This window comes from Schistosoma mansoni, assembly GCF_000237925.1.
Source record: "Schistosoma mansoni, WGS project CABG00000000 data, chromosome 1 unplaced supercontig 0071, strain Puerto Rico, whole genome shotgun sequence".
Lineage (NCBI taxonomy): Eukaryota > Metazoa > Platyhelminthes > Trematoda > Strigeidida > Schistosomatidae > Schistosoma > Schistosoma mansoni.
Window position 1 is genome coordinate 1,522,099 of NW_017385989.1, and position 132,815 is coordinate 1,654,913.

General features: G+C 37.0%; 3 protein-coding genes and 1 non-coding gene across 4 annotated transcripts in view; 2 read left to right on the plus strand and 2 right to left on the minus strand.

The window, feature by feature from the left end:
• Positions 1–5,164: 5,164 nt before the first annotated feature.
• Smp_075940 (prohibitin, putative) lies at positions 5,165–11,907 on the plus strand (the record flags this gene model as incomplete). Its single annotated transcript, XM_018791840.1, has 3 exons — positions 5,165–5,476; positions 10,814–10,909; positions 11,507–11,907. The coding sequence occupies 3 exons, from the start codon at positions 5,165–5,167 to the stop codon at positions 11,723–11,725; spliced, it is 627 nt and encodes a 208-aa protein (XP_018645062.1). The 3' UTR covers positions 11,726–11,907.
• A 2,843-nt stretch (positions 11,908–14,750) lies between these two features.
• Smp_163070 (hypothetical protein) lies at positions 14,751–74,166 on the minus strand (the record flags this gene model as incomplete). Its single annotated transcript, XM_018791841.1, has 21 exons — positions 14,751–15,095; positions 17,026–17,484; positions 19,008–19,312; positions 21,236–21,352; positions 23,482–23,787; positions 26,952–27,125; positions 29,590–29,946; positions 34,018–34,176; positions 36,646–36,952; positions 40,293–40,446; positions 42,095–42,356; positions 43,565–43,804; positions 46,147–46,231; positions 53,244–53,436; positions 55,845–55,971; positions 60,137–60,484; positions 61,945–62,025; positions 67,841–68,154; positions 73,722–73,871; positions 73,907–73,994; positions 74,029–74,166. 21 exons carry the CDS (start codon positions 74,164–74,166, stop codon positions 14,939–14,941), a joined length of 4,521 nt encoding a protein of 1,506 aa, XP_018645063.1. The 3' UTR covers positions 14,751–14,938.
• Smp_tRNA_01431_Pseudo_TTG.1.1 lies at positions 19,623–19,693 on the minus strand. The gene has a single exon. It is a non-coding gene (tRNA).
• Positions 74,167–117,642: 43,476 nt separating the features above from the next.
• Positions 117,643–132,815, plus strand: part of Smp_163060 (hypothetical protein) — a 17,830-nt gene continuing 2,657 nt past the window's right edge. The window contains exons 1-7 of the mRNA XM_018791842.1: positions 117,643–117,683; positions 121,598–121,687; positions 123,549–123,614; positions 123,953–124,008; positions 126,484–126,559; positions 128,146–128,241; positions 130,925–131,064. Coding sequence (XP_018645064.1) covers positions 121,609–121,687; positions 123,549–123,614; positions 123,953–124,008; positions 126,484–126,559; positions 128,146–128,241; positions 130,925–131,064 — 513 coding nt within the window. The 5' untranslated portion in view covers positions 117,643–117,683; positions 121,598–121,608. The remainder of the gene's footprint in view (positions 117,684–121,597; positions 121,688–123,548; positions 123,615–123,952; positions 124,009–126,483; positions 126,560–128,145; positions 128,242–130,924; positions 131,065–132,815) is intronic.

Genomic DNA, 132,815 nt, shown 5'->3' on the forward strand with positions numbered 1-132,815 from the left:
GGCAAAGTGTATATGAAGTAAGAAAGTTTTGTTGTGAATGACTTTGTATTCAAGTGATTTTACATCCGAAAGAGCTTTGCTCTCAATTCCAGTCGATTATTTCTTACATTTTATGTTTTTAAGGGACATTCCTTCCCATGGCATCTACGGCTAATGCGTTTTTCCTCGATGCTTGTATATTTCTCGGTCTAGTGTCATTGGTCATTAATCCTCAATCCTCATTATGTATTTAGACAATAGATGGGCTATCACTTGTGATGGTAATCTTAATTCACTTGTTTAGTCCAGGAAATTCACCGTCAGATACAAACTAGTGCTTAGGAAGCAATATACTGTCGTTGTTTTGAGATTAGCGAGTATCGTACAAGCTAACGTTTCAAAAACGGATCACTTTAGATCCCAGATGTATACCTAGTTACAGAAAGAGTCAGACATAATTTCAGAAATCCAGGAAGCCTTGTCACTTTACTTTTCAATCTGCTCTCCTGACTGGTTCTGAGCATTGCTCTTCGAGATCTCCAAACACACCGCAATCAAGTAGTTCACAAAAAAGGTCACTGACTTGGTGGATCAAAGCCACATGCTGATTTGGCCTCCAGCCTTCTAACAATCTGCTCTTATGCCAGCCAACATCAACCTTGATGGCAGACAGTAGATGTACATGTTACTTGTTCCTATTAGCTCTTCTGATAAGTATAGTACATCACAAAGCGATTCCTTATGGAGTGAAGGTAACTACCCTAACCACTGTTTATATTTTGTCAACCACAAAGCAAGTAACTAAGTAGGTATCAGTGTCAAGGTTTCAAATAAATTTGGCACTAGGTAGGGAGTTAACAATAGGTGTACTTTTTGTTATATCTCAATGAATAGAACAATTGCATTCCTGAAGTTCCGTGGTTTAATGTAAATCACTTCAGAGGAAATGATCCAATTAAATTTACACAAGTTTCTTTTGTACTATTCAAACTTGTGTTAATTTACTTCGGTTATTCATTTTCTCTGATGAAATGGTTCACATTAAGCCACAAAACGTCAGAAATACAATTTTTCTACTCATTGGGATGTAACTAAAAAAATATACATTATGGAATAACTAAGTGTAATGGAAAAGTATGGGTTTTGAAATTAACTGTTATAACAGGATATGTATGGGTTAAGTGAATAGTCATTAGTGTCCACAAAGGATTACTAGTAGATCATTGGATAATCGGTTCTGCTAATTAGTGCTAGCTATTGCTTTACTGACCAACGTGAAAGTAGGTTGGACGACAAGTAGGTTATGGAGCTGAAACGTAGTAGACGCATATGTATCTGGTGCCCCCTTGTACCAATATTTATGTTTAAATAAATGAAAATCAAATTGTCAAATGTTGGGATGAGTCTTGGTGATTTATGTGATAATCGTAGTTAGCATACATTGGGTAATTACCAACAGTTGAAATAACTTAGACTAGGTTGTAGTGAAATGTTTGCGCATGCGTTGTCATTCTCTAAGCATTAGTAGCTCTCATTCTTCTGTTTGCACTTTTTTCCTTGGCTTTCGTATAATGTTTTTTCATCTGATTTCTTTGTGGTTTCACACATGACAATTAAGATCAATAGTCAGTTAAATGCCATAATTTTTAATTTTACCGCTTGTCTATGTTATTGTGTAGCAAACTAGTTATTCTCATAGGAAATAGTTCATAATCCATGGTTAGTTTTGTCAATCAGTCAGTCAGTCAGTCAACTACAACATAGGATCACGCACATATATGCATCATTCCAAGTTGCCACACCTCATTAGTACAACAAGATGAACACCAAATTCATAGTAGTTCATTTAGTAGTCGTAATATATAAAAGAAAGATTGTATATAAGAATATAGTACAGGAAGAAAGACATATGAAGCAATTTTAATCTCAAGGTTTAAGGGAAGATGAATAGTGTGTACATCTACGCCATTGTGATCGATTCTGAGCCATGTCACACAAAGTCTCCGACCATTGGTTACGATAGTCACACGGACCCCAACCAAGTAGTCTGTATCTATTAACATGACTCAGACTAGAAGTTAGTGGCTTCAAGAACTGATGCCATGTTTTGGTTTGATCGCCCCTAACTCTCTTCCAACCATCTCCAATACTAGTCAGCATAGCGCGTCGTGGTAGTCGGTGTTCAGGCACACGTAACAACACGCGGCTCAACCGTCCTAGTCGATGAAGATTCATGACCTCATCAACTGATTTACCATCATTCCTTAATACCATGTGTCTAACCTCACTATTACTTAGTGATCCCAGCAGACGCGGGCAATATTTCTAAGGCATCTGTGGTTAAATACTAGTAACTTGCGAGTATCTTCTACTCTTAATGGCCATGTTTCACAGCCGTAAAGTAGAACAGATCGAACTGCCGCACAGTATACTCGTCCCTTAATTGATAGACGGATATCTCGCCTTCGCCATAGGTGACGTAAGTTGGCGAAAGCCAAACTAGCTTTCTGAATCTGTGCACAGACTTCGTCAGACGCCAACCCATTAGGGCTGATCAGACTTCCAAGATAACTAAAGTTGACGCATCCGACTGCACCCTTTATCTTTAGTACAAGTGTTGACGCAGGCCAGTCCTGGAGCAACAGTTTACATTTAAAGGAGGAGAAACGCATCCCAAACATTTTGGCATTGTTACTCAATGCTACCAAAAGACTACGTTTTACCAGCGTCTTCACCAAACAGGACTATGTCGTTTGCGTATTTTAAGTCAATAATTGAATCTCGTGGAAGGAGATCAATTTCCGAAAATTCAGTCGACGAGGACGTTATTTCCGGCAGTAGGTCTATGATAAAGTTAAACAAAAATAGAGATAGTGAACAGCCTTACCGGTTACCTTTTGAAGTTGTAAAGTCAGATGACAGTTCTCCATAAGCTCTGACTCAACTAGTAATGTTCGAGTAAAGGGCCTTCACAAGGTTAATGTACTTCTGAGGTACACCTTTCAGTGACAGACACTGCAACAGAACCTCTCGGTCTACAGAGTCAGGTGCTGTTTTTAAGTCAAGAAAAACTATCACTGTGTAATGCTGATATGCATGCCTGAGTTCTAAAACCTAACGAATAATGAATATGTGGTCGATACAGCCACGATCAGGTCTGAAGCCAGCCTGATTTTCTCATGTTTGCAGTTCATGAGTCTTAGTTAGGCGCTCGATAATTATTGAGATTAGTATTTTAGATGCTATATTAGTCAAACTAATCCCTCTATGGTTATCACAGGATGATTTTGACCCCTTCTTATATATTGAGACAATCACTGATTGCGACCAGTCAGATGGGATTATATCCAACTCCCAGATCTTAGCTAAAATGTTAGTCAACCTACTCGCTTAGACTGAACCACCATAATTAAAGACCTCTGGAATCAGTTCATCTGGATCAGCTGCTCTTCCTCGTTTCAGATTAGCTATAGCTTTTTGAACTTCATTTAGAGTCGGGGGCCTACTTCAATGTTCCATTCAGGCTGTTTGGAAATGGATAACTGTAGAGTAGCTGAAGGTCAGCTCAACTGCTCCTCAAAGTGTTCCGCCCATCGTTCTAAACGTCTGAACTGGCAGCAGATAAGTGTCCTTTTATTCTGAGACCGTCTCACCTACACTTGACTTCTTAATTCCAGTTTCTTTTATTAGTTTGGAAAGCTGTTTGGTGTTACCTACAGCCACTGCCTTTTCCATCTCTTTTGCTTTCGTTGCCCACCACCGCTCACGATCGTTCCTTAGACTTTTTGGTTAACCTAGATCTGATTTGCTTTCGCTCTTCATCGTATTCGGAGCCTGATGGGATGAGTTTACGAAAATCCATCAGTGCAATAGACTTAGTAGAAATCCATAGGTTTTTCGTAACCCATTGGTTTAAATCATTAATAGATGTCAATGCTATTTGTATATCTTTTCAAGCAACATCTGGGTCAACCTCCTTTTCAGAACTACCTAAATGTGACCTCAGTTGATCCTGGAATCTACTTTTGGCTTTCTCGTGACTCAGTTCAATTCTAATGGGTCTTCTTAGTGCGGTTTTTCTGTGTTCAGTGAGATGCAAGCAAATGCGTGCTCGTAATAAAGCATGATCAAAGTCTAAACATGTATTCCAGAACGAGCGACAGTCTTCTATCGACCGTCTCCAACGATGACTGATGGCAATATGGTCTATTTGAGTACATCGTTGGTTTGCTGCAAGGGGGCCCCTCCATCTTAGACGATGTCTTTCCTTATGTTTAAAATTAGTGTTTGCTAAAAATAAACGATTGTCTGAGCACAGTTGCAACAGACGGTCACCATTATCTGTTCGCTGAATCGGAGTACTAAAATACCCACCTAAATGTCTTTCTGTTTGGTTTAAGCTACCTACTTGAGCATTAAAGTCACATGCTACAAATACTATGTCTGAGCGTTTAGCTTTTTGAAGAAGTTCAGAGAACTTTGTGTAAAAGTCATCTTTCACTTCATCCGGGCTGTAGTTAGTGGGAGCGTAGTCAGCAACGACGTGTGTCAGTATCTTTTCGAGTTCTTACGGAGCTGTTTAGTCGAACAACACATAGGCGACTGTTGACGGGGATCCTCTCGGTGCTTGTTCTGCTCTCCTACTCAGTGCTATGCCTACACCTTCAAGTCTACGAGAACTCACTATCGCGTCGTCAGATAAACGGAGAGTGTATTTCGCCGGCTCTCCGTTTTGGCGAGGTGAGGTCAAGTGAATGGCCACACTAGAATCCTGTGCGTGTGTTTCGGAGACAGCATAAATCAATAGTACGAGATTCCAGGGTTATAGCCAAGGAGGTCTGCTGGCCGATTTGACAAGGTGCGTACGTTGAAGGCTCCAATTCGTAGTTTAGAGCGAGGTTTCGGTAGACCTGGAACAGTATTTCGCTCACTAGAACCTGCTTCGGTTTGGGCACCCGGGCAGTGTCACAGCTCTCACACAAATTAAATAAGATTTGTGTGGCGCATATATATCTGGTGCTTCCTTGTATCTATATTTATGTGTTCAACTAAATAATAAATTAAGTGCTTCGTCAACTGGATCTGTTGCATTACCCCCCATTTTATGTTTGCAGGGAAAAGTACTCGTGATAAACATGTTGCATAGATTTCTTCATTGATAGTAGTTATAATAACTTCAATTTAAATGTCATTCATTTCCGTGGGTCATATTTGTGTTTTTTTTACTACCGATGTAGATCTACAAACAGTGAATATAACTTTGCGTATATTGTTTCGCCCTGAGCCATCTACTCTACCAAAGATTTATCAGAACCTAGGTTTTGACTACGAGGAACGTGTACTTCCTTCCATTACCACTGAGGTGCTCAAAGCAGTGGTTGCTCAATTTGATGCAAGTGAGCTTATAACTCAGCGAGAATTGGTCAGTCAGAGAGTGAATGAAGATCTTACCCAACGAGCTTCATCGTTCGGTATATTGTTAGACGATATAGCCCTGGTAAATGTCATTGTATTTATTTAGTAAATAATTTCTTTGGTTTCTATTTATCATTTTCTAACCTTGCATCTCGTTATGGTTTCATACTTTCTTATAATATACTCAGGTTGTCCTTATTGCTTCAAATAACACGGGTCCAAGTGATATTTGAGGGATCACTTTTCTTGCCGTTAGATGTTCTACTGATTATTATTTTGTTTTATTTAAACACATACATATTGGTACAAAAGGGCACCAGATACATATGCGCCACACAAAATAATGAAAGTAGGAAGAGAAGGGATGAAAAGATAAGGCGGACTGAAATGTACAACCGGAAAACTCTTTCAGTTAAGAAAGTTAGAACCACTCTTTATGAAGAAAGTAAAAGAAAGTTACAGCAGGATCGCCACTGGCTTCTATTCTGAGCCATATCTGATAACGTCTCTAGCCACTGTGTTGCACTACCTCTCGGACCCCAGCCAGGGAGTCGTGAAGGACCAACAGAAGCTAGCCCTTTGCAGCTTTCTTTCATGCCACGACACCATGTCATACACTGACCTCCTCTCCGCTTTCTCCAACCAGTCCCAGAGTCGGCAAATAATGCACGACGTGGAAGTCTCTGGGACGACATTCGTAGAACATGTCCAAGCCACCGAAGTCGGTGTTTCAAGATGGTGACACCAATTGAATTATCGTCTCTGCGCCCGAACACACGATGCCGAACCTCTGCATTACTAACATGGTGTTGCCACTGGATGTCAGCAATCCTTCGGAGACAATGATGATCGAACACAGAGAGTCGTCTAACATCCTCAACTCGGAGAGGCCAGGTTTCACAAGCATAGAGCAAAACTGCTCTCACCGACGCGTTGTAGATCCGACCTTTTACAGCCAGACTAACATCACGAAGGCGCCAAAGATGGCCCAGATTTGCATAAGCCGCTCTGGCTTTCATTATACGTGCATCAATCTCATCACTCACGCCACCACCAGCACTTATATAGCTACCTAGATACACGAACTTCTCAACTACTTCAATCTGCTCACCATCCAGGGTGAGTACAGGATGAGAATCTTGCCAGTCTTGTAGGAGTACTTTGCACTTGGAGGGTGCAAAGCACATGCCGTACCTATGGACACTGATTGCCAACTGATTAAGTGCGGATTGCATGCCTTGAGCATTATCGCACAGTAAGGCAATATCATCCGCATACTCGAGGTCGAGAATTTGTTCTCCAGGCAGCAGATCCACACCGCTATTACTTACATCCATCAGAGCTGTTTCCAGGATGTCATCGATGGCAAAGTTGAAGCGGAATGGTGAGATCGGGCAACCCTGTCTAACCCCGCTGCTTGAATGGAACAAGGGAGAAAGGTGGTTGTATGCCCTCACTCTGCCTGAGGTGTTCGTGTACAGGGCCTTTAAAATGTTAATAAACTTCTCAGGCACACCCTTCTTCAATAGACAATCCCAGAGAACAGTCCTGTCCAACGAATCGAAGGCAGCCCTGATATCAAGAAACACTACGATTGTTGGCCTGCGATAAGTATGACGGTGTTCTAACATTTGGCGGAGGGTGAAGATATGATCAATGCATCCTCGACCAGAACGAAAACCAGCCTGCTCCTCGCGAGTCAATCGTTCTCGGGTTTTAAACAACCTATGAAGAATGACAGATTAAACAATGTCGTGTCTGAAACTGGTTACAGTTTTGCCACACTTCCAGAATATGGCTATTACAAAACCCATACATCATCATCGATCAAATATCTGTCACGAATATTTATGACTCCCATTTGCCACGTCTCACATCAGCAAAGCTAGAAAGGAAGTTGACAAGATGAAAAGCAAAGTACAGGAAACAATAATAAATGCAGTAAGAATCTAAGCATGAAAAATACCATTGAAAAGAAACAAATAAGGTCAAAGAATCTAAGGTTTTTAGGGAAGAGTGGGTGAAGCTGTGCCACTTCAACGGATTCCACCCCATATCACCTATTACGAGTATTAAGCAGGCCCTTGCTTAAGAGCCTGTATGTTTTTTGAGTTTGCTCAGGCTATCAATAAATAACTTCATGGTTTTATGATATCTCACTGCTTATGGCATATTTTCAGCCTACTATTTCAGCCATCATTGCGCGTTAGAGTAGATGATGGTTAGATATGCCTAACGTATGTCCAAACCATCTCATTTGACGATGTCAGTCAGTCAGTCAGCTACAACGTAGGACCAGGCACATATATGCATCGGTCCAAGTTGCCATACCTCGTTAGCACAACAAGATCAACACCGGATTCCTAGTAGTTAATTTAGTGTTGGTAGTAGTATATAAATTATAGGTTGTATATAGGGATATAGTACAGGAAGGAAGAGAGATATGAAGCAATTTTAGTCTCAAGGTTTAAGGGAAGATAAAGAGTGTATACACCTACGCCATTGTGATCGATTCTCAGCCATGTCACACAGAGTCTCCAACCATTGGTTACGATAGTCACGCGGACCCCAACCAGGTAGTCTGCATCTGCCAACATGGCTCAGACTAGAAGTTAGTGACTTCAAGCACTGATGCCATGTTTTGGTTTGGCCGCCCCTAACTCTCTTCCAACCGTCCCCAATACTAGTCATCATAGCGCGTCGTGGTAATCGGTGTTCAGGCATACGTAACACATGGCCCAACCATCTCAGTCGATGAAGATTCATCACCTCATCAACTGATTTACCATCGTTCCCTAATACCCTGCGTCTAACCTCACTATTACTTACCCGGTTATCCCAGCAGATGCGAGCAATATTTCTAAGGCATCTGTGGTCAAATACTAGTAACCTACGAGTATCTTCTACTCTTAATGGCCATGTTTCACAGCCGTAAAGTAGAACAGAACGAACTGATGCGCAGTATACTCGTCCCTTAATTGATAGACGGATATCTCGTCTACGCCATAGGTGACGTAAGTTGGCAAAAGCCAAACGAGCTTTTTGAATCCGTGCAGAGATTTGACGATGATTCATAGCCTTGCCAATGGACTTGGTTTTTTACACAGTGCCCCACACATGCTCTGCATTATTCACTCAATGGTTTCATCACATCCGGGGAATACATCAAATAAATCTATGATTAGATGCTTTCAGCCTAGCGATTCCTACTTTTAGAGGCCAAGCTTCACAAACGTGAAAAGATATTAACCTGACTGTTGGGAAGTGTTTGCTCTCCTTGATTAATGAACGGAAATTTCGTGTTCACCATGAATGTTACAGTTCGACAAGTCAGATGCCGAGTCTCATCATCCTCCAAACTCACCTGAAGTAATGAAACTTCCATGATAGATCAATTAGTCAAGATATCATATCAGCACCCGGGCAGTATCACAGCCCACACACAAATGAATGAAATGATGAACTCTATTGACGATAATTTGTGTGGCGCATATGTACCTGGTGCCCTTTTGTACCAATATATATGTGTTTAAATAAGTAATAATAAATAATCAGCTCATGAATCGATTAACTGCTGAACCGAGATTTGTTGGTTATAAGTATTAAATCACTGATGTTTTCGAGGCACTATCACCGAGTGAGTAATGTTAAGGCTAGACGAAGGACATTAAGTAAAGATCAGTTTATGAGATAGACGGTCCTCATTGATTGAAATGGTTGGGACATGCTAAATATGCCCAACCACCACCTACTCCGACGTACAATGTTTGCTGGCATATGAGTAGGTTAGGAGGAAGATGGGGGCGGCCAAACTAAAACGTGACGTTGTTCCATGAAGATTAATAGTTAGACTAGGGCGTGTTACGAGATGTTGTATTGAGGTCACTGTGATTACTTTAACCAATAGATGCAGACGTTGAGCGAAATAGCTCGAAATCTCAATAGTGTAAGTTCATTCATTGTTTATCTTCCCTATAATCGTGAGTTTAAAACTTATCTTGTACTTGTCCACAAATTCATTCTGGGATTATGTTCTTTCTTAATATTTACAGTTATCACTTATACTATTACTACTTTTACTGCACTGAGATTTGTCTTGGTAAATTTTTCTCTTTGTGCTAATATAGTTGTCAAACATCTCCAGCTACGCTAAATATAAGAGACTATTTTATCCGTAAAATTACTTTGACTTTAGTTCCACTTGTTGACCTATTTTTATTATTTGCTAATAAAGTCTCATTCTCATCTATATCTGGTTCTTAGTCGTTGATCAGGTGGTGATTACGTTGAGTGTATCAAATGATCTACTATTAAGTAGTCTATTGTTCTAGTGCCCAGTCTAATGTTTAGCCCTACCGATTCAATTATCGAGTGATCTAGTGTTTTGATGTATGGAGTCATGTTTTATCCCATATTACAGTAGTTTAGTTACGGAAACCGTGTTATCTGATGACCCTGTCTGGTAATTTAAAGTACGGTAGTTAAGGTAGCGTTCAGACCCTTACAAAACTTTTGTTTAAAACTCGAGTGATTAAACAGTTGAATAGATGAGATTTAACCCAAGTTTAACGGTCAGTCAACTAGAGTCAAAATTAAAGAAATAACCATTTTGTTTTCTATAGAAGAAACCTTATTATTTCGTTTTGGAATTATTAGTCATGGAACGTAAAATCCCAGAAATGTTATAAGTAATAGTAGCTGTGCGAATAAACTTTGTATTTGTTCTAACATATAGCTATATTTATCTAACTGCTTTACTGTACAGGGAATACATTTTAGTTCTGTGTAATACGATAATTTCAAGAAATTATGCTTTATTCAAATGATCAGAGGTTATACAAGTCTATTAGACAACTCATCATTCCATTTATTTGTGAGAGGGCTGTGATACTGCCCAGGTGCCCAAACTGAAGCACGTGGTTTTCTTAAGGGGCAACACCCGGAGTCTTTGACCTAAAGGTCTAACCCGCAAGCAGTGGGGTATCGTGAGGAGATGCAGTCCCATGGTAGCCGGTGACCAACAATTGGTTCATATGCCATTTCTTTCCTCAGGATACTGGAGTCCATGTGTACCATTGGTTTGGAATGAGGGTTTTCCAACTCTCCTAGGTGAACTTTCCGTGTCCACCAACCCGGTTAAAGCACCGTACATTTGCTTTTCGTCCTTCCACTTTCGTAAACAACACCCCCGCTGAGAGAAGGCAGTGAGTAGGACTTCTCTGGCAGAGGCTATATACGCGTGGCCATATAAGAGCATTTCGAGAGAAAGAGCGAACTCTCCCCACTCTCGGCCGTACCAGGGCATTTGGGGGCGTTAAGCTAATTAACTAACGTTAGTTTAAGAATATAAAATATGAGTAAGATGTTTTTGTTATTATTATTATTGTTTAATAATGCTTCGTGTGTTATTTGTTCACAGACACAAATCTCTTTCGGTCGAGAATTCTCAGAAGCAGTAGAAGCCAAACAAGTTGCTCAACAGGAAGCTGAACGTGCACGATATTTAGTAGAAAAGGTAAAATATTCTCTAGGGGTAGTTGATGGGCAGTGTAATAACTTTCATCATTTAATGAATTACTACTAGAAGCAAATTCTATCAGACTGTCCTTTTAAGAGTGACAATTATCAGTCACATTTGTACAATCTCTTTATACGCTGATGAAGTCCCTGAAATAGATATTCTTTTTAAATTATCAAGCTCGTACGAACGATGTAAAACTTTACTCATCAATACATCAGTTCAAGTTGGTGAGCTCTCTTAAAATGAATCTAGAAGGAAGCTACTTTCGTGATAATATAATATGCACTATACTTCAGGTTGGGTGGTCAAATCAATCTAACGGTTGGACTGATTAAAAGTCAGATATTTTACCATGTACGCAGTCCTTAAGTATTTGAAATAACGGATAAGTTTTATCGCAATACAACCTATTAGCTTGTTATTGTCGATAGTCAGTAAAGATATCGGTTTTGTGATAACCGCGCTTCTTTTTGTGGCATTTGTATCCTTACCAAATAAAATTATTTACTTCTCCATATTGTCATTTAAATGTAGTTTTGTTGTTATGTTGTAATTCCTCAAGATATTTTTATTCTTTCTTGATTCACAAAGGCTGAACAACATAAACTGGCTGCCATTATATCTGCAGAAGGTGACTCAGAAGCGGCAACATTACTGTCTAAATCTTTCGGATCTTCCGGTGAAGGTCTTATTGAATTGAGGCGAATCGAAGCTGCTGAAGATATTGCTTACCAACTTTCAAAAAATCGAAATATCACCTATATCCCTGATGGTCAACATACACTCCTTAATTTACCTGCTGCACAATAAAGTCTATTTGTTTATCCTGTTTTTTGATGTAAATGTATGAGTTGAGTGTTACCGATTGTACACGATTCAATTGTCTCAGAATTTTAGCTTTTGTACCATAAATCTTTACCTAGTTAATATTCACTTCGTTCAAACTTTAATTACCATGTTTAATGAATAAACTAAAAACCCAGTGTTATTGTACTGATATAGTTCTGCATGCTTTGGGGCAAATTGGTATCAGTCAGTCAGTCGTTCACAACGTAGAACTTCGTACGTACGTACATCCGACCGTTGCTGCTACCTTGACGTGGTGGTCGGGCTTGCCTATCGTTATGAACCAATCGAGCTATACTGGCTGGAACAATCGTTCCTCAAGGTCCTGCCATGCCAGACAGGTCGGTTGAAGAGCGGTAAGACTAAAAGCAGCAAACCCAAGGTCCGAAGGCGAAGTTGTACTGCCGACTGTACAGAGGTGTGACAGCAGTAAGGTGTTTCCTTCAGACAACCAGCATAACAGCGATGCTGCCTTCCCACAAGGAAGAGTGTGTTTAGAAAAGGTCGACCCTAAAAATGCACACCTCGCCTTATCCCACGGATATCCGTCTCCGGCGGTAAGGTCCTTTGAAGAACGAAGCTAACACAAAAACTACCCACAAAAAGGTCGTGTGTGACCGACCTCAAGCAGTTGTCCCTTGGGCACTGCGGTCACGCTCTCAGGTCGTTAAGACCACTTCTAACCCAATTTCCTTTTCAGGTCCCTCAAGAAATACCCTTCCACGGTGTGGGCAGCCGGGAAGTGATATTATTCGTTTGTCTAAGAACTAGTAGATTGGTTTGTAGTATAAATCAATGTTTTGCGTAATTCTGAAAGAAATCAATAACTTATTCTATACACAATGGTATTATTATTTTAAGCGCGCATCTTATCAGGGCTAAGTATATTATTCTTACCAACTGAAGGATCAAAAACTTGGTAGCCTTTACACTTGGGATACTGATGCAGTGACATTTTATATTCCAAGAACCCCCAGTATATAAGGGCCAAAATAACCGAAGCTAACAACAAGTTTTTTTATGAAACAGGAAATAGTCAAAATAAATTTAACTCACTTGTGTTTTCATCAACTACTTAAAATCTCCATTATTTCATTATCAAATTACTGGGAATGCTTAACGTACAGGTGTTCATTAGGAACTGAGGTTGAACAATCGCAGTTACAGAGTGCTTCAGCTAGGTCATCATTGTACTGTCAAAATGATCATGAGTTACACCCGTCAATTAACGTCTGTATGGTTTTGGTTTTATACGACTAATTTGTTTATTCTTATATTATATGATGTTTTTTGTACCGATTGAGAATTCGATAAGCCAGGCAGTGATGATTAACATTGGTTGTTTTCAGTTTTCCGAATTCCTGTCTACTTGGTACATATAACAAGCGAAGAAACGAATACTCTTCAATGGTTGATGTTTAAAATTGCAATAGACCATTAAGTGATAATGGTTGGGGTTTACATAGTAACCGGAGACGGAAATTCGTGGGATAAGGCGAGGTGTGCATTTTTAGGGTCGACCTTTTCTAACCCCACCCCTCATTGTGGGAAGGCAGTATCGCTGTTATGCTGGTTGTCTGAAGGAAACACCTTACTGCTGTCACACCTCTGTACAGTCGGCAGTACAACTTCGCCTTCGGACCTTGGGTTTGCTGCTTTTAGTCTTACCGCTCTTCAACCGACCTGTCTGGCATGGCAGGACCTTGAGGAACGATTGTTCCAGCCAGTATAGCTCGATTGGTTCATCACGATGGGCAAGCCCATCCACCACTTCAAGGTATAAGCAACGGGCGGGTTACATAGTAACTCGTAATCAATTTGTGTAACAAAATCATTTGCAGTCGTGTTCATTACCTATTTTTCTCTAAGTCAGGATTTAAGAATTATGTATTACCTTCCATTCTTCGGTCTCAGTTGTTCCTCCTGAATTTTGTTTCCCATATCCTACTAACTCAATATTATTTCCCATCTTATGCTTCTCACTTTGTCAATGTTCTATTTCTATAGTGATTTCAGGGATTATGACTAACGTCATTGGATACTCGTACCAGGTTCTAAAGTGATAATGACTAACTGACTTGGGCTATAGAGTTTAGGTTCCAAGTTTGAACATTGCCATATGTATTTGGGTTTTGACAACCGGGCACTTGAACATTAAATTGTTCTTTAAATGTAGAACAATGGATCCCTTCCATAGATGTAAGAAGTTAGTCCAAGAAAGGTAATACTCAGTACATTTTGAATAATATGATCACATATCCGTTAAGGTCTTTTTGTACGAAAATTAAAGAAGGTCAAATGAATACAAGTAATAATTGAAATGTGATTTTCAATAAATGTCTTTAAGAGTGATTAGGTTTTTCCAGGTATATTAGGCGAATACATTACATTTCGCAGATTAACTTCATCTTCATTTTACTTATTGCTCTTTGAATGTGGACAGTAAAGTGAAGGATGGAATTACTGAAAAAGCATTAATTTTCAATACCAGTGATGATGGTAGCTAAAAATGGTTATGCGCCATCTCTGACATCAATTTCAGAGTAATTTGGAAATAACAAATTTTGTACAATCTAATCCACTTTTATTTTTGCTGATCGGTTTATGCAGTAAAGGTCCTGGGTTCGAATCTCGTGAGGCGATGTCATGGATGCGCACTGCTGAAGAGTCCCACAATAGGACGAAACGGCCGTCCAGAGCTTCCAGGTTTTTCCTGGTGGTCTAGCTTCAATTGACTCATGTTTTCAATTATGTAGTAAATTTGAGAATTGCTTTGTTGTTACCTTTGCATCTTTATTATTTTTTTTAAACAAGAGTAACAAACAGTAATGTGAGAGGTTCTGCAGTTACTCTAATCTGCTGTCAGTCAATCAGCTATAACATAGGACCAGGCACATGTATGCATCGGCCTAAGTTGCCATACCTCGTTAGCACAACAAGATGAACAAGGTATGGCAACTTGGACCGATGCAAATATGTAATGCAATGTAAACTTTTAAAAATAATCAATTTGTCCTAAACAATGTCTTGTTGTTTACATGAAAAAAATCTTGTAGTCAAGCTCACATTCTTTTCATCCACTACGTAAAACATTAATTATACATGAAAATTAGTCTGTGTTTCATTTCACGTTTCATAGAAAACTTCAAGACTACTGAAATCCATAGTGTAGTTCATTTATTTATCTTCCAATTTGTTCTGTAATGTTGTCGGTGGTAGTGCGATTATTCTAGGTCTAGTAGTTATTTCAAATTCTTTCTCATTGACTTCATCCAAAATATTACTTAATATACCAGCTAAAGCATCTTCAATTAACCATTGAATAGCCGGATTCCTAAAATGATTGGGTAGAAAGGAGGAGGGGGGAGAGGAAAAGGTTGTAAAATTTATGCGTAACATGTAATTACGTGTTTTTACATTAGCTGGGTAATCATTTGAAATCGGGGAGCATTGGATTAGTTGCTTGAGAATTCAGCATCTAATCAAAAGTTGGTTGAAAAAGTTTATGGGACTACTGAATCTCGACTCAGTGTTATGGCGTTCATCTTAGATTTAATCTGATGTATGCTGATAAGTACTAAGCTAGGAAGAAATGATTACCATTCATAGGATGTTAGTTTATAATCAGTAATTTAGATTGGATGTTAAGTAAATTATGTTCTGACTGTAAACGTCATCTTAACACTAGTTAGGCTTGTTTATCGTGATGATCCAGTCGAGTTGAATCAGTTCATTGAAGTCGCATCTCACCAGGTAGGTTGGCTAGAGAGTAGTAAGACTAAAAGCATCAAATGTAAGGTCAGGGCTGTATCGCACTTGAAATGGAGTGTCATTTCAGCATGAAACCTTCAACGGGCAATCAACATCTTTAACCACTTTACCTTTCCAAAGACCGAAAAAAAGGTTGAAAATGACATGTACTAAGGATAGTACTCTTCATCTTAGAGGAGGTCAATTCTGAAGATCGGGAGGCTAGTTCAGTATAGATTCACGGAAAGGCCGTGTAACTGACTGTGAGCATTTTCCTCTCAGTAACTGCGTTAGAGTTCTCAGGTCGAGAAGACCACTTGTTACCCAGCTTGCTTTACAGGTCCCTAAAAAATTTCTACAATAAAGAAATGGCTGTCTATACAAATTTAGCCCAGTGCTTCCGGGTGTCCAATGATGATAGGTCCATTATTTTAATGAAAGTCTGCAACCATTAACAGACAAATCTGGTAATAGCGGGTTTTCTGTGGAAATTCAAAGTAATTTTTTATATATAGCTGAAATCATGAGTCAATTGAAGCTAGACCACCATGGAAAACCTGGAAGCACTGGACGGCCGTTTCGTCCTATTGCGGGACTCTTCAGCATTGCGCATCTACGATCCCGCCTCGCGAGAATCGAACCCAGGACCTACCAGTATCGCGCCAGAGCACTTGACCGATAGACCACTGAGCCTGCATCGAACGGTGTTAATGACTAACTTCAACCAATTCACGAAGTTGAGCTTCCAGGTTTTCCATGGTGGTCTAGCTTCAATTGAACTAATGATTTCAACTATATATAAAAAATCTGGCAATACTCGGGCTCATCCATTTTTAACGATAAACATGATATGCACAGATTGTTTGGTTTTTAATCATTACAGGAAGTCGATTGTGTTTACTGACGCTTTATTTATTTATTTATACGTATAAATATCGGTACAAGGGGGTACCAGATACATATGCGCCGCACAAATCTCATTTGATTTGTTTGAGGGCTGTGATACTGCTCAGGTGCCCAAACCGAAGCAGATAGTTTTCTTAGGGGACCACACCCCGACCTAAAGGTCTAACCCACAAGCAGTGGGGTATCGTGAGGAGATGCAGTCCCATGGTAGCCGGTGACCAACAATTGGTTCATATGCCATTTCTTTCCTCAGGATACTGGAGTCCATATGTACCATTGGTTTGGAATGAGGGTTTTCCAACTCTCCTAGGTGAACTTTCCGTGTCCACCAACCCGGTTAAAGCACCGTACATTTGCTTTTCGTCCTTCCACTTTCGTAAACAACACCCCCGCTGAGAGAAGGCAGTGAGTAGGACTTCTCTGGCAGAGGCTATATACGCGTGGCCATGTGAGAGCATTCCGAGAGAAAGAGCGGACTCTCCCCACTCTCGGCCGTATCAGGGCATTTTGGGGGCTTACTGACGCTTACTCGCATTTTAGTTTCCGCTTATATCTCATAAAGTGGATACGGGAAGAAAAAGGGGCAAAAATAAATATATACAACTTACTGTATACACATACTATCAGCAGTTTCTTCATGTATACTTTTCATATCTTGTTTATTAATTTTCTCTTTAACTATTTCAGGTATCCAATGATTGAGTTGATCTGTCGCTTTATTTATATCATTCATGTTGTAATTAGTTGATAATTCATTAGATTTATAACAATGATCCGATTTTATTTGTATCCATAATGGTACTGGGTCATCATCATCATTATCATCCATCATGATCTCATTGTTGTTTAGCGGTGTTACCAATAATGGTGATGTATCAATTCTATTCTCCGGTGGAATTACAATTTTTTGAATCATTTGTACAAATTCATTATTAAATATTAAACTTTCTATTAAAGATGTTAATAAATCAGTGAATAGGTGTTGATGTAAGCTCCAGATAGAATCTTGGACTTTCGTGGAACTTAATGCTTTAGCAGCTGAATGATTCGAATTAAAAAATTGTGCACTAAAAAAGAAAATTGAAAAAGAATATCTGTGTATAAGATTTTGTGTAGGTAACATACCATGCGGGTAATTGACTAAATAATCCATTGGGTTCGAGTCCCAGAGTGAACATCAACAAGTCTGAGATGCAGGTACATCCAGCTGACGAGTCCCAAATAGGACGAAACGCGCGTCAAACTGGATTCCACTGCTAGCCACTATTCATCTTTGCTTATAATGCTTGTGAATGAAGGCTATGTCGAGGCAATACGCACAGTATGCACATATAACAATAAGAGACTGACTAGTTGCAGTCCTTAATATCAATGGGAAGATTCAAACAAATAGTACTAAGTGAATTTAATCCACTTTTTAGTTTTAGCATCAGTGTTGATAATATAGGCTATCGCAGCATCAGAAAAGGATTTGAGAACTATGGTCAACTAGATAATGACATAAAGACATAACCTTGTAAGCAGATGGTGAGTGTTCTAAATGATGCGGCTCACCATTTTTGTGAAGGCTTGAATCTGACTCCCAATTCGGTTGTATGAATGATTGTTTTCAAAATATACATCCTGTCTATCCTCGTATGTAATACATGACTTAATCCGTGTTGGTGAATAACCGAATTAAATTAGTCAAATACGAGAATGGGTTTCGAATACATATATTTTGTACACTCATTGATCTGGATAACTCCTCCTGTAGCTCCTCCGGGGGCTACTGCCGGTCTCAATCCCGTGTAGAGGAGGAGGGTTGGGCATGGGGTTAGCGACCCAATCCCGTAGAAAACCAACTCGCTAAAAAAACGCTAACTAGAAAAAAAATTATCCGTTGACCGGGACAGGAAATCAGAGGAGTGAAGCGAATAGATGAGAGCGAAGCAAAAATGACACGCATTGGAGATGGCGGGTAAGCCAACTCGAGAGAGCTAAGCGAAAATAATCCACATTGGAGATGATGGGTAAGCCAACTCGCTTTTATCAAGCGTTAATCAATATTTATAGTCAGATAAGAATAAGTTACAGATATGTGGTGATTAGGATAAGAAGGGTACACATATACGCTCGTATAAAAAAACAGTCAGGATTGATAAGTGAATAATTAACAAGGTGAAAATATGACTCAGATGGGTAGGTAAATTGGCTTGTCCTGAAGCTATAATGAGGATATATGGGCTTAACATATCAACCGACACTACAACCTAATATATATATATATATACCTCTTCAGAGGTCTTATTCTGTCGTTCAATACTCTCAACTTAGTTGTTTATTCTGATATTCTCCATCACCTCAGTGCTCGTTATCTAGTCCTAGAGTTGCCAATTGCTACCTCTACGGTTAGAGTGTATCTCTTATGTTTATTACCAGAATGTTGAGAGGTTAAGCTCTTAGGTTCGAATCTTGATAGGGTCATGAACGAATACGGCTGAGGAGTCCCATACTAGGATGGAATGGCTGTTCAATACTTCGTGGTCAGAATATGTTGTACATTACACTAATTTTCATAAATTACATATATTAAAGATATTTTACTTACTAATCTATGAATGATGTCTTTCCTTCATTGTTTACACCATAAATTTTTGCAGCTTCATCATTAATTATTTCAGCGTTGATTGTAAGATAAACATAAACTGGTTTAGTATGAATTGGTTTTGGCCATTTTTGACAAAATTCATCCATATCAATCTCATCTGATTCTGATGAGATGGCTTCCGATTTCGTTTTCTTTTTTGTTAAGTCATTATCTGTTATTGTAAATTCAACTTTCAATCTATCTATTTCAGATTGCCAAGCTTTTAATTCTTCACAATATTTATTCTCTTCATGTTCATCGATTAACTAAATAATGATGATGGTTAGTAATAATAATGATAATAATTTTAGTAATGTTTAATAAGTAACGTATTTGCCGAGGAGTTAAGGGCGCTCCTAGAATCAATTATTGAATAATAATTTAGCTCCTACACATTAACCAAAGAATTAAACATAATACGTTATTGATTCTGATCTCTTCTGAATGCTCTATCTTTCAGGGTCGTGTAAACCACTACATATACTGAGATGGATAGTGGCTAGCAGTGGAATCCAGGACGCGTGTTTTGTCCTATTTGGGACTCGTCAGCTGGATGTACCTGTATCTCAGAGTTGATGTTCACTCTGGGACTCGAACCCAGTACCCTCGCTTCAAACGCCATCGCGTTATCCACTCGGCCACTGAATCCTGATAGCCACTACATATATTGTTTAGTTTACTAGTTGATAAACATTGTTACAGTATTCTCTAAGTTTAGAACGTTGTTGGTTTTCTTATTAAACAAGTGTGTTTTAACATTTATTGTATGTATGACGATCAAGTGGTTATCATGGTGTGTGTTACTGATGTCGACAGATAATAAGTAGTATGTATCATCAATCGAAAATGGAATGTCCGGAGGCAGAACGTTAAGAAGATCGAGGAAAAGAGAAAGAGAATAGAGAATGATTGGTATGGAAACGAAAGAACAACAAAATGTGGGATAATGGACTGACATTTTGCAAATGAGGTATTTACTTTATGGTTCTCAGATTTTACCAATATATTCTTTATTGTATTAAAATACATTTGGTTGTCCTCACTTATGTGTTCTCGTTCACTACAGGAAGATAGGACACACATTGAGCAAAGGACCCAACTGCGTCACAAGGCAAGCCCCCACTTGGAATTATCAAGGCCAAGGGGGAAGAGGAAGACCAAAGAACACATTACGCTGAGAAATGTAAACAGATATGAGAAGAATTAACGAAAAACTGGATAAAACTAGAAAGGAAGGCCCAGGACAGAGTGGACTGAAGAATGCTGGTCGACGGTCTATACTCCACTGGAGGTAACAGGCGTAAGTAAGTAAGGATGACCTTAACCTTCTGGAAACTTCTGACAGCGTGCTAAATTTAATGTCGAAATAGGTAACTATCCAATCAGAATGTGGAACCTAATCCATCAGTGTACTAGATTTTTCTGATAATTTTCAACCGGATAATAATTAGATATGATGTTTTAGTCTTTTCCTGGCTTTTGAAGACTTTGTGGAGAAATACTATAGAGATCCCAATAAAAATCATAAAGGATATCAGATATTATAGGATTGTAGAAATGAATTGCTGATGGGTGCTATCTAACATGAAGTCTATGTCCACAGTTTCTTGACAGTTCCTCCAAAAATTCTTAGATTAAGGAATGGAATATGGAAAATTTATATAAGTTGTACTGGTTAGTTTACTAAGTTATCTTTTTTAGTACTGGGAATTAATACGAGAACAGTCATTTGTGTAATTTAGTTTACCAAAATTACGTAAAATTCACATGTTCAATAGTTCCTTGTTAATCGTCATTTAACACTTTCTGTACTTAAACATTCGGGGGGGGGGTAATTGACCGTCGACCCTAAATCTAAGTTCCATGTAGTTTAGGGCTACCTGTAGAGTACAAACCGATATCAGCTAGCTTTACGTTCTTAAACACTACCAATAAACTATTCGGGCAGAGATTAACTTTCTGCAGGATTGAGATATTTACAATTGAATGATCATTGAATCGGCCTATACTCCATTGGGAGTAACAGGCGTAAGTAAGTAAGGTAAGTAAGATCATTGAATAATGACCAAGGTCAAGTCTTTCTGGTCTTAAACTGCTGATCAGATTCTATCACTGTAAAACAACATAACAATCATAAAATAAACTCGTAGTATACATAAGGAATTTCAACCTTTTTTCTCACCACTCACTTCACAAATTAGTTTAATCTCAGTAAAACGTGGTAATCCATTAGCTGTAAAAGTAACAAGTTCTTGAATTGTTTGACCTGGTTTAATTCTTCCTATTCTTGGACTAATAGTAACATTCTAAAGGTAATGAGAAAAATTAAAAGCTGATAGAAATACTCAGAAGGGGTTTTGTGGAGATTTCAATATTTCCATAGTTGAAATCATGAGTCAATTGAAGCTAGAACACCATGGAAAAACTTGGAAGCCCTGGACATCTGTTTCTCCCTATCGTGGGACTCCTCAGCAGTGCCCATCCACGATCCCGCCTCTCGAGATTCGAACCCAGGACCTGTCAGTCTCGCGCGCAAACACTTAACCGATAGACCACTGAGCCGGCATCCAACGGTGTTAGGTGCTCTGGCGAGAGACTAGTAGGTCCTGGGTTCGAATCTCGCGAGTGCGGAGTCGTGGATGCGCACTGCTGAGGAGTCCCCCAATAGGACAAAACGGCCGTGCAGGGCCTTCAGGTTTTCCTTGGTGGTATAGCTTCAATTGACTCGTGATTTCAACTATGGAAATGATAGAAATACATTGTTGACTGAGATTCTTATAATTTCCCATACATAAAAGACTAATAATAGGTGAAACTAGTAAAATTAAGCTCGAATTTGAGGTAACTCTATAGTTGACGATCTTCTTCATGGATACTTTACATAGGGAGGCGATGGAATTATCGGACTTAAATAAGAGACAAGAAGTCAATAATCACAATTATTTGATGAAATTCATGAATACACGAAATCGTGGACTGCGAATATCAGAATACATGAAGCAGGAAACATAACTTGATCATGACTGGAAATATACCATAATGAAAGATAATAAGTACTCCTTATGCTCTGCGAAGTCTATTTAAATAGACACTAATGTTTTTCAACCGTTTGTTTAATGAGTTAACTGTCACGTTTTTTTAATTCGTTGGGGTACTAGTAGAGCGCATGGACACTTGTCTTACTCTAGTATAATAGTTTCCGACAATGTTAAACTACAACCCTTCCAGAGACGAAATCTTGGGCATTTAAATCTCATAGCCAAGGTTGTTCAAAAGTGTCCAGCATGAGGTACTGTTGCCAAGTAAGACAGAGGCAGCGCGACCTCACAAAATAACTCTAAAATTCTCCAGTGATGGTGATCCAGTTTTAGCAGTTAGGTTTATTGATATATTAGCTCAAGTCTTAAAGCTGAATACCACCACATACTGTAGTAAACAAGAACACGACCGGGGATAATCGAGTACATTTAAGGACAAAATTACAAACTATCTCACTAAATTCTGATAACCATACATTCATTCCTCTTCGTTCCTTATCGATCTTCTGCCAAAATACATTCTATGTCTGACCATCACCATACACTAATTATATGGATATAAGTAAACCATACCACAATATGACAGTTTATAAGAAAGAACGGATATCATCTTGTAATAACAAGTGAGGAATCAATTTGACTAATACGTGGTCTAAAATATCGACTTCAATAATTATCCAGTGCTTAGCTAGGGCTCATAGTCACCAAATCCGGTGAAACCAGGCTGTTGCGGTACACCCACGTGACCACATAAATCAAATACTCCCTCACTATTAGATCTTCAAACTTGAGAACATTTTAGAACGTCCAAAAATGATGACATTCTTCAAATTTGTTTCTACTTTTTAAAAAAGTATTCGCCAATGTTTAATCTTTCTCATTAACACTGATTCTACTATTATTTCGACTTTTACTAATCATGTTTATTTCATCTTGTCATGTTGAGATTTCATAAGAGCTTGAGGTGATTTATCGTTGTGTCAGGATGATAAGCTAATTTTGAATGAGCTCTTAAGGTCAGTAAAAATTTATTTATTTATTTGTTCAAGCATATAAATATTGGTACGAGGAAGCACCAGGTACATATGCGCCACACTAATCTCATTTGATTTGTGTGAGGGCTATGATACTGCCCGGGTGACCAAACTGAAGCAGGTGGTTTTCTTAAGGGACTACACTCGGAGCCGTTGACCTAAAGATCCGATCCATAAGGCAGTGGAGCATCGTAAGGAGATGTAGTCCCATGATAGCCGGTGACCGACGATTGATTCATACGCCATTTGTTCCTTCAGGATACTGGAGCCCATGTGTACCATTGGTTTGGAATCAGGGTTTTCCAACTGCCCTAGGTGAACTTTCCGTGTCTAACAAGATCAATAAAAAAAGGATTTACTTACCTCCGTATCATTTGGAAATTCAGTAAACCATCGAAATCGATAAATTGAACGATTATTAACAGGTAATCGGTTAATATCAGAACTAAATCTATTTGTCATATGAATTATACGTCTACAACATGTACCAATAATAATACGATTTAATTCTATTAAATGATGTGATAAACTAATCCATGAATCAATTGGAATTTTAATTCGTCGAGCAAGTGGTGGAAAATTTCGAAAAGTCAATTCACCTTCATCAATATCATCATCATTATGTCTAATTATTGATTGTGGATTACGATCCAAAGAGATTATATGATTCTGTAAGAGAAGAAAAAGACTATACCATAAACATAACTTCTTTTTTTCTGGCTAGAATCTCAGGTATTATTTATATAAAAAGAATAGAATGAAATCATCAAGAAGTTTAGTTGGTTTGTTGAGATCCTCTCTATCTATGATTTGTTAGGCAAATGCTCGAATAGGACTTGAAACGCATGACATTGATCATCACCCAGTGAACAACCAATTGTGATTACATCTCAGTTCTACAGGAGGTCGGTTGCGGCCCGAATAGCTCAGTGGTAACGTCTCTGACTGTGAAGCTGAGTGATACGGGATCGAATCCGTCAGCGAGCACCAGTTCCCACAAGATTACAGGTAAACCTTGCTGATGAGTGCCAAGTAGCACGAAATCCGGGTCCAGGGTTTCCTGTTGACCACCTCCAACCACCATCTTATCTCAACATAGTATACGCAGTGTCGAGCCATACAGACTAGTGGCAACATTGCAACTTGATCGATAGCATTCGATCAGCACTAAGAAGGACTTGATACGCATGACATTGATCATCACCCAGTAATCAACCAATTGTCGAGCAGCGGTTGCTAAACATAAAAATTATGATGAAATTAGACAAAATCTCTTAAGATAATTACAAAAGTGTCCAATATGAGGTGCTGTTGCCAAATAAGACATAAGCAGCGCGGTCTCACAAAATAACTCTAAAATTCTCCAATGATTGTATGTTTTTAACTTTTCCTCGGTTAATCGCGAAAGGACTCAACTAGAGGTTTTATCATTAGGTCCTAAGTTTCGTGATAGTCGTAGACATGTGGATCATTTGAAAACTGATGTTTCGAATATTCAGTCCTGATAGGATATGTAAAAGTGCATGAGTTCATTGTTTAGATGGATTATGGCTACCAGTGTGATCCAGGACGAGTGTCTCATCACATCTGAGACTCGTTAGCTGAATGCATCATCATCCCAATGTTGATATTCACAACCAAAATGAAAATCATTTCATTTTTCTTCAAACATCCAGTGCGTTATCCACTGAGCTACTGAATACAGATAATCACTCACTAGTGCTAAAGATATGATATTTAATCACTATAAGAAAAATGGCTGTACAGAAAACATCTACACAGGAATATATATTTGCCACTAGCACTGGTTGAAACTAAGTCAGTCTTATCAATATTGGACATAGGGTGGTGGGTACCTGTGTAGTTGTGTCACAGAGTTGAGCTGTTGTTCAGATTATAGTGTTAAAGCCTGGATAGCGTCTAGTTCTCCTGAAAACCAACATAAACTTGCCCTGGCCTAAAAGGGTAAATTTGTATAATTATGAATTATCAGCATTGGGATAACTTATCTCTTCATGATTATGCTGTGAATAATATTGATTGACTGTCTGTCTCTAACACGTTGATGTTATGATGTTATAATTACGAAGTTTTTCCGAATCATATATCTTTTGCATGTTAAAGGCGTAACTTTTAGAACTTTATTTTATTATCTTATAAGGCTAAAACCAAAACAATTAATGACCAATCTTATGGAGATCAGTGAGAGCGAGAATCGGCAAAGCAAGAGCAGCATAGTTACAACTGAAGAACATCTGTAACTCAAAACAACTGTCTGTCAACCAACACCAAGATCAGAATTTTCAATACAAATGTCAAGACAGTTCTACTGTATGGGGTGGAGACGTGGAGAACTACGAAAGCCATCATCCATAAGATAAAGGTGTTTATTAACAGTTGTCAACGGATGATACTTCGGATCCGTTGGCCAGACACTATCAGCAACAACCTACTGTAGGGGAGAACAAACCAGATTCCAGTGGAGGAAGAATCAGGAGGAAGCGCTGGAAGTGGATAAGACACACATTGAGGAAATCACCCAACTGCGTCACAAGGCAAGCCCTTACATGGAATCCTGAAGACCAAAGGAGAAGAGGAAGACTAAAGAACACATTACGCCGAGAAATGGAGATAGACATGAGAAAGATGAAAAAAAGTTGGATAGAACTAGAAAGGAATTGGCAGGACAGAGTGGGTTGGAGAATGCTGGTCGGCGGTCTATGCTCCATTGGGAGTAACAGGCGTAAGTAAAAAAGTAAAGTTCTGGAGATCAACTGAATTATTTGCCTACATAGTTATAGACAGTTAAGTCATCTACAATGATGAAATAGTCAGTCAGATGTTAATAATCTATTTAGGGATTGTCACGAATATATATACTACTCCAAGTTACCGTAAACTACGTTAACATTGTAATAAAGGAAATTATCAAAACAAAAAGCAAAAATGGGGAAATAGTATTAAATGCTTTGAAGACCTAAACTTTAGGAGAACGGTTGACAATAAACTGAAAATTTTGAAGAACAAAATTTTAGGGATGTTTCCCATCTGACGATTCGGAAGTAGAAGAATATTACAACTGTACCATTGGAATCGATTTTGTACCAAGTCATCTAACGTTTTCAAACACTGATTACAAGTGTGCATGAACAACGACTAAGATATCTGGACCTACGTGCATAGCTCAGACCAGCAATTACTAACTTCATGGATTGATGACATACCCTCATCTTACCATTGGTAACTGTTTTTTAAGTTAATTCCGTGCCAGAAAGCATTGAATAATATACATAGTTAAGGATGGTTCACACATGATCAAACCACCTAAGTTGATGAAAATTGATACTCATATTAATTAATTCACTTTTTGTCATTTGATTGATCACTGGGTGGTGATCAATGTCATGCGTGTCATGACCTTCTTAGTGCTGATCGAATGCTATCGATCAAGTTGCAATGTGGCCACTAGTTTAGGTGGCTCGACACTGCGTGCTCAGTGGTAACGTCTCTGACTGTGAAGCTGAGTGACACGGAATTAAATCCGTCAGGGAGCACTAGTTCCCTCAAGATTACAGGTACACCTTGCTGACGAGTGCCAAGTAGAACGAAACCCTGGTCCAGGGTTCCCTGATGACCACCTCCAACCACCATCTTACTTATTCTATCCAGTATTCTCTGTTTAAAGTCAGTATTTGTCAAGAATCTTTGGTATTATCAATCAAAGTACCCAAAAAATCAACCCCTCTCAAAAAAAACTTACAAAACATAGAATTGCATATGTACTTTAAGTTGTTAAAAAAAATATAACATCTAAAATTAATATAGACAGTTACTTCAATAGCTGTGGGAATTCGAACACGTTGTGGATTGGCTATGATTTCTTTAGGTCCCAATTGTTTTGGATCATATCCAATTGCTATTAATTCTAATAGAATAGTATCAGAATAGACTGATTGACCAGTAACTGGTGACACTTCAGCATCCATAATATGAATATAACAATAAGCCTAAAAAAATTAATAAAGTTTTCAATATATGATAAACATACAATCTATTATAAGCAAAAATGGATAGTGGCTAGCAGTGGAATCCAGTTTGACGCGCGTTTCATCCTATTTGGGACTCGTCGGCTGGATGTACCTGCATCTCAGACTTGTTGATGTTCAAAGTGGGACTCGAACAAACAATACTAAATGAATTTATACAATCTATTATATTACATATTATTAGAAAATAAGTAATGTCAATATATATAGGAAGTTCACAGAAAGTCGAAGACTTTGATTTCATACACTGGTTGGGCATAGATTATCAAGATCTATCCATAATTTTGATAAGTATCGGGTTCGAGGATTCCTACAGATTGTCATCAGTAATCTGACATTGAAATGAAAGATGTTGATCAAGATTAAAATCGTTTATCTGATATTCGAGTGCTTGAGATATATGTCTAGTGATCTGGTTTATCAATCCTGTATTAAGTCATATTGTGGTGTGGGTTACTTATATCCACATAAGTAATATATGGTGATGGTCAGGCATATAATGTATTTTGGCAGAGGATGGATAAGGAAAGAACGGGAACGAAGCACAATCAGTATGAAAATGCATGAACAATCAAATTAGAGAAGATGGACTGATATTTGCAGAAGGAACAGTCAAGATTGAGTTAATTGATTTTTATTTTGTAAATTAACTGTTTACTGTATGGTGATCAGATTTCAGTGAGATATTCTGTAATTCGTGCTTAGATACATTCGATTGTCCCCACCTGCGTTGTAGTTCACTACAATATTATCTAGTATCAATATCAATATTCATTGGTCGGATTGATAACGATAAGAACCAATGGTGAGGCTATAATTTATGGACGACCTTTGAACGAATCTTAAGTGACCCTGAGAGATGTTAGCCAATCAGTAAACAGTCAGCATAGAGTAAAAATATATGATACAAAACTAAATAATTAAAGTGCATACACTTCTTTTACATGGTTCAAAAACTTGTCAAGGTTAGAAAAAGGTTCATAGGTTCCAAAATCGTAATGCATAAGGTAGACGAACTCATCCATATGGCTCCATAATAGTTGGTCTCTGGAGCCATGATAGGGTCGCATAAACTCTTTTAGCTTTGACTCCCGTTGTGTAAGTTTATCATTTTTATGATGGATATGTCCCCACAACACTCATACCACTGAACAGCAGCAGCTTCAGTAACATCTGCGATTATTGCAGCCAACGTTACAGGTGCTTTTATTTTATACAGTTGGCTGCAATTATTATAATATGCCTCGGTCTCAATCTGGATCGAGCGATAAATGTTCCTATACTAGCAAACGTCTTCCTTCATCATATATTACATCGAAGAACAACATCATGGTAGTCTGCACAAGATCTACAAGTCATTTGATTACCGCAATTACAAATACAGGAACTTCCTAGAAGTCTTATTTGTTGTAGCCGCTTAATTGTCAAGTCTTCTTTAAAAGCCTCTGTGAACCAATCGTACATGAGCATCAGGTACTGAAATTGGCGCCGTGACCTTGAAATCCCTCAAATGCTTCTGATTGGCTCGTCCATAATTTATAGTCTCACTGAACCAATATATTAGAATAACATATTTCGTTTTTTCTTTAATTGTTAAAAGTTTTATACATGAGTGATGTTATTTTTAGTGTGTTATGAAAGCTCTAGGAAGTCCGTACTTAAATATCATTGTATGAAATAATGTGCATTCCTCTCTTTAATTGTATACTAAAGAGCTTAATTCTAGTTCAAAAGACTTATCATTTACCGTCAAGCAGTTACTAATGCTTCGCATTTATTTTTCATGTCAGACAATATTGCCTGTAGAATAATAGACTTAATTCGGTGTTTTACTGTTTTCTCATAGATAATAAATCTTGTACTGTCGGTTGTTATGTAAAGTTGACATAGTTTTTTCCAGCTTTCGGACAAGTCAATTTATTCATACATCTTGAGTCACATTTTGATGTCAATTATTCGCTTACCTAACCTTGACTGTTTTTATGTAGGTGTATGTGGGTGCATATTTTATCTTATTCATCACATACCCCTCCGGGGGCTACTGCGTGTCACAAGCCCACAAGAAGGAGGAGGGTTTGGCATGAGGTTAGCGACCCAACCCCGTAGAAAAACTAACTCGCTAGAAAAACGTTAACCAGAAAAAATAATTCAAACCATTTAAAATCTGCCCTCCGAGTTCAAGGAATACTTATGACGCATCATGATGAAAGCCGAGAGGCTGATGTCTCTTCTAACAACTGGAAAGGATTCCTCAGGACAGGGTTGGATGAAGAATGCTGGTATGAGGCCTATGCTCCTCCACGAAGGGTAACAGGAATATGTAAGTAAGTAATTCGTTATATCCTAACAAAGGATAACTTTATTTTAGACAAAAATATCTTTACAATAATAATTAGTACCAACTACTAAATCACAAAAAACTTACAGTATAAGTTTTAGCTTCTATAGGACGAAATCTCCATTCTAATGCATACACCTCATTTGGTTTAATTAATCCTTGATTTTGTACACAATAAAGGATAGGTAAATTATATTCTAAAAATTTCTCATTTGGTTCTGATTTCTTAGATTCTTTATCCATTTGTTCCCTTGGTAACCATTTAAGTAATGGACTAATATGAAAATGGATTGTTTTTAAACTAGGATTCTTTAATTTCATTTGAAATAAATAACCTAAACGATAATCTCCTAAACCAATTGGAGTTGGATTCAATATATATTTACGATAAGGTAATTGTAAATAGGGTTGATTTAATGGTAAAGTAATACCAATCATATTTAACTATTAGATAAAGAAAAAGGAGAAAATGAAAATTTACGTTTGTATATATATATTACTATCTAACGAAAAAGTAGTAGATACTGTGGTGTGGGTTGCTTACATTCATATAAGTAGTATATGACGATGTTATTATTGATTTATTTAGACACATAAATATTGGTGCAAAAGGGGAACAAGATATATATGCGGCTGTGATACTGCCCGAGTGCCCAAACCGAAGCGAGTGGTTTTCTTAGGGGGGCCAAACCCCGAGCCTTTGACCTAAAGATTTGATCTACAAGGCAGTGTAGCATGGTAAGGAGATGAAGTCCCGTGGTAGCCGTTGTCCAACAATTGGTTCATACGCTATTTGTTGCCTTAGGATCCTAGAGCCCATATTAAAAAAAAAAGTAGATACTGTGATGTGGGTTACTTATATCCACATAAGTAGTATATGACGATGGTCAAGGCAGAGAATGTATTTCAGTAGAGGTTCGTTAAGGAAAGAACGGAAACGAAACGCAATTGGTACGACGCGCTATGCTAAATAGTATTGGCGATGGTTGGAAAAAAGTTAGGAGCGGCCAAACCAAAACGTGGCATCAGAGCCTGAAGTCACTAACTTTTAGACAGTCATGTTGGTAGATGCAAACTACTTGGTTGGGGTCCGCGTGACTATCGTAACCAATGGTTGGAGACTCTGGAGGACATGGCTCAGAATCGATCACAATGGCGTAGGTATATACATTCTTTGTCTTCCCTTAAACCTTGAGATTGAAATTGCTTCATAACGTTCTTCCTTCCTGTACTATATCCTTATATACAACCTATCTTTTATATATTACCACGACTAAATTATCTTCTTCTATGAATTTGGTGTTCATGTTGTTGTGCTAACGGGGTATGGCAACTTGGACCGATGCATGTGTGTACCTGGTCTTACGTTGTAACTGACTGACTGACGAAAAAACATAGACAATAATAATCGGAGACTATGGACTGATCTTTGTAGAAGGAATGGTCAAGATTGAGACAATTGATTGATAGTTTGAAAATTAACTGTTCACTGTGTAGTTTTCAGATTTTGGTCAGATATTCTGTAATTTTGTGCTCAAACACATTCGATTGTCCCCACTTGTCTTCTTGCTTACTACAGATGCCATTAATAAATATAGTTGTCAGATTCGACAGTATTCAAGTTTATTAGTCATTATTTGTTAGCAATGTAAAAGTACATGGTCAATCGATCTACAAGGATTTGAACCGATATAACAGTTTTTACAGCCTCCGTTTCAAATTTTGATCAGACAAAACCTAAAAGAAGATCGTACAAATGATTTCTACTGTTTGTTTTCTTCTCTTAAACCCTGTGATTTTTTCTTTTCATTACTTGAGTATTGTAAACTAGACGACTGTTCACACATAGTACACTCATAACACACTTTGAAACGATCGTTATTATGATGAATTTATTGTCATGAAATTTGACTTAACTACTAATGTCGGAATATTTGCTCACGTTATCACACATTTTATAATCCATATAAATGTACGAAAGAGAACACAAGTGGGGGAGAATCGAATGTGTTTGAAAAAGAAATTACAGAATCTCTTAGTAAATTCTGCGAATCATACAATAAATTCTTTATTTTATAAAGTTGAAATCATGAGTCAATTGAAGCTAGACCACCGTGGAAAACCTGGAAGTAGTGGACGGCCGTTTCGTCCTATTGTGGCACTCCTCATCAGTGTTCATCGACGATCCGGCACTTGCGAGATTCGAACCCAGGATCTATCAGTCTTGCGCGCAAGCGCTTAACCATTAGGCCACCGAGTCGGCAAAATGTCAATCCATCGCCTCAGACTTCATTGTTCTTTCGTTTCAAAACCAATCATTCTCTGTTCTCGTTCTCTTTTCTTTGATCTTTTTAACCTTCTACCACCAGGCATTTCACTTTTGACTAATAATACATACTACTTTAAATATATCGACATCAGTAGCATACGCCATATAAATACTATTAAATCTGTAATTTTACTATCAACTCATACAGTTTACGTATTATAAATACTTATTGTATACTATTTCATTTTCATAGACTGATAAGTCACCTTCATTGTTTAAACATTCTTCATACGTATATGAATAAATTACAGTATGAAAGTCTGATGATGATCTAACTCAATAAGACGAAACGGACGTCCAGTGCTTCCAGGTTTTCCCTGGTGGTCTAGCTTCAATTGACTCACGCTTTCAACTATGAAACATACTAAATCTCCAAAAAAACCCCTCAAAACTATATTGTTCGCTTATATGTGTTGTTTTCATTGACACAATGAGAATTATTAATACAGTCTAATACAGCTCATTTGGGTTGTCTGTAACCTCAATTAGATATGTATTTCCTTAATGATTTGCAAATGCAAACTTTAGTACTACAGTAGAACACGTTTGCTTTTTTAAATAGAGTATTCAAGTTACAGATAACTTCTAGTTTGAGTTAAACAGTGGACAAGAATTAAGCCTAATAGTTATGTTAGCGGGGACCGACAAAACTTTCATGGAATATGTGCTTATGTTTTAAATGAGGACAATTTATTCTATTTTCGTGTTAATATATGTTTTTCTGTTGTGTACTTCATTTTACCGTAATGGAACATTCAGTTATTTACTGAGGTATGGCAACTTGGACCGATGCATATATATGCCTGATCCTACGTTGTAGCTGACTGACTGACCGATCATCAATATTTACTTTTACAGATAATCGACTGAAGTAAACTGTTCTTTTCAAGTAAATTAACCGTTTCAATAATAGCCATCTCTCTACGATCCCGCCTCGCAAGATTCGAACCTAGGACCTATCAGTCTCGCGCGCGAACGCTTAACCTCTAGAACCACTGATCAATAATAGCCATACAAACTAAAATTTATTCAAGGTCTGTACAACCATCAAGATTTTGCATTGATGGAAACATCGAACGTGTGTGATCACTTGTGCATTTCAATAATTGACTGACTATCCATAATCACTGACAAATGAAGTTTGGGAAACTTCTTTATTCATATCATAATGGTAAACCATATTGAGTTAGGGAAATTGTATACAAATTCAATGGTAATTGTCTACAAGTTTCTTTCATGTAATTTGATAACCAAGTTTGTATATTTGTTGGAAAGATCGGTGAATTAATAGTAATTTAATAAATGAAGCACACAGAAATAATATAAACTTAAAGTAGCAAAGCTAACTGATTCGGTAATCCAGCTTTCACATCCAAATGCTATGAACTTTACGTCTGATACACAACAATTACTTACTTGCGTCTGTTACCCCTCGTCGAGGAGCATAGGCCGCTCACCAGCATTCTCCATTCCACCTTGTCCTAGCCAATCCTTTCAAGTTCTTTCTTGTTAACACTCATCCTTTTCATATGTGCTTCTATTCCTTGGCGTAATGTGTTCTTTGGCCTTCCTCTTTTCCGCTTCCCTTCACCATTCCAAGTTAGGGATTGCCTCGTGATGCACATTGGTGATGTCCCCAATGTATGTGCGATCCAATTCCAGCGTCTCCTCCTAATTTCCTATTCAGATGGAAGCTGGTTTGTCCTCTCCCATAAAACGCTGTTGCTGATAGTATCTGGCCACTGAATGTTGAGTATTTTGAGTGAACAACTAGTTATAAATGCTTCTACCTTCTTGACGATGGTTGTAGTAGTTCTCCACGTTTCAGCTCCATACAGTAGGACTGTCTTGACGTTCGTATTGAAGATTCTCACTTTGAAATTAGTTGACAGTTGTTTTGATTTCCATATGTTCTTCAATCGTAGAAATGCGGTCCTTGCTTTGCCAATCCTCGTCTTTACATCTGCATCCGATCCTCCTTGTTCATCGATTTCGCTTCCCAGGCACGTGAATGTTTCCAACTCTTCCACAGTTTCTCCATCAAGTGTGATTGAGTTAGGGGTCACCGTTTTGTATTTGTGGATCTTGATTTTTCTTTTGTGTATGTTGAGGCCTAATGATGCAGAGGCTACTGCTACATACAATAATTAATGTTTATAATTTTAATAGAAAACTAAATTATTCACCTTAATCTCTCGACCATCATTTATTTTCCAAAGTACTGGCAATTGATGACAACCAGATAAATTATGATTATATGTGATCATAATTTCAGAGTATTCTCCAGGCTTCAACAAACATCGTCTTGGTTGAATATCAATTAATGAATGATTTTCAATATGTAACTAGAAATCGTAAAGAGAAAATAATCATTATTTCCAAATTTGTTGAATATTCACATTAGTGTTGTTGACTTGTATCTTCCCATTGTTATTTAGGACTGCAATTGATCAGTCTCTTGTTGGCATATGTTCATCCTATGTGGACTGCTTCGATCATAACTGAAGTCATAAGCTTTATAAACAAAGATGGATAGTGGCTAGCAGTGGAATCTAGGACGCACGTTTCGTCTTATCAGGACTCAGTAGTGAAGTGGATAATGCGATTGCGTTTGAAGCGAACAGTGCTTGGTTAGAGTCCCAGAGTGAACATCAACTATGAGATGCAGGTACATCCAGCTGACGAGTTCCTTGATTCCACTGCTAGCCACTAGCCATCTTTGCTCATAAAAATTTGTTGAATGTCTATGCATAATTATACAGTAGTTATATACCAGTTCTAAAAAATAGATACATCTGATTAAGGAGAGAAAAAGCCTAGGTAAATAAATGAATGAATAAATATGACCTACGATGGATCATATAAAGTTCTGGTGGCCAATTTTAACCCTATAGAATGAGGCTTTATAGAATAATTGTAGTGACCTGCATTTCTCGACGAGAACACGATTGGAATAATAGAAACAGTTATTATTATTATAACCAATTGTACCAGTGGTTGTTTTATCGTACTCGTTGTTGTTTAACTGTATCAAAGTCATTCCTTATTCCGCTATCCGTCTTGTTCGGTTAGAACTTTCTTACGCTCTGCCCTTACTGCCTGTACTCATTGGCACGTCTCGATATTCTTTCAATACCACGAGATGGCCAATAAATATACTCTATTTGGACCAGTTATAGTCTTCTGGTTTGCGAGTTGTCAAAGGGACCAAGTCGTTTTCAGGCGCATAATCTCATTGTAGTGGTGATCATAGTCAATCGCGACTCGATGCCATCTACATAATAATCCTTAAGTATCACAAAATGCATGCTATTGAAATATTTGAAATACTGGGTTTTAAATTGTGAGTTTCATGTTATCAATATACACTTGTGGAACATAATAACTCCCAGTTTGATCCAATATAAGTTTATGAGTGAATATTATCAAAGAGTACCAAATATGGATGATGCAAATGTCTTATACTCTCTAGTGATTAAAGTTAAACTATATAATTAATCTATATTGGTTTTATTGACGTTAAGCTTTTTAAGGGATGTGGTCGCTAACCCCATGCTTCATTGGGAGTAACAGGCGTAAGTAAGTAAGTAAGACGTTGTTTAAGATAATCCCTTTAAAGGTTTTTACTGTTTTATTATTGTTTTTCAGTAGTATTCGAATACTCTAATGAAATCCCTTAAATCACACTATTAATGTTTATTTTCAGAGTTTACTTTTACGCGAAAATCAACTAAATAGAAGTATTACGTTGGATATGTTAACCGTAGGCAACTAATTAACCGTTTCGTCCTAGTGTGAGACTCCTCAGAAGTGCACATCCACGACCCCACACGTGAGATTCGGCCTCGCGTGCAAACGCTTAATCTCTGGATCATTGAGCCGGCATCCAACGGTGTTATTGTCTAAATTCGATCAATCCATGATCCTGCTCAACACTTCATCCATTGTATGAAGTGGATAACTGTTTCACACCTCACACGGAAAATACTACGATCTCCACAAATCTACATACTTACAATTTAGATATTTATTTAAATTTACACGTAACATTGAATTGTATTTAAATCTAGATGTTCAATTCTTTTTTCACAGCAAAAGCTTTGTTCGTTTATCCTGGGACCACCGAGTAAGTAATGCAGTTGTTAGGAAACGGGTACTAGGTAAAGAGGGTAAATCGATTGATGAAGTAGTGAAACTTCATCAGTTGAGATGGCTGCGACACGTGTTACGTATGCCCAACCACCGGCTGCTCCGACGTGCAATGTTTCATGGTGTAGGAGTAGGTTGGAAGAAAGCTAGGGGTGGCCAGACTAAAACGTGGAACCAATCCATGAAGTCTCTGAAAAGTGGACTGAGCTATGTTGGTAGGTGTAGACTACCTGGATGGGATCCGTGAGACGATAGCAATCAATGGTTAGAGACCTTGAATGACATGGCTCAAAATCATTTGCGATGGTGAAGGTGCATCCACTCTTTGTGTTCTACAAAATTCTAATCTTCTGAATTCTTCATGTTCCTATCTTTTTTCTCTTTCCAAATCTATTTCATTGGATTATACTCCTTCAATAACATTTTCAAACCCTAATCTTTCGGATTACTGCTTATACTCTTACTACCTCTACCACTATGGGATTTGAATTGACAACTGCATCTCTTTGCTAATGTGGTATGGCAACTCGAAGGGATGTACGTACGTACGAAGTTCTACGTTGTGACTGACTGACTGACTGACCAATATTAAGAGATGAGACTATATTATCTTTACAAATACAAATGTTAAATATAAGTGAGCTTAGATTTAAAGATTGACTTACTTGTTGAAGTTCAGCTTCTTCATAATGTCCACTTTCTGCCCAATTAGGTAATTCAAGACGTAAATCTTCCGGAAACATAAAAGCAAAATCAACTTCTATCAAACTTGAGTTTTCTACTAGAAAGCATAGTAATGCTTTAGAATTATTAATCTCATCATTCTTAGCTATAACCGATGTTCCAATGAATAAATCAAATTCAGGTCCACGACAATCTAATGATTTAGGATGATCTCGATAAAGTGGACGACTATTGATTGTATCTTTTAATTCATATTCTGTTGGATCAGCTTCTAAACTAATATTCAGACTATAAAGTAGTGAAAATAGAATAAGCCGTGAAATAAATTTACGAGTAGTCAGTTAAAATAGTAGTAAAATAATTATAAGTGCTCTGGCTCGGGACCTGTAGGTCCTGGGTTCGAATCTCGCGAGGCGGGTTCGTGGATGAGCCCTGTTGAGGAGTCCCACAATAAGACAAAACCTGCCGTCCAGTGCTTTCAGGTTTTCCATGGCGGTCTAGCTTCAATTGATTCATGATTTCAACTATGAAAATTATAAATTAACCAAGGTACACATTATGAATCACTGTTATGAAATAGATATATTGTAATGGAGTTGAAATCGCCATGTTTGACGTTGTTAACAGATTCTGTTTTCTTTCTTTTGCAGAGCGAGCAAGGATAAACTCTTTGGAGGAAGAAGAGCAAGCCCTACATACACTGAACTTAAAAGATGATTCATAAGACTATTTTGTAAACTGACTTTTCCCTCTGTACATCCCCCCCGGGAATTTTGATTTTGAAAATAAAAGACTCGTTGGCTTCCACTCCCTGTTCTCTCTTGGTGTGAAGTTCTCGATTAACATTGCGTGTTGTGGTTTCAGGTCTTCTCCGCACATCAGCTTCTAAGGCGATTTATGTAAAAAATATCGCCATAGTTAAAGAGGTAATACTATAATTTATGAATGAACCGATCAGATTTAAGATAACAGGTCTTGAATTTTGGCGTGAAATTCATCTACTCATCTGGCTAAATACCTTTTTGGCATTATAGCTGATGCCAGTTCATGATGAAAACTATAAATCGAATTTCTAACCCTAACCATCAAATGTGAACCATAATTATAATTCTTCCCAATGCTTTACAACCCTCTTTAGTTCTAGTTAGTAGGTAGACAGTTTCAAGGTCATATTAGCGTTGCTCGAAGGTCATCCATAAATTATAGTCGCATCGTTTAAGCTAACATCATCACTGTCAAATGCTTTGACCATGAATTAGAATTATTCGTATGGAAGAGCTGCACATCTTAATTATTACCGGCAAACCAACGTCCATGTATTGATATAGATAGCTTACATTGACATATGTTCCGGTTGCTTTTTCTATAGGAATTTACATGTTGTCTCTTAAACCATTCGTACAGATGATCAGATTTGTAAACATGAAGCATATTCCTAATTGTTAATGACTAAGTATAAGTGAAGATTGAGACATTTGTTATTGATCAGAGGGGGTTTTGTGGAGAATTTAGTAATTTCATAGTTGAAATCATGGGCCATTTGAAGCTAGACCACCATGGAAAACCTGGAAGCACTGAACGGACGTTTCGTCCTACTATAGGACTCCTCAGCACTGCGCGTCCACGATCCCGCCTCGCGAGCAAGATTGGAACCCTGGACCTACCAGTCTCGAGCCGGAGCTCTTAACCGATAGACCACTGAGCCGGCCGGCATCCAACGATGTTAATATCTAACTAGCTTCAATTGACCCATGATTTCAACTATGAAAATACATTTGTTATTATTGAAATACTTTGAATTTCTTTAGTGTTAGATACATTGTATGCAATCTGAATCAAACAAATATAAAGGGGTAAAGGATGAAACAGTTTTTCATTATAGGTTGATCCGTTGAATACACAGGAGCAAACAATCAAGTGATGAAGGGCATTAGACCTGACAAACGGAAATACGTGGAAAACCTGGCAAGGACAGCGAATAAAGCTTCAGGAGAAGAAAATATGGAACAGCTATATGATACAACTATATGATATAGTAGGCCAGAGAGACAGGTCAAGAACAAAGAAGGCAAGACAATCACGGAGATTCAATAACAGAGGAAAAGATGAGTAGAACACTTTGAAGAACTCTTGAATAGGCCAGCTCCATTGAATTCACCGGAAATCGTAGCCACACACACAAACCTTGCTATAGATGTTACTCCACCAGAGATTGAAGAAATCAGGATGGCGATTAAATAAATGAAGAGTGGGGAAGCAGTGGCAGGACCAAACAACATACCAGCTGAAGCACTAAAGTCAGACATAGAGGTGACTGCAAACATGCTCCACGTTCTATTCGGGAAAATTTGGGAGGAAGAACAAGGCCTGACAGACTGGGATGAAAGGCTCTGTAGACGCCTAACTTCAAGATCAACAGGCTGAATTACGTAAGGATCGGTTGTGCGCGGAACACATCGCGACACTTTAGTTCACTATTGAACAATCAATTGAATGGAACTCGTCACTATACACCAACTTCATTGATTATGAAAAACCATTCGACAGTGTGGAGAAAAGAACGTTTCGGAACATTCTTCAATATTTTAGAGTGAATAGATGAGAAGATCGGCATCATCATACGGAATTCTTACGACGGACTAAACTGCTATGTCGTGCTTGGAGGACAGCTCACTGATACACTCCAAGTGGAGACCGGAATCAGACAAGGCTACCTTCTCTCTCTCCTTAACCTGGTGGTTGACTGGATATGAAGATCTCCACATCTGAGGGAAAGCATGGAATACGATGGAAAGCTTGTGTGGAGATGAGCTGACCCTCCTATCTCATACACACGAACAAATGAAGGTTAAGAAAACCAGTGTGGCAGAAGCCTCTGTATCAGTATGCCTCAACATATACAAGGGAAAAATCAAGATCCTCAAATACAACTCAAAGAGAACCAACTCAGTCACACTTGATGGAGAAGCTCTAGAACAGGTGAAAACCTTCACGTACCTGGTCAGCAGTACAATCGATGAACGATGAGGATCTGAATCAGATGTGGATGCAAGGATTGGAAAAGGAAGGACAGCATTTCTACAATTGAAAAACATATGAAACTCAAAACAACTGTCAACCAATATCAAAGTCACGATCTTCAATGCGAACGTCAAGACAGTTCTACTGTACGGAGATGAAACTTCGAGAACTACTACAATCATCATCGAGAGAGTACAAGTATTTATAAACAATTGTCTACACAAGATACTCAATGTCCATTGACCGGATACTATCGGCAACAACCTACTCAGGGAGAGGACAAACCAGCTTCCATCTGAAGAGGAAATTAGAAAAAGACGGTTTAGGTGATGGGTCGGACATACATTGTGGAAATCACCAAAGTGCATCACGAGGCAAGACCTTACTTGAAATTTTGAAAGGAAACGGAAAAGCGGAAGATCAAGGAACAAACTGCTCCGAGGATCAGAGGCAGACATCAAAAGAATGAATATCAATCCGATCAGCATTTAAATTCTTAATCTAAATCCTCTTCGTTTTATTTTGGTAACTTCATTCTGCTGTACCAAAAGACAATTTAAAATACTCGTCATGATAAAATTTATATTAATGAACAATAAAGACAAACCTGTCTATATCCAAACTTCGCCAAAGTTCCACTGGACTAGTATTATTTAAACTTCCTGAACCATGAATATCAGTAATTCGTAGAGTAGGATAAACTGCTTCAACAAATATTGTTGCAGCTAATATTTCTTCGGTTAGATATTTACGTGTAATCTCTAATGGATATGAAAAATTAATGAAGAAAGAATAAACTTTGTAGGACAGATAGAATTAATATTAAGGGTTTATAACTTCTCCTTATTGATATTGTGGATTGTTCCTCCACGAGGGTTAACAGGCGTAAGTAAGCAAGTAATTTAGTAGTCCCTGTTTAGTTACATGGATCATGAGAGGATTGCCTAGATATAGCGTTATGCCATAAGTTTTAGTAAACGTGATGTTAGGCTAATAGTGACCACTGGGATGTACATTTTTTCCTGTTTGATATTAATCAACTGGATCCATTTAGATTCAGTGCTGATACACACATTTGTGATCACTCCCGTTTTTACTACGAAAGATAAAAGTGATCAATGACTGGTTGTTTCATAGATTTTACTTTCACACCGGATTAACAGTTCTTCAGCCGTTTATTCCAAGAAACTACATCTACGTTTTATGGATATAGGAAACGCCCATCGTAGAACGGTAGCACACCACATGCTTGATAGATAAGGGATGAAATGAATGTTTTCAGAGTAATCAACTAGAGGGAGCGATGCTGATTGATATGCCTTAACTTGGCTTTTGTTTTCTATGAGTTAATGGTTGATCTACATATGCTTCTCCCTTACAGAAACAAACTGAGCATTTCTACATTTTTCCACATTTTTGTTCAATAATTAGACTATAACTAGCAAGTTAAGGAATTTCACTAACACAATTTGTTTACCTTCTGAAAATGCTAACAAAATTACCTTCAATATTCTATACCTATCGTTTCATGCATTTGATTGAGATCATGAATCAACTGATGTTAAACCACCACTGAAAACCTAGAAGCATTGGACCACCGTTTCGTTCTATTACGGGACTCATCAGCAGCGCGCATCCACGGTCCTAAACACGGGACTCGAACCCAGGACCTATCAGTCTAGCACGCGTGCGCTTAACCTCTAAACCAGTGAGTCGGTATCAAACTGTGTTAATGTCTAACTTCAACCAATCCACGATATCGAGCAACCGTCCACCATTGTCTTCACACAATTTGTTTACCTTCTGAACATGCTAACAAAATTTCCTTCAATCTTCTATACCTATCTTCCAGTACTTCCAGGATTTCCATGATGGTCTAGCTTCAATTGACTCATGAATTCAACCATAAACTTATTAAAATCCCCACAATAACCCCTTCTAATAATATCATTCTTGTTTAACCTAAATTTGTAAATGATATATCAAACTACTGTTGACTAAAACAACGTTATTATTATTGGAAGCTGGTTAAGTTTATGAACCTTTAAATATATCAAATAAAAAAAAATAATTCAATAGCATAATTAGTTTTAAACACAATTTAATTGTCAGAAGGGGGTTTTGTGGAGATTTTAGTAATTTTTTTATGTGGTTGAAATCATGAGTCAAGTGAAGCTAGACAACCATGGAAAACCTGGAAGCACTAGACGGCCGTTTCGTCCTATTTTGGGACTACTGGATTCGAGTCTCGAGAGGCGGGATCGTGGATGCGCACTGCTGAGGAGCCCCACACTAGAATGAAACGGTCTTCCAGTGCTCCCAGGTTTACCATGGTGGTTTAGCTTCAATTGAATCATGCTTTAAACTAAATAAAAAAAACAATTTAATTGTATTTATATTTAAACAAACCTGATTTACTGTTTTTTCCATCAAACATTTTATTATTATTTTTCTGATTACTAATAAATTCATTAGTAGTATATAAACGATAGAATAAATGAAAACAAAAGCTTCCTTTTGATTTTGGACAAATATCGATTGTAATTGATTTAGTTGAATGACCACTAATCAGATTCTCATTCGGGTTTATTGTAATAAATTCATTCAACTTTAAATCTTGATTACTCTCATTATATATTGGTTTAATGATTGTACAGAAATGAGTTGATATCTGTCAGGAAGAAAAAGTATAGAGGTTTATGAAGACTGTTGAGTGCTATCAGGAATACAAATAAACCTAAGTTAGTTATCAATTTAAAAAAAACAGAAAGTACTGGATATCGTTTGAATAGTCGAAAGATCAAGCGTTCATCGTAAGAGTTGAAGTCCTTAGTTTCGATCTTCGGTAGGATCATGAATGTCAGTCAGTCAGCTACAACATAGGACCAGGCGCATATATGCATCGGTTCAAGTTGCCATACCTCGTTAGCACAACAAGATGAACACCGGATTCATAGAAGAAGTTAACTTAGTGATGGTAATATGTAAAAGAAAGACTGTATGTAAGGATATAGTATAAGAAGGAAGACAGACATGAAGCAATTTTAATCTTAGGGTTTAAGGAAAGATAGTGTATACACCTACGCCATTGTGATCGATTCTCAGCCATGTCACACAAAGTCTCCGACCATTGGTTACGATAGTCACACGGACCCCAACCAAGTAGTCTGTATCTATTAACATGACTCAGACTAGAAGTTAGTGGCTTCAAGAACTGATGCCATGTTTTGGTTTGACCGCCCCTAACTCTCTTCCAACCATCTCCAATACTAGTCAGCATAGCGCGTCGTGGTAGTCGGTGTTCAGGCACACGTAACAACACGCGGCTCAACCGTCTTAGTCGATGAAGATTCATGACCTCATCAACTGATTTACCATCATTCCTTAATACCATGTGTCTAACCTCACTATTACTTAGTGATCCCAGCAGACGCGGGCAATATTTCTAAGGCATCTGTGGTTAAATACTAGTGACTTGCGAGTATCTTCTACTCTTAATGGCCATGTTTCACAGCCGTAAAGTAGAACAGATCGAACTACCGCACAGTATACTCGTCCCTTAATTGATAGACGGATATCTCTTCTTCGTCATGGGTGGTGACGTATGTTGGCAAAAGCCAAGCGAGCTTTTTGAATCCGTGCTGAGATTTTGTCGGAAACCAACCCATTAGGGTTGATCAGACTTCCAAGATAAGTGAAATTTGTCGACACGTTCGACTATTAAGAAGTATTAACCTAGAACAATACAACTTTCCAGTGCTTCTTGTTTTTTCAATAGCTGTTCAACTTACATTGGTCCATAATCTAAATAAAAGAACAGTAATTTCATTCAATAAATTCATGAATAGGTAAATAGATAATCCTATTTATATCACTTACTATACTGGGATTATGAAAATTGATCTTATAACTGGCTGATGTATTTACTAATAATGGATGACAATGAATTGTTTCTGGATTAATGGATAATTGAACATTTCCCGACATTGTGATGACACGTAATTCTTTTTGTTTGATTTCATGTGAATATTGGTTGGACTGATTTAATCTCCAATAGATAAGACGTGGTTTATAAATACAATTAGCAACTTGGGTTGGATGAAATGTCCATATTTGTGACTGAAGAACAACAACAAAAGAAAGAACATACATTAAACAAAATAAATAATTAAGATTTTCATAGTGATATCGTAGTGTGGTCTACTTATATCCATATAAGTAGTATATGGTCAGACATAGAATGTATTTTAGCAGAAGATCGATAAGGAACAAACAGGAATGAGGCTCAGTCTGTACGAAAACGGATGAACAATGAAATCAGAGAAGATGGATTGATATTTGTAGAAGGAACAGTGAAGATTGAGTTAATTGATTGTTATTTTGCATATTAACTGTTTACTAGTGTATGGTTATCGGAATTTAGTGAGATAGTCTGTAATTTGTGCCCTTATACATTCGATTGTCCCCACTCGTGTTCTGCTCACAACAATACAATTTGTATGTTGAAGAGATGGTGATAACATTAAGGATATTGTTTTTCCATATAGCCTGAATCAAGGCAAGTTGAATGAAGAAATATTACCTCTTAATTAGTTCTTCACCAAGGCTCTACACTAACATATATATAATAAGTGAGTAAAAAGACAGTGCCGATTAGATAGTGGTGAGTTAGTATAATCATATAATAATCAGTTAAATTCACTTGGTATTGTTTGTTTGAATCTTCCCATTGACGTTTAAGACTTCAATCGAACAGTCTCTTACTTCCATATATGCATCCTTTGCGGATTGCCTCGATATTACATTAAGTCACAAGCATTATAAGTACAGATAGCACGAAATGCGCGTCCTGGATTCCGCTGCTAGTCACCATCCATTTATGCTTATGACCTAAGGTAATATCGAGGCAATCCTCACACGATGAACACATGACAACAAGAAATTAATCAACTGCAGTCCTAAACAACAATGGGAAGATTCAAACAAACAATATAAAATGAATTTAAACTTCAACCCATTGCACAAACAAGTGTCTATCAGGACTCAATAGCTGGGTGGATAACGCGATGGCGTTTGAAGCGAACGGTACTGGGTTCGAGTCCCAGAGTGAACATCAACTCTGAGATGCAGGTACATCCAGCTGACGAGTGCCAAATATGACAAAACGCGCGTCGTGGATTCCAGTGCTAGCCACTAAGGTGAATTTTTATAATTATTTAATTATTACAAGTTATTACATAAGAGTAGGAATAGGAATTGAAATCATAATCTGTGATATTAATGATAAGTACTTGGTAGGATGAGTGTAGTGAAAATTAGATATGATTAATAAACAGGTTATGTAAGATTAGAATTGGAAATTAAAGATGGTAATGAAATCGAAGTTCAGAAAATTTTTCTAAGAGAAGACAAAGAAAGGTTTTCAAACATATAATGGTATCCAAGTAGAAGGTCAGGGGGGGGATTCAAAGGTTGTACGAACGGTTTTTTGTATACCAAAGTTACGTTTCTCAATGTATATTCCTATAGCTTCTGCTATATGTAAGAGTCCGATTCCGAAACCATATGGTAAATTTGGTGAGATTGTATGCATAACTTCAAACTCTAAAGCTTTATCTATGAGATGACCAGTATCGACTAGATGCATTAAGATAAAGTTTCTTATTATTTCCTATTGTCCTTTGGTCAATCATGAGAGATGGTGTTCAGAAATACGATGATGTATTTATCTAATTGTGAGCCAAATATAACTAGCTCCGTAAGAGTATTTTGAATAGTGTAGTTACTTTAATTCCTTACATATAAAATAGAAATATGAATATCTTTGATGAAATGAGTCCCCTTGATAAATTTTTATTTAAACTTCACAAAAGATTACTCCTGGAGTCCTAGTGAGAAGCCGTGACCAGCGGAGTTTAACCGTATCTGTTGTGAGGCATTTATTCACGGAAGATAATCGTAGCCGGTAGTGTAATATCATGGATTGGTTGAAGTTAGACATTAAAACCGTTGGAAACCGGCTCATTGGTCTAAAGGTTAGGCGTTCGAGCGCGAGACTAAATGTTCCTGGGTTCGAGTCCCGTGTGCAGGACCGTGGGTGTGTACTGCTGAGAAGTCCCATACTTCAAGGCTTTCAATAGTGATCTAGCTTAGATCGGCTCATAAATTCAACTCTTCAAATTACTACGATCTCCATAAATACCCACTCTGATAATAATCCTTAATTGACATAAAACATTTAATAAGTGAAAACTCCGCCTGTAGCTCTTCTAGAGTTACTGCCGGTCTCAAGCCCGGGTAAAGGAGGAGGGTTGGGCATGGGGTTAGCGACCCCATCCCGTAGAAAAGCTAACTCGCCAAAAAAACGCTAACCAGAATTTAATAAGTGAAGGGAAAGGATTAACAAATGGATAAAGTCAATGATGTCGTTTAAGTAAGTTAAATCAATAGTATTTACATACTTGTATTTCATTTGGTAATAGAACTCCTTTAGTTGGATAAACTTCTAATTCAGTTTTGTCTTCAGAAATAATTTCCCAACAAAATCTTTAAAAAGAAGATAACGATCCCATTATAAGTAATAATAAGATGGTTACGTATGATGATAAAATAGAAATTTTCATAGTTGAAAGCGTGAGTCAATTGAAGCTAGACGACCATGGAAAACATGGAAGCACTGGACGGCCGTTCCGTCCTATGGTGGGACTCCTCAGCAGTGCGCATCCACGACCTCGCCTCGCGAGTGAGATTCGAATCCAGGACCTACCAGTCTCACGCCAGAGCACTTAAACAATAGACCACTGAGTCAGCCGGCATCCGATGGTGTTCATGTATAACTCCAACCAATCCACGAAGTTTGAGCAACTGTTCACCAATTGTCTTCAGTGAGTTGATATCTCACTACAGACGTGGTTTGAACTCCACTGGTCACTGCTGAGGAGTCCCACAATAGGACGAAACGGCCATCCAGTGCTTCTAGGTTTTCCTTGGTGGTCTAGCTTCAATTGACTCACGCTTTCAACTATGAAAATACTAAATCTCCACAAAACCCCTTCTGATAATAAAAGGTAGGAATTGTAAACATTCTGAGTTAATATTTGATATTCTAATCTGTCTTTTATAAGTAGTACAAAACTTATCACTTTTATCATTGTGGCAATGAAAGATATACTGATTCTTTATCTGACAATCTAAGGAAAGAAGTCTTCTTTTTGTTAATTTTTAATTAGGAAAAGTGGCATAGGCTACTTATATCAACATAAGTAGTATATAACGATGGTAGAGCATTGAATGTATTTCACTAGAAGATCGGGTTAGACTATAATTTATGAACGACCTTTGAACGAATCTTAAGTGACCCTGAGAAATATTAGCCAATCAGAAGACATTCCGTATAGAGTATAAATATTAGAGTAGGTACACTTCTTTTACATGGTCCAAAAACTTGTCAAGGTTAGAAAGAAGTTCAAAAGTTCTAGACGAACGCATCCATATGGCTCCATAATAGTCGGTCTCTGGAGCCATGATAAGGTCACAGAAACACTCTCAGCCTCAATCACAGTTTCATTATTGTTTGTGTGTACTCCAGTTGTGTAAGTTTATCATTTTTATTACGGATATATCCCTACAATACTCATTCCACTGAACAGCCGAAGCTTCAGTAACATCTGCGATTATTGCAGCCAATGTTACTGGAGCTTTTATTACATACAGTTCGCGGCAATTATTATAATATGTCTTAGTCTCAATGTGGATCGAGCGATAAAGGTTCCTATTGTTGCAAACGTCTTCCTTCAACATATATTACATCGAAGGACAACGTCATGGTAGTCTGCACAAGATCTACAAGTCATTTAATACCCTCAATTACAAATACAGGAACTTCATAGTAGTCTCATTTGTTGTAACCGCTTAATGTCAAGTCTTCTCTAAAATTCTCTGTAAACCGATCGTACATGAGCATCAGGTACTGAAATTGGTGCCATGACCTTGAAATCCCTCAAACGCTTCTGATTGGCCCGTCCATAAATTATAGTCTGGCCGAAGATCGATAATGAAAGAACGGAAACGAAACGCAATTGCTATGAAAATGCATGAACAATGATAATCAGAGATGATGGACTGATATTTGCAGAAGGAATTGTCAAGATTGAGACAATTGATTGATATTTTTGCAAATTCACTGTTTACTGTATAGGTGTCAGATTTTAGTGAGATAGTCTGTACATTCGACTGTCCTCACTTATATGCTTATTCACTACAAAAGTTACTTTTACTCTCTCTATCTTTCCAAAATGCTCTCAATCGTCCTGGATTTATCAACTTTGTTCTTCTTCAACTCTAAAAGTGTCTTTATTGTCATCAAAAACCAACCTCATTAGGAAAACTATTGAAAACCACTGAACACTGAATGGATGGTTCCACCTAGTAGGGGTCTTCTAAGTAGAGCAGATTTACAACCTCCAGGGTTCATCGAATCTTTAGCACACAAAAATGAATATACTAATAAAATCACAATAACATTCATAAAACTTACTCTATTTTATAAGGTGAGATATTTGTGATATTGAATTCTTTTTGTGTATATGACCCAATGTGGGTGGGTATAAAATATAGTTCACCATTGTTTTCTAAAGTGATATTTGCTATGGTAAAATCTATTTCTATTGGGATTCTCTGAAATAGTCAAATGTTTATTATAAGAATAACATCAAAATATATAAGATATCAGAAAGGAGATTTAAACAGACCTAATTTAGAGTTGAGATCATGAGTCAATTGAAGCTAGACCACCATGGAAAACCTGAAAGCACTGGAAGACCGTTTCGTCTTATTGTGGGACTCCTCAGAAGTGCGCATCCACGACCTCGCCTCACGAGGTTCGAACCCAGATCTAATTTACTTAAGTAACTATTATGATAGCAAGTGACTATCAGGGCTCAGTAGCGAAGTGAATAATGTGATGGCATTTGAAGCGAACAGTACTGGGTTCGAGTCTCAGAGTAAACATCAAATCTGAAATACAGATATATCCAGCTGATGAGTCCCAAATAGGACGAAACGCGCATCTTGGATTCTACTGCTAGCCACTATCCATCTTTGCTTATATTTATTTGGATAGATTTTTTTGTTCTCTGAGTTGGATGGTTTGATCGTGGAGTTTTCAGCGTCCTTCTGATAACATCATCAGTACAAACGTCTACTTAAGAAACTAAGTGGAAATTTATTCTTATAACTATAAAATATGAAATTCAACCAACACCAAGATCAGAATTTTCAATACAAAAGTCAAGACAGTTCTACTGTGTGGGACGGAGACGTGGAGAACTACGAAAACCATCGTCTAGATAATGCAAGTGTTTATTAACAGTTGTCTAGGTAAGATACTTCGGATCCGTTTGCCAGACACTATCATCGACAAGTTACTGTGAGAGACAACAAACCAGATTCCATTTAATGGAGGAAGAAATCAGGAAGAAGCACTGGAAGTGGATAGGACACACATTGAGAAAATCACCCAACTGAGTCACAAGGCAAGCCCTCACATGGAATTCTGAAGGTCAAAGGAGAAGAGGAAGGCTGAAGAACACATATGAAAAAGATGAATGTTAACTGGTGGGAACTGGAAAGGATTGCCCAGGACAGAGTTGGATAAAGAATGCTGGTATGCGGCCTATGCTCCTCCACAAGGGGTAACAGGTGTATGTAAGTAAGTAAGTAACTAAGATAGTCTCTCTCTCTTGATATATATATATATATATAAATGATATAAGATAATTACCCATTCATATTCTGGTTGTTTATTCATTGACACAATCTCAAGTCCTTTAAGTATAATTTCATCTTCTTTAATCGCCATCTTTTTCTTGATGTCAGCATATGATTGGTTAGTTTCACATCGAAAAACAATCACTTTATATGAATTAGCCGGAATTAAAGTTATCGAAGGAATCAGTTGAATATTGAAACTATTCCTTAATATTTAAAACAAAAAAAATCATGATGATTGTTAGATTATAAGAAATCGATATATTAATGTTTATTGATTAATTGATTGATTGATGTATAAACTATTAATGAGGAAGAAATTGTTATTTGTTGAATGTAACAACTTAATATGCAAACAATCTCATAACATCCCAATATGATTGGTGATTGAATATGGCTGACAGGAAACCGCAGATATATAGTTCATGCCCCCAAATGCCCTGGTACGGCCGAGAGTGGGGAGAGTTCACCCTCCCTCTCGAAATGCTCTCACATGACCACGCGTATATAGCCTTTGACAGGGAAGTCCTACTCATTACCTTCTCGTTGCATCACTGTTGCTTACGAAATTGAGAAGACGAAAAGCCAATGCCCGGCGCTTTAACCGGGTTGGTGGACATGGAGGGTCCACCTAGGGGAGTTGGAAAACCCTCATTCCAAACCAATGGTGCATATGGACTCCAGTATCCTGAAGGGAACAAATGACGTATGAATCAATCGTTGGTCACTGGCTACCATGGGACTGCATCTCCTTACGATGCTCCACTGCTTTGTGGGTTAGACCTTTAGGTCAAAGGCTCGGGGTGTGGCCCCCTAAGAAAACCACCTGATTCGGTTCGGGCATCTGGGCAGTATCACAGCCCTCACACAAATCAAATGAGATTTGTGTGTCATATATATATCTGGTGCCCCTTTGTACCAATATTTATGTGTTCAAATAAATAAAATAATTTCATGCTAATTAATAATACTTGAAATTTTTAAGGGACTGATGCTCCCTATGGGATTCAAACTTGTTTCATGCAGCTTCAGGGTCTGCGAAGTTGAGACTGAGCTAATCAAGACGCGACTAAACCTCCTTCACAGCTAGGATATTTACACAAATGATTATTCATTGGGTGGTGATTGAATTTTTCATGGTGAGACTCACTGCCCTCTCCGTCATAACTACGATTCTCCGTCAAGGTCTTGTTCATCCAGTCCAAATTGTACCCTACTTGATAGCTATGCAGTCCGATATTGATCCGAATATTTGTATTAAAGTTGATGTTCAACTCTAGGAAATAGATACCAAATTCTCAGGTTTTCTGACAATGTGAGCTGCACAAGGTATCAACTTATCTTGTCGCCTTCAGCTTGTTTTATATAATGAGCTAGAGGGTAATTTTGAAGGGCCTTCTCTTCAGCAAATAGGTTCCCCCGGAATCTTTAAATCACATAGTTCTGATAATCTTCGTCTTCTTATTACACTATCGAAATCTAATATTATCATTAAACGATATTATTGCAAATAATACACCGTTAGATGTAAAATTTGTGCTAACTCAAGGCATCACCATGGCTTTCTAAAGTGGGTATTGGACTTGTTCATTAATGAACATTGAATAACTGCATCTTCTGAGCAGTATACACCATTCATGATCTCAAGACTGGTATCTTCATTTTACTAAAATTAAACATATGGACCATGTTTACCATCAGTACATTATGGAACGATCAGACACATAAATGATGATAAATCAGTGAGACTATAATTTATGGACGACCTTTGAACGAATCTTAAGTGACCCTGAGAAATATTAGCCAATCAGAAGACATTCCGTATAGAGTATAAATATTAGAGTAGGTACACTTCTTTTACATGGTCCAAAAACTTGTCAAGGTTAGAAAGAAGTTCAAAAGTTCTAGACGAACGCATCCATATGGCTCCATAATAGTCGGTCTCTGGAGCCATGATAAGGTCACAGAAACACTCTCAGCCTCAATCACAGTTTCATTATTGTTTGTGTGTACTCCAGTTGTGTAAGTTTATCATTTTTATTACGGATATATCCCTACAATACTCATTCCACTGAACAGCCGAAGCTTCAGTAACATCTGCGATTATTGCAGCCAATGTTACTGGAGCTTTTATTACATACAGTTCGCGGCAATTATTATAATATGTCTTAGTCTCAATGTGGATCGAACGATAAAGGTTCCTATTGTTGCAAACGTCTTCCTTCAACATATATTACATCGAAGGACAACATCACGGTAGTCCGCACAAGGTTTGCAAGGAACTTCTTAGTAGTCTCATTTGTTGTAGCCGCTTAATTGTCAGATCTTCTCTCCTTGGTGAACCGATCTTACATAGGCGTCAGGTACTGAAATAAGCGCCGTGACCTTGAAAACCCTCAAACGCCTCTGATTGGCTAATCCATGAATTATAGTCTCGCCTGAAAAATTTATCACATGAATTCTTAATTTTTCCGTCCTTTTTTGTTTTTATTTTCTTCCCTATGGTTGTAAATGAATGTAATTATCTTATTACATGACCGAAGTAGCTCTTTGTCGCACTATTCTATTCCCAAATACGATAAACCTGTCCTTCTATGTTGATGACAACTGACTGACTGACTGACTAACTAACTACTGTATCGCAACATATAAACTATGATATATATTTGTAATACTCCAATGAATAGAAAAGTGAATTTCTGACATTTCTCAGCTTATTTATCATTCCAAAACTCTCATAAAGTCGTAGCCCTGCTACTTTCTTACCGTACATATATTCTTCTTATACTACCTACTGAAGACAACTTAATGCTTACTGGACGGATTACTCTTATAGTCTATACTCCAATAAGAATTTGGTACTCTATAAATTGCAATCACCTCCAATTATTCTGTTAACTTGCTTCACATTATTATTATAATCCTTGTAATGCCTTCTTATATCAACCTGATCATACCTGTGAATCAGTGGACTTTTCTAGTTTTGACTGATGGTAACATTATAAATGTGTATTGCATAGAAGTCTCAACTAAAAAGGCAATATCTATGTAAAGTTAATTACCATTACTCTCTAAATTGTATTAAATTAATGATAAAACAGACTAACTTAATGATTTATAAGCAAAGATGGATAGTGGCCAGTAATGGAATCCAGGACGCGCGTTTCGTCCTATTTGGAAATCGTCAGCTAGATGTACTTGCATCTCAGAGTTGATGTTCACTCTGGGACTCGAATCCAGTACCGTCCACTTCAAACGCCATCACGTTATCCACAAAACGCGCATCCTGGATTCCATTGCTAGCCACAATCCATTTTTGTTTATAAAGCTCGTGACATCAGGCAATATCGAAGCAGTCCGCTTAGGATGCACATATGCCAACCACAGACTGATCAATTGCGGTCCTAAATAACAATGAGAAGATACAAGTAAACAACATCAAGTAGATTCTAACCTAATGACTGTTCACTACTTAACACTAATTTAATTCTAGTGACATGAATAATTAGTTTTCCCCTCAAATTTATTCATTACCATAGCTATAAAGGGTATAGAAATTTATTGTTCCTTGGTTTTTTAGGATTTATTCCATCATATTAAAATGTTGTTGTTGTTGTTTAGCTAAGTAATGAGTATTTCAGTAGTAATTCACTAATTTCTATATATATGTATATATATAGAGAGAGAGGGGGATCGGGGGGGGAGAAAAGGAAGGGGACGGAGAGAGAGGGAGGGAGAGAGCGGGAGGGGGAAGGGAAAGAGAAGGGGGAGGGGTAGATGGAGAGCTTACTCGTCAAAATTTTCATAATTCAAACATTTCATAAGATTTTTATGTTGTATTAATAATGGATATTCACTTTTATTATAAAATGATATTGAATCATATTTATTTTCACAATATTCAATTGGATCAAATATAATTTTTGATTTACTCATTTCATAACATGGTGTAAATGGTTGTTTATTACTAGGGAATGTATGACCTGTGAATTAATGAAAAAAGTAACAAGAGAGACAACAATAACAGATGAGAAACAAGGGGGGGTTATCACATTTGTTATGCTTAGTAGTGAATACATTTCAACTATGAAAATACTGAAATCTCCACAAAACCCCTTTCAGATCTATAATCATATGCTCACTAGTGACTGACTTCAAGAGATATTTCCGGGAGTTATAATGGGAAGCAGTGACCAGTGGAGTTCAACCATGTCTGTTGTAGAGATATCAACTTATTGAAGAGAATTGGTGAACGGTTGCTCAAACTTCGTGAATTGGTTGGAGTCAGACAATAACGCCATCGGATGCCATCCGGCTCCATGGTCTATTTGTTAAATGCTCTGGCGCGAGACTGGTAGGTTCTGGGTTCGAATCTCGCGAGGCAAGGTTGTGGATGCGCACTGCTGAGGGGTTTTCCATGGTGTTCCAGCTTCAGTCGACTCATGATTTCAACTATGAAAATGCAGAAATCTCCACAAAATCCCTTCTGATAATAATAAGATGATCATCAAACTAAATATAAATTGAATTACACATTGAATTTTATTGTCTTTTTCACTTCTGGCATTAGTCCCCCCTCTCCTAACATGAATTTATTGGTTTAGCTGACAACTATAGCATAAGTAATTATCATCACAAGTTGAAATTAGATAGAAAGTCATTGTGTGGTGTGTGCTATTGATGTCAACAGATATAAGTAGTATGTATCATCTATCGAAAGTGAAATGCCTGATGGCAGAGGGCTAAGCAGATCGAACAGAAGAGAACGAGAACAGAGGATGGTCGGTGTGGAAACGAATGAACAATAGAGTGTGAGACGATTGACTAACATTTTACAAATGAAGTATTTACTGTATTGTTCTCAGATTTTATTAAAACGTTTTGTGATTTTGTATTCGATTACATCCGATTGCCTCCACTGTGTTCTCATACACTATAATTGATAACTATGGAAAAGTAAACAGATTTTCTTATTTTAAGTAGAATCTTCTCAGTATTATCAACTATCATGAAGATCAAGATCCTCAGGTCTTGTAGTTCGAAAGATATCTTTAAATTACTGAGTCGACTCAGTAATCAGGTTGTTTAACTACCATCTATTTGTGATATGCCATAATTTACATCAAGTGCTGTCGGTGAGTTACATCCTCATTTCATGTTTAATTTAAATCTTAAAAAAAATATATATATATCTGGATGGGGTTTTTGTGGAGTCTGTAGTGATTTTAATAGTTGAATTCATGAGTCTATGTAAACTAGATCACCATGGAAAACCTGAAAGCACTGGGCGGTTTTGCAGCCAGCCCTGGATCGATGGACGCCGCTGAATGCCGGCTCAGTGGTTTGGAGTTTAAGTGTTCTCACGCACGATCGGGGGTCCCGGGTTTGAATCCCGCATTCGGAGTTATGGACGCGCACTGCCGAGTCTCATACTAGGATGAAACGGCTGTTCAGTGCTTCCGGGTTTCCCATAGTGGTTTGGCTTACATTTTGGTATACATAATTGAGAGACCGATGAAAAGAATGAATGAAAATGCTCTGAATTAGATCCATTTTCATATTTTACAGAGTCTAATCTAACTTTTAAAAGCTGATTAATCGTATTTCTCAAACACTAACAATGTGTATAATTACATTTATGGTTATGTATATTCTTGGTACTAACGTTAAGAGTTTGATGCTGCACTAAAGAACATGTAATGTACTCATCAGTAATGGGAATAAATCTAAATTCTATCAGCCTAAGCGTCAAAGACTTGTTGTGGATCAAACATGCCTATTCAGGAAGAATGGCAAGTTTTATAACGGATTTTATCACACTGAACACAAAAAACTGTAGCTTTTTCAAGAATATACAATACTTTAAAGCTAATATCACTTACCGGCTGCCCACACCGTGGAATGGTATTGCTTGAGGGACCTGAAAAGGAAGTTGGATCAATGTTGGTCTTAACGACCTGGGAGCGTGACCACAGAGTCCAAGAGACAACTGCTTGTGGCCGGTCACGCACGGCTTTTTTGTGGGGGATTCTTGACGTGTTATCTCCGTTCTTTTTAGGGTCAACCTTTTCTAACCCCTTCCTTCCTTGTGAGAAGGCAGTATCGCTGCAGTTGCTGGTTGTCTGAGGGAAACACATTACTGCTGTCACACCCCTCTACAGTCAGCAGTACGACTTCTCCCTCAGACCCTGAGTTGCTGCTTTTAGTCTTACTGTTCTCTAATCGACCTTCCTGGCATGATAGAACCTACAGGAACATACGTTCCAGCCAATATAGTTCGGTTGAGTCATCACAATAGGCAAGCCCGAACAATGTGGACTACATATGTTAAGATCTAAGCATATGTATACTTTATATCAATAAACAATGAAAACAATCTGATTTAACATACCATAACAATTCACCAGTAAACAATAAGGTGGTTTTATCTTTTCTGAACTAATCAAACTATCATCTCGTTGATTTTTGTACATAGCGAATCCTTCAAATTCTTGATGATAATACTGGCACATATTAGCCTTTAAAAAAGAACATAATGATCAAACATTTCAGAAACTCAATGATGAGTTAATTGTTTAACTTTAAAAGTTCCCTTAATTGTAGTTTATCATATGTGATTTATTTATTTTGTAGGGGCAGTGAAATGTCACTGAGCCCTAGCAAAATCATCCAGCAGTTGGGTCACTGAATATCGAGCAGATCATCGATCCCTGTCAAAGTCAAGGATAACAAACGCACATCAGTTAATCATACACCATGGACTAGCCCATGCAGTAGTGGTCTCACTAACATCTCTGAACTCATTCTTACTAATATATTTGTGTAACCACGCCCTTTATGTTATACAGTCTTTAAAGCAGCCATGGTACTTTGATACGTTGAAGATGTAATCCTTTTTACATACTGACCACGAGGTGTGACTTCAAAGTTAACTGGTTCGTCACACCACTCACATCTAACTTCAAAAGGCCCCCAATCATTCGACAGAGATCACCAATTAGATATTAGCAGTTCAGGAATCGATATTTGAATAATGTTTATTCTTTTTGTTGCACATTATCGCTAATAACAACGTCTCTGATTGTACACTTTCTTGTAACTTGTACAACGAAAGGTTGTACACTTTTCAGAAACGCATCTGAATGGGTTATGCAATGAATTGACATAGTGATCTGTTAAAACAAAGAAGGAAACAGATAATTTGTTGAAATACCCAGATAGCAGGAACAGGTAGCTCAGATATTCAAGCCGGTAGTCTAGACTATCATACATTGTCCGAAATAATCCTTAATGAATTGATTACATATTTTAGTTCAATTTCTCTTAGCTTACTTTCAACGTAGTTTACTTTAGAGAACATTAGGATGGTAGTTTACCACATATAATATATATTCCAACCAATTTAAAGACTTGTCATTTCAAATGAATAATTACATAATTGAATAAATGTGGTGTTTAAATAAATCAGTGACTTCTTGGTATTGATGACTGTTGTAATTTTGAATTCCGAATACAATACATTCGTTCGGGCTCATCTAATACTTCTTGATTACATTGAGTTATTCCTGGGATTACTAGTTTATACTACAATTCAAATACTTCTGATTATCATATTGGCGTCGCGATTGAGCCTGTGATGGAACGGTTGGATATAAATTCAGATTTTAATGCTTGTGAGGAGTACATGGAGATGTTCGAAATCTGGGCTATGACCAAGGAAGATGATGAAGATTTTAATATTGTGGCCCATCTTCTTACATTCATCGGAAAAGAAGCATACAGCTTTGTTAAGATTTTGGCACTTCCAGACAAACCGATTTCACTCCCCTGTGCAACTCTCAAGCAACTACTGTTGGATCATGTAAAGTATACAAATTCCTAATGTGGTAAGAGAGGAAAATCCGATAAAATGACTCGCCAGAACTTCAGGAATTCCACTTCTTCAATAAGTCGTCGCAGTTCGATGCGTAATCAAACTTATTCAGATAGTACTTCATTGAGCTGTGAAACAGTCCATGAAGATGAGCACGAGTTTAGTAAATGCTTGATCTGCGGAAAGTTTCACCCATATAATTCATGTATATTTCGTAATTCTAAATGCTTTAAATGTGGTATAACTGGACATACTCAGTCAGTTTGTAATACCATGGTTTATTTCGCTGAAAGTAATGCTAAGATGGATGCTTCTAATGATCAGTTATCTTTATCTAGAAGTGGTATAACGTTATATAACAGTCCAGAGTTGAATGAAACCCAGAGTCATTGGGAGACGAAAATTCCCAACCAACCAACTTATCAGATTTCTCATGTTATTGTACCAGATATAGTTTGTCATAATGATTCACATACTTCTGATGAAATTTCTTACAACTCTGAGAATAAAATGTTGAATCAGTCGAAGCATGATCAAAAACCAGATTCAGTTTTGGTAGATGCTGATTTTTCTTATTATCCATTATTCTCTAATGAAACTCTTAATAAATTCGAGGGAAATATTTCAGAAAAATCAAATTCTGATATCATATTAAATGTCATTTACCCTAACAATGAATTCATCTCTAGTGATATTCCTAATGAATGTAACAAATATGTTCTTGTTGAGTCGAATTCTAGTCACATTTCTGATGTTATTGTGTCAGATGTTGCATATTCTCACGAACAATGTTTGTTGAGTAGAATCCCTATTCGGTGGTATGATGAATCAGAGGGGATAGCAAAATTTTCCGAAGCAACCAGAGAACTAGTTTGCCCAGGAGTGAAGTTTGCACAGACAGAGAATCCAAATCAAGTCCAAGATTATCCTAATGAATATGAGGCAGATGAATGTTTTCTGTTCGATTGTTTCGCAGGTAAATCAAGCCTAGTTGAATCTCATGTGTTAATTACATATATCAATGCATATCTATCTGTGTATTCTAATATGAATAACAAAAAGAATATGTATCATGATTTTTACTCAAGTCAAACTCACATGATGCAATACCTCAAATTATATATCAGTGTTTATCCCCAAATACTCACATACAGTAGTCGATGCGTGAGATTTGAGGAGATAATGCAAATTGGGAACGTCATATTGGCTAAAACATTGCGATGTAAGGACCCAACATTATTTTGTGGAGGAGGATATTGTTGGAAATTCTATGATGCAAATTCTAAATATCAATGGCTTCACTACAAAACCGACATGCTGATTGTATACAATTCCGGAACCCAGGTGAGTCTGTTCCAATTTCGGTTGTTAATTCTAATACTTACGAGTGCATTTTAGATAATACAGTCTACATCCAATACACCGTCGGACAGATGTAAGATGAATTTACGAAGAAGACGAACAATCGATTAGACACTTACACTCCAATTCGAACTGTGGCGGTTGTGGTGTTTAAATAAATCAGTGACTTCTTGGTATTGATGACTGTTGTAATTTTGAATTCCAAATACAATACATTCGTTCGGGCTCATCTAATACTTCTTGATTACATTGAGTTATTCCTGGGATTACTAGTTTATACTACAATTCAAATACTTCTGATTATCATAATAAAGTAATAATGTGGTGTGGATTGCTTACATCCACATAAGTAGTATATGACGATGGTCGCGCATCGAATGTATTTCACTAGAAGATCGATAAGGAGAGAATGGGAACAGGATGCAATTGGTATGAAAATGCATGAACAATAATAATCGGAGACTATAGACTGATATTTTCACAAGAAATGGTCAAGATTGAGACCATTGATTGATAGTTTGCAAATTAACTGTTTACTATATGGTTGTCAATGTTCAATGAGATAGTCTGTAATTTTGGTGTCAATACATTCGATTGTCTCCACTCGTCTTCTTCTTGCTCACTACAATAATACTATTGAAATAAATTCATTATAATTCTACATTTAATCAAAAATATTAAGAATATTAAGACCGAGAGTGAACAATTGTCAATCAACACCAAGATCAGAATTTTCAATACAAATGTCAAGACAGTTCTACTGTATGTGGCGGAGATGTGGAGAATTACGAAAGCCACCACCCAGTAGATACAGATATTTATTAACAGTTGTCTACGCAAAATACTTCGGACCCGTTGACCAGACACTATCAGCAACAACCTACTATGGGAGAGAACAAACCAGATTCCATTTAATGGAAGAAGAACTAAGGAAGAACCGCTGGAAGTGGATAGGATACACATTGAGAAAACCACCCAACTACGTCACAAGGCAAACCCTCACATGGAATCCTGAAGGCCAAAGGAGAAGAGAAAGACCAAAGAACACATTACGACGAGAAATTGAGACAGACATGAGAAGAATGAACAACAATTGGATAGAACTAGAAAGAAAGGCCTAGGACAGAGTGGGTGGGTTGGAGAATGTTGATCGGTGGCTTATGCTCCATTGGGAGCAATAGGTGTAAGTAAGTAAGCAAGTAAGTAAGTAATTAAGTAGGTAAGTAAGTAAGCAAGCAAGTAAGTAAGTAAGCAAGTAAGTAAGTAAGTAAGTAAGTAAGCAAGTAAGTAAGTAGGAGTGAACTTGAATTCTGAGATGGAGGTACATCCAACTGACGAGTCCCAGATAAGAGGAAACGCACATCCTGTATTCCAGTACTAACCACTATCTATCTTTGCTTATGAGAAATACTGTTAAATCATATATAATCACCATAGTAATAACTTACTGGTGTAAATAATATAGTAAATTCTGTTGAACTATTTGGTGCAAGTTCTTTTGATTGTGGTTCTATTCTAAAACTATTGATTTTCACTTCATATTGATTATCATTATTGATTGATTGATGATTGACATCAAGATGTTTATTGGAAGTCCAATGAATTATTAAGACATGATTAGTACAATTTTGAATGATCAATGTATTACATATAGCTAAATCATCAAGATTTAAGGGTAAACCTTGATTGATTGTTTTGTTGAATTGTTCTACACATAATAATGCTTTAGATAATAAATCAAAATTTGAAGTAAAATCCCATATTGTATGATTTAATGAGAGTAATGGTGGATTCATCTGTGTTTAGGGAAGAAAACAACACCATCGGCCACCCGGAAAAAGAAAGAGTTAAACAATAAGATATTATTGTGATAATCATATATATTGGAAAGATATGTTCTGATAAGTCTTGCTGATTGAACGCTATATTCGGATAAGATGGTGGTTCGTGGTGGTCAACAGGAAACCCTGAACCCGGGTTTCGTGCCATTTGGCACTCGTCAGCAAAGTGTATCTGTAATCTTGAGGGAGCTGGAGCTCCTTGACGGATTTGATCTCGCGTTTCTTGTTGAACACCTTCAAACATCATCTTATCTTAACATAGTGCACACAGTATCGAGCCACCTAGACTAGTGGCCAGATTGTAACTTGATCGATAGTATTCGATCAGCACTAAGAAGGACTTGACACGCATGACATTGATCACCACCCAGTGATCAATCAGTTGTGGCTATATTCGGATCTTAAGCTAGTCTCGTTACCCACAAGCTAGAACTACAAAGCGACTTGAACACGAGAGAAAAGGCACAAAATATACGAGAAGCACTTAACTCTAAAGGTTCATTTATGTACAAAATATATAGAGTTTTTATAGTATTTTAGAAATCCTTGAGTTTTCCTGAAAATTCTAGAATACTACTAAACATAGTAGCAGTGTAGTAGTAATCAGTCAATCAGAACCTCTACATGTGACTTTTTATTTTCGCGATATTTCTAGCAAAAGTTCTAATCAAACGCTGATTGGATAAAATGCTACTTAATGTTTCCCGAGTGTGTCACCTATATTGCAAGAGATTTTCAGGATCGCCCCAACATGTTCATTCTCAGATCTACTTAAATAACACTTTGAAATCGGATAATATTATTTGAAACATTTCATAGTTGATTTTGAACACATATTATTTATTTATTTAAACACATAAATATTGGTACAAATGGGCACCAGAAATATATATATATATATATATATATATATATGCGCCACACAAATCTCATTGGATTTGTGTGAGGGCTGTGATGCTGCCCAAACGGAAACAGGTAGTTTCCTTAGGGGGACACACCCGGAACCTTTGACCTAAAGATCTGATCCACAAGGCAGTGGAGCATCGTGAGGAGATGCAGTCCCATGGTAGCCGGTGACCAACGATTGATTCATACGCCATTTGTTCTCTCAGGATAATGGAGCCAGCCCATGTGCACAATTGATTTGGAATCAGGGTTTTCCAACTCCCCTAGGTAGACTTTCCGGGTCCACCGACCTGCTTAAAGCGCCGGACATTCGCTTCCCGTCCTCTCAAATTTGTAAACAGCACCCCGCCACGAGAAGGCAGTGAATAGGACTTCCCTGTCAGAAGCTATATACGCGCGGCCATGTGAGAGCATTTCGGGAGGAAGAGCGAACTATCCCCTCTCTCGGCAAGATCACATATACTCAATCAATTACCTTAAAATCGATTATTTTTTTCAATATTACTCACCATGATTTCCGATGATTGCATCATTTCAGAATAAATCTCATAGCCATTTTGATGATTATCATTATCATATTGTTGAAATGTCTATAAAGTAATGGGACAAATTAACTTTTAGATATCATTTAGAATACTCATTCTACAATCAATATTAAAGGGAATAGACTGATTGAAATATTATTATAGACACTTTAGCACCCTATTAGGGATCAGATAATCTTACTATTTCTTCTCAATGATTTTGCTAATACATTTTAAAAGCAGCTCCTAAACATCCATCTTCCTCTATTACTAAACATATAGTTATAACAGATCATAAAACATCTCTTTACTCAACTGTTGGGGATGTCAAATCTTCAGAACTTACTTGATAAATTGCTTAATTTTGTAATTTTATTTTGAAAATTTGAATTTCCTTGTTTTCGCGCCAAAGGCGCTCTTTTCACCTTCAAGTCGTATTTCTCACTTGTAAAATATCTTAAATGCTATTGGTCTGTTGTATCTTTAAGTGTGCTATTTTGCAATGCTACCCAAGGACAAATTATCGCTGTATATATACGTTTGAGTTTTTTCCCCTTATGACTTACTTGTACTCGGCTGCTTATGGAAATTATATATTCCCCTACTTCGCCTTCGACTTCTTCCTCTAGTTAGCGGGACCTGGGACAACGGATTAGATTAGCCCATTGTGTCATTGTGTCATTGACCTTCGTTCGTTACCGAGAATCGACTTAGCTCAAGCATATCATCAACGTTTGTATTTTTGTATTCAAGTTGTCTAAGGCAGCATATATGAAGGTGTATTGAATCCTTGACCATGCAAAAATTCATTTCCTATTCAACCCACCCCGTTAATATAATTTCATCATTCATTAGGCTGAGTTTCACAGCACTTTTTCAGATCAATTTACTTTATTAACTTCTACTCTTCTTACCTTCCATTTGTATTATTGACCTTTTAATTTTTCAGATATAAATGTTTTTAACAAGTATAAATGTGATCAGATTGTTCGAAATGTATTGTGTTCATACATCATATTAGCTCTGATAATCTTCATCTTCTTATTACATTATCCAACTTAAGGATTATGTTGTAGGCGGTTGAAACATCATAAGTTAAGTAAAACATAATGCGTCTTCACATCTGCATTAGATCCACCGTTCTCATCAATGATGCTGCCCAAATATGTAAAGGTTTTTCCATTCTCCAAAGCTTCTCCGTCAAGTGTGATATGATTGGTGCGTGCTGTATTGTATCGGAGAGTCTTGCTTTTCCCTTTGTTAATATAGAAACCTACTTGTGGTGTGGTCTACTTATATCCATATAAGTAGTATATGGTGTGGGTCAGACATAGAATGTATTTTGGCAGAAGACCGATGAGGAAAGAACTGAAATGAAACGCAAACGTCTGGAAAATGCATGAGCAATGGAATAAGAGAAGAAACAGTGAAGATTGAAACAATTGGTTATTAATTTGCAAATTGACTGTTCATTGTTTGGTAATCAGAATTTATTGAGATAGTCTGTAATCTTTGCTTAAATACATTCGATTGTCCCCAACCAGTGTTTTGTTCACTACATTTGGTGTCGCTGCCAACCAGGAGGAGGAAGGGTGCTGTTCTGCGGACGCCACTGCGGGTCTGGAGTTGAGGTGCTAGTTGGGGCAGTCTGGTGTGGAGAGTTGGCGTCGAGTGGAGTGTTCTGGCGGGGCGGCGTTGGCTGTAGCGGGTGCTGTCGACAGAGAGGAGCAGTGGGACGTGCGGCTGCTGGGCGGACATCGGGTGTAGATGGCTCAGCAGGCCGGTGGAGTACGGGTGTTGGACGTCCCGGGTGCCGGGTGGATGCGGATGTTGGTGCCCCGGCAGGTCGACGGAGCTATGGAGGTCAGCGCGCCGCAGACTCGACATTCTGACGGAGAGTTTGGCACAGACTGCAGTGAAAGAAGATAGTGGCATGGCGAGCAGAACCACCGCATGTACGAATGCTTTAAAGGGGGGACGAGTGTGGTGTGGTCTACTTATATCCATATAAGTAGTATATGGTGTGGGTCAGACATAGAATGTATTTTGGCAGAAGACCGATGAGGAAAGAACTGAAATGAAACGCAAACGTCTGGAAAATGCATGAGCAATGGAATAAGAGAAGAAACAGTGAAGATTGAAACAATTGGTTATTAATTTGCAAATTGACTGTTCATTGTTTGGTAATCAGAATTTATTGAGATAGTCTGTAATCTTTGCTTAAATACATTCGATTGTCCCCAACTAGTGTTCTGTTCACTACATACTGATTCTGAGGCTGTTACACCTTAGCACCGTATATTCAGTAGTCGATGATATATGTGCTACATACTAGTCCTACCTAAAAATTATTTCAACTAATCTGCCTTGATATAGTAGTCGCGCTGAGTAAGCTCAGTCATCACATCAAGGTTAAATTGAACAGTGTTATGGTTCAACTGAAATCAGTTTGAACTGGACAAACATATCAGTTGTGACCATTAACATTAGATAACTTCATCCCATATCACGAATATATTGAGTTTGAAAATGTATAACATTAAATACCAACCAGTGGTCTAATAATTAAGCACACGTCACGAGACATGAAAATCCCGAGTTAGAGCTCTACTGAAGTTGTAAATGCTTATGATATAACAGTTCAACTATATGACAAAAACACCTTACCAATACTACTTAGTCTTCAGTAGTTATTTATTTTATTATTATTATTATCTAAACACATAAATATTGGTACAAAAGGGGCACTAGATAAATATATGCCCCACACAAACCTCATTTTACTCGTGTGAGGGCAGGTGGTTTTCTTAGGGGGCCAAACTCGGAGCCTTAAACCTAAAGATCTGATCCACAAGGCAGTGGACCATCGTAAGGAGATGCAATCCTATAGTAGCCAATAACCAACGATTGATTCATACGCCATTTGTTCCCTCAGGATACTGGAGCCAACACATGTGCACCATTGGTTTGGAATCAGGGTTTTCTGAATCCGCTAGATGGACTCTCAGTGTCCACCAGCCCTACCATGTGAGAGCATTTCGTGAGGGAGAGCGTACTCTCCCCACTCTTAACCGTACCAAAGCATTCGGGCGCCTCATTTGAAGTCAATATCGTGACAAACACCAACTAAAGATTCAATCAGTTTCTCCATGAAATCAATTACAAATACATTAATAATAAAACAATGATAATAATTCAATTAAACTAAACTTACATTGATTTCATTGCCCAATTTTTGATTATATAATTCTATATTCATTAAATGTTTTGGTTTTAAATGATGTGGTCTTTCAATTAAATTATGACATGTACCAAACAAATTTAAAAATTGTGGTTCCTTTCAAATTAAAAACAAAAATAATAATTTAATGATTATTGAATGTTAAACTTTCACAATAAATAAAATTCAGTTCGGAAGGGATCTTTATGGAGATTTAGTATTTTCATAGTTGAAAGCATGAGTCAATTGAAGCTAGACCACCAAGGAAAACCTAGAAGCAATAAACGGCCATTTCGTCCTATTGTGGAACTCTTCGGCAATGCACATCCACGAGAGATAGGAACTCACTGAAGACAATTGGTGAACGGTTTCTCAACTTCGTGGATTGATTGAAGTTAGACATTAACACCATGCGATGCCGACAAACTCAATGGTCTATCGGTTAAGTGCTCCAGTGCGAGACTGGTAGGTCCTGGGTTGGAATTTCACGACGCTTGGTCGTGGATGTGCACTGCTGAGGAATCCCACAATAAGACGAAACGGCCGTTCATTGCTTCCAGGTTTTCCTTGGTGGTCTAGCTTCAATTGGTTCATGCTTTCAACTATAAAATTTAGTTATCAAGGTTAATTGATAAATGGTCTAGTAGTTTCTAAAATATAATATCTGACTAGAAATAGTTTAGTTATCATCGACTCATTTGATGATAGCCATTGGCTCTTAGTTAATCATTTGATGATATCAAAGTTTCTAGAAGTATCAAATGAATAGAGCAATTAAAAAGCCAATTGAATTAGTATTGACCTTCTATGTAGAGTTAGTATCCTAATAGTTTATAGATTTATTGACAGTAGATATTCAAAGGCGTTTTTCGACAGAGAAAAACGAAGTATACAGAATAATAGGTTAATGATTATAATAAAGGTTATGATAGAGGCAGTGATCATTTATCGTGTATATAATGGTGATGATTGAATACTTTACATTCTATAGTTGAATTAATGAGTCGATTAATGTTAGATCACCATGGAAAATTTGGAAGCACTGAACGACTGTTTCATCCTTGTATAGGACTCCTCAACAATGCACATCCAAGATCACGGACGTAGGACTCGAACCCAAGACCATCGGTCTTGTAAGCGAACGCTTAACTTCTAGATTTGTTATTCAAAATCGATCATATTGACCAAAGAGAATTTACTTCCTCTCCTTTTCTATATATGAATAATTCACCATTATAAAGCTTTTTATGTCAATATTACTGTATTTCTATTTATGGAATGTATGAATTTATTAGAAAGAGGCAAACTCTTCCCATTTTTGATCACTTGACATAATCTATTTTAATGAACTGTTCAACTGAAAACATACACTGGGTTAACCATGATATAAATAAAAAGAGATTGACTTATCTTATGTAACAGATAAACACAGAAATTCAGTATATGAATAACTTGGATTATTTGTACAAAACTTTATAATTGTCTTTAACCTAATTTAATAAATTATCCAACTGATATTGTGGCGTGGTCTACTTATATCCATATAAGTAGTATATGGTGATGGTCAGATATAGAATGTATTTTGACAGAAGATCGATAAGGAACGAATAGGAATGAAGCGTAATCGGTATGAAAATGCATGAACATTGAAATCAGAGATGACGGACTGATATTTAAGGAAGGAATGGTCAAGATTGAGATTTTGCAAATTAACTGTTTATTGTATGGTTATCAGATTTTAGTGAGATAGCCTGTAATTTGTGCTATCATACATTAGATTGTCCCCAGTCATGTTCACATTCACTGCAATATGATGGAAAATCATTTAAGTCCGGATTCGGGGTTAATTTTATTTAAAATATTAGTAAGATATCAACAGAAATAACTTATCAGATATCTGCTGAATTCTTGTAGTTAACCAATAAAAAGCATATGTTACATCATTTGCTTAGAAATATGTTTCATAGTTCACTCAGATATTCATTTTTTATCGTAATTGAATCTTCTCATCGATGTTTAGGACTGCAATTGATTGCTCTCCTATTGGCATATGTGCATCCTGTGCGGATTGCCTCGATATTACCTTAAGTCATAATCATTATAAGCAAAGATAGGACGAAATCCACGTCCTGGATTCCGCTGCTAATCATTATCCATTTATGTTTATAATACTTGTCACACAATGCAATTTCGAGACAGTTCGCAGAGGATGCACATATGCCAATAAGAGACTGATCAATTGCAGTCCTAAAAATCAATGGGAAGATATAAGTAAACAGCACCATATGAATTTAAACCCCAGCCCATTGCACAAGCAAGTGAGTATCTGAACTCAGTAGATAAGTGGATAACGCGATGGCGTTTGAAGCGAACGATACTGGGTTCGAGTCCCAGAGTGAACATCAACTCTGTGATGCAGATCCATCTAGTTGACGAGTCCCAAATAGGACGAAACGCGCGTCAAACTGGATTCCATCGCTAGCCACTATCCATCTTTGCTTACCATGCTTGTGAATTAAGGCTATATCAAGGCAATACGCGCAGTATGCACATATGCCAATTACAGACTGACCAGTTGCAATCCTAAAAACATCAATGGAAAGATTCATTCAAAACAAACAATACTCAGTGAATAATAATAATTATTATCATTATACATACTTGATTACACACTAATAGAGTAAATCGACGATAAAAATGACCTGGTACTTGTGGATAAAAACCAATAATCAATTGTAACGTTTCTTTTGATTTAATGATACCATTCGATATACCTTTAATGATTGGAAATACTGTAGATACAATAGTAAATGATTGATTATTTTCATCAGTATACATTTGTGATTGACCAGCTACTAATTCATAGACTGTTGAATAATCTGAATGATTTATGATATTCACTACTTGATGATGTAATTCACCAATATGAGTGATTGGGAATGTACAGTAATTTGTTGAAAGTTGAATATTTACATCTGAAAGAAAAAGGTATTTCTTTTTGTTTAAAATGAAGATTGAATGAAAGTGTTTTGTTGTACATCTGTTGTTATAATAGAAATATACGAAATAAAAATTTTTTTTTATATTATTTAATCACTGAGTAATGTGCCTCCAAATGCTCTGGTACGGCCGAGGGTGGAGAGTCTGCTCTCACTCTCGAAATGCTCTCACATGGCCACGCGTATACAGTCTCTGACAGGGAAGTCCTAATCACTGCCTTCTCGTGGCGAGGGTGTTGTTTACGAAATGGAGAGGACGGAAAGCGAATGTCCGGTGCTTTAACCGGGTTGGTAGACACGGATAGTTCACCTAGGGGAGTTGGAAAATCCTCATTCCAAATCAATGGTGCATGTGGGCTGGCTCCAGTATCCTGAGGTAACAAGTGCCGTATGAATCAATCGTTGGTCATCGGCTAGCATGGAACTTCATCTCTTCACGATGCTCCACTGCCTCGTGAACCAGATCTTTCGGTTAAAGATTCCTGGTGTGGTCCCTTAAGAAAACCACATGCTTCAGTTTGGGAATCTGGGTAGTATCACAGCCCTCACACAAATCAAATGAGATTTGTGTGCCGCATATATATATATATATAGTTCCTGGATATAATTAATAGGATACTATAGACCAAGATTTCCAGCTAATTAACACTCATTACTAAGTCACATCACCGATTTTGAGGGAACTGATGCTACCTTCAGGTATTCTTTCTTGATGAGTGCTAACTAGCAGCACACATATTTCAAGGGTTTAATACCATAGGAATCACCAATAATGAAATCTTTTGATCTCAAAACAGAAACTTAATATTGTCTTTTACTTGGAACTACTAGATTATAATGTCCGAAAACTATTACCAGAAATGTAAAACTAATCAATTATTTATCTATTATATAAATATATATTTATTGAACAAGTGATTTTAATTAAGATCATAAACCGATCAACTTTAGACCACCATTGAAAACCTGGAAGCACTAGGCATCCAGTTCGTCCTAGTATCGCGACAAAAGAGAACTTCGGATGGGCTATCGATTGTTGGTATATACAGTAACTAAGTTGATACACTTGCTTTTAGTAGGGACAGCAAAGAAGTAAGAACATAATGTTGTTGTTGTTGTTGTTGTCAAACTGTATTTCTATATTCAGTTTTTTCATTACAACGGTGTTGGCTCTTGCCAATTTCTCCACTTGAAGTGAAGATATGAACTTTAACAATCTAGACTGATACATTTATGTAAGGTTGTTTGTTATTCATGATTAATCAACCTTATAAATATGATTGACATAGTTACTAAATGAACAAGTCAAAGTAAGTAATAAATGAATTCAATGTTATTTATTTGTTTAATTTATTTAAGCACATAAATATTGGTAAAAAGGGACACCAGATATATATGCGCAACACAAATCTCATTTGATTTGATTGAAGGATGTGATACTGCACAGGTGCCCAAACTGAAACAAGTGGTTTTCTGAGAGGGCCACACCCGGAGCCTTTGACTTAAAGATCTGATCCACAAAGCAGTGGAGCATCGTAAGGAGATGCAGTCCCATGGTACTAGAACCCATGTGCACCATTGGTTTGGAATCAGGGTCTTCCAACTCCTTAGTTGGATCCTCCATATCCACCGACCCGGTTAAAGCGCTGGACATTCTCTTCTCATCCTTCCAATTTCGTAAACAACGGTAATGCCACGAGAAAGCATTGATTAGGACTTCCCTGATCGAGGCTATATACGCGTGGCCGTGTGAGTGCATTTCGAGAGAGAGAGAGAGCAGACTCTCGCCACTCTCGGACGTACCAGGGCATTTAGGGGCGATCATACCACGTTGAAAGCATCGATACTCGTCCGAATTCAATGTAAGATGTACTAAAGGTTCATAATATAATTTTTCCAAAAATTATTGATGAATAACCTTACCTTTTGATTTACCTATACATTTTATCATTGTTTCACCATAACTGTTTAATGAACAAATTTTGTAATAGCCTATATCATAAGATTTCGGCATTCTTGGAGTGTAAGTAAACTTCATTGTGGATATATATGGAAAAAAAAGATAAATGAAACTTGTATATAATGAAACAATCACTAACTTATATATATATATATATATATATATATATATATATATGTATATATATATATATATATATATATATATATATATAAACATGAGAAGAATGAACAAAACCTGGATATAACTAGAAAGGAAGGCGCAGGACAGAGTGAGTGGGTTGGAGAATGCTGGTCGGCGGCGTACGCTCCATTGGGAGTAACAGGCGCAAGTAAGGAAGTAATTAATACATAAACGTCATTGTATTTATTACAACCTATTTACCAGCAAAGTAAAATTGTAGGTAATTTTAATTTCCTAATGATTTATTGCCTAATATTAGACAGTATCATTCTGTCTAGCTTATTGTATGGACCAATGTTCTGATCAAGCAACTAATAGTTTGCCTTAATCTATACATCGATGTACTTTAATTGACATTAATTATTTGAAGATGGTTCAAATGAACCATTCCATGTATTGTGCTAGTTGAAGTACGTTAGTACGACCTATCTGAAACCTAAAATAAAATAGGATCTAATATTATAGCTTGCTCTATATCAGGGTAAGTAATTTATCTAGATCATGACTAAAGCTTAGCCATGAACTTCAAACTATTTCTATCATATGTATAGTTGAAATCATGAGTCAATTGAAGCAAGACCACCATGAAAAACCTGAAAGCACTGGACGGCTGTTTCGTCTAATTGTGGGACTCCTCAGTGGCAGTGCGCATCCACGATTCCATCTCGCGAGATTTGAACCCAGGACCTACCAGTCTCGCGCGCGAGCACTTAGCCCATCTCCACAAACAACCCCCTTATTTAGATTATATTTCATTTGTTTCACTATTCTTCATACAAAAATAGATATCGCATAATTGATATCATTGGATTAGTGATTCAACTTATGTAGGATATCTGCAAGGTATTTACAAATTATACACCTTATAATTAATTCATCTAAAGTAACGCTTTTACAACTCACACTGATTTGTGATCTCGATTGTCCAGGAATGGTGGCTACTGATACCAGCGAACGAAAAACTGTACTTTCATCAAAACCAGCGTTCCGGCTAACTGGTTTGATTTTTATCGAACTATCAACCTAAATGGTGGTTTAGAATTCGAAGTGCAAATTGTAGAAAATTGTAATATGAAATAATAAAAGTATGGCACTATATATATATATATAACATGTAAGTTGGTACTTCACCCTCAAATGACATTGATACCAAGATATTCTGAACGATGTACTCGAGTGATATATATTAACGCATCACCAAATTTATTTAGAAAAAGTATAGTTATAACAAGGAGAAATGATACATTCAATTGTACACAGGAGTCACTTATACTGGTGGCCACATTGTATCTTCGCCGAGAGAATTTGACATACACTAAAGACTAGATAAACATGACGTCAGTCACTACCCAATGATAAGTTGACGCAAATGCTTCAATCTTATATGAGGTCAGTAGCAGCTTAAATAGCTAAATAGTAATTTTTATATGGTTTTAAACAGAAGCTTTCAAGTTCAAGCTATCATTACTGTCTTTCACTTCTCTCATTGGTATCTTGGACTGAAACATTTTCGTGCACCACAAACCTTTTAGTTTGATAGCGTTATAAAGAGTCACATGATCAAGAAAAATAAGTAGATTTAATCCAAGTTAACTATAACAAAGCTTTACTTAAGATTTAGGATGACACTTTCATTGAAGCTGAGAAGTCTAAAGATCTCCACACATCTGCTTAAGCTGATAAACAACTTTCCAAATGGTCGTAAACTGAAGGTATAACTTAATCCCAAATGCCCCTCATAGAAATCAGGACATAATAGGGTACCACAGGGACACATTATAAGTTCCTTATTATCTATACGTCAAGTTAATGCTGATGGAATGAAATAGAACGAGTAAAAAGCGTTTTGAAGAATTGTGTTTCATGACCTCACTTAGATAGACAGACAATAAAAACTAGATAAAGGCTTAGAATGCACCTCTACCTCTAGTCTACTGATTCAATCAGCCAGTCACCATCAAAGTAGAGAGCGTTAAAATTTGTACATCGCCACAACATGTCCATTGAAATATGTTCAAGCCTCTGTAAATTTAGTTCACATAGGCCACGAGTAATATGAACGAATAGAGACAAGTAATTATACATAAAAATGGGTATACATAAAGGGTTATGGTCAATTAATCATAGATACAAACAATATAAACTCCACCTGTAGCTCTTCTAGGTCTACTGCCGGTCACAAGCTCAAGTAAAGGAGACGAGTTGGGCATGAGGTCGGCAACCCCATCCCGTAGGAAACGACCTTGCTCAAAGAAGCTAACCACACATACAATACAGCTAATAACATTATAACAAAGTACGTGAGGGTCAGAAAAGCTCACATAATTGTTTGGATTATTCTGTCTTGTCAACTTACAACACAATTTTGAATTTATTTGAGTGTTCTTTGTATTTCATATCCACAAGGGTTTGTAGGTCCACTTAAATGTAGCCGGGCCCTGTTCAAGTCACGCAGCAATCAGATCAATGAGTATTGAAAAGTTTGCCGAATGTCGTTTAGGTTGAGGACAATCAACACGCATTGACCAATAAACAAGCGCATGCAGTAGTAGTCGAACCTCATTATTATACTTATTCTTACTGATATATTTTCACCAAAACGTTATGTTCTGGCGATATAGTCATCAAAGTAACCATATCACCTAGGTATTAAAAAATAATAATCCACATTAGGTACTAACGGCGAGATGTGGTTACAATGTAAGCCGGGAGGTCAACCCGTTCCCGCCCAACTCAAGTAAGCCCCAAATCATCGACTCAGATCATCTATGTTGATGATCTGCAGATCAACCCACGACCAAACCTTATTTTTGTTTAGTTGCAAATGAAAGGCGTCACGACACGTACAAAAATAGGTACAAAAATATTAACCAAAGTTTACGAAGCCCTAGTGGGGTCTGACTGGAGACATTTGTTTCAAAACCGGGAGTTTATGTGTTATAGCAAATCAAGTCTCGTCAAAAATGTACTGAATACGACGGTTGGTGAAGCTTAGGAGCTGAGAGGTTTATTATATGCAGTGTATCTTATGACATTCGATCTCTTTAAACTAACTTTACGCAGGTTATTAAGTGATTTTATCATAATGCGCAAAATAATAAAAAAATGGTTTTGATTTCAGACATCCTTTCGTATCCTTTGAGCTGAGTTGAAACAACTCAGAAGACACAGAAAGCGTGTCTTAAGGCGAAGAAATGAAAAATACATTTTGGCATGCAGGTACTATTGAGTGATCAAACCTTGAAACCTACTAATGAAGGAAGCAGTGTTAACACATTCGATTGACCAACTCAACAGCACCTTGAACGCTTAGTTCCCTACCAAAAAGAGATTAATACAGACCATTAGTTTATGATAGTTTAAATGATAGCATGTATCGACAAATATGAGTCTTAATAACCTACATTCGAATAATTTTCAACCACAATAGTTTCTTGTGATGAACGACCAGTAGATACATTGTCAAACGAAAGAAAAACAACAGATCCAGAATTTGCACTTTCACTCGTTGTCACGTTCACAGGAAAAATATGAAGTCGATCATTTTCCGCTATATATAATGATAAACAAAACGCCCTAGCATACCCGTTCCTGTGACATCCATGCGTTTCATTTTCCGTGTCTTTTTGTCACCAAAAATGCATATGACATTCGTCTTAATGTATCCTGGAGTCTAACTCCATAGTTAATGCAGCATGCTGACTTACAGTAGGGGCAAAAATAATCTCAATCGCCTTCTTTTCGAAGGAGTTGAGTGTACCTTCATCCAGGGAGATCTGCAAAGGAGAGGTCACCTTCAGTTTAAAATCGGTCTTTAACTTTCTAAAAGTTGTAGAAGGTTTCATTACTTACGTCATATTCTTCAGAGTGAAAATATGTGTTTTAATAGTATTTACTGCCACGGGACCAAAATTAATATTTTCCGGCAGCTTCACGAGATAGGTGTGTAGAATTGCCTTTAATGTTACGTTTGTTGTTTTGCCCTAAGAGATAATGATCAGTTGAGAAAAATATTTATCCGAAAAACTACTGATAAGTCAAACGTCATCTCCTCACATAACTCCATTAACTTTGTGGGTCGGAACGTTATCGGCAACTCAATAGTTGTTCCAGGCGACATTCTAAACTTGTTTTTATGCACACTACTGAAGACTCCTGAACGTGGCATTCTTTGAGAATGATCAAGTTATCAAATTACTAGTAAGTACTTACAAAAACGTAAAGTTATGAGATATTCTGTCCACATTATGCAGCCTCAAAATTTTTGTGTACTTCTCTCCTGGAACCCACTCTTCCCAAACAATCTCGTTTGTTAGTTCAATCCCATTAATCCGATGAATAGACTTATCGTCTAACATATTTCAAATGAGGACGTACTACGAATGTCATAGTTTTCAAGGTTACTAGAAATTATAACGAGCAAGCCTGAAAACATCAAATTAAAAAAGAAATATTGTCCATATGGATCTTAACCTGAATTTATGTAAAAGTGGTTTAGCTAGGAGTTTTTGGGTGATTTCAGGAGCATTTTAACTCTTTTCCTGTTGACGATTTCCGAAAATGGTTATATAAAAAATAGTATATTAGTACCATTAACTCTTGTTTGATCGTGTTACATTTTCAAGTTGACTCCTAGTGACACTCATATATCCAACTTGTTTGAATGGGAAGGAAGTGTTCGTCATTACTATGGTGTAAGCCAGATTATGTATTAACTGCGAAGTGTGACTTCAGAATATGTTGGTAGGCCAAATCTTTCCTGTTCAAGTGGATTTTACTTTATTTACCGGTATATACTAACAACTTTTTCACACTAATATATTGTCATATACCACCGAAATACAGTTAATTACAGTTTCTCACTCCATGGATGTGTTTGTTCCGATATGGCACCATGCCTGTCTTGTGCAAGACTACTAAGTTATGAATATCTTACTTCGTTATCTTCATTTCACTTTGTATCATGTATCTGACTTCCAAGTGTAGTATCCAACTCTTGAAAACAGTCTCCGGCTCTTTATTCGTGCACAAAACATTGGTTAGGACAGGCAATTCATTCTCTTGTGACACAACATTAGTGACAGATTTGACAATGTCAGTTTTAAACATTAAGATGACCAGCCTTAATACTTACTGCTCTTCAGATTTTCACATCATCTCCAAACAAGTGTTGACGATTTAAACAGACGCCGTATTTCATTGACGTATAGGAGAAAAAACATACGACCAAAGATGGTGTCTTGTGGTTAGCCATTTTAGACCGACTTCCACTCAGACAGTGTCTTATTTGCAGAGAATGTTTCCTGTCTATTCTTGTACGTCTCCTGTTATTCCAAAACTCGAGAGCTTATGCATAAGCCCCAAGTGAGAAACTTTATCAAATGTTTACCAAAATCTATGAATGTCATAACAAGAGATAAACCGTTATATTGAGCTAGTGTCCCATCCTCTCTCACAAGTTAGTTAAGCATGAATACACATTTTGAAACCCGTGTTGCTTAAGAATTAATAGAATTTATGATTCTATTTGACTAGGTAAGTTAACTTGAATTATCTATCAAAGTTACTAAACTACTGTGCAGGTTCAACTGATAGGTCAGTAATAAACCACAATCTGTCTCTCTTTACCTAGCTAGTAAGTGTAGCATCTTCCAAATCTCTGAGGAGTTGAGTGTGGGGAAGAAATATGTTGAAGTGCATTGTCGGCAGCCCTGAAAGTGTCTGCGGGAAATAACTGTAATCGTGGATTTAACTTGTTAGGGCCCGGTATCTTACTAGATCTGAGTGTAATGGTCAATTCAAGAACAATTTCCTCAGCTACATGTACGGTACCTGTAGCTGGTATTTCTGCAGTACGGTCACGACACTTATTGTTGACAACGCCCGTAGAGTAGACTTCACTGAAATAGTTTGATAAAATCTTGACTTTGGCCAGATCTGATCTGGCCAGTATATCTGAATTTTCGAACAACAATTATGGAGGAGTACCATCACCATATTTTGTTCTTCGCTTGGTGTATAAAAACAATTTTTTCAAATAGGCACGTCTATCGTATGCCAACCGCTTTTAGAAGTCGGTGCGGCATCTGGCTATGGTCTTTTTATGCATATCGTTGAAATTTTAGTATTTACATCTAAATGATTCGTGACCTTTTGACAAGAATAAGTCCTGGAAAAATGTCTACTCCTTGTAAGCTTTCCTAGTGTTTTGACGCAGCAAGAGCATTCTTCGCTTGACTAGATCCTGAAGTAACCAATGTACTTGGATATAAATGCTGTAGTTTCAAATTTTATACGCTTTATTTGGTTTACCGTCCTTTTACCCTTAACTTCGTGCACTAGATTCAAAATCCATCTTGATCGGGTGTCGCCTCCAACCCACTTTCCGAATCTTATTACCTTAGCAGTATGTACTCATTAAAAATTATGACAAAACGTTTAAGATATCCGATTCTACTATCTCGAGATTGTGTGCATACCTTTAAGCAGGCTCATTTTCTTATAAATCCTCTATTGTTCAAATAATTAAAGCAGAAAGGGATTTAGGTTATTTGAAATTCGCGTTCAAGGGTTTAGATCAAGCTGTCATTTCCTCTCTGTTGACCGCCGGGAGGTTTTTTTTTGAAATTGTTTTTGGACAAAGGTCGTTTGTTCCGTGCTAACTGCTTACAAATGTATTCTATGAAGTCGAGATTTTAATAACCATTCTAGGCTTAAGTACGGCCTTACTTTAGGACTTTGGTGGTGTATTCTGTTATTCAAAATGAGAGCCTGACAAAGATGTATCAACCACACGGGCGCCGTTTGTGTTTTTTCTTCCCCTTTGCTTCCACATTGTTATCTGTTTCCTATCACTTGGGGTAGCCGCATAGGGACTACTTGGGACGGTGACGGTTTTATCCTGGTCTCCAGGTGCTACTTTAGAATCTCTACCACCAATACCCTGTCACATTCACCCTTTATTTGTTTGAAAGGAGTCTTCCCTCTTGCATGTTCCGCAGTCATGTGTTTGGCACGTCCCTTAACAGCACTTACTACGTTAACACATCCTTTGCTGTCAGTAATCATGTTACCAGTCCAGCTACCATCAACATTTTTGCCGGCCAACGCAAGAAGGCCGACTGCCTCTTGGATAAGTAATGTTTTGCTCGAGCAACAAAATATACAAAGCCAGTGGGAGTTGGGTTTTGAGCATCTTTTGCATGCGGTGGGATCTAAACAAGTACACGTCTTATGAAACTACTTATTGCACTCATCACACTTCATTCCTTCCTCCACAGCGAATAAGCAATTTGGCTATCCACATTTGTTAGCAGAGCTGACCATTTTGAAAAGAGTAACACCATAATGGGTTTGAAAAATTCTAAATCTTAAGTGAAATAGATCAAGTCAAAGTAGACCAAGTATGCTTTCGATGCATAAAATACACAAAAGCGGAGTTGACCAACAACAAGTACAAATCACTGCTCCTTTTTTCAAACAGCATTGAAAAAAGTCGGTACGGTTTTATTTATTAAAATTATCAAAATCAAAGAGTTTACGTAAGGCTTGAAATATTACTGCTTTTTCATGCGGTGCAAAACAAAGATCCAGATTGTTTGGCATTATTGTTTGTTGTGATTGCTTATGATAAAAATAACAACAGCAGATATTATCCGCACTTTCATCGAAAGTTCTAATTGACACTGATAATTGTTCGTAATTAATTTCACGTCAAATATACATATATATAATTTTCTGTCATATGTGAATAGATTCTCAGGCTTTATTGTATTTGTAGACTTATGAACTACAAACAATTAACTGGCTTGTTTTTGAAGCTATGTCTAACTGCAACAACCGCATACAACGATTGCCTTTGTGCACAATTGTTTACTTTATTCCAGTTACAATAATGTCTTCATGCATTGTTTCCGTCCTAGATATCGATGTGTTTTCGATAGATTCCGAAGTATGTGCTGGACAGTCAGTATCATTACTTGTTCTAATAACACCCTACTTTTCTCTGCACGACTTTGAAATACATTTTAAAGATACCATAGTTTTACACATATATGATAATAAGAATTCCAATTCATGTGCTGACTAAGAATCCCAGAAATTGTGCAGTTTAAGGCAGGTAGAAACAGATGAGCACAAATCAGTTTCCGTTCGGAAAGGATAGGAGGCTAAGTGACCTGTCTTAATAATTTTAATAATTCGTTCTGAAATTGTGAACGCTTTTTGAGTTTCAACATAAATCCCTTGTTTTGGAAGACCAGAAAAGTAAGGGATATCAGATTCAAATTACTCACTACGTACTTTGAAGACTGTGCTCAAGTCTCCTCTGGTTTTTCGATATGACAATGGAAATAGGTTTAGTTCAGCCAGTTGAGCACCATATGGGAGCTTTGCTATTTCAAGAAACAACTTGGTTGCGGTTTTTGAATCTTTTCTGATAGTTTTATATTTCTTTTAAGGCAAAGGCTAGCTGCTTGTATGCAGTACCGAAGTTTAGGACAAACACGTACCGTATGCAGAGTTTTATAAGTTTTTGCATTGACACGGCTAAGAGCCCTACGTATTGACCACAGGGTCTTGAAACCTTTTGTGGCTATTACACGATAGTGTGCAGTGTGTTGCATCAAAAGGATACTTGGTCTACTGTTACTTGAATTATATCAGTTAGGGCTTGATATTTTCATAACTCCTTATTTTGGTACTTTTTCAGGCGGATTTTAAAACTACTTCTTTTGCATACAGTCTTCCAACTTTGTACTGAAAGACTTAACATGCTTTAACGTCAGGGACTTTGAATTTTGCAACACTAAAGGAAATGATGCTTGTTTGCAAGGTCTCTACATTTTTTGCTTGCAAATGAGAATAAAAGAGCTGTAGATCACCAACCCAGATGATCTGTGTCGAATGATTCGGATACCTACTGAAGTTAGACGGTGATGGTGTGACCAACAGCTAATGTCGAAGTCACACATTGCGATCAAAATCTAACGTGGATTACCCGTTCGTCGTATCAAGGTACTATGGATGCTTTGAAGAGCGTACAACACAAAGGACGTTATAACGGAAATATTAGTTAAAGTAGGTAAAAGCGAAAATGTGACCACCTCCGCATGGGTCAGAACATAGAGTATGATTAACTAATGCGCTTTGATCGTCTTTGACCTAAACAGGGATCGACGAACTGTTCGATATTCAGTGACACAATTGCCGGATGATTTGGTCAGGGCTCAGTGACATTTCACTGACCCTACAGAACTTTGAAGTCGTGCGTAATTCTTCGCGAATCGATCCTGTTGTTAACAATTTATGAAGGACTTTATTAGAATCTTATCCAGTGATCAATAAGGAAAGTTGACCCTGAAGGATTCGTAAGTTTTATAGACTCAGGATAGATGTTCCACAATCAGCAATGAAGAATGCACAATTAAGGATCGAAGATTTATCGTCTCTAATCAGCATATTACAACACCGGAGAACAGGAAGTTTATGACCAGTATTACTCGAAGTAGAAACTTTGGTAGGCTCAATTATAGCATCGGAATTTAATGACTTCGATTTTCCAACTGAAATAATGGATCTATCACTGCTGATGTCAATAATAAAATCGTGAAAAGCTTCACTGGGAAAATATAATCATTTTCGAAAGTGAAGAAAATTACTGAAAGTTGTATGATAACTACTAGAATCACCCAAATGAGTAGGGTACTAGTTACAAAGTTTAGTATTATTTGTGGCAAAATGAACAATAGTTTTACAAACCGACTGTATGTGTCCCATTTTATCACACTTAAGGCATTTAACATGACGAAAGACATATGAATTATGTAATTAAAATTTACCACAGGACAAACATTTAGCAAACCTGTTTTAACCTCTGGAACCTGCTTTACCACTCCTGAATGAAGTGTTATCCGTGCTTTCATGAAAACGGATTAGGATAACTACGTAATATAGAATTCTCGGTGTCCTTGAAGTCAGTTTCACGCACTGCCCTATAGTTAATACATATAGTTCTAGCGTCTTGAAAGAAACACTTCGGAATTTGTCTAAGCTGTCTTTCTCGATTTTGTATGGTAATTCCTGAAATTAATCCGTCAAGCAACTGAACATCAAGTTGATCCACAGCTTTGTAGCTTGTTATATTGTTTCTGAAACTCAAAGATAAGTTCTCTAACCTTCTGATTGTTCTGACGAATTTTTTTATGAAATTTCGCTCTTTCACGGCATTCGAACTTAGTTCAATTTACATGATTTAGTAGTAGTTATTCGAGAGTCGCATAGGAAAGTGAAATAGGCTTATCTGGGAATGACAAAGTTTTTAATAAGCTGTAGGCATTTTTCCCGATGAATTTAAAGAAATGAGCCATAATTTTATCATCATGATCATACTCCAGATTTTAAACATTTCCATGTAATTAACGAAAGCTTTAGGATTTGAATGTATATACAATTTTCATAGTCGAAAGCGTGAGGCAATTGAAGCTAGACCACCATGGAAAACCTGGAAGCACTGGATCATCCTATTACGGGACTCATCAGTAGGGCGCATCCACGATCCCGCACTCGCGAGATTTGAACTTAGGACCTATCAGTCTGGCGCCAGAGCACCTAACTGATAGACCACTGAGCCGGCATCTGATGATGTTAATGTCTAACTTCAACCAGTTCATGAAGTTTGAGCAACCGTTCACCAATTGTCTTCAGTGAGTTGATATCTCTACAACAGAGTTGGTTGAGCTCCACTTATCACTGGGGGATCGTGGATGAGCACTGCTGAGCAGTCCCATAATAAGAGAAAACGGCCGTCTAGTGCTTCCAGGTTTTCCATGGTAGTCTAGCTTCAGGTGACTCATGATTTCCACTATGAAATTACTAAATTCTCCAAAAAACCCCTTCTGATGTATATACAATTGTTCAATGATAGATTAAATCACGACGTCAGTATGATAATTAAAATTATTCGAACTAATGTACTAACTAAGAATTCCCCGAAATAGTGTCATTAAAGGCGAATAGAAAGATGAAAATATAGATAAAGATGAATAAAGATAAATAAAGATGTAAATATCAGCCAATATGGGACCTAAGGGTGAACCCATCGCGGTACCATCTATTTGTCTGTAGATTTCACCATTAAATTTGAAACGTAAATTCATAGTATATTTTAGTAGTAATGTTTTGATGGTCTCCACAGGGATTGTAGTTTCTACTTCTACCTAATCCCGTCAGACTGACAGAACTAGATGAGCAAAAATGAACGTATTACATTTGGTATTCATAGTCAACGACAATCAATTACCAAAAGAATCATCACTTAGTATAAATACCAAAAACACGTCAATGACATTGTTTATACATTATAACAAGAAAACTATTCTGTACCCTAATTTTCTTCTTATTTTTGATATGTATTTGCTTGATATAACAAATCATATGAATTCACTATTATGTTCTGTTAATAAGGTTAAAAAACTGTCTACCTCAGGATATTAGTACGTGTGTATAAATTGAAAGTTAAAGAATGAATGATAATGTGATGTGGTCTACTTATATAAGTAGTATATGGTCAGATGGTCAGATATACAATGTACTTTGGCAGAAGATCGATAAGGAAAGAACAGGAATGAAGCGCAATCGCTTTGAAAATGCATGAACAATAAAATCAGAGAAGATGAACTGATATTTACAGAAGGAACAGTGAAGATTGAGACAATTGATTGTTATTTTGCAAATTAACTATTGACGATATGGTTATTAGAATTTAGTGAGATAGTCTGTAATTTCTGCTTAGACACACTCGATTGTTCCCACCCGTGTTCTGTTCACTACAATAACATCTATGAATTCTTTGTTATAACAATAATCTCATGTTCATTGTGCTAAACAAAAATCGATTATAAGGTTTCCGAGTTATACGTCAGCGGTCTAGAGGTTAGGCGGTCGCGCGCGAGACCGATAGGTCCTGGGTTCGAACCTCGCAAGACAGGATAAAGGATGGGCACTGTTGAGAAGTCCGAAAATAGGACGAAACAGCCGTTCAGTGCTTCCAGGTTTTTCATGGTGATCTAGCTTCCATTGACTCATGATCTCAACTATATAAGTTCATCTCATTTCATTACTTAGTTGACAGCAGTTATTTTCAATAGAGTGAAAATTTCCACTTTTACATTTGGCAAATAAAAAGGAACGAATCGAGTGAAGAAATTTCTTTTCAATTAGTTTCTCATTATAACTCTACACTAATATATATATGAAGGGGTTTTGTGGATATTATGGTAATTTTAATAGTTGAGTTAGACATGAACACCGTTGGATACCAGCTGACTCAGTGGTCTAGAAGTTAATCGCTCGCTTGCGAAACTGATAGGTCTTGGGTTCGAATCTAGTGAGGCGGGATCGTGAATGCGCACTGCCATTGAGGAGTTCCACAGTAGGACGAAACGACCATCTAGTGCTTCCAGGTTTTCCATGGTGGTCTGGCTTCAATAAACTGATAAATTCAACTATTAAAATTAATATATGTATGATTCACAATAACACTTATTGAGTAGATACGTTACGTAATGATTATATAATGACATATCGATTAATAATTGGAAGAAAGAGGAATTATAATAATCAAAGTAATTATCCGACAATCAATCAGTTGCTATGTTGCATAATATGTGAAAGAAGAAGAAAGAACTAACAAAATATTTTGATGAATAGTCAGTATTATAGTAGTTATGTAAGAATCAAGAGACGAATGTAGAGAATAAGTAAAATACAAAAATGGAAGGAATAAGATAATTATATGCAAAGATGGATAGTGGTTAGCAGTGGAATCCAGGACATACGTTTCATTCTATCTGGGACTCGTCAGCTGGAAGTACCTTCATCACAGAGCTAATGTTCACTCTCTGGCTCGAACCCAGTGTCGTTCGCTTCAAAGGCCATCGCATTATCCACTTAGCTACTGAGTCCTGACAACCACTTGCTTGTGCAATGAGGTGAAGTTTAAATTCACTTAGTATTGTTTGTTTGAATCTTCCCATTGATGTTTTACTGCAATTGATCAGTCTCTTATTGTCATATGTGCATACTGTGCATATTGCCTCCATATAGCCATTAATTCAGTTGCAGTGCTAAACATCAATGGAAAGGTTCAAACAAACAATACTAAGTAAATCAGATAATTGTTTACCAAAGTTCTACTACCGACTCGAGCTATTTTGTTTATAAACAGAAAATGAAAGTAGACATAATGAACTTAGATATTTGAACACATTAATTAGATAACTAATGATCAATTGCATAACTCCTCTGAAAACAGAACTTAATGTAAGAATTTCGTTATAATTAATGTATATCTAATGGAATGTGAGAATTGTATTCAATAAAAGGTTATAATAATGTATAACATGATATTTGGACGGGAGCCAAATGCTAATCTATGTATGATTTATCTATATATATATATAAGTGATAATATGAACTAATTATAAGAATTTGTGTGTATTTCCATAGTTGAAGCTATCGGTCTATCGGTTAAGGGCTCTGGCTCGAGACCGGTAAGTCCTGGCTTCGAACCTCGAGAGTGCGGGATCGTGGATGCGCACTGTTGAGGAGTCCCATAATAAGACGAAACGGCTGTCCAGTGCTTCCAGGTTTTCCATGGTGGTTTGGCTTCAATCGACTCACGCTTTCAACTATAAATTTTATAGTTATTGAAATGCTGAGGAGTCCTATAATAGGACGAAACGGGTATCTAATAGTTTCAGGTTTTTCATGGTGGGGTAGCTTTAATTGATTCATAATCTTAACTATATAAAATTATTAGAATGAATGAATTAATTGTAAAATCTAGGTTTGAAAAGTCATAGATTTATTCTATAGTAATGAATAAAAAATCAGTATGATAAAACTATTTAACAATAACATTGTACCCGCCTATTAGAGAGTAGCAATTTATTGATTAGATCAATGACAGATGAAATCCTTACGAGAAGTCCAGAGTACTTGTCGTTCCTGCTTTCTGTCTAGCCCAGTCCGTTAAGCCAGAACACCAATAATAGCCTCTGTAATATGAATCATTAAATTTCAAACATACTAAGTTTATATACTAATCAAATAGATTATATTGTACCATAAAATAAGAAACAACATTTGTACAAGATTCGGCTGTGAATAAGGGAGCAGTAATTAATTGACTGGGTATAACTCGAGAGTGGCAAATCGCATAGTAATAGTCTATGAGTCAAAATGAAGCTTATAATAAGTGGGATACGAATATAAGTAGTTGAGTTAGTTAACACTTACTTACATACTTACTTACTCCTGTTACCCCTCGCCGAGGAGCATAGGCCGCTCATCAGCATTCTCCATCCAACTCTGTCCTGAGCCCTCCTTTCCAGTTCCTTCCAGTTGCTATTCATCCTTTTCATATCGGCTTCTATTTCCCGGCGTAGTGTGTTCTTTGGCCTTCCTCTTTTCCGCTTCCCTTCACCATTCCAAGTTAGGGATTGAGTCATGATGTACATTGGTGATTTCCTTAATGAATGTCCTATCCACTTACAACGTCTTTTCCTAATTTCCTCTTCAGCTGGAAGCTGGTTTGTCCTCTCCCATAAAACGCTGTTGCTGATAGTATCCGGCCAATGGGTGTTGAGTATTTTACGTAGACAACTATTTATAAATACTTGTACCTTCCTGATGATGGTCGTAGTAGTTCTACACGTTTCAGCTTCGTACAGTAGGACTGTTTTGACGTTTATAATGAAGATTCTCACTTTGAATTTAGTTGAGAGTTGTTTTGAGTTTCATATGTTTTTCAATTGTAGAAATGCTGCCCTTGCTTTGCCAATCCTCGCTTTTACATTTGTATCCGATCCTCATTGCTCATCGATTATGCTTCCCAGGTACATGAATGTTTCCAAAAACTATACACTAAAAATATTCGCATAGTATTGGTTCATAAATAGTCCTCAAAAGTTACCATTCATAATTCTCTTCAGGATATAACAAAACACATTTACACATCACAATGTTCAGTCATCCTTTATATATTTTATAAAACATTCAACTTTGTAGTTATTTAGTTTACTCTCCATTTTCGTTCACCTTTTATGATATGAACAGCGAAACAAGAAGCCTTGACAAACTACGGAAACTATTTTCGGGGACGTTAGTTCATTTAATTATAAGCTTATAAAACGGTAACATTTACTTTTGTTCTTAGTCTATTCTACAGATCATACGCTTTCGTTTGATGTATGATTCACTGTCATAGCCTTTTCTGTTCCAAATCTATTGTAATTTAAACGTAATCTTTTGTATTCTATTTTCTACTCTAATACCCCTAGTTTTAGACATAATTGTATTTTTCTAATTGTTGTACTTTGTGGTCGAGTTAGTCATCTATTTATTCATGTGTCTTTCTTATACTAATCTGAAATCGGGTACCAGATCGGAATTTGGAATAAAGCGAGTAATGTTCCATTTGTCTTGTCTTCTCTCACGCGCACGTTCTTGTCAGTCAATCAGGTGATAGAATAGTTTTCATCTCTCAACCCCAACAAGCAGTTGATCTCACTTTCGAACTTACGCATACTAGCCTCAAGGTTAAGCCAGTTAGCCTATCTCATCAAGGTCTTAATCTACATTAGACAAGTTATCCTCGGCATGAAAGTGAGTAGACAAATCCAGGACGTAACATTCTATTTAATATACCATTCTGTTAGAAAGCTTTCAATATCCAACATATACTAAATACTAATCATACATATGATTTCAACTATGAAAATACTAAAATCTCCACAAAACCCCTTCTGATCTATAATCATATGCTTACTAGTGACTGACTTCAAGAGATATTTCCTGGAGTTCTAGTGAGAAGCAGTAACCAGTGGAGTTCAACCAAGTCTGTTGTAAGATAACAACTCACTGAAGACAATTGGTGAACGGTTGCTCAAACTTCGTGGATTGGTTGAAGTTAGACATTAACACTGTTGGATGCCGGTTCAGTGGTCTATCAGTTAAGTGTTTTGACGCGAGACTGGTAGGTCCTGGGTTCGAATCTCACGAGTGAGGGATCGTGGATGCGCACTGCTCAGGTTTCCGTTAATAAGACGAAATGGACGTCCGGTACTTGCAGATTTTCCTTGATGGTCTAGCTTTAATTGACTCATAAATTCAACTATGAAATTACTTAAATCTCCACAAAACCCCTTCTGATATATATGTAGCACCAGGAAAAGAAAGCTCAACAGAAAGCAAAAAAAAAGGATGGATAGACAAGAAATAATAACAAACTTTTTAACAACAATTAGGTAAATTATAATAAATTATACATAATACTAATAAAATTGATAAAATTATTGTTGCTATCATCCAAAGTAGGGTACATTTATTAAATAAAATAGTAGTTGATTGAATGCATTCAGTTTTATTTATTTGTATTACTTGAATCATATTTGTATCCGGGACTATATGTCCTGACACATTTTCATTGATAATGTCTTGTATAACATTTAGAAGTTCTTCATGTCTTATGGTTGAAGTTGTTGGTACCGGTCTCGTAACTTGAATCAAATTAGTTTGAACATTATTCTGTACAGAATAATCTGAACTATTCTAGAAAAACAAACAATATGAATAGATTATTTACATTTTAAAGAAGTCATCGTTAATAAATAATAAATAAATTGGTATGGTTGCAAGTAAGTGAGTGAGTGATTGAGTGAGTATGTAAGTAAGTAGGCGAGTAATTAAGTGAGTAAGTAAGGAAGGAAGTATGTAAGTAAGTGAGTAAGGAAGTAACTAAGTGAGTAAGTATATGTGTAAGAAAGTAAAGTGACTAAATAAGTAAGTAAGTAAGTATGTAAGTAAGTAAGTAAGTAAGTAAGCAAGTAAGTACGTGAGTGAGTAAGTATGTTAGTAAGTGAGTAAGTAACTAAGTGAGTAAGGAAGTAAGGAAGTATGTAACTGATTAAGGAAGTCAGTAAGTAAGTATGTGTGCATGTATTTATGTATGTATACACTCTATTATTCCTAAATTGATGCCAATTGATTGTTTACAGTTTCCCTATTCACAACTATTTTGGATTATTCATGTATAATTGTTACCCTTTCATTTCATGATGTGATACAGTCTGGTATGTTCGTATATAAACTATGTCTGTTTCAAATATAATATATATATCATTGAATACTGAGGATAGAGAGGAGTCATTGAATAGAAGAGCGATAGGAAAGCAATTATTGTCTCAAGATCAGTGGTACTGGTCGGGAGTTGAATTGTTTGAGTCAGAAACAGTAAGCTATAGAGTAAATCATAAATTATTAACAACAATTACATAAATTATAATAAACGATACATAATAATAAATTCTACGATAGGCTGCAGTCGATCGTCGACAAGTACCGAACAAAGGAATTGACCATTCTGATGGGAGATTTAGATGCCAAGATTGAAATGGACGACACTGGACACGAAGATGTCATGGGATGACATGGACTGACGAGGAGATAGGAACGAAAAAGGTGAAAGATTTGCAAACCTATGTGCCTTCAATAAACTGGTCATAGGCGGCACCATATTCCTACACAAACGCATTCACAAAATCAAATGGACTTTACCGGACTACACTACACAGAACCAAATCGACCATATTTGCATGAACAAAAAGGTCAAGAGGACGATAGAGGACATAAGAACCAGAAGAGGAGCTGATACAGCATCAAATTATCACTTGCTAGTCGCCAAGATAAATTTAAACCTAAGAAGCACTGGAAAACGGCACGGACATCACAAAAGTTTAATGCGGCTTTTCTTCGGGATATTGACAAACTCAACAAAAGTCTGCAAGAGAAAGAAACATGAGAAAATTGTATGATACAGCAAAGAAACTTGCTGGAAATTACCGTAAACCAGAACGAGTAGTGAAAAGCGAGGAAGGCAGGGTAATCACCAACATTGGTGAACAACAGATTAGGTGGGTAGAACACTTTAAATAATTCTTGAATTGGCCAGATCCACTGAACCCACCAAACATCCAAACAGTACCCACAGACCTCACAATCGATGTTGGCCCACCAACAATTGAAGAGATCAGCATATCCATCAGACAAATCAAGAGCGGCAAAGCAGCGGGATCAGACAACATTCCATCAGAAACACCGAAAGCAGATATAGCAGCAACTGCAGAGATACCCCACATTCTCTTCAGTAAGATTTGGAATGAAGAACAAGTGTCAGCAGACTGCAAAGAAGGACTTCTGATCAAGATACCGAAGAGGGGCGATCTTAGCAAGTGTGATAACTACAGAGGAACCAGTCTTCTCTCAATACCAGGAAAATTCTTCAGCAGTGTGTTGTTAAACAGAATGATCTTGCTCTTCTATCACACACGCAACAACAAATGTAGGAGCAGACGACCAGTGTAGCAGCAGCCTCATCAGCAGTAGGTCTCAATATAAACAAAGGGAAAAGAAAGACTCTCTGATACAATACAACATGCACCAATAGAACTACACTTGATGGAGAAGCTTGGGAGGATGTGAAAAACTCTACATATCTGGGCAGCACATCGGCGAACACGGTGGATCTGATGCAGATGTGAAGGCGAGGATCAGCAGAGCAAGAGCAGCATATTTACAACTGAAGAACATCTGTAACTCAAAACAACTGTCTGTCAACCAACACCAAGATCAGAATTTTCAATACAAATGTCAAGATAGTTCTACTGTACGGGGCGGAAACCTGGAGAACTACGAAAACCATCATCCAGAAGATATGTGTTTATTAACAGTTGTCTACACAAGATACTTTGGATCCGTTGGCCAGACACTATCAGCAACAAAATACTATGGGAGACAATAAACCAGATTTCAGCGGAGGAAGAAATGTGGAAGAAGTGCTTGAAGTGGATAGGAGAAACATTGAGAAAGTCACCTAACTGCGTCACAAGGCAAGTCCTCGCATGGAATCCTGAAGGTCAAAGGAGAAGAGGAAGAACAAAGAACATATTACGTTGAGAAATGGAGACAGACATGAGAAGAATGAACAAAAACTGAGTAGATCTAGAAAGGAAGACCCAGTACAGAGTGTGTTGGAGAATGTTGGTCAGTGGTCTATGCTCCACTGGGAGTGACAGGAGTAAGTAAGTAAGTATCTCCCAAAGGAATGTACATTTATTAAATAAAATAATAGTTCATTGAATACATTGTGTTTTATTCATTTGTATTACTTGAATCATATTTGTATCCGTGACTATATGTTTCGATACATTTCCATTAACAATTTCTTGTATAACATTTAGAGGTTCTTCATGTCTTATGGTTGAAGTTGTTGGTACCGGTCTCGTAACTTGAATCAAATTAGTTTGAACATTATTCTGTACAGAACAATCTGAACTATTCTAGAAAAACAAACAATATGAATAGATTATTTACATTTTAAAGAAGTCATCGTTAATAAATAATAAATAAATTGATAGACACCATTCAGACTTTCACGTGACAACCCACAACAGTACAGCTCAATCCCGTTTAACAGGAGAGCTAGACAATGCTCAGGCTCAACTCGAGCAGTACAGCTCAATCCCATCCCATAGGAGAACCAGACACTATATAGGCTTCAACGCTACAGTCTGAACAGTACAGCTCAATGTTGTGGCGCAACCACACAGGTACCAAGCATCTTAGTGGACCAAATGCTACAATATAGTACAATATAGTAGAAGTTAAATCTCTCACCTGTATATGACACTCTCCTTTCTTCCACATTTTCCCATAAATATCATGGGTATTAGTACAGCTTTTGGTTCTTGGACACCAATAACATTTTGTAGCAAATGCACCTGGTCTGAGACAGTCATTGCATGATGTTTGATCAGAGCAAACTTGAACATGAAGAAAATAATATATCTTGATGAAGAATTTTCTAGAAAATACTTATTACAATAGTGTATTGCAATAGCGTATTGCCTCGATATAGCCTTAATTCACAAGCATTGTAAGCAAAGATAGGTAGTGGCTAGTAGTGGAATCCAGGACACGCATTTCGTCCTATTTGGGATCCGTCAGTTGGATATACCTGAATCACAGAGTTGATATTCACTTTGAAACTCGAACCCAGTATCGTTCGCTTCAAACGCCATCGCGTTATCCACTCAACCGCTGAGTCCTGAAACGTGAGTCCTGGATTCCACTGCTAGCCACTATCCATCTTTGCTTATAATACTTGTGATTTTAGGCTATATCGAGGCAATCTGCACAGTATGCACATATGGCCAATAAGAGACTGACCAGTTGCAGTCCTAACACATCGATGGGAAGATTCAAACAAACAATACTAAGTGAATTACTTCAATATTGTTTTTATTACTATATGGAACCCTCAGTATACAGTATTTCAACAAATTTCCTTTACAAAATGGTGGTAAAATAGCGTGTAATTACACACATGTGTACATGAAGTAAGTAAGTGAAGGCAAGAGTCTGGATAACTTTTAATTAGAAACATGTTTGAGAATACAGACTATGTTTTAGGTAATCTCTTACAACTTATTCTTCGCTTAGTGTGTTTACAAGATAAGGTATTGTAGAACTTTTATACCTTTGCTTGCGTGCATGGATTCTAATGTACTGAGGTCTCGTTCTACCAGAGGAAGACATAAATGAAGTTGAGGGTTGGGATCTGATAACACCTACTAGCAGTTTGAATGACTTTAGATATCTATCCACAACCATATGAATGATGACCTCAAAAGATTCACCATACATCTTTCTAACTGCCTTCAGCACTGTACACAATATAGCGAAATCTTTTGTCAAAAGCCCTAGAAAGAATAATGAACAACAGTAAAGAATAATAGGTAATGTGCAAAAGCTTGCAGCTTCTCTACGTAGTAAGTCAGACGGAAAACTTTCTTCGATAACAATAAAACATGAGAAGACAAAGTGCGATCAGAATGAAAACTTACATTAAAATAAATAACTTTTGAAGCTGTTTTTATTGCAGGTTCTCTAATGAAACAAAGTCTATGTGATTTCAAAAAGGTGTTTAAGTGCTATTCATGTATCAGGTTGAAATTAAGATAAGAAGGAGTTTTGTGGAGATTTAGCATTTGCATAGTTGAAAGCGTGAGTCAATTGAAGCTGGACCACCAAGGAAAACCTGGAAACACGGGACGGCCGTTTCGTTCTATCACGGGACTCCTCAATTGACTCATGCTTTCAATTATGAAAATAATAAAACTCCACAAAACCCCTTCTGATAATAATAATAATCATATGCTCACTAGTCACTGATTTCGAGAGGGAAATCCAGGAGTTCTAGTGAGAAGCAGTGACCAGTGGAGTTCAAACCACGTCTGTTGTGAGATATCAACTCACTGAAGACAATTGGTAAACGGTTGCTCAACTTCGTGGATCAGTTGAACTTAGACATTAACGCCGTTGGATGCCAGCCGGCTAAGTGGTCTATTGGGTAAGTGCCCACACACGAGACCGGTAGGTCCTGGGTTCGAATCTCACGAGTGCGGGATCGTTGGTGCGCACTGCTGAGGAGTCCCAAAATAGGACAAAACGTCCATCTAGTGCTTCCAGGTTTTCGATGATGGTATAGCTTCAAGTGACTCACGCTTTCAATTATGAAATTAAGAGTTTGATATTTAGAAGGATTAACTGTGAAACAAGAATTCAAAAACACGAAGTTTAGTGAAGGGATCTCTTTTCAACGAATTTATTATCAAGCTATACACTCGTATATATATGAAAATGTTAAAGTACTGATTCCGTGAGGAAATGTGAACACGAATAACAAAGATGACGTAACAGAATGATTATAATACTAGATTGCGCAATATGCGTAATAATAATAATAATAGATTTAGTGAATATAATAAGATAAAATGAAGGATAATTAATAATAATAATAATAATAATTAAAAGATAAACTTCCGCATCTGCTAGCCTCCATGTGCATCTATCAGTTCACCTGCTCTTGTGCAGCAAGGTACATTGGCCTTAGCCAGCGCTCACTCTCAACTCGTATACGAGGACATATCCCAGTTTGGTTCTACAAGGGAGTTCTATACTTGGACACTTAATCGACTGTAATCATTCTACGAATCCACAGTTTGATTTTAAGGTTTGTTATATTGATTCGTTCAAATCTACCTAGATTCCTTCGTATCAAACACTTGAAATAAAAAAAGCTCTCACCATTCATGCGCTTAAATGAGAACTATGTATACAAAAGAACTACGTCTTATCGTTATCGTTACCGAGGCCTTAATATTATTATTATTATTATTATCATTATTACTCTATTCCCCCTCTACTTATGACTCATATTCTCATTATTTTATTCATGAATACTCATCATACCACCTTATTTATTTTTACGCCTCTATGACCTTTAATGACCTTTAATTATTGTAACCAAACCATTTTTCTTTCATTTTAATCATCTTATTATATTCACTAAATCTATTGTTATTACTCGTATTACGTACTTATTTACTTACTCACTTACGCCTGTTACTCCCAATGGAGCATAGGCCGCCGACCAGCATTCTCCAAGACACTCAATCTGTCCTGGGCATTCTTTTCTAGTTCTATCCAATTTTTGCTCATTCTTCTCATGTCTGTCTCCATTTCTCACTGTAATGTGTTCATCGATTTTCCTCTTCTCCTATGGCCTTCAGGATTTCATGTGAGGGTTTGTCTTGTGACGCAGTTGGGTGACTTCCTTAATATATGTCCTATCCACTTCCATCCACTGGATGGAATCTGGTTTGTTGTCTCCCACAGTAGGTTGTTGCTGATGGTGTCTGGCCATCGGATCCGAAGTATCTTGCGTAGACAACTGTTAATAAAAACCTGTATCTTCTGGATGATGACTTTCGTAGTTTTCCACGTCTCCGCCCCATACAGTATTACGTATTACATAATCTAGTAATATAATCATTCTATTACATCATCTTGATTATTCATGCTCTCAATTCCTCACGAATTAGTAAATTCGTGGAAAAGAGATCCCTTCGCTGAACTTCACGTTTATAATTTTTAATGTTTAAATGGGAATTATCTGTCAAACAATAATTCATTCATTTTAATGGAGTGTGAAGAGGAAGAAATCGGTGTATGTACATGTGATCAGAACTGAACCATGGAGCATGTTTACGAATCACATACATCCTTACATCAATCATGAAAACTTAGTCTTAATAGATATTCAAATGAGTAAGAAAATCAATTACATTTTGTTGACCTAGTGATGATTTATTTTATTATTTTATTTGAACATAGAAATATTGGTACAAAAGAGCACCGAATGCATATGCACCACACAAATCTCATTCGATTTGTGTGAGGGTTGTGATACTGCCCACGTGCCTAAACCGAAGTACGTGGTTTTCTTAGGGGGTCACACACATAGCCTTCCACCTAATGGTCTGATCCACAAGGCAGTGGAGCATCGTAAGGAGATGCAGTCTCATGGCAGCCAGTGACCAACAATTGATTCATACGCCATTTGTTCCCTCAGGATACTGGAGCCCATATGCACCATTGGTTTGGAATGAGGGTTTTCCAATTCCCCTAGATGGACTTTCCGTGTCCACCAACCCGGTTAAAGCGCAGGATATTCGCTTTTCATCCTCTCAATTTCGTAAACAACAGTAATACCACGAGAAGGCAGTGAGTAGGACTTCCCTGACAGAGGCTATATACGCGTGGCCATGTGAGAGCATTTCGAGAGAGAGGGCGGACTCTCCCTACTCTCGACTGTACCAGGGCATGTGGGGGTACCTAGTGATGATAGGAAGCTACAGTCATATAAATAAAAATCAAGAATCAATAGTAACTTCACTTACTTGGATCTGGTATAAATTCAATGAAAGTGTTTGATTTTATGAGGAATGCAGGAACTTTTATTGTACTTTTTTTGTAATTAGGTAAATAAGCATAATCTATGGAAAAAGTCAAACAAGCAATAGATAGAACTAAAGTATACGAACAGTCTTGAGTAATTCAAACATCATACAGTGAAGTGTTATGTAAGTAACTGGTTCAAAAATTGAAACTGAGATTTGGATAAGTAATTAGAAATTATATAGTTAAACTCATGAGTCAATTGAAGCTAGACCACCATGGAAAACCTGGAAGCACTGGACGACCATTTCATTCTTGTGTGGGAATACTCATCAGTGCGCATCCACAATCCCACGCTTGAGATTGCAACCCTGAACCTCCGGTCTCACGCGCGAACGCCTAATCTGTAGACCACTGAGCCGAGCATCTAACGATATGAGGAGATAGGTCCTAGGTTCGAATTCCACGGACGAGACGGTGGATGTGCACTGATGAAGAGTCCCATTCTAGGACGAAACGGTCGTCCAGTGCTTCTACGTTTTCCATGGTGGTTTAGCTTCAATGGACCCATGATCTTAACTATAAAATTACTAAAATCTTCACAAAACCCCTTTCTGATAATTAGAAATTACTAGTTAAGATTAGAAGTCAGGATAAGACATTAGGGTTTTAGGTCTTTATCACTAAATGATACCAACCATGATGAAAAGACTATTCTGTAGCTTATGGACGAATGAGTTTAGCGCGAAAATTCAAGACACAATACCACACAACTGATTATTTCGTCCTTATACTGTATTTGTACTTTGGAAAACAAAATATAAAACCATACGATATAAGAAAGTTTTAGGATGATAACTGTTATAAAATCTCTTTCTTTGATTGAAGATATTTAACTAATATATTTTTAATACAGGTACATCCAACTGACGATTCTTAAATAGGACGAAACTCACGTCCTGGATTCCACTGCTACCCACTATTCATCTTTGCTTATAACGCTTGTAACTTAAGGCAATATCGAGGCAGTCTGCACAGTATACACATATGCCAATAAGTGACTGATCAATTATAAGTCTAAAGAACAATGAAAAGATACAAGCAAACAATACCAAGTGAATTTTTTATTTTCTTATACTTCAAAAATGCCCGGAGACTATACCACATTAAAAGCACCGATTCTTGTCCGATCACCGCAGTTAAGCAACGTTGAGCCCGGTCAGAACTTCAAAAATGATTTCTACCTTCTACTATGTACATATAAATAAATATAAAAATTTCAAAGAACTTGTTCAGATGTCATATAATTAGAGTTCACTCATGTATTTAAGACAAACCATGAAATAAACTTATTATCAATATTCTAGTTATTCTCTAATGGGATAATAAATGAATGAAATTCAACTTACTTTGAATTGTCATTGGATAATAGATTTTACTTCCAGGTAAAGATTCCTCTGTTTCATTAAATACTCCATTCGGTATCTGATAAATACCAATATATATATTGAAAAGAAGTTATGTAATGCTTCATTAGGATAAAAGTGTTAAACTGAGAATCAATCAACTACGTCACAAGGCAAGCCCTCACATGGAATCCTGAAGGCCAAAGGAGAAGAGCAAGACCAAATAACACATTACGCCGAGAAATGGAGACAGACATGAGGAGAATGAACGAAAATAGGATAGAACTAGAAAGGAAGGCCTAGTGTTGGAGAATGTCTGTCAGCTGCCTATGCTCCATTGGGAGTAACAGGCGCAGGTAAGTAAGTAAACAAACAAGTGATAGTTATCAGGAATAGAATAGGAGGATACGGTCGTCCAATGCTTCCAAGTATTCCATGATTGTCTAGCTTCAACTATTGAAATTATTAATTAATATTTTCATAGTTGAAAGCGTGAGTCAATTGAAGCTAGACTACCATGGAAAACCTGGAAGCACTGAACGGCTGTTTCATCCTATTATGGGACTCCTCAGCGGTGCGCATCCACGATCTCGCCTCGTGAGATTCGAACCCAGGATCTACCAGTCTCGCGTCAGAGCACTTAACCTCTAGACCACTGAGCCGACTGGAATCCAACAGTGTTAATGTCTAACTTCAACCAATTCACGAAATTGAGCAACCATTCACCAATTGTCATCAGTGAGTTGATATCTCTACAATAGACGTGGTTTGAACTCCACTGGTTACTGCTTCTCACTAGAACTCCAGGAAATACATCATGGAGCCAGTCGCTAGTGAACATATGATTAATTAATAGTTATGAAAATAATTTTAAATACGTACGAGTGATAAAATAAATAAAAATGATGAACTATAAAGAAGAAGAAGAAGAAAGGTAAACAAAAGTTTTGGAAACTAGTGATGAATGTCAGAAAGGTTTTTTGTTTGTTTTTTTTGAACTAAATGTTAAGTATCGGATGACTTTTATTGAACTTTTAAAAAAAAAACAATAAAGAGTAAACAAATAAAGAGATCATCATCAATGAAATAGGTTACCATATACCTTTATTATACTTATAATAATCATAGTAATTTATAGGATGTGTTAATGATCATAAATTCTTTACACCTAATAACCTGATTCATCTTAGTTTATTAGTAGTAAATGGCATAGATATAATGTATTATAATGAATATAAACTATGTGGAATATAATTTAATTGGCATACAAATTTGTTGAAATCATAAGTCAATTGAAACTAGACTACTATCGAAAACCTGGAAGCATTGGACGGCCGTTTCGTCCTATTATGGATGCCGGCTCAGTAGTCTATCGGTTAAGTGCTCTGGTGCGAGACTGGTAGGTCCTTCGTTCGAATTTCGCGAGGCGGCATCATGGATGCGCATTGCTGAGGAGTACCGTAATAGGACGAAACGGCCTTCTAGTGCTTCCAGGTTTTTCGATGGTAGTCTAGCTCCAATTGACTCATGATTTCAACTATGAAAATACTGAAATCTCCACAAAACTCTTTCTGAATTCAAATTTGTCCCATTCACAAGTTGTTGTTTTCGAATTTTTGGTTTTTGTTTCTTGTTTTATTGAAATAATCGATTAACTTTTAGAAACTAAAGAAAATTTTAAGATGAAATAGCCGTCTAGTTAAAGCAAGGGCAACATTTCTACAATTGAAGTACATATGCAACTCAAAACAACTGACACCCAATATCAAAGTCGCAGTTTTTAATACGAACGTCAAGACGGTGCTAATGTACGGAGCTGAAATGTGGAGAACTACTACAGCCATCGTCAAGAAGGTACAAGTATTTACAAACAGTTGTTTAAGCAAAATACTCAACATTCAATGGACGGATACTATCAGCAACAGCGTTTTATGGAAGAGGACAAACCAGATTCCATCTGTGTTGAGGAGGAAATTAAGAAAAGACGTTGGAAGTGGATCGGTTATACATTAAGGAAATCATCAATGTGCATTACAAGGCAAGCGCTAACCTGGAATCCGGAAGGGAAGCGGAAAAGAGGGAAGTCAAAGAACATATTACGTCGAGAAATAGAAGCAGATATGAAAAGGATGAATAACAACTGGGAAGAACTGGAAAGGACTGCCCAGGGCAGAGTTGGATGGAGAATGCTGGTGAGCGGCCTATGCTCCTCGAAGAGGGGTAACAGGCGTAAGTAAGTAAGTAAGTCGTCCAGTGCTTCCAGGTTTTCCATGATGGTCTAGTTTCAATTGACTCATGATTTCAACTACATAAAAATTTTATGTTACGATAAGAATAATGAATGATTGCTTTTAAGAACTATTTATGGACAAATATGATTCGTATATTTCCTATTGTATAGTTGTTAAGTAACTCAACTATTCATATTTATGTTCTTCTTATTATAAGCTTTATTTAGACCCATAGACTACTACTGTACGATTTACCATTCCTGAGTTACACCCAGTCTATTAATTACTATCTCCCTTATTCACTGCCACATTTGGCTAAGTCTTGTACAAATGTTAGTTCCTATTTTATGGTATGATGTGGTCAGTTTGATTGGTATATAAACCGAGTATGTTTGAAATAATGATTCGTATTGTAGAGGGTGTTATTGGTGTTCTGGACTTAACTGGCTGGTCTAGAGAGGAAGCAGGAGCAACAAGTACTCTAGACTGCTCGTACGGGTTTCGTGTGTCATTGGTCCGATCAATAAATCACTGATCTGTAATTGGCGGTATTATCACGTTATACATTAACAAGGCATCCAAATAACAAGTTATAACAGAAAACTAAATGTTTATAATAATCAGATGAAAGAATACTGAATCATGCTCTTCCACACTCCCATATGAATTAGCTGTGAGAACTTTTAGGGTTCCTATAGTACTGTAGTGAACAAAACATGAGTGGGAACAATCGAATGTATTTTAGCACACCATTACAGAACATGTCATTAAAATATGAAAACCATATAGTGAACAGTTAATTTGCAAAATAACAATCAATTGTCTCAATTTGACTGTTTCTTCTGCCAATATCCATCCATAGTCTCGGTTTATAATTGTTCATGCATTTTCATACCAATTGCATGCCTTTCCCGTTCTCTTCTTATCGATCTTCTACTGAAATATATTTCATACCCGACCATCACCATATACTACTTATGTGGATATCAGTAACCCACATCATAGTACTAGTTACTTTTAAAATATTTACTTGTAATCCAATCATTCATAATTCCTAGCAGTTCATGATTATCATTCATCATCATAATGAATCTTATCGCTACATCATCAAATTGTCTGTTGTATTCATTGATGAACTGGAAGCGGATATCCATTGTGAACCTAAGGGTTAGACTATAATTGATGGACAACCTTTGAGTGACGCAAAAGTGACTTTCATTCTATTACATTTCAAAATATGAAAATCAAGTTTAAATTTTCTGCCAAAAAACATTTTTTTAAATTTTCTTTGTTAAAAAGTGGTCTATCGTTTAAGGGCTCTGGCTCGAGACTGGTAGGTCCTGGATTCGAATCTCGTGAGTGCGGGATCGTGGATACGCACTGTTGAGGATTCCCATAATAGGACGAAATGGTTGTCCAGTGCTTCCAGGTTTTCCATGGTGGTCTAACTTCAATTGACTCTCGCTTTCAACTATAGAAATAAAAATGTTTTTTTAATCATTCATTAACTTACTGTTTCAAAGAAAATCGATATATTCCCATTCACATGTAATGTGCATATTATTTTAGCTGAAAATTATAAAGAAAATTAATATATATTTTAATACTAATAACTATTATATATTCTAATAAGCCCCCAAATGCCCTGGTACAGTCGAGAGTAGGGAGAGTCCGCTCTCCCTCTCTAAATGCTCTCACATGGCCACGCGTATATAGCCTGTGCCAGGGAAGTCCTACTCACTGCCTTCTCGTGGCATTACTGTTGTTTACAAAATTGAGAGGATAAAAAGCGAATGTCCGGCGCTTTACACAGGTTGGTGGATATAGAGGATCCACCTAGAGGAGTTGGAAAACCCTGATTCCAAACCAATGGTGCATATGGGCTCCAGTATCCTGAGGGAACAAATGGTGTATGAATCAATCGCTGGTCACAGGCTACCATGGGACTGCATCTCCTCACGATGCTCCACTGCCTTGTGGATCAGACCATTAGGTGGAAGGCTATGTGTGTGACCCCCTAAGAAAACCACGTGCTTCAGTTTGGGCACCTAAGCAGTATTACAACCCTCACACAAATCGAATGAGATTTGTGTGGTGCATATGTATCTGGTGCTTCCTTGTACCAATATTTATCTGTTTAAATAAATAAATAATTCTCATAAAGATTAACCTCTAGGATCTATTTCTGCACTGTTGATCGCCGCCAACCACTTATCTTGACATAGTGCACACAGTGTCGAGTTACCTAGACTAGCGACCATATTGCAACTTGATCGATAGTATTCGATTTGCACTGAGAAGGAATAGACAAGCATGACAATGATCACCACCAAGTGATCGATCAATTGTGACTGTTATATATATATATATATATATATATTCTTACTGTGTAACTAATAAGTAACTATATTGTATGTGATGTGAACAGAGAAACAAGAAACCTTAACAAACTACGGAAACTAAATTTTGGGGGAGTGTTCTTTCATTTCATTCAAGGCTTGTAAAACAGTAACATTTAATTTTGCCCCCAGTCTATTCTACAGATCAAAGCATTCGTTTGATGTATGATTCACTGTCATAGCCGTTACTGTTCCAAAGCTATTGTAATTTAGACATAATCTTTTGTATTCTATTTTCTACTCTAATCCTCCAGTTTTGGACATAATTGTATTTTCCTAATTGTTGTACTTTGTGGTCGAGTTAGTCATCTATTTATTTATATTTCTTTTTACACTTATCTGGAATTCGGGTACCAGATCGGAATCGGGAATAAAGACAGTAGTGCTCCAGTTGTTTTATCTTCTCTCACGCGCGCGTGTCTGTCAGCCAAGCAGATGATCAAATAGTTTTCTTCTTTCTACTCCAACTTCGAACTCACTCATACTAGCCTTAAGGTTAAGCCAGTCAGCTTATGGCATCGAGATCTTAATCTACATTAGACAAGTTATCCTCTGCACGAAAGTGGGTCGACAGATCAAGGACATAACAATATATGTATATTCATATTCCTTTTATTATGGGCTTCTATTTAGTCTATTGACTACTAATTTACGATTTAGTATTCTTAAGTTATACCTAATATATTATTAATAGCCTCTCACAATGGTAGCCACATTTTGGCTTGATTTTATACTAATGTCATTTTTTAGTTTATGTTATGATGCGGTCAGGTTTGTTTGTATATAAACAAAGTATGTCTGAAATATATGTGATTTATAAAGTGGAAGCCGATACCGGTATTTTGGACTCAACAGGCAGAGTATAGGCAAGAAGGATCAATAAGAATTCTAGGCTTCTCAAAACCGGTCAACATGCGATTGGTTTGCCACACTGTTAAGACTATATAAGTCGTGTTATCTGATTGGCGATATTATCAAGTGATCATTACGAGACAACACAGTAACAGAAAGCCATATATCAATGATATAGTTGATATCTTCTCAAGCAATCCATTTGTTTTCATCGGTATCCTATTCGACTATTTCAAGAATTCTAAACATTCAAATCAATATGATACATAGTTAGCCTAAAGCTAAAGTATAAGATTAAAAGCATTGTTTTAGTATACCGTAAATATAATACAAATATTTTCTATAAATGTCAGTAAACTATTTTGGCTTATGATCATCGGTCACGTAGGTTAGTCGCCAGATGGATTAATAGAATTCAGTCGGCAATATGAACTAGACAAATGAGACTCAAGAGTTACTATTCAATGTAAATATCTCATTCATATAAAAGCTTTATTCAAATATGAGTCGACACATTAAAAAGTCAAGCTGGATATCATTCGTTCAAACTGTCATTATCTTCAACATTTCTGACAAGCCTACTGAGAAGTGTCAACTAGGTTGAAATCTTTACACCACATTCATAACACACACACACACTATATATGTATATATGTGAAATAAAGTGTATCAATTGAAGCTACGAAAATACTTAAACCCCCTTCTGATAATAATAATAATCATATGCTCACTAGTCACTGATTTCGAGAGGTAAATCCAGGAGTTCTAGTGAGAAGCAGTGATCAGTGGAGTTCAAACCACGTCTGTTGTGAGATATCAACTCACTGAAGACAATTGGTGAACGGTTGCTCAACTTCGTAGATTAGTTGGAGTTAGAAATAAACACCATGGGATGCCGGCTCAGTGGTCTATCGGTTAAGTGATCTGGAGTGAGACTGCTGGGTCCTAAGTTTGAATCTCGCGAGTGCGGGATTATGAAAATACTAAATCTCCACAAAACCCCTTCTGATAACAAAAATAAAGTGTACCCAAGAATAATGCATACCTTTTTCTTCCATTTCTATTCCATGTGCATTGAAAATGATAAGATTAGGCCACCTTACTGTTAGAAGTTTGTCTAGAAATGCAGTAAAATTGAATCTGATTATTAGTAGTATATTTAAGTAGAAGAAATTAACTTTCCAATTTTATTCATAAATTTATTCATTTATAATTGTTGTTGACTTGTATCTTCCAATTGTTATTTAGGACTGTAATCCGCACAGGATGCACATATGCCAACAAGTGACTGATCAATTGCAGTCCTTAACATCAATGGGAAGATTCAAACAAATGCTAACAAGTGAATTCAAACCTCATCGCATTGCACAAGCAGGTGGCTAACACGATTCAGTAGCTAAGTGGATAATGTGATGACGTTTGAAGCGGACGGTACTGAGTCCGAGTCTCAGAGTGAACATCAACTCTGTGATGCAGGTACATTCAGCTGACGAGTCCAAAATAGGACGAAACGCGCGTCGTGGATTCCACTGCTAGCCACTAACCATCTTTGCTCATATGTTTATTTTACCTTAATTATATATAACAATAACTCCGCCTGTAGCTCTTCTAGAGTTACTGCCGGTCCCAAGCCCACACAAAGGAGGAGGGTTGGACATGGGGTTAGCGACCCCATCCCGTAGAAAAACTAACTCGCTAAAAAAACGCTAACCAGAAAAAAATAATTCAAACCATTTAAACTCTGCCCTGGGAGTTAAAGCAATAAGCAGATATGTAAAGGATGAATAACAACTGGAAAGAAGTGGAAAGGATTGCTCAGGACAGAGTTGGATGGAGAATGCTGATGGCCGGCCTATGCTCCTCCATGAGGGATAATATTCGTAAGTAAGTAAGAAAGTATATATAACAATCCGAAGATTCCCCTGAACCCCAATGTTTATTTAATCATGATTAAAGTCATTCTAAACTAATTAAACTTTCAACAATAGAATAAATTGAATTAATCTCACCATTATGAATAACTTCCACTTGACCGCTTTTCCCAACTCCATAGAATACTTTGATGCTTCCATGTACTGTTCCAGAATTCGATTCACCAATATTTATAAAACCTTGAATTAATGTAGAAAAATATTTAACAAACATAAAGCAGAAGAATATGAGTGCATCTGAGACTGACTCTATTGATTAAGGATAGATTGATAGTTGAATGAATCAGTTCATTCAGTTGATACAACTTTTTTCAGACTAGTTAACTTACGTTCAATGGTTGTTCAATTTCGTGGATTGGTTGAAGTTAGACATTAACACCGTTGGATGCCAGCCAGCTCAGTGGTCTAGAGGTTAAGTGCTCGCGCGCGAGACTGGTAGGTCCTGGGTTTGAATCTCGCGTGGCGGAGTCGTGGATACGCACTGCTGAGGAGTCCCACAATAGGACGAAACGACCGTCCAGTGCTTCTAGGTTTTCGATGGTAGTCTGGCTTCAATTGACTCATGGTTTCAACTATATAAAAAATTATGTCCAATCGTCTAATCATAAAAGTCAATAAAAACCAGATAATATATCTAACTTTACTATCGTCATAACCTAATCTAAGTTACACCACTATCGATAACCTGTGGGCACTGAATGGCTATTTCGTCTTCGTATGGGACTGCTTAGCGTATTCAGGAAGTTACTCACTGACGAAAATGGAAGATGATTATTTAAAGTCATGAACTCATTCAAGTTAGACATTAACACTCGGTTTTCCAATCAGCGGTCTAGAAGTTAAAATCTCACTCTCCAAAACAAATGTCCTGGGTTCGATTTCTGTATGTGTGGTCGTAGGTGCTCACTGCTTTAAAGTCCCATTCTACGACAAAACGGTCAGCCAGTGCTTCCACCTTTTTAATGTTGGTCTAACGTTGATCAAATTTTGAGTTCCATGAAACTCAATAATTTCCACAATCAACTACCTAAGAGTTATAGTAGTTTGTTGTTATGTAGTAACAAAAAGTATTCATTTTAAAATTTACACCAAATAGTTTATCTTAACATTGGCACATTGTTTTCTTAAAATTAACTAAAACTAGTCAGCGGATGACACGTTTTATTAATTAACCGAATTTCATTTTGAATTTTTAAGATTTTAAAATTTCTAAATATAATTCCATAGTTGAAAGCGTGAGTCAACTGAAGCTAAACCACCATGGAGAACCTGGAAGCACTGGACGGCCGTTTCGTCCTATTATGGGACTCTGCAGCAGTGCGCATTCACGACCTCACCTCGCAAGATTCGAACCCAGTACCTACCAGTCTCGCTTCAGTTAACTCACGCTTTCAACCATGAAAATATTTAATCTCCACAAAACCCCTTCTGAATATAATTCCACTTGTAGCTCTTCTATACTTACAAGCGGTCCCAAATCCGGATAAAGGTGAAGGATTGGTCATAGGGTTGACAACCCTATACCGTAGAAGAAAATCTTACTAACCAAATTAAACAAGTAACTAGGTGAAAATGGCTATTTCTATATGAGAAGTTAACGTATTGTGGGACTCCTCAGCCGTGCACATCCACGACCCCGCCTCACGAGATTCGAACTCAGGATCTATCGGTCTCACGCGTGAACGCTTAAACTCTAGACCACTGAGACGGCATCCAACGGTGTTAATGTCTATCTTCAAACTAACCCATGAAATTGAGCAACTGTCTCACACTAGGATGAAACGGCCGTCTATCGTAGTCTAGCTTCAATAGATGAGTAATACATATAAGTAACATCTTTAGTGTATTACTCAATGTATAAATGAAAAGGAGTGATTTCTTACATATTGTGTAATTCATTTACAGAATTAACTTGATCATATATCATTCTTAATTATATATGAAATCAATTCAATAAATAACCTGTGTAAACAGTAATACTGACATAAAGCTTATCCCCCCTCCCCCCCGACCAAAAAAGGAAAAAACCATTGTTACTAACCGTCTGATGAAATTTTAACTATTTTATGATATACACCATAAAATTTGATTGGAAACTTTGTATCTATATGCTGTATATATGTAGAAAAAGAAGTTAGACAATTCTTAGAAACCAAAGGAAACAAAACAATTTACCAAAGGTATATCCGGTATTAAAGCAAGTTTTTCATAATTCCCATAATGAATTGATGATGGTTGATTGAATTTGATTAATTGTATATAATTGGAATGTTTTAACTAAAAAAATAAAAAAAATTTTTTGTTTGTCCCAGCAACTAACTTGTTTAACTGAATCATTTTCAAAAGTGAAATTTAAAGGTATCCCAGTAACTAATTGATTTATTGAAGAATTGAATATTAATGATAATAATAATCCAATAAAATATAACCAGATTCCTAATATAGATCTAAAAAAATAGAAAAAATATAAATAAATATGATGTTAAGTATATGAGATCATGAGTCAATTAAAGCTAGACCACCATGAAAAACTTGGAAGCACTGGATGGCCGTTTCGTCCTATTGTGGGACTCCTCATCAGTGTGCATCCACGACCCCATCCGTGGAATTCGAACCCAGGACCTATCAGCCTCACGCGCGAGCGCTTAACCTCTAGACCACTGGGCCGGCTGGTATCCAACAGTGTTAACGTCTAACTTGTGAGGCGGGATATTTGATACGCACTGCTGAGGAGTCCCGCAATGGGACGAAACGGCCGTCAAATGCTTTCAAGTTTTCCATGTTGGTCTAACTTCAATTGGCTCATGATTTCAACTATTGAAATTATTATAATATCCACAAAACATAAATTAAGTTAATTAAAATATACTACTTACTTAATATTTAATTTATTTGTCATGATTATGAGGGTGTTAAAATACGATTTAAGTATATAATCCTTGATTATTATAGTTTATATATTATCATATTGTTTTGTTTAGATAATTGAAATCACCAATAAGAATTAAAAACACTTCATATATAGACTTATCTAAGAAGATGATGTCTGTACTAGTATTGTGAATTATTGAATGAATGTATGTTGTTTAACTGTCAAATAATTTCATAGTCAGAATCTTCAGTATAAACGTCAAGGCAGTCAGTTCTACTGTACGGAGATGAAACGTGGAGAACTACTACATCCATCGTCAAGAAGGTACAAGTATTTATAAACAGTTGTCTACTCAAAATACTCAACACCCATTGGCCGGATACTATCAGCAACAGCGTTTTATGGGAGAGAACAAACCAGCTTCCAGCTGAAGAGGAAATTAGGAAAAGACGTTGGAAGTAGATAGGACATACATTGAGGAAGTCACCAAACTACATCACGAGGCAATCCCTAACTTGGTATCATGAAGGGTAACGGAAAAGAAGAAGGCCAAAGAACACATTACGCCGGAAAATAGAAGCAGATATATAAAGCATGAATAACAACTGGAAAGGATTGGCTGGGACAGGGTTGGATAGAGAATGCTGGTGGATGACCTATGCTCCTGCACGAGGGGTAACAGGCGTAAGTAAGTAAGCAAGCAAGTATGTTGTTTAACATTATTCATATTAGTTGAACGTCCTATAAATGATCTTGATCGAAATAAACCCATATCTTTAGGCTATCAGTGATAAATTGGATACGATATTCGTTAAATATACACATCAGTATTTGTCTGATAAGACTTCCATGGTTATTCTTGTATTTTTCTTTAGTGAAACCTTTTTCATCCCATTTCATCCAATTCAATTATTAGTTTCAAATGGGCAATAGTTGGTTATTCATTTATGAAAATCTATATTCAATGTAAATACTTCACGACTCATCAATATCACTTCAAACTACGAACATATATAATATGCAAAGTACAACGTCTATCGTTTCTCACATTAACACTAACACAGATAACGTGTTCTTCAGTACATTGTATCTCATTGTTATATCCCGTGAAGGTTTATGAATGGTAACTTTGTAAATTATTTATGGACCAATGTGATATGTATATTTCCTATTGTATAATTGTTAAGTAACTAAACTATTCATATTCGTATCTCTCTTATTATAAGCTTTATTTTGACCTATAGACCATTATTATACGATTTACCATTGTTGAGTTATCCCTAGTCAATTAATTACTGTTCCCCCTATTCACAGCCACATTTGGGAAAATCATGTACAAATGTTATTTTCTACTTTATAGTACGATGTGGTCTGTTTGTTTGGTATATAAACCCAGTATGTTTGGAAATAACGATTCATATTTCAGAGGCTGTTATTGGTGTTCTGGACTTAACTGGCTGGGCTACACAGAAAGCAGGAATGACAAGTGCTGAAGACTGCTCATACGGTTTTTCGAGTATCATTGCTCTGATGGATAATTCACTTCTCTCTCATTGGCGGGAATCAGCACGTTCATATATATCAACTGGTCAGGAACGCGCTGAACTTATATAACACTAATAACGTTCCAATCAATTGAAGTGTTAAACAACGTAATCAGAATTTATGAGAGGACGACGTACAGTCACTATGCAGTTCACGGTTCTCATTTCCGTAAGGATGAAAAACTGTATATTCAATTTGTATATACACATAGAGGATCCTCACAGACGATTAGAAGAAGGAGGTGATTCGAGTAATGTTGTTATTATTCTGTTCATGAAGAGATGCAATCAACACTCAATGTCCGACATTCATCTACTGTAAGTTTACTGAAGATTACTGGAGAGTTGTTCGACAGAATGTGCATCACAATCATGAGTGTAATTCCTTCATGTACGAAAACAGTTCCTGAATGTACAGGTTGACCGTTATGGAATTCGAAACAGTGTGATCTCTTCTGATTTTCGAGACAGTAGTATTCAACATTTTCTAGTTCGTTTACCAATGTTATGGGAATCGCCTGAATCCACAAATGTTTTTAACATGAGTCACAAAATGTTCTCTCAGATCAATCTTCGAAGTGAGCAATGTGACTACTTATATTGTAAATAGTAGGTGATTACGTCAAATTGAAAGCCCTCATCATTTCTCAACCATCGAACCGACGTGGATTCATATGCCATATTAAGTCATTAAGAAGAAAATATTTTTTAAATAAACTCAGAAGAATTCATTGACAGAGACAACAACACAGATGGCATGTTCACGACAACAGACTGTGTGACATGTAATCTTGCTCAGCCTCCAGGTAAATATGCTGTTGAAGGCACTTGGATTTTTTGTTCCTGCTGTAGCGGTAAGAAAATGTCCAAAATCAATAGCTCTGTAAGTGTTCGACATTGGATGCTGACCACATTCGATGTAATGGACTCACCTAGCTGAAGGTGCTCAGTCATGCATCCGCACCAGATCACGATATATCGATATATCCCTTATTCACAATCATTATAAGCAATGATGGATGGTGACTAGCAGTGGAATCCAGGACGCGCGTTTCGTTCTATTCGGGACTCTTTAGCTGGATGTACCTCCATCTCAGAGTTGATGTTCACTCTGGGACTCGATCTTTGCATATAATGCTTGTGAATTAAGGCTATATTGAGGCAATACGCACAGTATGCACATATGCCAATAAGAGACTGAACAGTTGCAGTCCTTAACATCAATGAGAAGATTCAAACAAACAATACTAAGTGAATTTAAACTTCACCCCATTGCACAAGCAAGTGGCTATCAGGACTCAGTAGCTGAGTGGATAACGCGATGGCGTTTGAAGCGAATGATACTGGTTTTGAGTCTGGGAGTGAACATCAACTCTGAGATACAGGTCAATAGTATCAATTCATGTTTTAGTTATACCAACGTTTAATTTCGGCGTAATAAATAAAAGCCTATATTTGTCTGGGTGAACAATGTAAAAAACATCCAGCTGTGTATTTTTGAACTCATACTTCCATCCAATATCCAGTCTGAAGAAACACACTGAATTTAGATCTTAGCACGGTTGCTTTTTGTATAAAGTTTGTGCTGCTTCAAAATTCAAAGTTCGTATTATTTTGTTCAAGGAATGTTGCGGCGGACTTAAACTCATTGGACCATTTGCGTTTCTTAAGCAACGACTAATCTCTTATATATCGGTAAAAATTCCCTTTTGATGCTTCAATAAATGAAAGGTAACTATGGAAAGTATAAAAGACTGTCATGTATAAATATTTTTATTTACCTATCCACTTTTGGGATGAACATCAGACGGAAGAATAGTTGTATAACTTCAGGCAGCAGTCTCTACAATTAGAGTTTAAGGTTAATGTCAGTCAATGAATAACTTTTCCTATTTATAACATTGCGAATGAGGTGTACACGACATAAAATATGGTTAGAGTTTGGATACACTTGCGCTATGGTAGCAGCTTTCAAAAATGAGTCATCTGTGGCAATACCAACCAACTCTCGATTGTTAGTTGAGTGCATGAAGAATTACAGAAGTTGTGACAGCAAAGCAGATGTTTCGTAACTCATGAAGGCTATACAAACAGGTATTGCTACTGAATTCATATCCAATGCAACTATTTGGTTCAAAAATAAACTTCTGTTCTTGGTTTGGTAGGCCCCATCAAAACCAACAGCATCAAGAAAACGAGCTGCTAAATTCATTTGATCAGCAGTTGCGAAGAAGATAATTTTCTTCATCGATTACGTACTCACAAAATCCATCAAGTGACATAATGTGATCTTTCAATTTGACGTAATCACCTACTATTTACAATATAAGTAGTCACATTGCTCACTTCGAAGATTGATCTGAGAGAACATTTTGTGACTCATGTTAAAAACATATTGTGGTTTAAGACGATTCCCATAACATTGTTAAATCAAGTGAACAATATTGGATACTACTGTCTCGAAAATCAGAAGAGGTCACACTGTTTCAAATTCCGTATCGGTTAACCTGCACATTCAGGAATTGTTTTCGTACGTGAAGGAATTACACTCATGATTGTGATGCACATTCTGTCGAACAACTCTCCAGTAACCTTCAATAACTTTGGAAGGGGCGGAAAAATTCACGTACCTGGGTAGAAGAATTGATGAACAAGGAGGATATAAACGCATACGTGGAGGCAATGATTTGCAATGCAAGGACAGCATTTCTACGATTGAAAGTTACATGAAACTCAAAATAACTGTCAACCAATATCAAAATGAGAATCTTTAATACAAACATCAAGACAGTCACACTGTACGCAGCTGAGACTTGCACAACTACCACAGCCATCATCAAAGATGTACAAGTATTTATAAATAATTGTCTACGCAAGACACTCAATGTCCGTTGATCGGACGCCATCAGCAAAAGCCTACTGTCTGAGAGAACAAACCAGCTTCCGACTGAAGAGGAAATGAGGAAAAGCTGATGGAAATGGTGGGTGAAACATACATAGTGAAAATCACCAAACTGCATCAACGGGCAAGCGCTAACTTGGAATACTGAAGGGAAACGGTGAAGATGCAGATCAAAGAACACATTGTGTCGGGAGTTGGGAGCGTGAAAAAGATAAATAACAACTGGGAGCAACTGGAAAGTTTTATCCAGTACAGGGTAGGATGGAGAATGCTTGTTGTTGGTCTATGCTCCTCCATGAGAGAAGCATTAATGTTGAACAATCAACTCAAGTGTATTTATATGATATTTTGAGGCAAGTTTAGAAGTATAATTAGTATATTCAATGATTTTTCCTTGTTAACAACCGATCATGTGAAATAGAGGTCTCAATTCTTATTTAATAGCTATTTAGATTCAATTTAAACATGATAAATCATATCACATAAAAATTACCATGTAAAAGAATGTGTTGGGACGGCTCCCAAGAACGATGATGAAGCCTCCAGAGGTCCTAAAGGAGCCGAAGAATTTCCATCCAATCAGAACGTGATGAGGCTTTCTAGAATTTCAACATGGCACGCTACTAATGGACAGTAGCAAAACATTCCTCTTTGCGGATTGGCTGAATTATATTTTTAATATCTATAAATACCCGTGATTTTCTGTACATTTTGATTCTTACCCAACTAGCACTTCTCCAGCCTTCTTCTGTCTTCTGATTTGAGGCTGTGGGGTTCTATATGTTCGAGTTCCGTAGTTTTATACCATATTCTGCGTTAATCAAGTAGCGAACTTAACAAAATTGATCATAATGCTTCATTGTACTCATTCTATTAAATACTCTCATTCATTTGAAAATGAAAAAAAGGAACGTGAATAGAGGTCTTTTGAAGTTCACTGTTAATTTACCCTTTTCATATCAACATATGTCAATTAAATGGAGTAAAATAAACTGACGTTCATTTTTCGTTGTACGTAATAGTGAAAATACCACCAGTATTATAGTTTGACAACTCTTTACCAGCAACACCTTCTATAATTGAATCGTGCCTCACCCAGTTAAAATCAGAAGTCAAAAGCGAAGAGGTTGGAAGATATATTTGATGCGTTATCAATATATCGAGAAGTGACTGATCCAATCTGGCTAATGATCGTAGGAGATGTTTCCCACGCTGTGTTATAACGTGATCTAGTGCGGATGCATGATCGAACGCCTTCAGCTAAACAAGTCCACTAAAACTAATGTGGTCAGCATCCAATGTCGAACACTTAAAAAGCTATTAATTTTGAGGAATTATTTACAGCTACAATAGCAACTACTATTAATTTCCTATACATTCTGTTTAATGACCATTTAAAGTCAAAAATTTGGAAGAACAGTATATTCAGAAAACCCTATCCCTGAATTTCAAGTGAAGAGATAGAACTAGAAGTTCTTGTTGTAGTTTTGTTCCCTGAGTTAGTGTTAGGATATTCATAGGAATATCCCAAAAATTATCTCGAATGTAAAGTGGTATGTTTTCAGACTCTTCACATAATTCGCATGTTATTTCCTATTGGCCATTATTTACAGTTGTCCTAACTATGACTTTCACGTGTCGTTTTCCTACTGGTCAATTTTGAGTTGTCCTAATTATAACCTTTACATGTTCTTCCTTTCCATTGGTTACTGTTAATAGTCATCTTAACTGTATAAATATGTCTTGTCTGTAAACCATTTTTGTTCTGCTGCTGACCCCATAAACAATTCTCATTTAACGGCTGTGTTCTGATTTATTGGAGTTGGGGAACAGTATTGGGGTCGAACTAGGATATCTGAATTTGGTCAATCGGTAGGATTTCGTGTAGTCCTATCGCAATACGTAATATTTGGGCAATTTATAACAGTCAGATAGTTTGGTCATGTCGCTTTTATTACTTTTCTAAACAACATCATCAGCTCAATCTTCAAGAGAAAGTGAAGTATTCAGAGGCTATTATTGGTGTTGTGGATTTAACTGACTGGGCTAGACAGATAGCAGGATTGATAAGTACTCAAGACTGCTTATACAGTTTTTCATGTATCATTGCTCTAATCGATAATTCACTTCTTTCTCATTGACGGGAATCAGTACGTTCATCTATCAAATAGGGCACGTACGCAACCACACGTTATAACATGAAGTAAGTTCAAATAAACAAAGTGTTAATTAGACTATAACTATCACACATAAATATTTACTATTACAAAATTTAAGTTGACCTTCAATGTTTATAAATAAAAACAAAAAAAAAGAAAAAAAAAGTTTATTATTATCAATAGTATTCATCTTCAAGAATGTATAATACCTATATGAGTATACAATCAATGAGTAAACAACCCCCCCCGCCTTTGATTGGTATTTTCTAGTAAATTATTTTATTTTTTTTAAAAAAAACATTTTTTTCTCTTTTTCAAGGTCATGTTTACTTGGATTCAATTAAAACAACCATTTTCTTAGATGAAAACCAAAAAAACAACAAAAGAAAAGATTCTATTGGCTGGTTCAACAAGAACAATACAAATTTGAAGATTATAATTAGTCTATATCAGAGAAATTTTATTTCTTCTTCTAAGGATTAAGTAACTAAACTGTATTATTTATGAATTATATTAATGATTATATAATATATTTATAATATTATTTTTTGATGTTTCGCAACTCAAGGTAAGCCATCATCTTCAGAGCATTCGGTTATTGATTCTCTGAAGAAGTCGGCCTACATTGAGTCGCGAAACGTCAAAACAAATCTAATTTATTTTCTCATTCAGATATTACAAATATATTAATTTATCAAATCAGAACATGGTAATGATATCTACTTATTGGTTAAAGTTAGACATTAACACCGTTGGATGACAGCCAGTTCACCGGTCTATTGGTTAAGTGTTCGAGCGCGAGACTATTAGGTCCTGGGTTGGAATCTCGTGAGGCGGAATCGTGGATGCGCACTGCCAACGAGGAGGCTTATAATGGGACGAAACGGTGATATATTGCATTCAGGTTCTCCATGGTAGTCTAGCTTCAATTGACTCATGATTTCAAGTATATATTTAATTATATAATTGATTATATAATATAATACGGAATGATTATTACTTCGGTTTTTATTATTATTTATTTAAGCGCATAAATATTGGTACAAGGAAGCACCAGGTACATATGCGCCGCACGAATCTCATTTGATTTGTATGAAGGCTGTGATACTGCCCAGGTGCCCAGACCGAAGCAGGTGGTTTTCTTAGGGAGCCACACCCGGAGCCTTTGACCGAAAGATCTGATCCACAAGGCAGTGGAGCATCGTGAGGAGATGCAGTCCCATGGTAGCCGGTGACCAACGATTGATTCATACGTCATTTGTTCCTTCAGGATACTGGAGCCCATTACTTCGGTGAGGATTGGCAAAGCAAGGGCGGCATTTCTACAATTGAAGAACATATGGAACTCAAAACAACTGTCAACTAACTTCAAAGTGAGAATTTTCAATACGAATGTCAAGACAGTCCTACTTCGACAACTACTACATCCATCGTCAAGAAGGCAGAAGTATTTATAAATAGTTGTCTACTCAAAATACTCAACATTCACTGACCGGATACTATCAGCAACATTTTCTGTGAAAAAGGACAAACCAACTTCCATCTGAAGAGGAAATTAGGAAAAGATGTTGGATATGGATAGGACATACATCGAAAGAAATCACTAATGTGCATCACGAGGCAATCCCTAACTTGGAATCCGGAAGGGAAGTGGAAAAGAGGAAGGCCAAAGAACACATTACTTTGGGAAATAGAAGGAGATATGAAAAAGATGAATGTTAACTGGAAGGAACTGGAAAGGATTGGTTGGGAGAGGGTTGGATGGAGAATACTGATTAGCGGCCTATGTTCCTCCACGAAAGGTAACAGGAGTAAGTAAGTAACTTAGTAAGATTATTACTTCAATCCATTCTATTTATATATATATATATTTTTTTTCTTTTTTGTATAGATAAATAGATCAATATATGTTTCATAAATTGAATTGGATCATATCAATATGGTTTCTATCTATCTTACTATTATTATGTAATTGTTTATTAACTTATCAATTAATCGATAATATTCATTTTACTATGATACATGAAAAATTAATTTTTTCTAATCAATCAATCAATCAAGTAAGTTTTATTGATTTATTGATTATCATCTTATTAATAATAATCAATAATAATTAATAGTTTAATCGTTATTATTATATAGAATTGATTAAAATCAATCAATTATGTCCAATCTCATTTAATAATGCTACCTATACAATCATTAATGAAGAAGAAACTTTGGTAAGTGATTAAATTTTTCGGTTTTTTTTTAAAGAAAAAAAACAAAAAATAAAAAAAAATTTTTTTTAGATTATAAAGCCAAAATTTCAATTTTTTTATTATGGATTACCATATGATACTATAGAAATATTAATGAATGGTAAGTGAACTATTATTCTTAATAGGTCTTGATTATTTCTATGTATGTTTAGTATATTATATTGATTTATATTGTTGTTTTTGTTTAATGATTGAGATAAGATGATCGTTTGGAGGTGGTCAACGGGAAACCCTGGACTAGGGTTTCGTGCTACTTGACACTCGTCAACAAGGTGTACCTATAATCTTGAGAGAAGTGGTGCTCCCTGATGGATTCGATTCCGTGTCATTCAGCTTCACAGTGAGAGACGTTACCACTGAGCTATTCGGGCTGCGATCGTCCTCCTATAGGACTGAGATGTAATCACAATTCATTGATCACTGGGTGGTGATCAATGTCATGCATGTCAATTCCGTTTTAGTACTGATTGAATGCTATCGATCAAGTAGCAATGTGGCCACTAGTCTAGGTGGCTTGAAACTGCATGTACTATGTTGAGATAAGATGGTGGTTGGAGGTGATCAATAGGAAATCTTGGACCAGGGTTTTTTGCTACTTGGCACTTGTTAGCAAGGTGTACCTGTCATCTTGAGGGAACTAGTGCTCCCTGATGGATTTGTTCCCATGTCACCCAGCTTCACAGTCAGAGATGTTACCACCTAGACTAGTGGCTACATTGCAACTTGATCGATAGCATTCAATCAGTACTAAAACGGAATTGACATGCATGACATTGATCACCACCCAGTGATCAATGAATTGTTTAATTATTATTAGATCACTTTCTATCATACAAAAAAGTAAACTATTTCAAGTTTCATAGTTGAAATCATGAGTCAATTGAAGCTAGACCGACATGGAAAACCTGGGAGCACTGGATGGCTGTTTTGTCCAGTTGTTGGACTCCTCAGAAGTGCACATCCACGATCTCGCCTCTCGAGATATTTCCTGGAGTTATAGTGACAAGCAGTGAACAGTGAATTTCAACTAGGTCTGTTGTGAGATAGTAACTCACTGAAGACATTGGTGAATGGTTGCTCAATTTAGTGGATCGGTTGAAGTTGGACATTAACAACGTTGGACACCATCCGGCTCAGTGGTCTACAAGTTAAGCACTCTCACACGAGACCGATAGGTCCTGGGTTGGATCGTGGATGCACACTGTTGAGGAGACCCACAATAGGACGAAACGGCCCTGCAGTGCTTCCAGGTTTTTCAAGGTGGTTTAGCTTCAATCGACTCATGATTTCAACTATATAGTTACTAAAAATCTCCACAAAAACCCGTTCAGATATTTCAACTTTCGTTTGATTTCTTATACATAATTCAATGTTTCTATGTTAGCATTCAGACAAATTCAGATGAATATACTTCATAATAAGGTTGATATTATTAGTAATAAAAGTAGTGACAATCAATCAAAGTTATTGACAAGGATTTATATGCATAGTCTAACAGTGGAATAAAATACTTCTGTCAGGTACGATAGGCCTAGACCTGGACCGATCTTCGCTAGGCCACTGTTGGAGACCCCGAAAGAACCGGCCAGCCGGCCAATCTTAGTACAACAGTCAATGCTAGGCATCCATGACTACACATCCAGATATTGAATCAAGTATCTTCAATCTAGCAAAGACACTAAGTCTCTAGACTACTGAGCTAGCATCCAATGATGTGCAAGTCTAACTTGAGTCGATTCGCGATATTGCGCAATCATCTTCCATTGTCTACTATAGATAAAACTCTCACACCTCACATGGTTGAACTCCAATGGTCACAGCTTCTCACCAGTAGTTATATCTTAAAACCACTCATTGTTGAATACATTGATTAGTGTAGGGGGATTTATGGAGATGATTGAATTTAAAAGATTATTATTATTATTATTAGCTTTATTCAATATTATATTTTTGGTACACTATAGAATTCTCAGCACAAAGTACTTCAACAAGTTTCCGTTTCTTACTTCTTCGTCCTTCCTGACAATAAATATTGAGTGATCGCCAGTTAGAAGTTAGCAGCCCAGACAATCGACATCTGAATAATGTACATTCTTCTCGCAGCATAATGCCAGCAACCATAATATCTCTGATTAGGCCTTCTGTAACCTTTACTGCGATAGGTTGTACACTTTTCAGAAACGCACCTGAATAGGTCGTGCAATTATTATCCATAATGATGTATAAAAACAAACAAAATTAAATAACTTGTTGAAATATCTAGATGACAGGAACAGGTAGCCCAGATGTTTAAACAGGCCGCCAAAAGATGAAACTGTACCGAATATTTTGCAACATATAAACATAAAAAAGGGACATGAAAAATCCAGAAGATTAAGATTTTGGAAAACACAAAGAGTCGATGCACCTACGCCATTGCAAAAGACTTTTAACCATGTCATTCAAGGTCTCTAACCAGAGGTTGTCATCATCTCACGAATCTCAACCAGGTTGTCTACACCTACCAACATGGTTCAGTCCAATTGTCAGTGACTTCATGGATTTGTGCCATGTTTTGGTCTGGGGGGCCTTAGCTTTCTTCTAACCTACTCCTACACCATAAAACATTGCACGTTGGAGCAGTTGGTGGTTGGACATACGTAACACGTGTCCCAGCCATCTCAACTGATGAAGTTTCACTACTTCATCAACCGATTAGCCATCCTTACCTAGTACCTGTTTCCTAACAACTGCATTACTTACTCGCTGGTCCCAGGATAAACGAGCATTGCTTCGAAGACACATATGATGGAATACAATTTTAACTATTGTAGCATTTATGAATCCAAATCATTTGATTTTCAATAATATTTTGGATTTTAGGTATTATAAGCCTATCCTCTGAAGTCAATATGTTAGAAACAGACAGAATAATTAGATCTTACAAGGGATCTACAATTGATTATGGTAAGTCTGACTACTGAAATTAATTAGATCAAGTTTTCTGATACATTATCAAAGAACATATTTCTGAATGTGATATCGATAATTCCTTGTCATAGAATAACGTTTCGTATCTGTCGGAAAAATCTTCATAACTAATCTGGATTTCGCACATAATACTTGACTTAAGTATTATTTCCTAGATGAGATAGAGATGTAAACGTCTTACTAACAACATTACTTCTGCCCGAAGTTTGTGCTGATGATGTCGTTCAGAAGAACGATGAAAGCTCCATGACCAAAACATCCAGCTCAGAGAACAAAACTCCATCAAGAACAACATTAATTTCTTTTAGAATGATATTGATGATTGATTTTACAATTGCTAAACAACTAACCAGCAAATTATTTCTATTGATTACTTATTTAATTATACTTCATACTCCTTGTGGGGCATAGGCCACCGAACAGGCATCGCCTACTAAATGTCCTGTGCCCTACTTTCCAATTATTTTCAAATGCTATTTACTCTTTTGACATCTGCCTCTTATTCCTGGCGCAAATTCAATTGATCTGTCTACCTTATTTTAGCCTTGAAAATACAAAATTGGAGATTGCGTTTTGACTCAGTTTAATGGTTTCCGTATAATGTGCCTGATCCACCTCAAAAGTTTTTTCCTAGTTTACAACCCAAATATAAGCTGATTTATTCTCTGCTATAGTAGGTTGTTGCTGATAGTGTCTGGAAAATAGATCTGCAGTATTTTATAAAGATCAATGTTTAATAATGCATGTACTTATTTGATGATGGTTGGAGTAGTTCTCCAACTTTCAACACCCTACTACAGAACTCTTTTAACATTGGTGCTAAAAATTCTGATTTCAGTGATGCCTGACCATTGTTTTAAGTTCCAGATATTCTTCACTTGTATGAGTGTTGTCCTTGCTTCGTCAATCCCTACATTCACATCTACATCACATCCCCTTTGTTTATGAATAATACTGAACATGTAAGTAGCATCATTCACCTGTTCCAGAAATTCTCCATCCAATGAGATTTGGTACTTGAGTATTACACTTCTTCCCGTGTAAACGCCTATGTCTGTCACTTTGGAGATCTCTGCTACACTATCTCTCTTCACTAGTGTTTGTTCCTGTATATGCAACAGCAGGACCAATTTGTCTACGAAGCTCAGATTGTCCATCAGTGTTTGAGATACCCATCATAGTGCATACCTCTTCTGAGATGTAGACCACTTCATAATCCAATCAACAATCAGGAGAGGAAAGTTGATCTACCTTGTCTGACGCTTGTCTTTACTTGAAGTGCACGTGTGGACTGCTATCCATGATCGGAAGTTAAGTACAATCAGTCGTCAGAGTTCCGTATGACTGTGACGATCTGCTCGGCTACCCAATAGTGTCGAAGAATATTGCACAAAATTCTCCTTTTCATGTTGTCGAATACTTCCTCACAACCAAGTAATTCGATGTTTAGCGATGACTTCCATTCAATTAATTGTTCAACAACCAACCACAGTGTCTCAATTCAGTAGATATATGATCGATTCGTACGACCACCAGATTGTTCATCTCAATGTTTGAAGTCTATCGAGTCTTTCATTCGGTTGAGCAACACTTACGATTATTGACTAGTACTGAATGTAGCGTGATTCCTCTGCATCTCTTACACTCACTGAGATCTACTCTCTGTAGTATCTTGATGAGGTGACCATCTTTTCAATCTGCTGGTACTTGTTTTTCCTAACGAATGTTTGTGGGATGCCATACGACATTTTCGCAGTCACTTCATTATCTGACTCGAATGCCATAACTGGTATATTGTTTAGTCCTTCCATCTTTTTACTTCTGCTTTGTCTAATGGCCACTCCCATTTCATGACCGTAACACAACAACAGCTCTCTTGAATCTATTGTTTTCTCTCTAATGGATTTCACATAGTCCAAGCACCACCAGGTCTTATTTTGGTGCATACTACATATTTCGATAGATATAAGTAGTATGTAACACCAATCAAAAATGGAATGCCTGGCAGCAGAAGGTCCAGAAGATCGAACTGACGGCAAAAGGAATGCAAACAAGAGTAATTGTTATAGTAACAGGAATGAGAAAACGATGAATTTTGTGAGATTTTCGAACAATCTTGGTTTTCACCATGAGATTTCATAATACTTCGAAAAAAAGATCCTTCAACTCGCAGGGCGGTCTAAATGCTTCAGATAATTTCTGATGTTAGTGTTTTTTAGAAAGGATGTTTTCTAAGGGATGGGGTTGCTAACCTCATGCCTAAACAACGTCCTTTATCTGAGCTAGGGATCGGCAGTAACCCCAGAATGGCTCCAGGCGGAGTTATCGTGGAAAATTTATGTCTATAGAAGGATAGAAAAGATTGCATCATAAATTGATTCGAGACTCTCATTATCAAATAAGGTTACGCAATAATCGAGGGGTACTACAAAAGGGAAGGACAAGAGGTTGGATATATCGTTTTTGCAAGTAAAGTTCGGGCTTGAGTTGGTGGATTGCCAATCCCTTAGCAGTGCATAAGATTTTGATTCAACCCGCTATCAATCCAATTCCCTCTACTATGGAGATTATTTTAAAAGAAGACTACTTTGGAGCGATGTGTCCATAGTTGATTAAATGCCCCTGTATTGAACTAGTCATTGTTTTGCATTCTCCTTTTAAAAGCCATAACGGGCAGTGTTCTGAGATGAAATAATCACTGGTTATTAACCAGTGTTGAGGTGTCTGGTTTTTGAATAACATCTAAATTCTATGAATTAATTGGCGGTGCAATCATTTTTCTGAAGGAATTTACGCCATAAGGTATTTTGTTCAATCCTAAGTGACTTTAAATGGTCAGCATCTTTAATTATTCATCAGTAAACATTAAAAAAACTGGTAATGAGTAGTTCACGTCATCTGTATCATAAGGAGACTTTTTAATAAATAAGCAAAGATGGATAGTGGCTAACAGTGGAATCCAGGACGTGCGTTTCGTCCTATTTGGGACTCGTCAGCTGGATGTACCTACATCTCAGAGTTAATGTTCACTCCGGGACTCGGACCTAGTATCGTTCGCTTCGAATGCCATCGCGTTATCCATTCAGCTACTGAGTTCTGATAGCCACTTACTTGTGCAATGGGGTGAAATTTAAATTCACTTGGTATTGTTTGTTTGAATCTTTCCATTGATATTCAGGACTGCAAATGATTAATCTCTTATTGGCATATGGGCATACTACTTATATTGCTTGTAAATTAAGGCAATATCGAAGCAGTCTTCATAGGATTGGCATATGCCAATAAGAGACTAATCGATTGCAGTCCTAAACATCAATGAGAAGATTCAAACAAACAATACCAAGTGAATTTCTACTAAATACTTTTTAGCAATATGGCATAGAAGTACTGTTAAGTCCATAAGGAAAAAGAATTATTTTGAACATTTAAAAATTTACTTACTTGCTTACTTACGCCTGTTACTCCCAATGAAGCATAGGTCGCCGACCAGCATTCTCCGACCCACTCTGTCTTGGGCCTTCCTTCACAGTTCTATCTATATTTTGTTCATTTTTCTCATGTCTGTCTCCATTTCTCAGCGTAATGTGTTCTTTGGTCTTCCTGTACTCCTTTGACTTTGACGACTCGGTGTGAGGGCTTGTCTTGTGAAACAGTTGGGTGCTTTCCTCCTCCTGTAGCTCTTCCGGAGGCTACTGCCGGTCTCAAGTCCGGATAAAGGAGGAGGGTTGGGTATAAGATTAGCGACCCCATCCCAACTAACTCGCTAAAAAAACGGTAACCAGAAAAGGAATTTAAAATTTTCTTTTCCAAATTCTTAAATACTACTAATTTATTACTTTTTGTTAATTACTAGTTATTTATTATTAGTTTTAAATGGATTGTACTTCTAGGATGTAATTGGATGAATATGTATCAGACAGAAATAATTAAAGCTTTCAATGGAATACTAATTGGGAGTGCAATAAAAACGATAAACAATGGTAAGTATAAAAAACTTTATGATTTGAAAGGTTAAGAACTTGATTGAAATTGAAATAGTGGAGAAAATTCGTTTGCTCAGGTGGATGATTTTGATGGAGTTTTATTCTCTGAGCTAGAAGATTTAGTCATGAAGCTTTCATCGTTATTTTGAACGACATCACCAGCATTAATAAACCTAGATTAAAACTTAAAGTATATCCCGAACTACTTTACTAACTATAAGCCAAAATTACACTACTACTACTACTACTAAACTACTATCAGGACTTCCCTTTAGTGCATCTAACTGCGAATGATCAGATTTAATCCCGAAAGTCACACAACAATCAAAGAAAAACCTTCACAAATAAAATCTTACAGATCTGTATAAAAATAACATCTACAGTTGAATAAAATGGTCAACCAATAATAATACTCTAGACAAATATTTTTAACCTCTCAGTGACCATAAAGTTTAGAAATGTATTATTGATACTTTCAAATAGATTAAGCATTAGGTAGAAAGTTAATGGTCAATATATTTTCTGTTATATACCAATGAGTAAAGGCGAGAATTGGCAAAGCAACGGCTGAATTCCTACAACTGGAGAGCATATGCAACTCAAAACAACTGTCAACTAATTTCAGAGTGAAAATTTTCAATACGAACTTCAAGACAGTCCTACTGTATGGAGTTGAAACATGGAGAACTACTACATCCATCGTCAAGAAGGCAGAAGTATTTATAAATAGTTGTCTACTCAAAATACTCAACATTCACTGACCGGATACTATCAGCAACAGCCTACTATGGGAGAGGACAAACCAGCTTCCAGCTGAAGAGGAAATTAGGGAAAGACTTTGGAAGTGGATCGGACATGCATTGAGGAAATCACCAAACTGCATCACGAGGCGATCCCTAACTTGGAATGGTGAAGGGAAGCGGAAAAGCGGAAGGTCAAAGAACACATTACTTTAGGAAACAGAAGCATATATGAAAAGGATGAATGTTAACTGGAAAAAATTGGTTGAGACAGGATTGGATCGAGAATGCTGGTGCGCGGTCTATGCTCCTCGACGAGGGTTAACAGGCGTAAATGAGTAATTAAGTATATACCAATGAGTACAAAATTGTACTTCTGATGTTTCGTAACATAATGTAAGCCACTTCTTCAGAGTAAACAAATAACCGGTATCAAAATCGACCAAAGTTTAAATAGTACAAAGGAAACAATGCAAAATATTTTTAGTACAATCAAAATCATAATAGGTCTGAATATGTCAATGTCAAGTTATTCTTGGTGAAGGTGACTTTGTATGACAATTATAATCACTATACATATTTATACAAGTTCAATGAATAGGTTATCTGAGAGAGAAAGAGACGGAGAAAGAGAAAGTGAGGACGTGAATATGACGTAAACATGTATTAGAACCATTAAAGAAATCACTCAACTGCGTCACAAGACATACCCTCACATGGAATCCTGAAAGCGAAAGGAAAAGAGGAAGACCAAAGAACATATTACGTCGAGAAATGGAGACAGATATGAGAAGAATGAACAAAAATTGGATAGAGCTGTGAAGGAAGGCCCAAGACAGAGTGAGTGGGTTGGAGAATGCTGGTCGGCGACCTATGCTCCCTTGGGAGTAACAGGCGTAAGTAAGTAAATAAATAAGTACAGAATGGATAGATTGGTGAAAGTGATAATCATGACCATGATAATTATGATACCAACGTTAATAATGATGATAATCATAGTTGAAGAGATTATAAGAAAACGGAAGGTTGAAATGATAATCATACTCTCAGTCAGAATAAATGGTTATTACAACTAGTCTTATTATTCAGTTATACATTAACTTATTCCTAATTTATAGATGAATATTTGGCAATCGAATGGTCTTATTCAGGTTCTAACAAGGAAAATAATATCGAAAATCATGGTAAGTTCAAATATATCACAATATTTGAACACTAAAATTTTCCTTTTCATTTGATATTGTTTGTTTGAATCTTCGTATTGATATTTAAGACTTCAAATGAACAATCTCTTACTAACATATGTGCATCCTGTACAGATTGCCACGATATTGACTTAAGTCCCAAGCATTATACATAAAGATGGGTAGTGGCTAGCAGTTACATTTATCTGACGAGTCTTAAATGGGACGAAACACTTATCCTGGATTCCATTGCTACCCACCATCTATCTTTTCATTCAAAATGATTATTTCATTTATATTTAATGAGCTTTTCTAATAGTCTATTCTCCAATTTTCAGCTCAAGTGGTTTGTGTTCTATATGCTAACGGGAACATATCGATCTATTTTAAAAAGGTAAGCTAAATAATATGTTATAAACGGTAAGGATACTTGTTATAACTCTAGGGTTTCTTGTTATAACAGTCCTTTCACTTTTTACACCTATGTGGGACGTTAATTTACCTTAGACAAATATCTACACTAGATTCCCCACCCAGTGTCTATTCTACAGGACTTCAACACAACTCAGATCAAGAACACGAGATTAACCTGACTAGATCGTCAATATATTTCCACACCAAAATCCGACACAATCCAACAACAAGGAACAGTCAATCAATAACAGTCAGGATATAACACATATAACACTTGTCACACTATCCAAATGCCTGACTCAACAAAACAACCAATCATTATCATTCTCACCCACACATCATAATAATAAAGAGGAAATACTTAACTCAATTTACTTAAATTATTCACCCTTTTGTGTAATTTGAACACAAATTATGTAATAGAATAATTATAGTCAGATATAAATATGGTTCTTTCTTATCATTGTGAAGATTAGCTGCATATCACCATTACAAAAACATTTAATTATTATATATAGTTGAGATCATGAGTCAATTGAAGCTAGACCACCATCGAAAACCTGGAAGCACTGGACCGCCGTTTCGTCCGATTTTGAGACTCCTCAGCAGTGCACATCCACGATCCCGCCTAGCGAGATTCAAACCCAGGACTTATCAGTCTCGCTCGCGCGCGCTTATTCTCTACACCACTGAGCCGGCATTCGACAGTGTTAATGTCTAATTCCAACCAAACCACGAAATTGAGCAACCATTCATCAATGTCTTCAGTGAGTTGATATCTCCCAACAGACCTGGTTGAACTTCACTGGTTACTGCTTCTCACTAAAACTCCAGGAAATACTACATGAAGCCAGTCACTAGTGAGCATATGATCATTATCAAAAGGGGGTTTCGTGGAGATTTAAGTAATTTTATATAGTTTAAATCATGAGCCAATTGAAGCTAGACCAACATGAAAAACCTGGAAGCACTGAACGGCCATTTCGTCCTATTGTGGGACTCCTCAGCAGTACGCATCCATGATCGATACATTAATTTATATTAATTTAAAACAAACATTTTGAGTGATTTTATTGATACAGTGGACGAAATAAACATCAGTCTAATGATTAGTTCATGAGACTGGTCAGGATTCGGTTTCCTTTTTCAACGAATGAGACATAGGCCACTTTTCGAAAAATGTTCTGTTGATTTCGAATTTGGTTGATTGCTGTACATTGTTTTGTATACAGCCGTTTTGCTGTTTTTTTTTCATTTTTATTTTGACTATCTTCACCTTTGACTTTGAGGTTGTTTATCCTTTACTTTATTGGTTGGTAAAACGGGTCGAGAAATCTATTGACTGATACATTATCACAGTGCTACACTTCTAAGAATTTCCTAGCACTATTTGTATTACCTGTGTTCATCATTTCGACTCTTGCTTAATCGAAATAATTTCAAAAACTGTCCGCATGTACTAATGTGAGGAGAGTTATGTCATGGCGCTTTACCGCTAGCTTATATTCATGTGGGCATGGACGTAGTAGATAGGCGACTTCATCTTACCTAGTGCTTCACACAGTTGCTACAATTAATTTTGTAGATCAGTTTGGTTTGTCTCTGTTTGTTATTGTGTCTTTTGAACTACATAATATTGATTATAAAGATTTTTTGGGTTTGTGTGCTACACCTATTCCTAGTAGCACTATTAATCGGTTTGTGGTTTCGGAGACGTTTTTCAGATCGCGTAGAATCATCCGTTTGGTTAATTTTGTAATTAATCTGTGCCTAGTGATTGATTCGATAGACATTTCTTGATGACGTTTTTTTAGTATAGATCTTATCGAAATACATCCATCAGGTGCTTCTTTTTAGTTTTCCGAATAATGGAGGTTCGTTGATACGTTCCCCCTCTTCTGAATCGAGTTTATATACAACTTAATTTGTCGGTCATTGGATTGTTGCTGTAATAATCGAGTATTTGACTAGTGTTCATTTCTGATAAACTTGAGTCTCGGGTTTTCCTATGTTGGTCCTGATGATGAATACATTCATAAACGATAGTTTGTTGCCTGATTCTGTTTCCAAGGTGAATCTTATATTTATCCTTCGATTAAGCTTTAGTTCGTAAAGCTTCTTTCTTACTGGGGCAGCCGGTTGTTCTCCCATATATAGGAAGCTTGTGTATCAGTCTTAGAATCAGATTTTGTATAGTAAAGCACTTATTCAGTTTAATAAATCATATAATGTGTTTGTGATACATTTGTCTCTGGAAATTATAAGTAAACTTCCTAATGCCTACAATTCATAAACATCTATATCAAAGAGAAGAATATATGGCTCGGAATCCCAGACTTCTGACCATGTTTTAAGTTGCTAAAGGTCTGTCATATACTGTGTCAGTAGTTTCCATACAAATGGTAAATGTTAGAACTAAATTCTCATGATTTTATAAATATACACTACTTTATAGGTTCCTGATTCACTTGAAAACAAGGTAGACGGTTTAATGCTTCGAGCTGGCAAATTTACAGAAAAAGATGACGAATGTATGTTGAGTTTTGTTAATGTTTCATTGTTCAAGTTTTATTTATTCAGATTCAGTTTATCTCATCCACATTCACTTTGTCTTTTATCTTATCTAATGACGGCATAACTAGGCATCAGAATGTAAATGTAATTTATCTTAGGACTGTTTTGGATTTGAAATAAAACGTTATTAGCATTAGCATTTCCTTTACTGAACGTTAAGTAAAGAATAAGGTGGTAGAAAAACTTATACTACTCTATCCAGTTGTCTGTATCTTAAAAGTGTAAAAGTTATTCTCCACCATATCGATTGATGATGTAGTAAAACTTCATCAGTTGAGATGGCTGGGACACGTGTTACGTATGCCCAAACACCGACTGCCCCGACGTGCAATGTTCCATGGTGTAGGAGTAGGTTGAAAGAAAGCTACGGGCGGTCAGACCAAAATGTGGCAAAAATGCATGAAGTCGTTGACAATTGGACTGAGCCATGTTGATAGGTGTAGACTACTTGGTTGGGATCCGAGAGATGATAACAACCTCTGGTTAGAGACCTTGAATGACATGGCTCAAAATCGTTTGCAATGGCGTAGGTGCATCCACTCTTTGTGTTCTACCAAATTCTAATCTTCTGAATTCTTCATGTCCCTATCCTTTTTCTCTTTCACTGTATTATACTCCTTGAATAACATCTTCAAACCCTAATCTTTCCAATTACTGCTTATACTCTTACTACTTCTACCACTATGAGATTTGAATCGACAACTGCATTTCTGTGTTAATGTGGTATGACAACTCGAACTGATGTACGTACGTACGAAGTTCCACGTTGTGTCTGACTAACTGACTGATTCTCTACCACAGAATTATATATGTAACTGACAATGATAAATGAACCTTGTTTATTTGAATAGAATGCTTATAAAAAATTGTTCACTTTGTAGTTCATATAACGGACTGAATTTTTCTAGACAATAATTCACAATGAGGTAACTTTTAGGCAGTTATTTTTTCCTTCTATTGGAAGGAAGGTTAGGGTTGATGACGAAACTATAGGTATTATTAAAAAGGGAATAAGGGATTTGATTACCAACAAATCATTTCAGAGGTATGAGAGCTACTGTTGAATTCTTTTTTTCCACACTATAGAAGGATAGTTCTTGAGGTGTCTGGAAAAATAAACTGGGTCAAGGGTTTCATGGTGAGTTGTGAGAGTGAACGCAGTGACCAAGATATAAGTGCTTGAGGCCAATCATCAGTGGTATTTTGTAGGTAGTTTCTATATGTTAGCTCTATACTTGTGAGATGCTGTTTTGGGCAACAGAAATCCACGAGTTATATGAGATATCCTTCTCTAAAGATTGGGTTTTTCTCCTACCGCTACGGGAAGTATTATCACCGAAGATATTGCTCAATTATGTGAACCACGTTGGTGCCGTCGAACCCCAGAGAGATAGTACTTCATTCTTGGATTATGAATATACTTCTTTTGTTCTTACCGCTCTCCAACCGACTCTCTTGGTAATAGTATAATCTGGTTTACTTTTATAAGAATTGTTCATTCACTTGCTAATTTTAATTGCTCTACTTTTTTTGTTATTTCAAGTATATTATGAAGCTAATGGAAAATATTTCACTGTCATAAAGATTCCACCAACTGTTGTAAAATCTGGTACTTTGATTGAATACAGTCCACTTACATGTAAGGAAATAATTTCAGAATTTTAATTATCAGTTGTTCATAAATTCAATAATCTTTTAATTTTCAGAAGAGGGTTTTGTGGAGATTTTGGTAGTTTTATATAGTTAAGATCATGAGTCAATTGAAGATAGACGACCATCGAAAACCTGGAAGCACTGGACAGCTGTTTTGTCCTATTCTGGGACTCCTCAACAGTGCTCATCCACTATCCGACCTCGCGAGGTTCGAACCCAGGACCTATCAGTCTCGCGCCAGAGCACTTGACCGATAGACCACTGAGCCTGTATCCAACGGTGTTGATGTCTAACTTCAACCAATCCACGAAGTTTGAGCAACCGTTCACCAATGTCTTCAGTGAGTTGATATCTCTACAACAGACTTGGTTGAACTTCACTGGTCACTGCTTCCCAGTAGAACTCAAGGAAATATCTCTTAAAGTCAGTCACTAGTGGGCATATGGGTTCGAATCTCGCGAGTACGGGTTCGTGGATGCGCACTGCTGAGGAGCCCCACAATAGGACGAAATAGCCGTCCAGTGTTCCCAGGTTTTCCTTGGCGATCTAGCTTCAATTGACTCATGATTTCAACTATATAAAATCTCTTACTTCCTTATGAGTTAACATTTTATGGTTGACTAATTTAATTGAATCAATGAAATTTTATTATTTAACTCTATATCAGTTCATAAATTGTATTCATGAAATAGTCCTAACTTTTCAATATGTTATGTTACAATTATCCAAAGGAAATCTTAATCTATAATGGATTTCTTGCAGAGATTAAGGATTTCATATATGACAATTCAGAGTTGCTGATTGAGATCATGTGTCGATCAATGTTAGAACATCAGTAGAAACCTGGAAGTACAGGGCGGGTATTTAGTCCTAGGATAAGACTCCTCAGCAGTACGTATCCACAATCCCGCATGCGCAATTCGAACCTAGGACCTTCGGTCTCACGTGCGAACGCTTAACTTCTAGGCCACTGAGCCGATATCCAACAGTGTTAATGTCTAACTTCAACTAATCTATGATCGATTCATGATCTCAATCAAAAACTCAACAATTTGCACAACCCCCGTACTGATAAATTTGAGTTGGTTGATCTTAAGTAGGGGTAACGAATTGTCAATCAAACAATACTTTTTGAATTAAACCATTGTTATTGTTACTTACAAAATTTCCATTTAAATGCAAGATTTTTCATCGTATGTTCCTGCTGTTATTTTCTCCTCTTATGATTAAATAATGATAAACATTTTATAGTTGAATTCATGAGTCACTTGAAGCTAGACAACCATGGAAAACCTAGAAGCACTGGACCGCCGTTTCGTCCTATTGTGGGTCTCCTCAACAGTGAGCATCCACGATCCCACCTCACGAGATTCAAACCCAGGACCTATCGGTCTCGCGCGCGAACGCTTAAACCCTAGACCACAGTGCCGGCCCGCATTCAGTTGTGTTAATGTCTAACTTCAACTAATCCATGAAATTGAGTGACACATCCACCATTGTTTTCAGTGAGTTACTATTTCCCAACAGACCTGGTTGAACTTCACTGGTTACTGCCTCTCACTAGAACTCCAGGAAATACCTCTTGAAGCTAGTCACTAGTGAGCATATCATTGACTCATAAATTGAAGTATAAAATTATTAAATCTTCACCGAACCCCTTCTGATAATAGAAAACATGTTCAGAATGTTTGAGTTAAGGTTTTGAGTCACTATTGATCTATCTTTCCAGTGTTTATTTAATCAAGAGAAATTTGATAGCCTGTTTTTCATTCCATCTAATTGTACATTAGTTTGGATACTTGATCTTAAAACTATTAATAGTTATTTTGCGGTGTGTGCTACCGATGTTGATACATATAAGTAGTATATATTATCAGTCGAAAGTGAAATCCCTGGAGGTAGAAGGTTAAGCAGATCTAAGGAAAAAGAACAAGAACAAATAATGGTTGGTGTGGGAACGAAGAGACAATGAAGTCTGAGATGATTGATTGACGTTTTGTAAATGAAGTATTTACTGTATGGTACTAAGATGTTCTATAATTTTATATTCAATTACATTCGAAAATGTCCCCATTTGTGTTCTTGTTTACAACAATTTCACTAACCGACAAAATGTCATCTCTTACTATAAAGAAGCTCGCATAATGTTCATTAGTGGATTTCAATATTACCATAATCTTAGTCATGTAAAACATTACCCATTATTTTTCATAGTTGACATAAACAAGTTGATATAAACACCATCGGATGCCGGCTCAGTGGTCTATCGGTTAAGTGCTCTGGTGCAAGACTGGTAGGTCTTGGGTTCGAATCTCGCGAGGCGAGGTCGTGGATGCGCACTGCCACTGAGGAGTCCCACAATAGGACGAAACGGCCGTCCAGTGATTCCAGGTTTTCCCTGGTGGTCTAGCTTCAACTGACTCATGATTTCAATTATGAAAATACTGAAATCTTCACTGAAATCTTCACAAAACCCCTTCTGATTATATAAATGTTCTTAACAAGTATATTATGTGTGACCAGATTGATTCGAGATAATAGCTTACAAAATCTGTTCATATTCATAAGTTTGCCACTTCTGTTTAATCTTTCTTACTGGTTCATACTTTATCATGAATGTATCAGTATCATAATGAAACTATAATAATTTTTTTTTTCTGTTACTAAAGTTTGTAATGAAACAAATGATATTGAAAACATCCCTGGAAACATGATGCATTACATGAACACTTCAATGAATATCACGAGTGATGTTGTTTGTGAAGACATTCAAAATACAGAGTGCTCAGTCACTGGCTGCAATATAACAGTAAGTAACTTATGACTTTATTAAACTACCTTGAAAATTATAAGCAAAGATGGATAGTGGCTAGCAGTGGAATCCGGGATGCGTGTTTCGTCCTATTTGGGACAGTATGCATATATGCCAATTAGGGACTGCTCAATTGCAGTCCTTAACATCAATGGAAAGATTCAAACAAACAAGTGAAGTGAATTTAAAGTGTGAATTTAAACTTCACCCCATTGCACAAGCAGGTGGCTATCAGGACTCAGTAGCTGAGTGGATAATGTGATGGCGTTTGAAGAGAACGCTGCTGGGTTGGAATCCCAGAGTGGACATCTACTCTGAAATGTAGGTACATCCAGATGATGAGTCCCAAATAGGACGAAACGTGCGTCCTAGATTCCACTGTTAGCCACTATCCATCTTTGTTTACAATGCTTGTGAATTTAGGCTATATCGAGGCAATACATACAGTATGCACATATGACAATTAGAGACTGACCAGTGGCAGCCCTAAACATCAATGAGAAGATTCAAACAAACAATACAAAGTGAATTTATCTTGCAAATTGTCACATTTCAGGTTATATATGTAATTAAGTTATCAACCACTTAATTAGTCTACAGCAAATCGAAGAAATCTCATGTATAACTGTAAAGGAAGAGATTAGTCAATCCGATTCCTCGTTTTGTCGAGCTGTGTGTTTTCCGACAATTGAAGAATAAATGTAGATTTATATGCTAAATTGATATCAAGTTGAATGAATTAAAACATGACCATTTGTACTGTGGTGTGAGCTACTGATATCAACATAAGTAGTATATATGGTGAGTAAGGAATAGAATATCTGACAGCAGAAGATTGAGAAGATCAAGAAGAGAAGAACAGAAATAAAAAGCAATTTGTGTGAAAATCCAGGAACAATGAAGCCTGAGGCAATTGAAGAACATTTTGCAAATAGTGTATCATAGCATGGTTTTTGTATTTTACCAAGTAACGTTGTAATTTGTGCTAAATACATAGTTGGTTGTCCTCACCTGTGTTCTCATTCACAACATTTGGTGTCGCTGCCTCCAAGGATGAAGATCCCATGGCCGAAGGAATTTGAGGACGGAGATGTGATGAGCTTCCTGAAGGAGTTCGAAGCCGTGGCGGAGCTGGTGGGAGTGAAGGAGCCGAAGGCGAAGACGGTGGTGCTGGGGACGCTGCTGAGAGGCAGAGCGAAAGCTGTATATGACAGCCTGGACGGTGCGGGCGGTAAGACGACATGGGAGGCAGTCACGGAGAGGTTGATCGTGGAGTTCGATAGCCCAGTGGACAGAGAAGAAGCACTGCAGAAGTTCCGAGTGGCGAAGTTGCCGATCGATGGTGATCCGCTGGTGCTGGCCGTCGAGCTTACCAAGTTGCTGCGTCGCGCGCTGCCAAATCTGGATGAGGAGTCGGAGGCACAGTTGTTGGCGTCGCAGTTTATCGAGAGCGTGCCAGTTGCCGTTTCCCAGCAGCTGAGACTGGTACACGCCGCGCAACCTATGGATATCAGTGAGCTTGCAAAGGTGACGCGGCAGTTGATGACACGAACAGTAGCTCCGGTCGCGTGCGAAAGTCAGGAGATAAGCAGCATTGAGAAGAAGATTGAAGAACTGCAGCACGAGATTGCGGCATTACGAGTGATTCGTAAAAGGAATGATGAGTGTTTCGCATGTGGAGGGACAGGACACTGGAAGATAAACTGTCCAACACGACGAAAACGGAGATATTTAGACGTTACGTGTTC